This window comes from Biomphalaria glabrata, chromosome 17 (assembly GCF_947242115.1).
Source record: "Biomphalaria glabrata chromosome 17, xgBioGlab47.1, whole genome shotgun sequence".
NCBI lineage: Eukaryota > Metazoa > Mollusca > Gastropoda > Planorbidae > Biomphalaria > Biomphalaria glabrata.
The window spans coordinates 24,370,831-24,487,621 of NC_074727.1; the positions used below are offsets into that span (position 1 = coordinate 24,370,831).

At 35.5% G+C, this 116,791-nt stretch overlaps 3 protein-coding genes and 2 long non-coding RNA genes across 18 annotated transcripts; 2 read left to right on the forward strand and 3 right to left on the reverse strand.

Annotated features, from left to right (window-relative positions):
• Positions 1-8,242: 8,242 nt before the first annotated feature.
• LOC129923570 (uncharacterized) lies at positions 8,243-15,745 on the reverse strand. The gene is made up of 4 exons (XR_008775533.1): positions 15,719-15,745; positions 13,611-13,685; positions 9,291-9,322; positions 8,243-8,368 (listed from the first exon to the last, which is right to left on the reverse strand). It is a non-coding gene; the product is annotated as an uncharacterized LOC129923570 (long non-coding RNA).
• A 72-nt stretch (positions 15,746-15,817) lies between these two features.
• LOC129923571 (uncharacterized) lies at positions 15,818-18,405 on the reverse strand. Its single transcript, XR_008775534.1, has 3 exons — positions 18,292-18,405; positions 16,575-16,654; positions 15,818-15,942 (listed from the first exon to the last, which is right to left on the reverse strand). It is a non-coding gene; the product is annotated as an uncharacterized LOC129923571 (long non-coding RNA).
• Positions 18,406-25,096: 6,691 nt separating this feature from the next.
• On the reverse strand, positions 25,097-25,933 carry LOC129923597 (cyclin-dependent kinase 11B-like). The gene has a single exon (XM_056015234.1). The coding sequence runs from the start codon at positions 25,931-25,933 to the stop codon at positions 25,097-25,099; it is 837 nt and encodes a 278-aa protein (XP_055871209.1).
• A 5,563-nt stretch (positions 25,934-31,496) lies between these two features.
• On the forward strand, positions 31,497-72,080 carry LOC106050795 (uncharacterized). 10 transcript variants are annotated; one of them, XR_008775528.1, is made up of 10 exons: positions 31,497-31,828; positions 43,579-43,819; positions 55,861-56,095; positions 57,919-58,131; positions 59,925-59,966; positions 62,084-62,235; positions 63,197-63,331; positions 64,374-64,450; positions 66,931-70,607; positions 70,659-72,080. XR_008775528.1 is itself a non-coding variant. In XM_056015047.1 (9 exons), exons 2-9 carry the CDS (start codon positions 43,718-43,720, stop codon positions 67,295-67,297), a joined length of 1,323 nt encoding a protein of 440 aa, XP_055871022.1. In that variant the 5' UTR covers positions 31,497-31,828; positions 43,579-43,717; the 3' UTR covers positions 67,298-72,080. The 10 variants fall into 10 exon arrangements, 8 of the variants coding, with proteins under 8 accessions (XP_055871022.1, XP_055871023.1, XP_055871025.1 ...); XR_008775527.1 differs by having other exon boundaries at positions 66,931-68,761; positions 68,839-72,080; XM_056015047.1 differs by having other exon boundaries at positions 66,931-72,080.
• A 16,418-nt stretch (positions 72,081-88,498) lies between these two features.
• Positions 88,499-115,782, forward strand: LOC106069238 (tumor protein D54-like). 5 transcript variants are annotated; one of them, XM_056015076.1, is made up of 9 exons: positions 88,499-88,661; positions 91,461-91,502; positions 92,822-92,937; positions 93,422-93,570; positions 97,250-97,309; positions 100,987-101,088; positions 101,906-101,966; positions 109,400-109,435; positions 112,003-115,782. In XM_056015076.1, exons 1-9 carry the CDS (start codon positions 88,616-88,618, stop codon positions 112,147-112,149), a joined length of 759 nt encoding a protein of 252 aa, XP_055871051.1. In that variant the 5' UTR covers positions 88,499-88,615; the 3' UTR covers positions 112,150-115,782. The 5 variants fall into 5 exon arrangements, with proteins under 5 accessions (XP_055871051.1, XP_055871054.1, XP_055871055.1 ...); XM_056015079.1 differs by lacking the exon at positions 97,250-97,309 and having other exon boundaries at positions 88,500-88,661; XM_056015080.1 differs by lacking the exons at positions 109,400-109,435; positions 112,003-115,782 and adding an exon at positions 106,709-107,128 and having other exon boundaries at positions 88,500-88,661.
• The last annotated feature ends 1,009 nt before the right edge of the window (positions 115,783-116,791 follow it).

Consider the following 116,791-nt stretch of genomic DNA (forward strand, 5'->3'; position numbering starts at 1 on the left):
CAGATCTAGCTGAGGATTTTATTCTAGAAATAGAACGCACAGGTGGCCGTGTGGAAGACGCGATAAATCATGCCTATTGAATTATCGCCTCCAACTTCAATACCGAAGCCACAAAAGGCAGAGATTTTCTGTACTGGGTCAATAGCTTTGGCAGGGACAACATTGACTTTGTCAATAACCATTAAATGTGGATGCATATAACAACAACGACTGCTCAATACTGGAAGGGGAACGGTTGTATGGACTCCTAAAAGGGAAACAGCTTGACATAGTGAATACCATTCTTGATGCTGTCACAAGTCATAACTCTGAACCAAAATGTTTTTTTATTGATGTACCTGGAGGCACTGGAAAAACTTTTGTGTACAAGACTATTTATCACATTCTACGGGGTCAAAATTTCAATGTAAAATGTATGGCATTTACAGGAATAGCATCAATTCTTTTGCCTAATGAACGCACCTCACACAAAACATTTGGCCTCAGTGTGCCCCTTACACCTGAATCAGTTTCAAACATAAAGCTAGGATCAATGAAAGCTGCTCAGTTAGCGGAAGTGGATGTATTTTTAATGGATGAGGCTCCTTTGCTGCCAAAATACGGACTTTCTACCATAGACCAGCTACTAAGAGCAATCTGCAATTCGAAAGAGCCTTTTGGAGGAAAAACAATAGTTTTGGGAGGCAACTTCCGACAATGTCTTCCAATTCAGCCACGAGCTAACAGAAGTGAGCTTTTAGATGTATCCCTTAAAAAGAGTGACCTATGGAGACATTTTAAAATATTTCGATTAACCAGAAATATGAGAGTTGATGAAGAAGAGACGGATTTTGCCGAGTTTCTTTTAAGGATTGGAGACGGTGAACTGCCATTGAATGATATGGGTGAAAAAGCGTTGCCACAAGATGTCATCTCAAAAACAAACATTATTGACGAAGTTTATGGGGAATGTTTAGCAGATAAAAGTTACGAAAAATAAAAAACAGGGCAAAAATCTGGCTCCCTTAAACAAAGATGTCAATATGATCAATTGTGAGCTTATAGACAGATTACCTGAAGAGGAAAAAGTCTATTTTAGCTTTGATTAAATCAATGATATGTCAGAAGGTACACTTCAATTTACTCAGAATTTTTAAATTTCATAGACATGGCCGATTTGCCGCCACATAAACTAATACATAAAAAAAAACACAATTATCATGCTACTTAGGAACTTGGATGTTTCAGAAGGACTCTGTAATGGGACAAGGCTCATTGTCACTAAACTGTGTAACAACATTTATTATTGCTAAGATTCTAACTGGCGAACATTTTGGAAAGGCAGTTCACATTCCCAGAATCACTCTAGATTCCAGTTAGAGGAAACTTGGATGCACAATGCAGCGCCATCAATTTCCTGTGACCCCTGCTCTTGCCATGACAGTCCACAAATCACAAGGTCAAACATTCCAGTTTGTTGGAGTTGATCTCAGGGTCTCAGTCTTCATGCATGGTATGTTGTATGTGGCCTTTTCAAGAGTGAAACGACAAAGTTGTTTAAAAGTCCTTCTTCCCCGAGACAACGCAAATTACACCCGGTACGTTGTGTGGAAGGAAGTGTTGAACTGAGATAAAGAAGGTTAGTATTAGGAGAGACAAAAGTTAACTACTTTACTACAATCTAGATATATAGGTATTGTGTTATAATTATTTATAAATAACACTTTCCAATAGGTATCTAAAATAAGGCTGAAAACATTTGGTAGTTAATTTTTTTTCTTTCTTTGAAAAAGGTGGATGGGAAATAGGGATTGTATTAGCTGTAAAATGTCCATATTCTCAAATTTTGATCAACTCATTCTAATGCTGAAATATAATATGCAATTCAATGCTACGGTGGAATGGATAAAGTAATCCCAACAGTTTTTGCACTATGTTTAGGTTGAACATTATCATAGAGTTCAAACTTTGAGTTCTAAAATTTGTTAAACATTAAAATACAACTATTTGTTAGTCGAACATCAGAACGATATATAACTTCGACCTTTTATTTAATGTCGACCAATCAATTTAGAATAGAAATATAATTATTGTTTGCAATTTTAAGAAACACAAATTAAGATTAATTTGGATATTTCTATTACAGCCTGTTTGTACCTGAGAGTTGATGTACTGGATAGCAAGTGGTAGTGGGAAGCAGAGATCTGAAGTCCTCATTAGACATTGCTATAACTAGCACCGTGGCTTTGGAGCAACACTAGACTCTATCTATGACCTGCGTTCAACTGAATCAAGGAAGATTTGATAAAGTACCTAAGGCGTGTCTCACTGCAAGATTAACATACCTAATTGTTTATGTTTTATCTCTTTGAATATTACATACCTTTATTATAAAACAATAATAATCCACTCTAGCCCTACAATTTATGTCTGGGAGAATTAGAGTTCTTTAGTGCTTGAATATGTCTACCAAAGAACAGTTTTATTTGATCAGATTAAAACAAAAATATGTCTTACATTTCTCCAATATCGATGCATTGAAACATGTGGAGATCTTAGAGATCAAAAGTGATCTAATGATAGTGAACATTTGGTGAAACTGCTCAAAATGTATTTTGTTCATGAATCAAATCTTTTTTGTATCAACATTACATGTTTTTATCAATTAATTTTTGTTCTCTAGGAAACTCTTGGGTATTGTAGTTTTTGTCTAATACTGCAGTTAAAAATCCATTTTTTTCTAATACCATTAAATTTAAGTAACTCAGTATTATGTATAATTATTAAATTTAGATAACCAAGTATTATGTATCGTTATTACATTTAAGTAACACATGAATGTATGTATGGTAATTACATTAAAGTATTATGTATGGTAATTACATTTTAAGTAACACAGTTTTATGTATGGTCATTACATTTAGGTAACCAAGTATTATGTGTAGTCATTACATTCAAGTATTCAAATTGTATGTATGATCATTACAATTAAGTATCCAAGTATTATGTATGGTCATTACATTCAAGTATCCAAGTAGTAGTATGTATGGTCATTATAATTAAGTATCTTAGTAGTATGTATGGTCATTACATTTAAGCATCCAAGTAGAATGTATGGTCATTACATTTAGATAACCAAGTATTATGTATAGTCATTACATTCAAGTATCCAAGTTGTATGTATGGTCTTTACATTTATGTAACCACAAAGTATGTATGGTTATTACAAGTATTATCTATTATGATTACATTGAAGTAACCAAATATTATGTATTGTCATTACATTTAGGTAAAAATGATTTATGTATGACTATTACATTTATTAGCTGTTCTTTTTAATAATGCTATGTATTTCTTTGTGATGAAACGTCTTTTAAATATAGATAAAGAAAACTTCTTTAGCTGTGCAAGTTCAGTTCTTTTTCTAGGCTTATATATTCACTATTACTAAAGGGCTAAATTCTAAACATTGTCTAAAGTAGTCAAATGTGTGTGTAATATCATTAGGACTTTTAAAGTAATGCTTAATGTCAGTGTACTTTATAAATTGATGACTACATAGCTGACATTATATCTTGTTAGTGTGTCTGTTTCACAATGAGATGAATTTGTGTAAGCAAGTTTCTATACAAGTTAATGTCTTCAAGTGAAAGTAAAATTGTAGAAATAAAAATATTCTAATAATATTTATATTCAATATATTTAACTTTCCTCAATGAATTAAAATCACTTAAACTTTTATACTATACAATAACTCTCTGTTTTTTCATTTTGTTTACATCTAATGTTGTTCTTTTTTAACTTCTTTAGTAACTAAAGGTTTTCACATTATAACTGCCATCTGCTGTTTGTTTTTGGTTACATCTAATGCCATTTAAGAAAGATTGTCATTTAATATTATTCAACAAAAAGCTTCTTTGAATTGAAGTTAGAATTATTTAATTTCATTTTCCTTTTATTGTCATCAAAATGTAATTCCTAATTAAAAGAAAATCAACTTGTATAACTTTTAAATCTTTAACATCTGCTAACCTTGCAATTATGAACGCATGGTCCTGCTCTTCGATTGTCCACTAAATACTTTACGACTTTACGGCGTGGACATGTTCACCGGATGGAGGACAAGCGCATCCCGAAAGTCATCCTCTATGGTCAACTCGTGACTGGCACAAGAAAAACTTGTCGCCCCCACCTTCGTTACATAGATGTAATAAAACGTGACCTCAAATCAGTGAACATCAATACTGACAATTGGGAAGACATAGCTCTAGACCGCAACAGATGGAAAGAGACAGTGACCAAGAAAGCTATGGACAGTGAAAGTACATGGGTCTCAGCTCAAGAGGAAAAACGTACAATCCGAAAAACGGCCAGCTCCTCTACCACCGAAGCAAAAGCCACCTTAACTTGCGCTATCTGTGGACGGGAGTGTCTCTCCAAAATAGGGCTCCACAGCCACACGAGGAAGTGTGCTCTGAGATGAACCATAGTTGTTCTACGACTGAAGGAGGCCAATGACTTTACGACAGAGTATTATATTTTTAAAAATCCATTGAATGTATTCAAGTTTATTTCAACCAAATTTCAGTAAGAATTAAATTAAATGCATTATAGAACCGAGCTAGGATCGGTCATCCAGGCACTATAAATATATATACATACATACATACAAGAATTGCTCGCTTAAGAGTATAGGATTACGTCATTGTTTGTTGTTTATGTTTTGTGCGAAAGCAAAAGGATAAGATGGAAACAAAAAGAGAGTTTCCATTGGATTGAGGAAAGATGAATAGAAGGGTAATAACTCGAGTGTGAAATTTAATTCTCAAATTATAGACGCCAAACAAGAATAATGGACTATTTTAGCATTATCAAGAATTATACTCAATTCTGTAAATTTTGCTTCAATGTTAATTAGTGTAGCCATAAAATACTCGCCATTTAGATCTATTATTAGTAAAGGCAGGGGCGGACTGGGTGTTAAAATTGGCCCAGGCATTTCTATGCAATCCGGCCCTTAAATTGTATATTAAATGAAAGACATCCATTTCTAGGTTACTTGTCATCAAGGTCATTCTGTTAAGTTTGATAATGTATCGATAACTGATCGCATGCCTACAATGAACTCTATCTTTTAAAAAAAAATATAGTAGGCCTTATTTTGATTTTTAATCGCTATAAGTGTGGGCCCTAAAAGGATGAAGGCTACTAGTAGCACTGTCTACTGATCTACCAGTCTAACTATTACATTATTTCGGAAAATGTGTTAGATTAAATTAGCATATACTGTTGAGTCTGTCAAAGATTTAACAAAAAACAAGACGCGTTGAGAGCCTCTTTTACAAGAAAAGATTATTATTATTAAAAGTTTAATACGTTCTATAGTGGCATTCATGAGGCCCTTTTGGTGGCCTACCGGCCCACCGGGCATTTGCTCGATTGCCCATATAGCCAGTCCGCCCCTGAATAAAGCTAACAAGATACCTGGAATTCGCTGTATATTATGCAGTTTTATTAGTAGCAACAAAGTTTAAAATGTAAAACTAACTTTAAAAAAAAATATTGATCTCCTTGCGAAAATTTTTTTTTAAAATGTCAACAAAGTCAACGCACTGATAGACCTAGATCTAGGTTTAGTCTTTGTTATAAATTTAATCCATAAATGTTGAAAAAAAAATACACCCGTTGACACTATTTGTCAATCAAATATATTAATTAATGTATTTACAAATAAATTTCAAACACCCATTCTCCCCCCTCCCCCCCCCCTTAGTTAAGCCACTGCATGGTGAAGAGTGGTATTTTTAATTTCGGGCTCTTTGGGTTGTTTCTGAGTCCACCCAGCTCTAATGGGTACCTGACGCTAGTTGGGTAAAAGTAAAGGCAGTTGGTCGCTGTGCTGGCTACATGACACCCTCATTAATCGAAGAACACTAGTCTGAAAGGGAAACTTTAGTTTTTATAAGTCTGGAATAAACACACAGATCACAAATTCAAGAATTTCACTGTTAAAGACATTAGGTTTTGATTTCCCCCCCCCCCCCCCCCAAAAAAAAAACTTTTAAAAAACAAAGCTTATCTAAGGAAGAAAATAAAACGCTTTTTTACTGATATTCGCTGAAAATTTCAGGGTTTGGATCCCTTTCTGCTATATGAAACACAATAACTTAATTAGTACTAAATGATTAATTAATTGGTTAATTTTTGGATTGATTCATGTATTGCCATTGGCGATGAATAATTGTGCAAAATTTCAACTTGATCCGAGAATGGGAATAGAGAGAAAAAACGTGTCAAAACGTAGTAAGGAGATTAAATCCTTATATACATCCACATCTCTCATTAAGTAGCATTTATTTTCCTTATTTCAATATACAAAAATATCTTACCATCAACAAGGAAATAACTCATTTGGTTCATTTTTTTGTTGTTGTTATTGATTTATGTCTTGTCAGGTTCAATGAATAATTGCTTTAAAATTATCCAAGAATAGGAAATGGACAAAAAAAAAACATGTTCAAAATATTTACCAGGCAGACAGACAGACTGTGATTTGATATAAGCGTTGTACTAAAAAAAAGGACGACCAAAGATGCGAAGAAAGGCGTAGCAGCTTTTAATTCTTCGTGGCGGTAAAATGGTTGTAAGTACTGGAAATAGTTCTACTTTTGACAGAGTACCGCCGCCTGAATATATCCCTGCACTACTGTACTCCTCCCCAAGCTGAGAAACAATGTCTAACAAATAACACATGTCAAGATTTATCTGATAACATTTGAACTACTCTATTGAATGGTTGTTGTTTTTTTTTTACAATTATCTGAAGCATGTAGACGGCAAAAAGTAAATCTAAATGGACCACCGGCGGACAACGGTTAGGCCTGGACTAGATGTGGCAAAATATGTGGGCCGCAGCTACGGGAAATACTGCAATCCTCATTAGTCTTCAGACTCGAAGTCAAGCTTTATTATTATTTAAAGCACAAGGTAGGCCTATTAGAATGTGAGACTGCATGAATTCTCAAAGAGTAGGTGTGTGTATATTCTACGTACTTGTGTGTTCCTATGTTTCGTGTGTGTTTGTAGATATTTGTATGTGTGTTTCGCATGTATTCGTGTGTATGTGTATGCTCTAAATGTACGGATGTGTGAAATTGTGTGTTTTTGTACTATGTTTATGTGTTCGTAATTTTTGTGTATATTCCTTCCTTCTATGTTTCTCCCTGCAACGTCTTGAGAGACAATCTTTTCCACGTGTAACTTTCCTTATGTATCTTCTGTGTATTTATATTGTTTGGGTAAACAAGGTGTGTATGTGGGTATATTTTCTTATCTATGTGTGTTTATTCAATGTTTCCATGTCTGCGTTTGTTTGGTTTGTGTTTGTGTGTTTTAAAATGCCTACGTACTGGACGTGGGATAAATTATTGAAGCAAACTGCCTCATTGATTACATTGGTATATAATTATGTATCGATTTCTCTTGCTGGCGATCGATTTTTCCTTAAGTACTTTTTCTTTCTTAGCCACAGGACCGAAGTCTCCTTAAGATTCGTTGTAAATGAAATACTTTGTTTTAAGTTTTTACACAGCCATTCTTGTAAAAAAAAACACAGTCAAGGGCCTGAGAGGTGGGAGGTGGCTGGGAATAAAATGAAAAATACAGTTGCTGACACAGTTGCTGACACAGTTGCTGACACAGTTGCTGACACAGCCGCTGACACAGTTGCTGACACAGTTGCTGACACAGTTGTTTTTTAATTTAACGGAAGAAGGTTTCCGTGCTGTTATTCAAGCACAAAAATTACTGGAGTCTGAACTCGGTAAAAGGTTTTATAGACTATTGTAAGTTTAAATTTCTAGAAAAACAACATTTAAATCTCAACACAAGGTTTATCTCCCCTAACCTTCGTACATTTTCTATATAAACAAAAATTAACCATTTGCGAAAAAAATGATAAACTTATTGATTAATTTTTTGACTGATTAAATTTTTGTGTGTGTCTTGTCATGGGCAATGAATAAATGTGCAAAGTTTGAACTTCATCCTAGAACGGGAAGTGGGAGAAACGTGTTGTAAACTATTCCATCCAGATAGACAGACGGAGTGAGCTAAAAAAAGCTTTGTTAATACCTTCTTAAATCAAGATATCGAAAACATTACGTATAAAAAATATTCTTTCTTTACTCAAGTATACATTTAAAATTATACATATTTTTTAAGGCAACATTGACAACTTTTTTTCTTCATTCTTTATTCAATTAAAAAAAAGTTTTATGTTAAGAGAGCAAGATTCAAAATCACTAGGAAGACAAACACAAACACTAAATTGTCAGATCTTCAATTACAGTTTGCTCTCAACATTAGTCTGTTGTTGTCTGGATGGTATCTGTACATGTAAAAAGGAATTGAGATTAATTTAATAACAATGTTTAGCTAGTACAGTTATACGCAACTAACGGTCCGCAGGCCAAATCCTGTCCCTTCAAAACTAATGCCCAGAAGGCATATTGAAGAATCAGTTTAATCAGTTGCATTAACTCTTTCTCTCCGTAATTATTTCCCCACGTTTTGATGGAATTATTCATTTTCCTCATTACTATTTCACTACCCTGTTATGATTAAGCTTCAATAACTTTTTAGTTTGTCATCAGAAAATGTTTTATTTTGGTCTAGAATTAAAGTGGAATGCAAGCTCTTTTAATATAACACAAAGTAAAGTTTATTAATTTAATTAAGGAGGTGAAATCAAACGATCGTATCGTCAATAAGAAGAGAAAGAGTTAAATGTTAAAAATTTATTGATGTGTTTATTAAGTTTCATATTTATTTAGTTATTTAAATTAGGTATTTAGTTTTTTATCAGTTTATTTATTTATTATTATTTATTTGTTTATTATTTGTTTATTTATTTTCAATGTCGGAAATGTATACGGTCCTCCGGCCGGAAAGGTAGGACACAACTGAACTAGTTTATAAAGTAGTTTCAATTCAATACATGAGAGAGAGAGAGAATGAAAGAGAGAGCGGGTCATAAAATGTCATTGTAACAGATACACTAATTCACCGGCTAAAATATTACTTTGGATTGATCGTTCAAATGTGCCCTTTTATTACAATTAAATAAAAAAAAGAAATGCAGGGATTTTCCCCCCACAATATACAATTTAAAGCCAGGCAACAAATCAACGGGCCTAGCCGGTGTGTACTGCTAGTATATATATATATATATATCAGCTGATTTTATCCACTAAGTTACATTAACATTAAATATTGTAGTAATCAAAAGAAACATTTTTACAACGAATTACCTTGCGACTTTTTCTTGTTTGATTCAGCCTCTCTGAAACATTAAATAATAAAGATGTGTTAAAATGTAGGTAATGCCAAAACATCATTGTAACACCTCTCAGCCAAGCAGATATATCAACTAAACACAGTTGGGATCAAATAGATCCAACGTTTTAAATCATTTATCTAGGATGAACCATCTTGACACTCTGTACAAATCTTGTCCACGCTATTTCTTCCGATTTTCATTCTCGGATCCAGTTAAAACTGTGCACAATTATTCATTGTCAATGGCAACACATGAATCAATCAGTGATAGGTAATTAATTAGTATTAATTACTTAAGAGAAACATAGAAAAAAGGAAATACATTTAGCAGAATTGAGAGATATGCCAGTAATCAAGCGTTTGTTTTCCTTATATCTATATATATAATTCTCTTTATGGCCCCACCATGCTGCACACCACCATAAAGTCATGGAAAAAAAAGAGGGGGGGGGGAGATCAAGTAATCCCCTTCTTTATACATTCTGTACACTTGACTACATTTAGGTGTGTATTTTTTTTTTCATTAAAATTGTTGCATGTTTTTCTGTAGCTTTGTTTTGATTGTGCCCCTTCGTATTGCCCTTCGTTTCCTAACCATGGTCACCGCTTCACATACAATCTCCTCGACAATACGATGCCTGCATGAATACTTCCGGTAAATAGCGGCGTATGCTACGCTTGGGTCGAGTAGTTAGCTATGTTTTTTAAGTATTTTTTTCTATTCTGCTTGTGTTTTCATGCAAGAGCTATTTATGTGATACTGTAGACTAGAGATGGGAAACGAACCGAACCCGAACCGAACGAACCGAACTCGAACCTCACTTATGACCGAACCGAACCGAACCCGAACTTTGAAACTGCTTGGTACGAACCGAACCGAACGAACCCTTTTTTTCTTAACCGAACTAATTTTGCAATTTTTACATCCCTTTTTTATATTTTGGGTTTAAAATAAAAATTACTTCAATATTTAATTTAAATTCTAATGATTCCATTATACTTTGAAAACTTAGGAGGGGGTGGTGGTGGTATTTTGAAAAAAAAAAGCGGCGCGCTTTGATTCCCATGGGTTTTTCCGTACGTGCCGACTCTCCCTTAACCTTGAATTTTCGCGGGCTGTTTGCAATATTGGTTTTGAGTCGAATAGGCGCCCTCTAATTAGATCTAGATCTAGATTCAAGTTCCTAGTAAGTAGAAAGTTGACAAATATTGTCACTTTTATTTGAGATGGCTGTTAGTTGAGAGTAGAATATTTTTTGCCGATTAGAGAGTGTAGATATAAATAAGTTCATTTGTGTTCTAGTTTAAAATCAATTTAATTATCTTCTATTAAGTGATTTATTTTTACAAAATTTTGAAGTATTCCATATTGGAATATTATCAGTGGCGTAGCAAGGGTGGGGGAGGAGGGGGAAAAATGTAAAATCCCCCCGGGCCGCCACTTGACGGGGGCCCCAAATTAGTATTTTTTACAATAAATATTCAATATTACGCAAAATGCAGGGGCCCACAAAGAGGTCCAGCCCCTCCCGGGCCCCCAAATGATGAAAAATTCCTATCTACGCCCCTGAATATTTTTACTATTATTCTGTTTATGCATTATTGATCATCAGTATTTTTAATGCAGCGTTTCTCAAACTTTGGGTCCTCTCCCGTGGGTGGGGATGGTTAGTACCTTGAATTGGGGGATGGGGAGACGCAACTTCTTGACAAAAATGGGTGTCATAAAGTGTGTGTGTGTTTTTTTCTGGTGGCGGTAAGAAAAGGTTAAGCGATTGATTGGTGTTTATGCATTAAGGATGATGAAATTAGCGTAATGCAAATTTTAAACGTCAGACAATCTTGAGACATGAAAGACTAAAGACGTTGTTTTGTGGTGACCTAGGTTTTGTTTAAATATCAGTATATTTCATTAATATTACATCTCTATCTCAAGTTAAATATGTGAATATTGTAAAAACAATTAGGCTATATTGAGTTGTTCACATAAGAACTTTATTTTAAAGTTTATTAAGCTTATATATTATTATAAGGCTTGTCTTCGAGTCCGAAGATTAGTTAGGAATGCAATTTTTCCCATGGCTGCGCAGGCCCAGCTGTGACCTACATATTTTGCCACAACCAGGGCAAGCATAACCACTGTTCGCAGGTGGTCGAATTTTCTTTTCGCGTCTGCGTTTGTCCTCGGCAGCGGATTTTCTTTTGGTCTCAAATGTGTATCACGCGGCCTTTGGGAGTGACCTCCAACTGACTCGTTCTGAGACTGCATGCAACCAGGTGTTCTCTTCTATGTCAGCTAAGGCAAGTTGGCTTCTAAGCTGGTCTTTGAAGCGTTTCCGTGGGGCACCTCTGTAACCTTTTAGCTCACCAAAAAAAAAAAGACTGCCTTTGGCATACGTTCTTCTCCCATACGAGATACGTGCCCTGCCCAGCGTAACTGTCGGACCATAAGAAGTCCATCTATACTATCCTTACCGGTAAAAATATAAAACGCCTATATTGGTTCAATTGTACTAGCTGTTTGTAAGCGACAAACCAACGACCAACTAACAAAGAGAGGGGACATTGAAAAAAAAAGTTTTATTTTTAGTGTAACTTATCTGAATATTAGTATAATTACATGCTTGAAAATTAAAATATATGAAGTGAAGATGTCATTTTATCTTCTAATAAGACCTTGTCAACTGAAGACTGCTGTTTGCGAGGCGCGTATGAAGAAAACGTTTTGAAGAAAACATTTTAAAACATCTCCGCTAGTGTGATTCTTCTGCATTTTTTTGTCTCAAAATAGTCGAATTTCTTCCGTATATTGCAATTCATAATAGTGACGACTTATGTGTGAAACAAAATCCTCGATAGAGACGTCTTTACACGAAGAATATTTCTTTAAAAAGATCACGCCCATTATAGAAGGACGTGTGCAATATGTAGGCCTGCCTAGAATGTCCCTTGCATAATTCTATTGGCCAGGTCTGCCTCTTTATTATTAGATTTCATATGGCCCTCGACTTTTTTTTATTATGATGAATAGTGCGTTCTGAAAGAAAGCACATCGATATTAGCATTTTAAAAAAATTCGCTTAGCGCCGAGTCACGCCCTGAATTTAACCACTTGCCGACTTGAGCGAAAACCTGCCGCATCTTCATTTCTATCTCCATTAAGAAATTTTTACAACCCTTTAAATGTATGTAGGCAACATTATTTTGGCAAATGTATTGCCCATAGGCCTATTATATATTGCAAAGTATTTGTTTTATGTAAAAATTCAAATAAAAAAGTTTTAACTAATAAATTGCATTAAACCTTATAACTTAATTTTGCTATTACATAATTTCATAACATCGAACCGAGCCGAACCCGAACTTTAGACCTGACCGAACCGAACCGAACCCGAACTATACTCGTCATCGAACCGAACCGAACTCGAACTTAAATCTGACCGAACCGAACCGAACCCGAACTTTAAAAGTTGGGTTCGATTCCCATCTCTACTGTAGACTAGAAATTGTTCTCTAGGTGGTCAACACAATAGATGTAAGATATTCTCAAGAGCTTCCTCAAGAACTGCCAGAATGACAACCTTAATTGGGAACTGCTAGAATTTTATCGCTTCGTACGTCGAGCAGACGTGAGTGTCGTTACCAACTGCAAGGAAATATAGCTGCTAACAAAGAAGAAAAAGAATAGCCAAATATGTAAGAGCAAAGGCAATGATGCAATAGACCAAACAATGCTGTGCCCAACCAAGCATTGCCCCATCAGCCTGTGCCCAACCAAGCATTGCCCCATCAGCCTGTGCCCAACCAAGCATTGCCCCATCAGCCTTTTCCAAGCAAAACCAATCGTCATAGAAGGCCTGAACACTGACCTGCAACGTCACAACCTGAAGGAAGTTTGAGCCCTCATTGCCAAGTCACAGGTTTCTACGACATGGAAACGAGCTATTGGTTTAAGCTTCCCACAGATTGTGACGTCGAAGGGCAGATGATGTTAAGGTCATCTGTTTCTTTGGCCAATGGTTAGCAATGGTTAGCAAACGGCCTTTACTTTCCCTAACAAAATCAGGTACCCATTAGAGTTGGATGGACTCAGGGACGTCCTAAAAATCCTGAAATTTAAAATCCCAGTCTTCACCTAGATTCGTACCCAGGATCCCAGTTTCGGAAGCCAGGCGCTTAACAACTCAGCCACCGCGCTCCCATGTTTCACTATGGTGGTCATTAAACTTTTTTACACACATGTCCAGTAGACTAGTTTGTAAGATAATCAATGAACCAGACAAATTACTCACAACTCTAGCAGTTAACTTCGCCTTTTGACCTTTTGCTTGTCCTTGAACTTTAGTTTGTCTTTGACCTGCATAAGTCTTAATATTAAGTAGAAAAAAAAAATATTGACCTATCCAATTTTCATCAGACCGATTAGAGAGAACAAAACATGATATTATATGTTGTTGTTTTTTAATTTAAATTATATATAGTTGCATAGACTGATTTGTTCTGTCTGTCAGTCAGTTCGTAAGTCACATTTAGAACAAAACTAATATTATAAAAATATTTAAAAAATTAAAATGAACTTCTACCTTATGTTTAAAAAATGTGATAAACTAAAAATTTATATTTTAATTTTTATAATTGTGTTATAATTATATATATATATATATATATATATATATATATATATATATATATATATATATATATATATATATATATATATATATATATATATATATATATATATAATTCTCTACATGGCTCAAGAGTTTGAACGAGAAGAAGAATTAAGAAGAAGTAAAGGAAAAATCTTTCTGTTATTTCTGCGGATAGTCACCCCACGAAAAAAAAGAAGGGGGGGGGGGGAGAACAAGTGGTATTCAACCGTCAATACGAATAGCTGCCTGCTCATGCGGTTTGCGCGCTGGACTGTCAAACCCTGCCCGCTCCCATCCCCCTTTGTCCTGCGGGAGGTTTGGACTAAGAAGTAAGCTATCTTCAACTCTGAAGGAACATCCGAAACATGTAAAACATTTTACAAACATTTTACAAACACTAAATAGCAGGGCCGGACTTAACCATTGTGGAGTCTTATGCGAAACGGATTTCGCGGGGCCAAGTTTGGGTAGGGGAGCAGATAATAAGTGAAATTTAAGAGTTTGTATTAGAAAATAAATTCGTCTATGTATTTTATTCATTCTTTACTAGAAACAGAATTACTTTACGAGCCTTGCGTGTAGCAAAATCATACAGTATAATACAGTATCATAATAATTCTGTTTCAAACATAGATCACGCTCAATAGCGAGAATTACCAAATGTTTCAATCTTTCAAAATTGTTGACCTTCATTAGTTTGAGGCGCGAGAAGCTTCTTTCACCAGATTACATAATTACGGCTAATGCATAGTGCCGTTTTTATTTATCGCGAGTAGGATTGGCGTTTTCCATATTGAATGACACCCCAAGATGACAATTTTTGTGTATATATTTGCGTATATTTTAAGGACTTTTTCGTATATTTTGCAATTTCGGGAGATTTCCAGGAGCTCCTGGTAAATCTACAGGATGGCGCAGGATATCTGCTTTAAGTTATAAAATGGTTTAATTTAATAATTTATACATCTTGAATTCGTGCGATTCCTATGAAAGTGCGGGTCCCATGAAAGTGCGGGTCCCACTGCGGTCGCATAGGTTGCAGTGGCATAAGGCCGGCCCTGCAAAATAGCGGCGTATGCTACGACGCCGGTCGACTAGTTACTATAAAATTATAATAGATAGCAAAGTATATAAGCGTCAATTCCTTTCCCTCTATTTACAACTTTCTTTTTCATATGATATCTTCATCAAATGATTTTACAGGTATGTATAACAAACCAAACACTGCTGACCGTGTAGTAATGTAACACTACGCTGAAAAATTAAACCTGTGTTTAAGTTAGTAATGTAAAACTACTTGAATTGTGAAAACTGTGTTTTATTTAGAAGTATGATAACACTGAGAATGTAAAACATGTGTTTAAGTTTATAATGTAACACTATTCTAGTAATATTCTAAAAGTACGCTTTGTGCTAAAAAGGACACTTGTTTTTAACAGAATGTTTAAACACTTTTTGATATCTTGTAAATTGACTTGTGTTTCAATATATCCCTAAACTCAAAGTCAAATTTTTAAACGTAAAAGACAATTTTAACCTGTTTTTAAAAGCTTTCGAGCCATTTTCAAGATCACTGTAAAAATAAAGTAATTCACCTTTAACGGTTCGTTTTATTACTTGTCTGAAGCTACAACCCAACCCCTATCAACAATTATACACGTGTGTATGGATTAAAAAAAACGTCTATTATAAAAAAACAAAACGTCTATAATACAGAAGACGTCTAAATAGCAAGAGATACTTACAGTAGCATCACTAACACGTGGTGGACGATGAAATCAATTAAGCATACACTATTCATTGTTAGTATTTAAATGAAATTGTACCAATACTATTTTTTTTTAAATCTACTACGTAGAGTCGTAGTATGTAATTCAACTGAATGTGCATTGAACTTTGCATTAGAGTTACAGTGAGAATGAAGACTTACTGTTGGCAGAGAGCCTTTAAACAAAGGCTTAAATGGAACCTTTATAAAAAAAAGAAAATAGGCCAAATATTAGGCTAAGACTTTACAATCAATCTGGTTTATTAAAACAAGAAAAAAAAATATATATATAGATAAAATAAAGCTTTAATATTAATAGTAATTGTATCATTTAGTTTGGATCAGAGTCATGTGATTCAATTATAATAGATCTAGACTAACAATAATAAATCAGTGCAATTAGAAATATTTTTAACAATTTGTTTTTGTTTAGAGCAATTTCATGCTTTTAGCTTTCTCAATGAGGTATGCTCTTTGTCTTGTCTGGACCAGTCGGGAAAGGGGAGGGGGGAAAGAAGGGGGGGGGGTATCTGGGTGAATGTTACCGTGATCGCTTTTTAAATGCATTTCATTTTTAAAAAAAAGTTGTACAACTTGAATTCGAAGTAGACTTTCTCAAACGGATACACTTACCACTGTGCCACTCAAGTGCTGATGAAAATATGACAGTTATATATTGCCACGGCATAAGTCTCTACAGAAAGGGGACTAATTCAAGTAATACCTCCACATCAGTCAAGTAGCCTCATATTTCTTTCCCTTGTTTGTAAAGACACGAATAACAATCCTGATTAAAAAAAAAACACTGTACACACACACACACACAAACTTACAGCAGCTTCAGACGAATTGAGGACCACCAGAGTGATCAAGGCAACAAGGCAAAGTACTTTGGGAATCATTTTAGAGTTTTCTGTAACAAAGGGGAGAGAGCTTGTTATTTGGAGCAGAATTGTGTTGGAATATCCAACAAACAATTTTTTTTTTTAATCTGCAAACTATTTCAACAATAGTTCTAAATGTTTTTCTAGAACACGTCTATATTTTAAAAAAATGTAGTTATAGCCAGAAATAAAAGTGTAGAGCATATAAATATTGTTAGAGGTTCTTCAAAACCTAATCATTCTTTCGATCTGTGTTCTACTCAGTCTATTCACATTCAAGCACCACATATAGTTACAAAATAGATTACTATATTTTGTTTACCAACAACTGTGAAAGTAAGGTACCACATATCGCAGAAATTCATTAAAGACGAGTGATGAACAGAAGGGAGAAACAAGTTGGGGGACGGTTGATTCCGGCTAAGTAGATGAAGAAGCAGAAATAGAGATAGGTTGGAACCGCCCGAGTTGTAAAACGGATCAATGCCAGTGTGGTCAGCCTGTGAGAAGCAGTGTAGGTTGTCTGGTCAGGAAGAAGCCTTGTGAGGAAACTGCGGAAAGGTTTGTTCATGTTAGTGGATTACATTCTTGGTCATTTATGGAGACTATTCTTCTGGAGACAACGAAAAAGTTGAGAGTGGCACGCACTGTGACCCCGTGTTCGTAGCAAGATAGTGAACCCTGCAGGAACGTTAAGACATAGGCGGCAACAGTGAATCTTGTACGTTAGTGAAAGGCTGTCTTGGCGACAGTGAACCCTGCAGACCAGAGCTAAATGAACACATAGCTAGCTAAAACATTTATGTTTGTGTAATCATTTCTCTTCTGTTGTCAAGAAAATAAACATGACACCCATCTCTTCACCTTGATCCTTCCTTGAGTCTTTGCCCTACATTCCTTACAGTTCTATCATCAAAGTGTTTCAATCCTAAGTCTAACACAGTAGAGTCAATAAAAATCTCCTGCATTTGGAGTTGAATAAGGACGTAATCTCGACTTTGCGTCCGATTAATTCTCAGGCCTACGCAAGAATTACATTATAATTGTTGGAACAAATAGTCACCTACTAACACACTATTTCAAATCACATTTATAGAAAAAAAAATGTCTGTGCTACGGTACATGCATAAGGCGTAGCCAAGGGAAGGTAATCTGATTAATCTTGATTTTAAAAAAAATATGTTCCATCTTGCATGTACATATTGAATATGCTAATAAGAAATTAAGTTAAGTTTTTTTTTTAAATGGAGACAATATATTAACATGTCGAATTGCTTGTATCCTCTTGATATATAATATAACAAGTGTGATTATTGTATTAAAATAATAATTAATTCCTTATTTGCAGATAAAAAATTAAAAATTGTGGGTTTCGATAATATAATGAAGTTGTATCCTTAAATTAATCTGTGACTAAACTGTGAGAGTTACTACCCGTCTGCCTAGTATTAAATACTTCTACGCTGTGATACCAATGAACAATTTGCATTTGTTATTCATTTAGTAATAAGCATGCTAAATTAAAGCTAACACTATTTTGGAACTGGCGAACCTGCACACTATTTTACTCTATAAACAGCAGGCTTTTGTAATCAATGATATTAAACTCTATGAAATAAAGGTTTATCTTAAATTTAAATCAATGAAAATGAAATAATTGTTGAACCTCTATAAAAGTGATCCTTCACATTGAGTTGTCAATCTTGAAGTAGTTAGTTTGTTTTTGTCTCTAGCTTTGCTTTCTTATAGTGCCCTTGAAACTTGCTGCTAAGTCATTAGATGCAATCAGAATCTATCCAACAGCTGTGTATCTTTTTCATCATCTTTTATCGTCTTTCATACCTGGCTAGTATGATTTATATGCCCCCTCCTCACCAAATAAAATATGTTTGTAACACATGACAATTATAGAAACATTCTCAACTTCAAACGCTATAAACAACCATGGAATAAAGTAGCCCATGGCCCCGGGACCTATGACTAATAGGGGCCCTCAGGGAGCATTGAAAGATAGTCGTTGAAGGCCTTGTTTTGTTGGCCTATTTGTAAGAAGTCGTTACTGAAATGAGCGTAATGAAAACACAAACACGTTATATAAAGTATTGTATGTATGCACGAAGCTCCTCAGGAAAGACATCAACAGGTCTGTAAGGGGAACTTTACTTTTTTTAAATTTTAGGCTGATATGGAGGGCAAGAAACAAAGAGGAAAGGTGAGAGGGCCTCGATGGTGAACACATTAGAAATAGGAAAAGGCTGAAAACGTTGAAACCTAACTTATGACATGGATGTGTATCAAGGATTAGCCTCTTTAGTCACACGTGACTCTCTCTCTCTCTTTCTCTCTCTCTCTCTCCAATTCTCTGTTTCTTGATTGTCTCTTGTTTCATTTGTTTGACATGCTCCTTCAGAATGGAAGATCACTAACAACCTAACCCGAACCTGTCACAGGACCTTGAGAGATAGCGGCAAGCAGTGCTCGAACCCGGGACCACCAAGACATTTGTCCAGAGGGCATAGTACACGACCAACCAATCATTCTCTCTCTGTCTCCGTCTTTCCATTTCTTTTTTCTCACATGCACTGACCAATATAATTACAAGTAGATGAACACACAGACACTATCTCAAGTCCAAACATATGTACACACACACACACACACTCACAACATATTTATATTCAAATACTCACAAAGAAACAGACAAGTAAAAAAAAAAGAAATAATAATTCCTCCCCTCTCTTTTTTTTTTCCTTTCTATTTGAGTGTTATCTCGTCCAATCGTCCAGCTCTGGCCATTAACGTTCGAGACATTGCTTGCAATGAGGTCACTGGGCCAAGAAACAAATGAACATAGATCGTCTGCTACCAATAGAAAAGCTTAGCTTTTGTGACGTAACATTGTCACGTGACTCTTTATTATTCTCTTTTGATTCAGGAATTTTTTAACCGGGTCGTTACAGCTATCTTAATGGAAACCTTTATGTGTCCTCTAATAGTGCTATCAGGGCAATTACAAGTAATCACATCGATGTGAATTTCTTGAGTGTTTTCTTTTTCAAGTTATTTGTTTGTTGTCTCCCCTCCAATGAAGTGATCCCAGAAATACAGCATTATTCATAGTGTAGCACTTTCCAAGCCTTATACAAGCTTTCTCGTTTTGATAGCGATAAAATAATAATAGTGCTGTAACTCTAGGTTAGGCACTCAACGAATAGGCATGCAACTCAACACAGTGTAACAGGAAATAAAGACAGGTGTTTATTCACTAAGACAAACACATAGCATCCTTCAGCTTCCTCAGAGTCTTTCTACTAATTTACCAGTCCTTTAGACAGCAACCCGAATGTGGACCAACGACAGCCTTCCCCGCTTCGTTCCAGGTCCCTTCTACAACCTTCAGGTAGCACCAAAAGCTTGCTTCTTAGTTTCCAAACATTCAGACTCTTCACAATCCCTGATGCACTGTTCTTTTTTCCATTCTAGTCTCTTCCTGTTTACGTTCACTAGTGCGCACCTCAAGCACTGGTGCAAGGCAGGGTTACAACAATAGTAATAATAATAATAATAATAATATGTTGGAATAAACAAGAAGGCCACTATAAACCATAAAAAAATAAAAGAGGACTTTCTTGGCAAATACAAGCAGAGAGTAAATAAAATTCAGAACGCAAAACTGTCTGGCAGTAACCTCATCAGGCAATAAATAATTAGTCCGTCCAATTGGTCCTCAATAAAATGCATACTATCAAATGGACTGACATCAACCTACATGACATTGACAGGTTCACGAGGAAATTATTAACTAATTTCGACGCTTTCACCCCTGGTCCTCCACCATAAAGTTATACCTGCCCAGGAAGGATGGAGGCCGTGGATTGCAGAACATCTTCAAACTGTGCAAGACGCAAGTTTCAAAAATACGATCACAACTGCACGCCTCCAGCAATGAACTAGTTTCCTTCCTACACAAATACGACTATGACGCAACTCCTCTGAACCAACACAATGTTGATGTTAATGTCGGTTTGGACGACGTTGGGCATGAGATTCGCCAATGGGAAGAAAAAACACTCCACGGAAAATTCCCGGCTTTATTACATGGGGACAACATTGACAAGGCTGCTTCCTTAGCAAGGCTCAAAGCATGTCATCTCTACCCTGAAACAGAAGGCTTTGTTACAGCGATACGGGACAGAGTCATTAGAACAAAAAATTCAGAGAAACATATCCTAAAACTCAATATTGTTGGCAAATGCCGAAAATGTTGATGAGTCAGTTGAACACATAATGGCAGGATGTTCAGCCCTATCGGAATCTGGCTTTGACACATAATTTGATCGGTAAGGATACTCCTCCTTATTACAAATACTCACCACAAGAGGTTCTCGAGTCTACTGATAATCTGCTGTACTGGGATAGGCCTATCTTGACCGACAAAACAGTAGATTTTAATCGCCCTGATCTACTGCGCATCGATAAAAAAGAAAAAGCCGCTACCATTATTGATATCGCGTACCACTATCTCATAATTTATGAAAAACTGAGATAGAAAAACAAAGAAAATATGGGAATCTAAGCTTGGAGATTAAGCATTTATAGAAGTTATCTAAAACAACAATATACCTCATTGTTATATCAACCGAGGGGATAATAACAACTGACCTCAAAGATACCTTCAATGCCCTTGGCATTCCAATGCGAGTATCCTGTCAGATGGCGGTACTGCTGCAGACCTTCCACATCTCCAGAAAATTCCTCGGTGGAAACTGATAAAGGAACTACGATTAATTTTGTTTCACTTTAACAAAACTTGACCCTGGCTGCGCCAGAGAATGACTACTCGTTCTTTTCTAATATAATAATAATAATAATAATAATCAGGCTTATCTTCGAGTCCCAAGATTAATAAGAAATGCAGTATTTCCCGTGGCTACGCAGCCGCAGCTGTGACCTACACATTTTGCCACATCCAGGACAAGCGTAACCATTGTTCGCCGATGATCGATTAAGTTTTTCTTTTCGCCGTCTGCGTCTGTCCTCGGCAGCGGATTTTCTTTTGGTCTCAAATGTGCATCCCGCAGCCTTTGTGATAGAGCTCCAGCTGACTCGTTCTGAGGCCGCATGCAACCAGGTATTCTCTTCTATGTCAGCTAAGGCAAGTTGGTGCCTAAGCTGGTCTTTAAAGCGTTTCCGTGGGGCAGTTCTGTTACGTCGACCACCTTTTAGCTCGCCAAAAAAGACTGCTTTTGGCATACAACGAAGCAAAAGTCTGCAACGGGAAATCTTTCCAAAATTTACTTTTTAAAATGTCTCTTTTCAAGTCAGAACTTCATGGATGGAAGGTGGATGGGTGGAACCTGAACGCTGATCTCTAAAACGGCTCTAACGAATTTTCTAGAAATTTAGTAGTTGATGTATATAGCGAAAATAATGACTAGCTCGTTGGCCACACGGAAAAAAAAAATCTAGTTTGACCGTTATCATTTTTCAATAAAAAATAATATGAACTACATTTAAATTTGGCTAGAGAACTAGATCTAGGTCTAAATCCAACATCGATTTTGCAAGGTTTATCGCGTTTTTTGAAGGGCTATCGTGGTAAACAATCGCTCTGTAAGTTATATAAAGGAAGTATTGTCATTTGAAAAAAAATAAAAAAATTTTAAATGTTTTTTTTTGTACATTTTCAGGTTCGACACGAATTTTAAATTTGAATTCAAATGTTTGTTTTTGTTTCGTAGTTTCGCTACACCTTGTTGTTTTTGTGTTGATTTTAATTTGGTTTGTAAGCCATAACAATAAGAATTTATAGAGTTAGTAGTAGGGGTTAAAACTATCTATTGAATCTTTAGGCTATTGATTTCTATAGGGCAGATGACGTTAAGGTCATTTTTTCTTTTGCGAACGGTTATGGAGCAGAGTGTGATCTGGCCATCACAATGACAAACCGTCTTTACTTTCCCCAACTAAAGTCAGGTATCCATTAGAGTTAGGTAAACTCAGGAGCACCCTTAAAATCCCGAAATTCAAAATCACAGTCTTCAACGAGATTCGAACTCAGGATTCCAGGTTCGGAGAATATGCACTAACCACTCAGCCACCGCGCCCCATGATACGTAGAATAGTTGAAATTAAAAAATCTGGTGCCCCACATCTGAAAAGGGAAGTAATTACTTAAGACAAAGAATTTAAAATGTTACTATAATTTTCGCAATCACCTCCCCTGCAATTTCACAATCTTTTCTGCTTACAAAGGCTCAATAATCTGTAATAAATAATAAACAAGATGAATTATGGCAACAGATTCCTTTATTTCTACTATTGACTCTTTGCCGATATTATGTTATATAATAAAGATTCATTGAATAATTTCCCATGTATGAATGTTTAAATACTCTTGTGAGGGTAAATGATTATTTTTCTTAATCCATATAAAATGTTTATACCTTTATAAAGAATTCAAACAGTAACATTAACATTACAAAATATTTATGTAAAAAAGACTATTTCTTTGCTATAGTCAAATATAGATATACATGGTGAGGGATTTTTAAAGTGTCTCAATTTTAGTTTGTAGCTTTTATAATATTAAGGAAAGTCGTAATTATTTTTTCCAAAATTGTATATATCTTACAGATCGCCCCAGTCTTTGGAAGTGCTGATATCGATACTATAGCTGACATGCAAATATGCCTGTAAAAAGTAAAGTAGTTCCATGTCTGCTAATAATAAACCATCCGACGTTCTTCTTTACAGTCAAATCTTATGTCCGGTATCTGTGTAAGTAAGCACGCCTTCACAAGCTGTGGCGAGACAAGCGTGCTGTCCCCTTGCCTTAGCCGTGACATGTATCAGAGCGAGACTACAACCCTTGACCTTTCGCTGATTGAACTAAAATAAATGGAGACAACCAGAAAGCGGAAGTGTAATATAATAAATACCCAACATTCATAAAAGCAGGTTCCTAGGTGGGACAATCTTTCCGTTGAATACAATGGACCTCATTCACCAATCGTAAACAAACAACAAAAATTAGGGAAAAATTAATTCGCGGATCCTTACTTTTGACGCCTACTCACAAAGGTGGGATGACTTGCTGACAGGATTAAACAGCTAGGCTATCTATCAAGGGGGGATGGCTTTCTATCAAGGGGGCTTGGCTATCTATCAAGGGGGCTTGGCTATCTATCAAGGGGGCTTGGCTATCTATCAAGGGGGCTTGGCTACTTCAAGGGGGTCTGAGTTCGACACCCGAATCGAGCAGAAATGTGCTGAGCGCCCAAAGACAGCACAGAAAACCTTCTCCCAGATACCCCGCCCCCCCCCCCCACACACACACTGGTACCTAAAAGAGATTGAGCCATAACACACTGAGCATGCTATAATCATAAAGGTTGCGCTATAGAAAAGCAATAGTTCAACAAAAAACACACCATTGTTACCTGTTTTTGCATTGTATCGCAACGCCTGCTTGGCTAGGTACAGTGGCGCACACAGGAGAGGGAAAGATTTGTCACTTTATTGTTTTATTATTTCTGTATTTTGTCCATTTATATGTGTAGTACAGAACATAGGCTCATGCAGCGTACAAGCAAGGGAGGATATAAAGCCTTAATAAAGTGTAGAAATACTTACATATACCGTTTCCTCTTCGCCTTTTTTTTTCTTTATAGCGGGGAATAAAAAAAAAAGGAACTGTAGCTGTTCTATACGTTACGTCAGAGTTTCTTCACTTGCACTGTTTACCTTGAATTCGACAACTCCACAGACCTACGAATTAGTGATTTCTAAGAATAAACATCGACTTAAAGCTAAAACTGTTACAGTCTATAAGAGTCCATTGCACATGGTGAAAGCATTATACAAATGTATAGTGATGGGAACTAAACTAAATTTTTTAGTTAAACTAAAACTAAGTTTGAACTAAAAAAAAAGTAATTAAACTTTTAGTTAATCACAAATTGAAAAAATTAGTTAAACTAAACTAAGAAACTTTAGTTAAACTTTTACTAACTAGTTTGACCTTTTTAAGGACGAAAAAGCCAAAGATGAAAAATATAAAGAATAAAGCACAAACAATCTCTTTAGCAAAATGTAATAAACATTTATTTGTGCACATGAAAAAAGATTTAAATGTCTTTATGGGATAGATGTAGATCTTAATAGAATCACTAGAATGATACTATTTATAGAAAGAAATTAGAAGTAATTGTCAAAGTTCTAATATAAGTTACCTTTAGAAACGTTTGAAACGTAATGGAAAATGTCTTGAGTTTGAATCTGAGTGAAGAATGTTGGATTTTAGTGCCAAAGACCTCCTCTCTGTTCCGTGGACCCCTCTGCCGTGGACCCTCCTTCGTGGACCCCTCTTCCGCGGACCTCTCTGCCTTGGACCCCTCTTCCGCGGACCCCTCTTCCGCGGACCTCTCTTTCGTCGACCTCTCTTCCGTGGACCCCTCTTCCGCGGACCTCTATTCCTTGGAACGCTCTTCCGCGGACCTCTCTGCCTTGGACCCCTCTTCCGCGGACCTCTCTTTCGTGGACCTCTCTTCCGTGGACCCCTCTTCCGTGGACCCCTCTTCCGCGGACCTCTCTTTCGTGGACCTCTCTTCAGCGGACCCCTCTTCAGCGGACCTCTCTTTAGTAAACCTCTCTTCCGTGGACCCCTCTTCCGCGGACCCCTCTTCAGCGGACCTCTCTTTCGTGGACCTCTCTTTCGTGGACCCCTCTTCCGTGGACCCCTCTTCCGTGGTCCCTCTTCCGCGGACCTCTCTGCTTTGGACCCCTCTTCCGCGGACCTCTCTTCCGTGGACCTCTCTGCCGTGGACCTCTCTGCCGTGGACCTCTCTGTCGTGGACCTCTGCCGTGGACCTCTCTGTCGTGGACCTCTTTGTCTTGGACCTCTCTGTCGTGGACCTCTCTGTCTTGGACCTCTTTGTCGTGGACCTGTCTGCCTTGGACCTCTCTGCCTTGGACCTCTCTGTCGTGGACCTCTCTGCATTGGACCTCTCTGTCGTGGACCTCTCTGCCGTGGACCCCTCTTCCGCGGACCTCTCTGTCGTGGACCTCTCTGCCTTGGACCGCTCTTCAGCGGACCTCTCTGACGTGAACCTCTCTGTCGTGGACCTCTCTGCCGTGGACCTCTCTGTCGTGGACCTCTCTGCCGTGGACCTCTCTGTCGTGGACCTCTCTGTCTTGGACCTCTCTGTCGTGGACCTCTCTGTCTTGGACCTCTCTGTCTTGGACCTCTCTGCCTTGGACCTCTCTGTCGTGGACCTCTCTTTCTTGGACCTCTCTGTCGTGGACATCTCAGTCGTGGACCTCTCTGCCGTGGACCTCTCTGTCGTGGACCTCTACCGCGGTCCTCTCTGCCTTGGACCTCTCTGTCTTGGACCTCTCTGCCTTGGACCTCTCTGTCGTGGACCTCTCTGTCGTTTATCTCTCTTCCGCGGACCTCTCTGCCTTGGACCTCTCTGCCTTGGACCCCTCTTCCGCGGACCTCTCTGCCGTGGACCTCTCTGTCGTGGACCTCTCTGTCGTGGACCTCTCTGTCGTGGACCTCTATGCCGTAGACCTCTCTGTCGTGGACCTCTTTGTCGTTTATCTCTCTTCCGCGGACCTCTCTGCCTTGGACCTCTCTGCCTTGGACCTCTCTGTCGTGGACCTCTCTGTCGTGGACCTCTCTGTCGTGGACCTCTCTGCCGTGGACCTCTCTGTCGTGGACCTCTCTGCCGTAGACCTCTCTGTCGTGGACCTCTCTGCCGTGGACCTCTCTGCTGTGGACCTCTCTGTCGTGGACCTCTCTGCCGTGGACCTCTGTTCCGCGGACCTCTCTGTCTTGGACATCTCTGTCATGGACCTCTCTGCCGTGGACCTCTGTTACGCGGACCTCTCTGTCGTGGACCTCTCTGTCGTGGACCTCTCTGTCGTGGACCTCTCTGCCGTAGACCTCTCTGTCGTGGACCTCTTTGTCGTGGACCTATCTGCCTTGGACCTCTCTGTCGTGGACCTCTCTGCCTTGGACCTCTCTGTCGTGGACCTCTCTGTCGTTTATCTCTCTTCCGCGGACCTCTCTGCCTTGGACCTCTCTGCCTTGAACCTCTCTGTCGTGGACCTCTCTGTCGTGGACCTCTCTGTCGTGGACCTCTCTGCCGTGGACCTCTCTGTCGTGGACCTCTCTGCCGTAGACCTCTCTGTCGTGGACCTCTCTGCCGTGGACCTCTCTGCTGTGGACCTCTCTGTCGTGGACCTCTCTGCCGTGGACCTCTGTTCCGCGGACCTCTCTGTCTTGGACATCTCTGTCGTGGACCTCTCTGCCGTGGACCTCTGTTACGCGGACCTCTCTGTCGTGGACCTCTCTGTCGTGGACCTCTCTGTCGTGGACCTCTCTGTCGTGGACCTCTCTGTCGTGGACCTCTTTGTCGTGGACCTCTCTGTCGTGGACCTCTTTGCCTTGATGGCGGGAACTTTGGAAAGAAGTTTGGAGTAGGTTGGATTTTGTTTTAAATATTACATGCAGTTTAATTACAAAACAACAACAACAACTAGAGCCTAGACCATGATCAATCGTACGACGTGGGAACGAGCTATTGGTCTAAACTGCCCACAGGTTGTGACGCGGCTTCATGACCTTTTTCCTTTGGGGAGTAGAGCATCTTGAGCACATCAAAATAACTGAATCTCATTTTTGTTAGAGCATCCTTTCTTGATGACCACATTGTAGGACAAAACTTTTCTGACAAATACGGTGTTGAATGTTTCTAATCTCACTGTTACATTTATTTTTACAAATGGTGTTACTCGAATCCAATTGGAATATTAGTTTGTTATAAATCTTACTGCTCTATTTTGTATTTGTTCTAGTTTCTTTATGTTGGGGGATCGCAAACAGAGGATACATATTCTAATACTGGCCAAACTAAAGTTAAATAGCATTTTAGTTTTTGATTCTTGTTGGACTTGTACACATTTCTTTGAAATAAATAATTACATTTTGCTTGATTTTTTAAATAATTTTATCAATATGGGGATTCCACGATAACTTTAAATTTATTATTACACCTAGATATTTTGCTTTTTCTGTGTTATTAGTAACTGCATAATGAGGACGCAAAGTTATTTATTTAGAAATGAACAAGAATCTATTACATACGATGCTTGCTACAAGGTCGTCAGAATAACATTAGTATGGAAACCTCAGATAGAATTACTTGATATCACAGGACTACTATCTATGAGTACAGAGTCTCTCATTTTCGTGCCTTTAAAACTACGGATTAACGACGAATAATCGGAATAAATTAGCTTGTGATGATTTGAAAAAATCACAAATGTAGATTTACTTCCAAAAATCGCTATTGAAGATGTTACAGAAGTAATGTAGGAACAATCATGTATATATAATTGACCTTTATTACTTCTAACATTTTGAGTAGTTAAACAATATAAAAAAAATAAATTTACAATGGAACCTAGAATTTCCGCGAAGCATTGTAGGAGAATCCTTAGCCCTGGAAATCTTTAATGATTAGTCTTATCATTATCCTCGATCAGTACATGTCTGATAAGACTCAGACTTAAGTCCAACAGCCAACGTACGCCCTGATCACTGCTTGAGATGTTCCATTCAAACGTCTTTGTTAGTGTTATTTTTGGGCTTCATGGTTCATTGATTCTAAGACCTTTCGTTCAAGGAAGCTAAATAACTGAATGAATTGGTTTTAAGAAATGTGGCCACAGTTTAAATTCTAGACTAGAATTCCAAATTGTACAAACAAATTTCTAAGAACGATTTTAAAACCACAGATTTAAAAAAAAAACAAGGTTACAAAGACAGGAAGAAAGGCAGGTTTCAATATTTTTTGAAGAATATCGGTATTAAATTCTATCAGAAGTGGTCCACTTAGGCAGGTAAAATGGCAGGCTTCAATATTTTCAGAAAGAATATCATAATGAAATTCTATCAAAGGCAAATAACAGAAGAATGGAGAAAGAAGGTCGACAGATCCTGTGTGGTGCCCCACAGGTCCAGCAGACTAAGGGATAGGTGAAAGTGATTGTGAAGTTAGATGTGAACCTGGCCTAACTGATGTCTTATAATGAGTATCTAATTGATCTGTTTTGTAAAAGGTCAATCTCTTATTCAAAGCCTTAGTTAAAAAAAATTCCTTTAGTTTTGTGTACCATTACCCTTATATATACTTTGCGTTACACGTGATAATATTTAAAAAAAAATAAAAAAAAAATATTAATTGTTGTTTTAAATTATGTCCAACTTATATGCATACTAAATAGATTTTTTCTCTTTAAAAAAAAAGTTAACATTTTTTTGTAAATGTAGTATTTAGTATGACAGAACATACATAACGTAACAATACAATTGTAAAAAAAAAAAAAATATTTTCTGATCAAAAATTTAAAAACATTAGCATAAATGTGTTAAAAAATTGTAAATAGCTAGCTCCTTTACTAAAATGCCTCCGTTATTTGTTACTATTAATAGTGAATAGTTGTCAAAATGGTGTATTTTTATGAAAAAACTGCTTCCATTTTTTATTTAAAAAATTTGATTTTTAGCTTTCAGAAAAGAAAAAAGTAGCCTTTGCATCAGAACTTTGAATGATCGAAAATATCATAATGTCCCATTTTCATTTTCTCTTCTAGTTTCTGAGATATAAACGGGACGGACAGACGGACAGACAGACGGACGGACAGACAGGTCACACAAAACTAATAGCGTCTTTTCCCCTTTCGGGTGCCACTAAAAACGTAATTCTTAACATTTGAAAAATCCTCTTTGGAAAGATCCGAATACTCATGAAGATTTGAGTGTTGGAGTCTCTGCCTATGCTCCGAACGGAATGGGCTTATCAAGGCAAGGATAAAACTCCACTGTTAGTTTTGTATACAAATAAGTTGTTCTGGTTGAACTAAAATTATCAAATCTTGATATCAGCCGAATCGACTGATTGAGACTTTTTAGAAATAAGCTAGGCTCCCTGAACGTCGGCAGGGGATGGTGACGGGCGCGTTTTGAACCTATGGCCATTGCGACGACAGTTCAGAGCGCAAGTAAAAACTGGCCTCGTTGGCGTCCCCTAGGCCCTGAACATTCTTAATAAGATCCATATTATTGGCGGAACTGATGAAGACTTGTGGCTGTAACATTATTCGGAAAATGTTCAGCATACACTTCTAAGGGGACAATAATATATTTTGTTTTTCTTCGAATTAATAGTTACATCCATATAACGTTTAAACATAGTGCACTCTCAAGAAGTGAGCTATACAGATATTCAGAAATAAAGACCTACAGCAGATTTGGTAACATATATCAATATAATTGCAGTCAGGCTTTTGTTATTACAATTCCTCTTGCAAACTCTTCATGGGAAAAACCTGGAACCTGAACATGGATTTCAAAAACGATTCTAACGATTTTTATAGAAATTTGACAGTTTATTTTATTTTTGTTTGGTGGGCTGGGGGGACTATCCAATTAGCCTTACAAGGAAAAGTCTGATTTTTCAAAATATAAAAATCTTTAAAATTAAATTTGGTCTGTAGGTCTAGTCTAGGCCTTCTATATCTTGTACAAGAACACCCGTTACGTCTGAGGGCATTCCCGTATGAAGCTATTAAAGAGTTCAATAAATAAATACACTTTCTTCAAAGTCGTATCCATAAGCCTATCATTAGAATTTTATAAACTCTGAGTAGATTTATTTATGCATTCGCTTAACCTGAATTGTTTTTCGGAGGGGGCACTTGGAGCGGAGTAATAAAAATTGTTCCATTTTTTAAAATATATCTATCACTCATTAGTTATTAAGAACAAAATATTCGGTCTTACAAAAGTCATCAGCGTCATAAAGGGAGAATCGTGTTAAAAATTTTTTTTTTTGCAAAGCTCACTCTAGTAAATAGTATGTTCACGTAGTTTCCCACACACCCAATAGATCAAGTTGAAACTTTGCAAAATTATTCATTGACATAGACAAGACATGAATCGACAAATCAAGTAACCAATCAGTCAAATAAATAATGGTAACTAATCCTCCTGTATTCACAGATATGGCTAAATTGGTTGGGTTTAGTCCTGTTAAATAAATGTTAACGCTATTTCTCCCACACGCATACCCCGGTCAAGTTGATACTTTAAACAATTATTTATTGTACCTAACAAAACATGAATCAATTTTAAAAGACCCAATTATTCAATTAATTATAGGTGATTAATTAATATGTTTGATACCGAATAAGGGAAATAACGTGTATATTATTGATAGATATAGTTTTAAGGGCGGAGTTATTTCCCTTTAGATAAGCTTTGTTTTTTTTTTAAAGGATTTTTTTATATTTGCTTCTTTGGTACTTGTTTCTATTATCTTACTATAGCTAGAACAAAAAAATAAAAAATGGAATAATACTTGCAAAAGCGCACTCAACCTGACTGCCCAGCCGTGTACTATATGTCTTGATACTCCCTGTTAGATCCCTGGCCTTTCCCCCCCCCCCCACACACATACACCTCCGTTAGGGCTAGAATGTTAATAATCTTCAATTCTGAATCAACGTCCGAAACATTTACAACAAACAAAACATTGTCATAATCTTCAGTTTCGTAGAATTCTTTAGTACATTATAAAACATGGACTTGAACCCATGCCCTCCTCCTACAGCGCCCACTCGTTTGATAAACTTACTACAAAGTGGTATGGAAGAAGTATAAATCATTCCATGTAAACAGTGTTTTGAAACTCGGCCCCCTTCCATGCATGTAATGGGATCAGGGGATTCCCCCCCCTAACCAGGAAGTTTTAAGTTTTATGTGACCGATAAGCGTAGATAAAATTAAAAAAAAAAACGTATAGAGACTCAACTGACATGGTTTAGGACTCGGGACAGCAACACATAGATCTAAAAAGTTGTGACTCTAGTTTGGTGGGGAAATTTGTGGTGTCCCAGGAGACACAACACATACCTGAACACACGCGTTTCATACGAGGACATGTGTGTTGTATTTTAACTTCTCTTTATTTAAATGTGAATACGTGTTGTTTATTTGTCTAGTTTAATTATTTACTGTGATTTCTATCTTACCTGGATAACAGAGGAATTTACTTAGCCATGTTACGAAATGGTATTATGATAGAGCGTGTAATAACGAAGGTTGTATAAGAGATGCCATTAGTGTACCAAATGTAAGTTTTACAATTTGTAAATTGCGATAAATGATTTTGCTTGCGGTTAGCGAACTTTGCAATTACTTTTGTTCTTATGTCTGTAAGAATAAACATTTATAGCTTAATAAAATGTATATAATTTGAGAAAAACCATTAAATCTAGACACTCTCTAGCATAGGAGATTAAAAAGTAAAGAAGCTTCAGTTCATTAAATAGCAAACCGTAACTTTCAAAACACAATGCAATATACTACAACAGGGGCGGACTGGCTATATGGGCCTTTGGGCAAATGCCCGGTGGGTCGGTACCTAAATGGGACGGTAGGGCCACCGAAAGGGCCGCATGGATGCCACTATGTATTTAATTGTCAAAGGTTTTATAATATTCTCTTATAAAAACGGTCTTCTGAGTATCTTGTTTAAAAGAAATCTCTCTACAGTGTAATACTAATTTTATCTAACAAATTTTCCGGAATAATGAAATAGCGTACATCTTTAGAGTGCTACTAGGAGGTTTCATCCTTTTAAGGCCTACACACTAAGCGATTAAAAAGCTACATAAGGCCTACACACTAAGCGATTAAAAAGCTACATAAGGCCTACACACTAAGCGATTCAAAAGCTACATAAGGCCTACACACTAAGCGATTCAAAAGCTACATAAGGCCTACACACTAAGCGATTCAAAAGCTACATAAGGCCTACACACTAAGCGATTCAAAAGCTACATAAGGCCTACAGACTAAGCGATTCAAAAGCTACATAAGGCCTACACACTAAGCGATTCAAAAGCTACATAAGGCCTACACACTAAGCGATTCAAAAGCTACATAAGGCCTACACACTAAGCGATTCAAAAGCTACATAAGGCCTACACACTAAGCGATTCAAAAGCTACATAAGGCCTACACACTAAGCGATTCAAAAGCTACATAAGGCCTACACACTAAGCGATTCAAAAGCTACATAAGGCCTACACACTAAGCGATTCAAAAGCTACATAAGGCCTACACACTAAGCGATTCAAAAGCTACATAAGGCCTACACACTAAGCGATTAAAAAGCTACATAAGGCCTACACACTAAGCGATTAAAAAGCTACATAAGGCCTACACACTAAGCGATTAAAAAGCTACATAAGGCCTACACACTAAGCGATTCAAAAGCTACATAAGGCCTACACACTAAGCGATTCAAAAGCTACATAAGGCCTACACACTAAGCGATTCAAAAGCTACATAAGGCCTACACACTAAGCGATTAAAAAGCTACATAAGGCCTACACACTAAGCGATTCAAAAGCTACATAAGGCCTACACACTAAGCGATTCAAAAGCTACATAAGGCCTACACACTAAGCGATTCAAAAGCTACATAAGGCCTACACACTAAGCGATTCAAAAGCTACATAAGGCCTACACACTAAGCGATTCAAAAGCTACATAAGGCCTACACACTAAGCGATTCAAAAGCTACATAAGGCCTACACACTAAGCGATTAAAAAGCTACATAAGGCCTACACACTAAGCGATTCAAAAGCTACATAAGGCCTACACACTAAGCGATTCAAAAGCTACATAAGGCCTACACACTAAGCGATTCAAAAGCTACATAAGGCCTACACACTAAGCGATTCAAAAGCTACATAAGGCCTACACACTAAGCGATTCAAAAGCTACATAAGGCCTACACACTAAGCGATTCAAAAGCTACATAAGGCCTACACACTAAGCGATTCAAAAGCTACATAAGGCCTACACACTAAGCGATTCAAAAGCTACATAAGGCCTACACACTAAGCGATTCAAAAGCTACATAAGGCCTACACACTAAGCGATTAAAAAGCTACATAAGGCCTACACACTAAGCGATTCAAAAGCTACATAAGGCCTACACACTAAGCGATTAAAAAGCTACATAAGGCCTACACACTAAGCGATTCAAAAGCTACATAAGGCCTACACACTAAGCGATTAAAAAGCTACATAAGGCCTACACACTAAGCGATTAAAAAGCTACATAAGGCCTACATTTCTCATACAAATATGTATGCATGTGTACAGTTATCGATACTCGAACTTAATATAATGATTTTGAGGACAGGCCTATAATCGGATGCCTATCATATGATATGCAGTTTATGGGCCTGACTATATAGAAATGCCCGGGCCGATTTTGACACCCAGCCCGCCACTGTGTAACAACAATAATAGTTATTACATAAGATTTTATTCCTCTTGACATAATCTGGGACAAAAGCTCGTAAAATAATATTCTTTATAAATAACCAATAAGGTTATGGTTAGGGTTAGGGTTAGGGTGAAGCAAATTAATAAATGCAATGATTTAATATAGTTTTATCAACAACTAGACTAACTCATGCCCTTTATACCTAGGACGTAATTATCTTTTTTTTTAATGAAAAATATATATAAAGTAGCACGTTTGGACCATGAGATCTATAGGTCAGATGATGTAAACATTACCAGTTTTTATGACCAATTGATAACGAGGGTGTAATACGGCCAGTACAACGACCTTTCTTTTCCCAAACTAATACTAATTACTAATACTAATAATAATTAGAGTGGCATGGACTCAAGGGCGTTCTAAAAATCCCGAAATTCAAAATCCCAGATTTCATTGAAATTTGAGCAATGGACCTTTCTTATTATCTTATAAAATACAGACGTTACCTCAAAAAAATAAGATGATTACGTCCTACGCTTCATGCATCTAGCCATGTATGTTAGCCAATGATTTAAATTCTGCCAAGTCACTGGTTTTCCTAGCTGGCTCAGGCAACCCATTCCATGCTCTAATAGCGCTAGAGAAGAAGGAGCTTTTGTAAAAATTTGTCCTAGCATATAGAACGAGGAATGTGCCTTTATCTTTGAGTCTTTCTGAGTATTTTGTTATTTTATTTGAAGATTATGGTTCAGTGTTTTACGTATCATTACTACTTTAACTTTAAAACGAGAAATAAAGAACTTGAGTCCACTCCTTCCTTATCTTTGTTTGTGGGAAATCCTAAGAACTAAATGATGTCGTTCTCTCTCTCTTTCTCTCTCTTTCACTCTGTCTCTGTCTCTCTCCCTCTCTCTGTCTCTCTCTCCTTCTCTCTCTCTCTCTTTCACTCTGTTTCTCTCTCTTTCTTTCACTCTCTCTCTGTCTCTTTTTGTCTCTCTCTCTCCGTCTCTCTCTCTCTCTCACTCAGTCTCTCTGTCTCTCTTGTCACTCTCTCTTATCACTCTCTCTCTCTCTCCTTCTCTCTTTCTCCCCCCTCTCTCTGTGTCTCTCTCTGTCTGTCTCTCTCTCTCCTTCTGTCTCTCTCTCTTTCACTCTGTTTCTCTCTCTTTCTTTCACTCTCGCTCTTTCTCTTTTTGTCTCTCTCTCTCTCCGTCTCTATCTCTCTCACTCTGTCTCTCTATCTGTCTCTCTTGTCACTCTCTCTTATCACTCTCTCTCTCTCTCTCTCCTTCTCTCTCTCTCCTCCCTCTCTCTGTGTCTCTCTCTGTCTGTCTCTCTGTCTCTCTCTCTCTCCCCTTCTCTCTCTCTCCTTCTCTCTCTCTCTCTCTGTCACTTTGTGTATGTGTGTGTGTGTGTTGTGCAGAAATGCATTTTTCTAAAGTCTACAGTGTACATCTCATGAAGCTAAAAGAGCGTAGGTAACTAAATGAAACAAAGTTGCGGGAAGGGTCGATACTCAAGTCGACGCCCATGTAACGCGTAGCTCAAGAATATTTGTAATGAACTCACTGGACAGTATTAACTCCAATGAATTTTGTATCCCTTTAACGAAGCTCGACCCTAGCAGTGCCAGAGATAGACATTTAATGCAGTTCCATAATAAAAATAATAATAATAATAATAGTAATAATAATAATAATAAATGTAATACTAAATGTAATAAAAATAATAAAACAATGTGAAAGTACACTCTAAGAAGAAAGCTAAGTCTGTAAGCGTTTTATTTTTCTTTCTTTCTTTAATATTTCTATACATAGTCACTCGTCGATATACATGAATTAGAACTAGAAGTATAAGTAGACAGTAAATAAAATATATTACCACAGGGATCAAAGCGAGTTAAAAGATACTTGGTGCTTAAGTTGGGTGATTAATCATCCTTCAAATATCTATCTTATCTAATGTAATCTTATCCATTCATCCATACATCCATTAATCCATCCATACATCCACCCACCCATCCACACATTCATCCATCCACCCATCCATCCATCCATCCACCCATCCACCCACCCATCCATCCATCCATCTACCCACCCATCCATCCACCCATCCATCCATCCACTCATCTATCCATCCACACATCCACCCACCCGTCCACCCATCCGTCCACCCACCCATCCACCCACCCATCCATCCACTCATCCATCCACCCATCCACTCATCCATCCACCCATCCATCCACCCATCCACCCACCCATCCATCCACACATCTACCCATCCATCCATCCACACATCCATCCATCCATCCACCCACACATCCATCCATCCATCCACCCACCCATCAACCCACCCATCCATACACCCACCCACCCATCCATCAATCTATCCATCCTATCTATAATATAATATAATATAATATAATATAATATAATATAATATAATATAATATAATATAATATAATATAATATAATATAATATAATATAATATAATATAATATAATATAATATAATATAATCTCTCTCTCTCTCTCTCTCTCTCTCTATATATATATATATATATATATATATATATATATATATATATATATATATATATATATATATATATATATATATACATATATTAAATAGTTGACCAATGACATTGTCCTTTCAAATGACTCGAAGTTTAGGTACCTCGTTCTGGAGACCCCATGAGAAACATGCGCACTTGTGTGTTGTCTGTTTTATAAGTTGATTTCTTGGATATGCCATTACAGTGTTGCTCAATTAGGGCTCAGTCATACTCAGCGGAAATGGCCAAACGCCGTATTTCTGAACACGGGCCAACGGGTATTTTGCTACGCCACTGAGAGTGAGATGATTTAAGTTTTTTAAAATACCTCTCTCACCCCTCCCTACCCCCTCCCCCATTGTCAGTACGTCCCACCCCCGAAACTGACTAGTTAGGGATTGATGCGTTCAAGACACATCGACTATACGACATTGAGTGATAATTGCACGATATATGAAGGAAAAAAAGATTCATTTCTATAGAAGTCTAATTATAGCTTAATGCCCTTTACGAAGATTTCTTGTACATTCTAAGATCCGAATTACCTGTAAAGTTATTAGGCCTACAATCAGATCAAAGTCTTGTCATTCAAACATTCCATCCTAAGGTTGGAGAACACTGTTGCTTTGGATTTTCCCAAAACCTTGTCGTGGAAACGCACAATGCAATACATGAATACTTATATTATTAGCCAGGCCCGTATAGGAAAAACCGATATTGTTTTTATGATGTCTGTCTGTCCGTTTGTATGTTAAAAAAGAAGAATGCTAAGCTAGTTATGATCTCGTTCTCGTTTTTTTTTAAAGATTATTTATTTGATGTCATTATATACACACCATTTAAAAAACAGTTTAAAAAGCATTTTCTCTTAAACTCCCGTTTAATGTCAAAACACACATGCAAAGACTAAACTAACTGCATATATATATATTATATATATATATATATATATATATATATATATATATATATATATATATATATATATATATATATATATATATATATATTTTCTTAATTCTTAAATGCAACTCCTGCTTTTAATCTTTCGAAAGGCTGCCCACCTTTTTTTTTATCTGTTTTCGAACTTAATATAACCACTGTAAAAAAAAAAACAATGAGCACATTGTATAGTTCGCAAAATAAAAATCATGTTGTAAATAAACAAATTATAGCTTTTATATGTAGCGCTACTTTCATGCTTATACCATGCTCAGAGCGCTATGGACCAGTCTCATTTGTGAACCACTGGGAATAGGGTTTTTCCGTGCTGCCCTTAGTCGCTCAGTAAACAGAACCCTGCTCGAGTCGGGTGTCTAAATTTGAGCCCCCTTCATAGGTAACCAATCCAAGTCAAGTTCAAACGACCACGTATCCCACAAGTATAAATTGTATCCGCATTTGTCAATGTAACTTACGCGGGCATTGGTGTGCAATGTATTACAATGAGAAAAGTTGTTCAGCAGGGGCCGCCTACAGTTTTGTACTAAGCATATATCAACTCTGTCTTTCTGTTGTCTGTTCGTCTGTCTGTCTGGTAGAAAGCCGCAACATGTTTTTCTCCCATTTCCCATTCTCGAACCAAGTTAAAATTTAGCTCTATTATTCCTTTAACCTGACAAGACATGAATCAATAAAAAAAACAATTAGTTAATTTATTGTTGGTGATCAATTATTTTGTTTGATATCGAAATAAGGGGAATAAATGCTACGAAATGAGAAATGTCGATGTATATATGGATTTAATCCCCTATATACGTTTTGCCACGTTTTGTCTCTTACTTGCCATTCTTGCATCAAGCTGAAATTTTCCATAATTATTCCTAGTTTATAACTATACACGAATCGATCCAAAAATTAACCGATTAGTTAATCAATTAGTACTAAATTTGTAATTTTGATTTATATAGCAGAAAGGAAGATAAACCCTGACATTGTCAGATAAATTTATTATTTACTAAAGTTACTTGCCATTTTTCCCTTGGATAAGCTTTGATGTTTTTTTAAAGTAATCTTTTTTATTTCAATTGTTTGTTGTTTGTTTTTCTTTTTTTTTTGTTTACATATTTTTCACTAAAACAATGTCTGAAGGAGGGACATCGCGATTGCTCGGTGATGGAAGAGGGAGGGGTTAAATAGGAGGGACCAAATGGTTTATAATACTCCCCATATGTCATTGTCACTGTCGTCATCATCATCATCAGTCTGGGGATGCATACACAGAAGACGTCTCATTTCTTGTAGAGCAGTTTCTCCTTTTAGTGTCATTAGCATAGTCATCATCAGTCCCCTGCTCTTTTGGACCAGTGGGGCACCACTGCTGATCTGTCGACCCACTCTCCTCATTCGTCTCTATCTTTTGGCCAGGATTATATTATAAAATATAATATATAGAAGGTTTAAATATAAAAGGAAGCACACATGCACGCACTAACTAACACACGCTCACATACAGACACACACACTCACACACTCGAAAGCCATTATGCTTTAAAATTTGTAATGAAAATTTTGTCTGGAGAGAGGTAGGACGGTGGCTATTGGTAGCTTGTAAGATCATAGCTTCTAAAATTCGTGCTGTAAATGTTAAAACCTCTTTGTCTACAATGAAGTCTATACATGTATTTCGGACCCACGGGGGGCTACTGTTGGTTTTAACATACCTCTCTCTCAAAACACATACATTTTCCTTCTTGTAAAAGTATTGTTGTAACTCCGCTCCCGCGCCGACACTGATGGTGCGCATCAGAGCACTGTTCAACACGAGTAGTAGAAAATAAATGAGTTCTACAGGAAGGACTGTTGTAGATCCGGCTGAAGTAATCTGCAGGTTGTGGGAACTGTCTGGGACTAAGCTCCGTCCTGCGTAATACCATTGAACTGTTTTGAGGACCTGGAGCGACACTGGGAAGTGTGTCAGTGGTCTGTTCTAGTGTTAAGCAGGACTTGTAGAACTTAAGACGTTATTCTCTGTGACTTGATAGCTGAGCTACATGTCAAACGTTTTGTTTATAGTTGTAAATAAATACATGGTCTATTGTTACCTCCTACCTTTCATTAAGTGCTTACTAGATTTACTACAGTATATAATGTTGTTAAAAGAAATAAAATAATAGAAGCACATTTGATTATAAAGTGACATTTATGCAAAAACATTTTTGGGGGGAAAACAATTTACCTTTAAATTTTATAGCGTCGTAGCTGTTTTATCTCAGTATCTGTCCATTAATCTATGCATGCCGGTACCTCCCCCATGTCTCTCTTGTTTATCTATCACTTTACTTTTTGGTTAAAATTAAAGGAATCATTACATATTTTATTCTCTTGTTCTTTGCAGTCTCCCTTTTATTGTTTGTTTGATTTAAATCAGTCAATCAATCAATCAATCAATCAATCTATCTATCAATCTATATTTCTATCTAACTATCTAATCTATCTATCTGTCTGTCTCTATGTATGTATGTATATATGTATGTAAGTATGTATGTATGTATGTATGTATGTATGTATGTATGTATGTATGTATGTATGTATGTATGTATGTATGTATGTATGTATGTATGTATGTATGTATGTATGCATGTATGTATGTATGTATGTATGTATGTATGTATGTATGTATGTATGTATGTATGTATGCATGTATGTATGCATGTATGTATGCATGTAAGTATGTATGTATGTATGCATGTAAGTATGTATGTACGTATGTATGTATGTATGTATGTATGTATGTATGTATGTATGTATGCATGTATGTATGTATGTATGTATGTATGTATGCATGTATGTATGCATGTAAGTATGTATGTATGTATGTATGCATGTATGTATGCATGTAAGTATGTATGTATGTATGTATGTATGTATGTATGTAAGTATGTATGTATGTATGTATGTATGTATGTATGTATGTATGTATGTATGTATGTATGTATGTATGTATGTATGTATGTATGTATGTATGTATGCATGTAAGTATGTATGTATGTATGTATGTATGTATGTATGTATGTATGTATGTATGTATGTATGTATGTATGTATGTATGTATGTATGCATGTAAGTATGTATGTATGTATGTATGTATCTATCTATCTATCTATCTATCTATCGATCGATCTATCTATATGTTTATCTATCTATCTATCTATCTATCTATCTATAAATAGATATATATATATATATATATATGTTTGTGTATGTTATGTGTTTGCTCTTTTTTGAAAGTTTATTATAAAATAAAAACAGACAGAAAACACAAAACGTATAGGTATCGTCTGCTTAGAAGAGACACATACATTGAGTTAAATTTTAGGTGTTCGCTAGTATTACCTACAGGGTATAGGTGTGTTTTCAATGTTATGTTCAAACTAGAACACTGCTGGTCTGAGAGAACGTGACCAAAACTGATAAGCTGAAATCTGATAAGTAAATATTTACCTAGAGTCAGACTTCTGCAATTTTATCTGTGAGGCACTCTGAGCTCTTGCACAAAACTTAATAAGACTTTTGTATGATTGTTTTGTCGTATACGTTTTAGACGTCCCGTCAGAAATGAAGATTATTATATACTAGCTCAAATGTCTTACAGGACGGCAGTGGATCGCGGCAGGGTTCAAACCTTTGGACTATCGTGACAACATTATGAGAGCATCCAACACAACCAGGCTGCCTATTTATCTCAAGTCGCTGGGGAGGCGACTCATGGGTGTCTCTCTACTTGCATATTTCAGTCAAAATATTTTGTGGGAAAAAAATAACCAAACATAAAAATCATATTGGTTTGAACATGACCAGATTGGGTTGTCATAACAAAATGGTCAGTTTGGGGATCGAACCCATGACATTCGCGTTATTAGCACGATAATTAATCAAACTCAAGTTTCTGAAATTTCCAGACTTCCAGACTTGCAAAATTGTTCCAACTATTTGAGCCCATAAAGAGAGTGTAAAATGTAAACTCTATAAAACGTAAGAATTTAACCCAAAAGAAGTTAGAATAACTTTCATGGGCGGGTGGGAGATTGGTGCAAGACGGTGGGAAAGAAGGTCAGACCTAATGGATAATAATAAAAGATAAAGAAGGAAACAGATTGGTAAGATGGCAGGCGGGACATTCAAGTACAGAACTAATACCATCAGTTTTAGATTTAACAAAAAAAACTACCCTTTCAGACCTTGCAATGATGTAAAGGTCATCTGTCTCTGTGACCCCGGTTAACGAGGATGACATATGGTCAGCTCAACTACCAACCACCTTTGCATTTCCCCAATTAATGGGCGGATTCAGAGGCGCCCTAAAGATCCCAAAATTAAAAATTCCAGTCTTCGCCAGGATTCGAACCAAGGACCCATCGGTTCAGAAGCCAAGCGCTTTACCACTCAGCCACTTTATATTAAAAAATCTAAGCTAGCTATTCTTCTTACTGACATTTTAAACTTTAAACTATTGATCTGACGTCTTCTCGCCGCTTCGTATTGATTTTTTTTTGTTTCCTATCGTAAAGTTGAAAAATTGAATGTTTACCACGTGACCCATGACTAAAATAATGGCATTGTGGTTCAGTGTGTTATTCCCCTGTATGGCTTATATTCTGAACACATTATCGCACTTTGCTGGTAACGCAAAATCACAAATATTATGTATATATATATATAGTATTTCTAGTTTTTAAAATCTTTTCTAAATCAACCCATTGTCTCTATGTCATAAGCAAACCAGAGCTCCCAAACTGCGTTCTATCTCGCCATAAAAAAAAATGTTCAGTTATGGATTGAGGGTAGGTACTGGGGTTGATTAGCACTAACACAATGTCAATTAACTTTTCTTTCTTTTTTTTTTATTCCGCCTTTCAGCTTTCAAACTCTGCATTCATTAAAAAAATATTCTAGCTGGATAGTGGACGGGTATTTCGAAAATAGCTCTGACGATTAAACTAACGATTATCCTAGAAATTTGACAGTTTTTGTATATCTTTTGGGAAACAAATAACTGCTTAATTGTCATTGAATATTCTTGATTGAGCGTTATAATATTTTTAAAAGTATAATCATCTCAATATTAGATTTAGCATGTGTCTTTTACTTGGAACTCGTTGGAACTCGCTCTGAGCGGGAATTCCCGCACTCAACTCTAATGTTTCTTTGTATTCAGTAACGAGGTGACTCAATAACTAGACGGACAGGAACATTTTGCGCACCGTCTGATGTAGAAATCACGGACTGGACTGTTCATAGAAGAACCTTTGTTATTTTGTATCCGCTGTCTCGTTCTCTCTCTCTCTCTATTCTTTTTCTTTCTCTCTAAAGCAATAACCATTTCTCTTTTTTTTTTCTCTTTCTTTCTGTTGCCTTTTTATCTCTTTATTATTCTCTTTTTTTAATCCATCTCGAGCACTGTTTCTTTATTTTTGCTGTTTTACTTTCTTTCTGTCTCTCTTCCCATCTCCTTGCTACCAACCCACCCCTCTGCCAAGTCTATTTCCCCTCAAGATGTATTCATTTCTTTGAACTTAAAGCCACATATGCTAATAAGTCAGTTCTGCATCCTTGTCTTTTATTGAAATCCACGTACACAGTCTCTTTTATTACAGTTTTTATAGAAAAAAAACATTCTTTTCAAAATAGAGGTTTTTGTGTGCGCGCTTCATTTTTTATTTGCTTTTTTTTTTTTGTATGTGTTACCGTTCTTGCTCTAATAAACAGCCCGGGCTTGGAAGATTGTTCAGAATGTAGTCTCAAATACCTTCCTGTTTGACAAGTGTAATCGTATTAATACAAGTGTATGACAATTCTGATATGTTGATACAGTTGATAACTTTTGTCATGAGTCCTACAAACAGGGTATATTATCAGATTGGTTCAATAACATTCTCATTACAAAGGCTAACATAATACAATTTTTAGGTACATATTATCAAATAGTATCTTGAACAATGTTTTCGATTAATTTTAACCAGTTTTCCTATTAACCGGATGTTTTAATGTTTTATTATAAAATGGATTATATATAAAAGATAACAGGACTATTTGTTATAATATAGAAGTATGCTATAGGTTGTTATAGTGACACCAGCGTGTTATCTGGAATGTTAAACTGAAACAAAGTAATAACAGCTAGTGATCAGCAGCTCACAGTTCTGGAGACAAAACAAAATGCTAAGAACTCAAAAGACACATTTCTTTGCCTATCGACTTGTTAGTTTTCTTATTTCTTCCAACCTGATTGGGTGTATTCTAACGGAGGACAAAGAGGCGGTAAGTTGATTTTTGTATTCTTAATACATAGGCTGAATAATTTCGATCATGGTGATGTGTGGCTGAGAGGCTGAGTTCGAATCCAGAGTAGAGGTGTCTAAAGGCAGCACAGAAACCGTCTCCCAGTTTGACCCAGATACCATTGTTTCCACTGGGTCACAAGAAATTGGACCGTAGCGCACTGCAAAAGCAATACACAAAAGTAATTGAAAACTAAAAAGTCTTGAGGTTGAATGTAAAGAATGTCAGGTTTTAGTGCAAGACTCCTCCCCCTTCTCCCACTCTGCTTTGATGGGTGGAGCTTGAAATGAAAGTTTGGAACAGGTTGGATTTATTGCTCTAGGGCCAAGTCAGTCGTCATAGAAGGCCTGAACACTGACCTGCAACGTCGCAACCCATGGTCAGTGAAGAACAATTGTTCGTTGCCACGTCACAGGTCTGTACGACATGGCAACGCGCTAATGGTCTCCATTGAACACAGGTCGCTACGTTGCAGGTCAGTGTTAATGCCTTCTATAAAGAATGGCCTCGCCTAGACTAACTGTGCCAAGCTTTGTTTGTCCTGGGGTGGGGGGGGGGACAATACATAGGTCATGGGGAAAAAACGACGCGTCCAATGGAACTGATCGTCTGCGACTTTATTATGAACCTTACATAAGTTTTAATGGGCCGCACAGCGCTACGGGCAGGATATTGCCCGATGATCGGAGTTTGGGCGTCATCACATTAGACACTCCAGAAAGAAAAATAAAGTTCTCTCTCCTTGTCCAGAAGAAATAATTTAACATTATACTAACATTGTCTATGTCTAGTTGTGAAACTACATCTAGAAATGCTGAGTCCTTTATTTCACACTTTTTAAAATGAGTATTTCAAAGAATTAAGACATTTAATTATACTTTTGGAAACACAAGTCGTTGCTAATTATCGTACAGTTCAGAGATTCCCTTACGTGGGGCGTATACATTAAAACTCACCTGTCAGTTTGACCAACGATTAATGAGAGACCAGGACAGCGACCATCCGACTTAACTGGTGTGTTGCCAATTTATTTCCGGTACTAACTAGATTTCGATGGACACATGGACACCCTAAAAATAGTTTTCAATAATTCGAACATAAGACGTCTCGATTCGGAAGTTAAGCGCTTTACCACTCGGCCACCACGATTCTCTCTCTCTCTCTCTCTCTCTCTCTCTCTGTATATATAAATATATATATATATATATATATATATATCATGGGCGTAGCCAGGATTTTTTTTCGGGGAGGGTTTTGGGGATTCCCCCCCCCGACCCCCCCCCCCCGCGGAAAAAATTATATGTATATATATATATATATGTGTGTGTGTGTGTGTGTACATAAATAATCTTTATTACATTCTGACCCTTTCGGAAGACATTTTTATTGTTTATTGTAGACTCCCCGCCCTTGCTAGCAAGGGGGTCTGGGGTAGTTCGCAGCGCTCCCCCAGCGCGGGCCGAAGCCCCGCTGCCAAGCACTATTTCTGGTATTGAAAGCCAACAAAATGCATATTCTGAGGTATCGACAGTGCATTATCTTGCTATTAAAAAAGTTTTATTTCAAAAACCTAATGTGCTATTCTTACTGACTTAGACCCTCTCAATTTCGGCAGAAGACTATTCACACTTTATTAATGGAGCCCAAGCCAATGGTAGAAATTTGTAACCTTTCTTGATTACGCTCTTGAAATTACATGCCTGTATTTCGCTTTAGATTTTATATCGAAAAGGAAAGTTTTTTCGTCAAATCATCTGTTGAGGGGTTTTAAACTAAGAAATCTCTAGAGTTTTTTTGTTTTGTTTTTAATTCAAAACCCCATTTAGCTACGATCTTAGAATTTGGTGACTGTAGTTTGCTTTAAAATAATATTGAAGAGAGAGGTTTTCAACTCTAAACGCTCTGTATGGGAATTTTAAACTCAAAACCATCTGGAGGGGTTTTAATTAAACTTTAAAGAAAAAGCCATCAGCATGAACTTGGCTTGTTTTGGCTACCTAGAAGGGGGCTCGAGGTTCGACACCCGACTCGGGCAGAGTTGTGTTTACTGAGCGCCTAAAGGCAGCACGGAAAACCAACTCCTAGATACCCCCTTCCCCCACTGGTCCACAAATGAGATTGGACCAAAGCGCTCTGAGCATGCTATAAGCATGAAAGTAGCGCTATATAAAAGCTATAATAATATAATAATAATCTGGAGGAGGGGGATTTAAACTCAAAACCCCTTTGTCTACGCTCATAGATTTTATAGTGTGTAATTTGCTTTTTTTTTATATTGAAGAGGTACTTTTTAGCTTCAAACCCCAACTGGAGGGGGGGGGGGTTAAACTCAAAACCCCTTTGGCTACGCTCATAGAATTTTGAGTGTGTAATTTGCTTTTTTTATATTGAAGATGGGGTTTATCGTAAATTTTGGAGGGGGTTTTAAAATCAAAATCTTCCTCAACTGTGCTGTTGGAATTTGGGGATTGTTGTTTGCATTTTTTTTTGTTTTGTTTTATAGAAGAGGGGGATTTAACTGCAAAAACCTCTGGTAGGGGGTTTAAAATTCAAAACCCCCTGTAGGGGGGTTTAAACTCAAAGCCCCCTGGTAGAGGGATTTGTATCTCAAAACCCCCTGATAGGGTTTTTTTAAATCTCAAAACCCTCTGGTAGGGGGATTTAAACTCAAACCCCCCTGGTAGAGGGTTTTTAACTCAAAACTGCCTCGGCTGTGCTGTGGTAAGTGATGATTTAGTATTAAAATCTCACCAAAAATAAACAAAATGAAAGCAAAAATCAGTCACTTAATTCCGTTCATTTCGGGGGGGGGGGTTGAACCCCAAGAACCCCCCCCCCTGGCTACGCCCATGATATATATATATACATAAATTAATATATATATTTGTGTACATATATACTGATTTTTCGGCTACCTTCGAAGATTAAAATTCTCCTTTCAGACCTTGTGATCTTTAGGACAGATGATGTAAGATCATTAGTTTCTGTGGCCCACAGTTAACGAGGTTGTCATGTGGCCAGCACAACGATCAACCGCCTTTACTTTCCCTCAATAATGTCAGGTATTTATTAGAGCTGGGTGGACACAGTTGCGCCTAAAGAATCAAAAATTAAAAATCCAATCTTTTAAAAGGATTCGAACCCGCTTTTAAATTTCCTAGCCCGTCTACTCCAGTATATTAATCGACACTCTTGGGGAGAGATAGGCCTATGTATCTGGAGGTGCGAAAGGTGCGGTCGCATCGGGTGAAACCATTTTGGGGATGACAACCAAGTTGAAAAAAATTATATCTTGGCAAAAGCAGACACATCGGAAAAGATAATTATATTAAAATCTCTAGATATATGCCCAAATATGCCTAGACACGTCTAGATGGTAGTTGAAGTGTAAATGACAAAGCACAACGTTATACCACTTCTGTCTTAAAACAAAAGAAACCAGTTCAGGTGAGGTTAAGTCTGTTTCTAATTTTAATTAAATATTATTGTAAAATTTGCAATAACATTTTAATAAATGTCTGAAACAGTGGGATTTTATAATAGAGTTGACACTCATTTTACATTTGAGTAAAAATCAATAATAGTAGGTAATCAACTCACTGTATTTGTTCAACAAAAAGAACTAACTAGCAATAGTGTTTATTGGGACATATTTGAAGAAATTAATGGGAAAGGGATGACACACTGAGCTACCGCACCAGGTGCAACATTTGAATCAGTATTATATTCCACGAGTTATTTAATAAAATCTATTTTATAATGATCCATTGACACTTTTTCCATTGTGACCTTAGATATAAATTTTTGTACCAGTGCTCGAATCTATGAATGAAGCTTGATTTTTTTTTAATAGAAGCTTGATTTAGTAATGAAGAAGTCTGTGACCTTTGTAAAAGACTTACTTCCCCTGAAGTTTTTCATTTAAAAGTGGGTTGTTTTTGTTGTTGTTGTTGTTTTTTAAAATCTGCATGCACAGATAATTTAAAAATTAGAAGGTTCACTTTCGGAAAAGAAAAAAGTTGCCGTTGCATGAGAACTTTGAATGATCTAAAATATCATGATGTCCGATTTTCATTTTCTCTTCTAGTTTCTGAGATCTAAACGGGACGGACGGACGGACAGACGGACAGAAAGGCCAAACAAAACTAAAAGCGTCTTTTTCCCTTTCGGGGCTGCTAAAAAATACGCTTGTCTGAATTCGAAGTCGAGCCTCAATTATAGAGGGCCGACATGTTTTGGCTGTTGAGCTTTTCAAGTACTTATAAAAATAGAAGGATTTTATTAGTCTATTGTTAGTTTAAAATGTTAAGCTTTAGTTTGCCAGTGTACAACTTTGCGTAATTTTTGTCACTGGTCACCCACCGCCGATTTAGTACATTCTTCATATATAAAATTAATTAATTACAACTAAATGATTAATTAATTGGTTAATATTTCGATTGATTCATTTGTTGTCATCGACAATGAATAATTGCGTGAAGTTTTTACTTGGTCAGAAAAAGGGAAGTTGGAGAAATAACGTGTCAAAGAATTGTTCCAGACAGACAGACAGACTGACAGAGTGACTTTATATAAGCTCGGTAATGAAATGTTTCTTAAAATAGGAAAAGTCTTGAAAGCATTCGTTAAATAAAATAGTTATTTAAATCTCTCCACTTTTCATGGCCATGAACCAACGGATTATAAATATGCGTTGTATTCCAGTCTCAGGATATAACAGGTACAATTTTACATTTGGTCGTTTAAGAACAATTCCTGTAATGACGTTTTATAACAGCATTTTTTTTTTACTTTTAAGAACTTATGAATAATTGCGTTTAAACAAAATATTGTGTACCTCGTCCCAATGCCCCCTCCCCACGAAAAACAACACCTGGTTAAGCAAATATATAAATCGACTCAGAGTGTATAAGATTGTAATGATAGGCTTATAGAGCCAGACAGAAAAAGGTGGCAAACTGTTCCTGAGAGTCTATTTATTTAACCCTATGAATAGGGCCTACTTGGGGGAAAACCCGCTAACGTATGTCTGTTCAAAAGAAAGATTAGCTAGTAATTCTTTTCCCAAAGATATACATAAACTTCCAAGAAAATCATTATAGAATCGAGAATCTTATTGAGAATCGAGCACACCTACCCAGGTATTTGGTGGTGGTGTTTTTTTTTAGCCGATGATAATGATAAAGAATTTGCAAGCTAAAGAAACTTAGCTAGAAGATACCCTATGTTTGCTAGATAATTAACTTTTTCTTAATCCTTCTCTTTTCTTTCCACACCTACATAAATATATTCAAGGTCCTCTGGAAAGATCAGGACATTTTGACATGACAATGTGACCAAATGACCTGGTCATTCACACGTGAGCTCTTAGTTCCTTTGATGAGACAACTTGTGCGTTGAAGTCCTAGTTTGCCATGTCAAACGTGGACGAAGTATACTTTGTGTTCAATAGCTCCAAACATAGTTATGAAAGGCTACAATTCGCATCAAAAGGTGAACTACGTGTAGAGTAAAGAGGCCAAACACATGTCATGTAAAGAGGCCAAACACATGTGTTGTAAAGAGGCGAAATACATGCTATGTGAAGAGGCGAAACACATGCTGTGTGAAGAGGCGAAACACATGCTGTGTGAAGAGGCGAAACACATGCTATGTGAAGAGGCGAAACACATGCTGAGTGAAGAGGCGAAACACATGCTGAGTGAAGAGGCGAAACACATGCTGAGTGAAGAGGGAAACACAAGAGGCGAAACACAAGAGGCGAAACACAAGAGGCGAAACACATGGGTTGTAAAAAGGTGAAATACGTACATTATAAAAAGGCAATCTGCAAGTGTGTAAGGGAATTTACTTTGTTTTCAAATGTCTAGTGAGACATATAAGATGTAATGTAACAATGAAAATGTTGAGCTTTCCAAAAAAACGCGTACACAAGGATTAGTCGTAATTCATAGGCTTATCATGTCATAAGCTGTTGGCTAATCAGATACACATTTCACCCGCTTTCAAGAGTGCAGCACCATTGCTATAACTACTTTCACTGCAATGACCTCCCTTTGAAGTAGTCACTTTCGTTGACCTAAATTATTTCCTGTATCACGTCCAATTAACTCATTGGCGAATATTGTATGCCCTCTTTTAATTACGAAGTGACCATGGGTCATCCAAGAGAAATGAGACGAAAAAGCGGAACTAGGTCGCCCACAAAAACAAAGAAATTTAACAAACTCTGTTAGTTTAGTTTGTCATTTTAACTCTCACAGCGCCTTTTGAGCTTACGTTTTTTTTTTTGTTCACAGCGCACTATAAATTTAATTATTATTATTTTTACTATCCCAAAAAAATTCAAGGCCATTATTTACATTAGGGTAATATTCATACGTTTAGTTAAAACCATTAAATTCATTTAACCTTGGGTGACCTCTAATCTGGCAAGGATGGTTGCATCGCTAGCGCATTGGACTGTTTAGTAAGGCCCCAAGTTTACTCCCTTTGCAGGGCTTCAACAAGTCGGCTAATCAAGTGGGCTTTGAGTGTTTGTGTGTGCGTGTATGTGTGTGCGCGCGTGTGTGTGTGACCTGGTTATTTGGTCACATTGTGAATGCTAGGAAGAAATTTCTTTTCTAGGAAGACCTTGAAAATATATTTATGCAAACGTGTAACTATTGTAAAGAAACGCCAGCTTAAAATATATGGCCATATTAAAAGATCCACGGGGCTCGCAAAGACCTTCCTTCAGGGAACAGTACCAGGAAAAAGAAGAGGCAGAGAAAGCGATGGGAGGACTACATAAAAGAATGAACAGGCCTACGATTGATAGAGGTTTTAAACAAGGCAAAAGACAGGGAGGAATGGAGAAAGACGGTCGACAAATCGTGCATGGTACCCCAATGGTCCAACAGACTAAGAGACAGGTCAAAGGTCAACGTGTAGGTTTGGACAGAAAAGAGAGAGAAGGCTGATGAACAAGTTAATAATGATCTAACAATCCAGAAAGGTCTCTGTTTAGAAGACTATGTACGGAAAGTAAAGCTAGCTCTAGGGATCAGTGGTCAGTGGTCAGTAACTATTGAGTGTCAATATCTTCACCATTGTTCCTTTATTTGCATACTATTTATCAACACGTCTTCTTCCGCCGCCGTGTAGCGCTAAGTCAGAAATAAGATATAGTGATAGAACTAACAAACTAGAACTAGTGATAGAACTAACAAACTAGAACTAGTGATAGAACTAACAAACTAGAACTAGTGATAGAACTAACTAACTAGAACTAGTGATAGAACTAACAAACTAGAACTAGTGATAGAACTAACTAACTAGAACTAGTGATAGAACTAACTAACTAGAACTAGTGATAGAACTAACAAACTAGAACTAGTGGTGGAACTAACAAACTAGAACTAGCGATAGAACTAACAAACTAGAACTAGTGGTGGAACTAACAAACTAGAACTAGTGGTGGAGCTAACAAACTAGAACTAGTGGTGGAGCTAACAAACTAGAACTAGTGGTGGAACTAACAAACTAGAACTAGTGATAGAACTAACAAACTAGAACTAGTGGTAAAACAAACTAGAACTGAGCCGCTCTATATTAAACTAGTTATGGGCGCACAAATTAAAAACAAAGCTTTAACATTTTCAAGTACATAAGAAATGAGGAGGTTTAATAGCAGATAAAAGCCTTCCCCGTCTGTGGCTAGGTTTGTTTTGACAAGCTTATATAAGAACAGGACAGATTTTAAAATTATTAAGTATGTTTAGAAAATAGTAAACAGTAAAAAGATTCACCAATCGTCAAGAGGAGATAACACACCAGATGTTCCTACGTCAAATTATACTTGTGGATTTAGGTGCAGTTAATATTTGGCTAAATGCTTTAAAGAAGCAAAAATATATCGCTCAATACTGCAAGATTTATCTCTCTTTTGTCTACATATATTGAAATTTGTTAATTACCACATATTAATTATTTCATTAAATACTTTTTATTCGTGTATTGAGATGGATAATGAATAATTATGCTAAATTCTACTTGATCTGAGAAACAGAAATAACTTCTACAAGATTGGTTCCAGACAGAGTGAGCTAATATAAGCTTTGTACAAATCTGTAAATTTTACTTTGTTGGTTGTTTTTACATTCACTCGATCGACTTCACTTACGCTGCTATCTGCTGAAATAAGCTGTCAGCCCTCTGCTGCTATCTGCTGAAGTAAACTGTCAGCCCTCTGCTGCTATCTGCTGAAGTAAACTGTCAGCCCTCTGCTGCTATCTGCTGAAGTAAGCTGTCAGCCCTCTGCTGCTTTCTGCTGAAGTAAACTGTCAGCCCTCTGCTGCTATCTGCTGAAGTAAGCTGTCAGCCCTCTGCTGCTATCTGCTGAAGTAAGCTGTCAGCCCTCTGCTGCTATCTGCTGAAGTAAGCTGTCAGCCCTCTGTTGCTATCTGCTGAAGTAAACTGTCAGCCCTCTGCTGCTATCTGCTGAAGTAAACTGTCAGCCCTCTGCTGCTATCTGCTGAAGTAAGCTGTCAGCCCTCTGCTGCTTTCTGCTGAAGTAAACTGTCAGCCCTCTGCTGCTATCTGCTGAAGTAAGCTGTCAGCCCTCTGCTGCTATCTGCTGAAGTAAGCTGTCAGCCCTCTGCTGCTATCTGCTGAAGTAAGCTGTCAGCCCTCTGTTGCTATCTGCTGAAGTAAGCTGTCAGCCCTCTGCTGCTATCTGCTGAAGTAAGCTGTCAACCCTCTGCTGCTATCTGCTGAAGTAAGCTATCAGCCCTCTGCTGCTATCTGCTGAAGTAAGCTGTCAGCCCTCTGCTGCTATCTGCTGAAGTAAGCTGTCAGCCCTCTGCTGCTATCTGCTGAAGTAAGCTGTCAGCCCTCTGCTGCTATCTGCTGAAGTAAACTGTCAGCCCTCTGCTGCTATCTGCTGAAGTAAGCTGTCAGCCCTCTGCTGCTTTCTGCTGAAGTAAACTGTCAGCCCTCTGCTGCTATCTGCTGAAGTAAGCTGTCAGCCCTCTGCTGCTATCTGCTGAAGTAAGCTGTCAGCCCTCTGCTGCTATCTGCTGAAGTAAGCTGTCAGCCCTCTGTTGCTATCTGCTGAAGTAAACTGTCAGCCCTCTGCTGCTATCTGCTGAAGTAAACTGTCAGCCCTCTGCTGCTATCTGCTGAAGTAAGCTGTCAGCCCTCTGCTGCTTTCTGCTGAAGTAAACTGTCAGCCCTCTGCTGCTATCTGCTGAAGTAAGCTGTCAGCCCTCTGCTGCTATCTGCTGAAGTAAGCTGTCAGCCCTCTGCTGCTATCTGCTGAAGTAAGCTGTCAGCCCTCTGTTGCTATCTGCTGAAGTAAGCTGTCAGCCCTCTGCTGCTATCTGCTGAAGTAAGCTGTCAACCCTCTGCTGCTATCTGCTGAAGTAAGCTATCAGCCCTCTGCTGCTATCTGCTGAAGTAAGCTGTCAGCCCTCTGCTGCTATCTGCTGAAGTAAGCTGTCAGCCCTCTGCTGCTATCTGCTGAAGTAAGCTGTCAGCCCTCTGCTGCTATCTGCTGAAGTAAGCTGTCAGCCCTCTGCTGCTAGACTGACTATCCTTTAGCGTTGCGCTCTTGGTGGTAGAAACATACAACTTGATATGTAGCATGCGAAATGGAAAACGAATGAAAAGATGACATACCTAACATATAAAAGATATATAAAATGAAAGACCCCAGATCTATTGAGACAAGACAGCGGCGTAGCTAGGATGGGCGGAGGGGGAATCCAAATTTGAAATCCATCCAGGCCCCCACTTGAGTGGGACTCCGATATTTGTTTTTACATTAAATAATACGCCATTATCTCATGGCATGATGTTGAATGTCAAAATTCAAAGGCCCCCAAATCCTTAGCTACGTCTCTGAGACGAGGACTGAATGGGTCAGTGAGCTTCCTCAAATAATTATATAGAGATTCTATTTGGACACACTTGTTGATGAAGGAAGTTAGTTATAACAGTTAAAAAAATGAAAGGCCTATATGAAATTGAATACATGTATTACTGTTAGCAAAAGACTTTCCGGTGACTCCTATAACTAAGAAGAACATAAAATGCTTTTATTTGAGTGAGATTTTCGCGAAAAACCAAACAATATTCAGAACGCTAAATAGAATTTCAAATTGCCAACGAAATAAAATTTAAAAACAGGAGGTTAAAATATGTAATTCAGCGGTTCTCAAATGTGCACGTAACTTTGTGAGACATTGCATATCTACACTTTAGTTTCGGATACACACACACAAATCTAGCTATTTGTTGGTTTGCCGCCATGTTTGAAACTACCCAATAGAAATGTCACATTGTGGAATAATCTCGGTCCTACAAAAAATGACAAAGAATTTAAAAAAAAAAAGTTACCGAATATTTTTATATGGCTGAGTGGTAAAACGCTTGGCTTCCGAACAGGATCGGGTTCGAATCCTGGCGAGGACTTTTTTGTTTATTTCATGATCTTTAGGGCTCTTCTGAGACCACCCGGCTGTAATGGGTAACTGACATTAGTTGGGGAAATTAAAGGAGGTTGGTCGTTGTGCTGGCCACATGACACCCTCGTTAACCATGGGCCACAGAAACAGATGACCTTTACATCATCTGCCCTATAGATCGCAAGGTCTGAAATGGGAACTTTACTTTACTATTATAAATACTTTTCAACATTTTTAACATTTGTTGCTAAACTTTTTAATTATAAAAATTCATATTTTAAATGATTCTGTTATAAAAAAAATGTAATTTACAAATTAGCAAATATCATCTTGACACGGGGTCGTGGTGGTTGAGTGGTTGAAATTGGCTTCCGAACCTATGGTCCTGGGTTCGAATCTTGTTGAAGACATGGATTTTGAATTTCTGAATTTTTAGGGCGCCCACGAGTCCACCCAACTCTAATGGTTGGGGAAAGTAAAGGCAATTGGTTGTTGTGCTGGCCACATGACACCCTGCTTGTTAACCATTGACCAAAGAAACATATGAATAACATCACTGGAATATTATAAACACAGGACCATGTTGGCTCATGTGCGACCACAAGGTCAGTCAATCTAATCTTATCAGTCTCATTCAAACGATCTTATTCCGTAGATATGGAAAAAAAAAGGCACAAGCGTCTCTGTACTTATCTCCTAATACGCAGTGAAGATTAAACTACTGCCCGCAGGCTACATCCGACCCCTCGAGACCTTTAACAGTGCTTACTGAAGCCTTACAGAATCGTTTTCCGGCTCGAAGATATTTTACAGTATTGCTGCCAGTGATCAATTTAATGTGGCCTTAACTAAAAGTAAAGAACTGAGATCGTTGTCACTGGACTGTATAAAGTGAGATGTCTTGAAGAGGAACATATTGTCTGTCATTTTCAAAGGAAAAAAAATTCAAATTCAATGTGACATTATACGCCTATTGAAATTAAAGCCTGTTGAATGTAGGTCAATATGTTTGGAAATGAATGGAAGAATTAAATAAACTTCCTATTGATAATATAAAATGATCAACATTCATGAACTAGCCAATATTTTATTGTGGGTTGGTAAACTTTAAAAGTTGGCATTTACGAGAAAAATTACTTAACAGCTAAACACAAACAAGAAAAAGAAAACATGGAATCAAAGTACATGCCATAGGACGATAGGACATGCCATAGGACGATAGGTCATGCCATAGGACATATTCTAAGGCCAACTTCCATCTACTGTACCCTAACTTTCCATTACATCTTTACTAAAGTGATATTAGATTTATCCTTATGTGTCACATAATCTATCCTGCATGCCAAAAGCACTATCCCAATATGCCATGGGATCTATCTCAACGTGATATAGGATCTATCCCATAATGCAACAAGATCTTTATCTACGAGCTATGTGATCTATCCCTTAAGTTCATGTCCCTAAGTCCGTCAACTGATACAGAAAATCAAGATAAAGAGTTTTATTTTTCGTTTGTTTGTCTGTTTGTCATAGTACCTATTGCACGTTTTTCTTTTCTTCACATGTGGTCAGCGGTGTTCCCCGTGTGACAGTAATGCCTGCATCGACGAATGTAGGAATTGTTGTCCAGATGGTTTCTTTTTCGATGTCACATCTTGCAACGTAACGTCTACTCTGACAACAACAAATTGGACACTGTCCAGCTTGTCAAGTCACAACTCAACCTCAGCAACCACCATCACCACCACAGCTACACCTAGCACAACATTATCAACCATTCAACACTCTACTCAGACGGATAATACAAGTAAGTATATATATATATATATATATAGTATAGTAATAATAATAATAATAAGGCTTGTCTTCGAGTCCGAAGATTAGTGAGGAGTGCAGAATTTCCCGTGGTTGCACAGCCGTGACCTACATATTTTGCCACATCTAGGGCAAGCATAACCATTGTCCGCAGGTGGTCGATTTAGATTTTCTTTTCGCCGTTTCTGCGTTTAACAATTAATATCGAAATCTAATGGGTCGGACACCTATCCCGTTTTGGGGGATGGCCGCAACTAATCCGCTATAGGCGTAATAAATCTTAACTAATTAAACTTGATATAACTTGAGTCACTTTGTGAACAATACTAAATAAACCTTTATATTATAGATAAGAGACAAAATCAATTTGTTATGAAACGAAACTAAATGTAGTAGACTTTAGTAATGATATAAAATGGTATTCTGAACCAAATCTAACTCACTACAAGAACACGTTCTTTCAGACTGGCAATATAGAGTCGTCTGTCCTAAGACTGCTGACGACCATGACATTTATTGTGCATCATTCACAACCAATCGCTAACCTCTTCATGTCGTCACCATAGAAACACACACACACACTTCATAACACTCGGTCGCTATATTTTCCCCTTACTGGCATTGAAGAAAGCAGCTGGCAGAAGATGACATCTGAAAGAGACGAAAATATCTCACGAACATCGCGGGACAAACTTTTGAAACCCAAAGAAAAGCCTATCCAAAAACAGGTGCAGACAACGTAAAGAAAACTTATATAGATCCCAGTGGGACAATGGCTTTGTCAGCGTAAGATTTAGCAAAATTTCCAGGTTACAAATGGGTACGTGTTGTAAAGTGAAATACACTGTATTCATGTCCTTAACATTCTGAATTGAAGACATTGAGATGTCATTGAACGTTTTGGAAAAGAAAAAAAAAAGAAAAACATGTAAAAAACACTTTTAAAAAACAACAAAGCTTATTTTAAGTGTAATTGTATCAATTAGTTTGGATCAGTCATTTAATTACGTTTGTAATAGATCTAGACTAACAATAATAAATCTTTACGATTAAAAAATATTTTTTACCAATTGTTTCATATGAAAATAAACACAATGGCAAACATTTATCAATGAGCTGACGGTATTATTCAGTTTTTGAAACAATAAAAGAGCTTTTCAAAGTGTTTTATTAAACTTAGTCATAATATTTTTTTTTTTTGCCAAGTTACTCATCTTTGCAACTTCTACCGTGAAGACAGTTCCGCCGCACTCGATATCTGAGCCACACTTGTAGATCCAGGGGTAGGACAAGATTGTCATCGCAAGAAGGGAAAATAAATTTTAGCACTCCCCTGTGTTTCAAATGCTTCCTAACAGCATGCTTTTCATATTAAGAAATAGAAGGATATGACGCGCGGGCCTTAGTTTGAGTATCCCTGATCTAGTGCATTGGTTTTACATCTATGTCAAACATGACGAATGTTCCCATCACATTTTTTAATTTTGCCACGCAAATAAAAGTAGAATGTAGAAATGGATTTACGATATTTAAAATATTGTGAAAATTAGTCTAGGAATTTTGTTCTTTAATAGGGATCCATTTAGGAATTTTTTTACATTTTTAGGGCCTTATGGTTATGGGAGGGACATTAATTATACTGTACTGTGTCCAATTCGATCTAAGAAACATTTATGCCAAGTTTTATCATGATCAGTCAAAAGGTTTTGATTTCTATGCGGTACATACATACATATACCTGACATTTAATTATATATATTAGATTAAACAAACTTTGGGACATAAGTTGAACTCTATGCAATATTGTTCTTTCAGCGACCACGTCCAACACAACCCACAATTCAACATCGTTACCTGCAAGTCACACTTCTAGTGTCCCTACAGTGCCATCTACACCACAGATTCCCGATTACTGCAGGAAATGTGAGGACCCGAACTGCGCCAAATGCACAAACACAATTTGTGAGCACTGCCTTAAAGGCTATGTGCTGAATGAAACCAATGGATCTTGCTATCCGAATGTCCCAGGTAACTACAGCTAGTGTGTATTGGGGATAGAGCTGATTATTACTGAAATATGTGAATGGCAAAAAAAAAAAAAAGCCAAAGTAAGAAAACAAATCAATCTGTGTTTGCATTTCTTTGATGCTTTTGAAAGTTGTTTTCCAAATGTAGTCAAAATAATATTTTTTTTTGTTTCGTTTGAGGTAAAAATGAAGCCACACTTTGAAAAACAATATGCCTTTTTTTATGCACATGAATATTATTGCGTTTGTCGAATTGAACGAAGAAACCAGTTATATTTGTGCGGTGCAACCTATGCAGTTTATTTCATTTTTTAAAGGTCCATATTATACACTTATATGATAAAATCTGGCTTTGATTCTTTCTGAATAATTTCATTTTCACGTTTCACATTTTTTGTTTTCAAAATTGCTTTTACATTATGCAACTTTCATGCTTACAGCATGCTGATACCGTTCGGGGGGGGGGGGGAAAGAACTGGGAGAAGTTTTCCGAGCTGCCTTTAGACCCTCAGTCAACAAAACTCTGCTCGTGTTGGGTGTCGAACCTCGAGCCCCATTGATTGATAGCCAAGCCAATATCTCTCGGCCACACATATTTCAGAAACTTTACGACTCTATCTAAAACCGAAGATGGTTTGACCTTAACAAGCCCATCAAGATGACTTCCTTTTTAGAACTCTCTCATTAAAGAGACTTTTCGTTTTGATAAATATGAAAAAACCCAACAACATTGGAGATTTTCATGACACGGAGGCCAATCCATAAATCAAGTATTTTGGTGCATCCAGAATAGGGAATACAGCCACATAGAAAAACTGTTGTGCATTGGAAATAGAGTGTGGTCTTTTGTGCACTTGCTTTAGTACTGCGAATTAGATACAAAATCAAATTGGAACTGAAGTGCAGCTTGTTTTAAATAAACAACTTTTAGAATTAAAATCTCAGTATTACTTTTATCTAAATTTAGCGAAAATATTCTATTTAAAAAGGCAAAATATAAAAAAATGCTTTTTTTTTATAATTCTTAGGGGAAGAATTCAAATTTACTGCCACATTTTCGTAAAACTGTAAGATTTATTTCCCTTTATCAATGCCATACAAAATTAATTAATTACGACTAATTAATTAAAAAATTGATTAATCTTTAGATTGATTCATATTTTGTTAAGAACAATGAATAATTGTGCAAAGTTTCCATTTGAGCCGAGATTGGGAATTGGGAGAAATAACGTCTTCAAAATGTGTACCAGACAGACAGCTTTTGAAAAATTCAGTCGGCTATTATCTACAAGTTCAGCCTTGGTAAGATAAAATAAATGTTGCAAGACTAATGTTAGACGAAAGTAAAATATGTCCCAAGTCACTTAGTCCTGGAAGAGGGGAAAGAACAATAACGGATTTTTGGCTATGCGACATGCGCTAAAATTATCACTGCGATGGTCCAAAGTTTGAATACTGCCAGCCTATATTCTCCTGCCATCTTGGATGACTATTGGGTCAGATAATCTCCTGCCATCTTGGACGGCTATTGGGTCAGATAATCTCCTGCCATCTTGGACGACTGTTAGGTCAGATAATCTCCTGCCATCTAGGACAACTATTAGGTCAGGACTTAATAACTTTTACTTCTGATGAAACATATAGTCATGTGAACATAATGTGCCTGTTTATGCGGTGTTACATTCTTGATTTCGTCTAAATTATTATTATTTTAATGTTTGTTTCTTTTTTAGTTTACATTGTATGTTTAATATTTTAGTTTCTTTTCACTATTTGCTGTTCACGTTTCTCTAGAGAGATCAAACAACGAAACACTAGATACAAATTCAAAGAACGGTGGGTACTGTTTTCAAGGATTCTGGGCTATTGGGCTATTGGGCTTTCCCTTGCTGCGCTTACGGTGTTCTGTGTTTGTACGCTCTTGGCTTTAGCAACCACTCACGCTTTCCCCATTTTTAATCATAATATGATGCTTTAATTTGTTGTGTACAATAACTGTCACACGCTTTCACTAGACCCTGCGGGCAAGGATGCCAACACATATTTCCTAGAAGCTATTCTTAGTATTTCACCAGGAACAGAACTGACATTGTCTATTCAGAAGGTTTTCAGTTGATTTGACCTTCTGTCTACAAGCTCTACTGTTATCGTCTTCAAATCTTCATCTTAAGATAGACTGAAGTATTTCCTAGTGTCTTGACCATCCAACCCTCTGTGTCTAATTAAGTTTGAAAATTGAGCTGTTTAAAAATTTAATACAATAGATTGTAAAATTTATTGATGAGACTTTAATAATTTTACCCTGAGATATTTAAGGACAGCTCGTACATTTTTTTCAAGGATAGGAATATCTCTCTCTCTCACAGAGAGAGAGAGAGAGAGAGAGAGAGAGAGAGAGAGAGAGAGAGTAGTAACAAGATATTTCTCAAATCTAGCCTGGCCTACTTGGCAGAGCAATACACTTTCGAGAGTTAATTAAACTCTTGTATTCTGAGTTTAACAGTATTTTGGGCTGCCTGATTGTAAGCCATATGCTCTGCGGTGACATTCGATAGTCATGATGGTCCTGGGTTCGAACCTTGTCCGCTGCCATCACCCGCCAATCTGCGGGAGGTTTGGACTGGAATGTAATAATATTCAAATCTAAAGGAACATCCGAAACATGTTAAACATAAACCCAACATTAGGATTCAAGATGGAGGAAATGTTTTGAAACCACAGACCTTTACATTTCTATGTGTATGGCTTGAACCCTCTTCCCATCCTCAGACAAGATTTTATTACTACTTAAGATATATTTGTTAAAGATATGTGCCAATTTATTGAAATATGTTTTCATTTTTTTAAGGTATGCTTATTAGAAGATGGTTAAAAAAGTTTTCAAATTTGTAAAAGTTTTTTAAAAAGAAGTCAAAATTAAAAATTAAAATGTAATTTTTTTTGTTTATATTAGACAGTGAAATCAGTACACAAAAAGACACATACAAATAAATTTGAAAGAATACGTCTCAAAAACAAAACTTGAGTAAAGTCAGGAAAAAACTATTACCCTATTTTTAGTCTATAAAAACATTTATACAAGAAGTTAAAATATATAAATTAGAAACTTATTCAGATAATTAAAATAAAAAAAACATACAGTTAAAATAGTTCACTGTTTCACCAACGTTGAAAATGGTACAAGAAGACCAGCAGATGGACGAACCATTACATGTAGCTGGACTCAATGACGTTTCATGAACTTTCAGGAAATACAATTTTCCATTTCTCGCTTCTAGTCAATAATGTAGACATATCTATAAATAGCTAACTTCTTGGTGTCTCCGGTGCTATTGATAAACTCTGTAGTTTAAAAATACAATGAAAATGAGTGTGCATCTTTTAGCCCTGAAGAATCAAATGTTTACCTTAATTATGACAATCCCCTGTGTAGTGTGTGCTTGTTTCTAGTGTCTTACGTAACTAATAGAAAGATTGGCTCGGTTGGGTGGATAAGATGGGGCTAAATGGCAGAAGAGAGAGAGAGAGAGAGAGAGAGAGAGGGAAGATTGATAGCTGTATATCGAAAGAAGTATATTTGCAAAATGAACTATATTGTTTAAATCACGTGACATCCTGCAATTAACTGTGTTTTTTTACTTTTTTTTTACTTTGAAATTGAAAGTTTGGTGCGGAATAAAAAAAAAAAAGAAGTTTGCTGAATATGATATTACGGTTAGGGTAAGGGTTAGAGTTAAGGTTTAAATCATAGGGTCAGAGCTAGGGTTAAATATATTGTTGTTTTTATAGTTTTCCCTTACAGAAGAGCACACACACAAATATATTTCGTTCTTGGACATTGAATTCTGCATAAATAATTGTTAATATTCATATTGATATAACCTAACATGTAAATTACCTTGAATCAGTTGCTCTCAAGAATTAAAAAATACTTTGTAATTGTTCTTGCATAGATACTAGCTCTACAAATAACGCAGCCATCATAGGGGGCGCTGTCGGAGGAGCTGTGGGTGGACTTCTGCTGGTCGGCCTCTTGGTTCTCGGTGTACTTTACTACAGGAAGAGGACACAGAGGCGTCAACGAATGAATGACGTAAATTTAGATGTAAGTTTAGATGTAAGTTCAGGTGTAAGTTTAGATGTAAGTTTAGGTGTAAGTTTAGATGTACGTTTAGGTGTAAGTTTAGATGTAAGTTTAGATGTAAGTTCAGATGTAAGTTTAGATGTAAGTTTAGATGTAAGTTTAGATGTAAGTTAAGATGTAAGTTTAGATTAAACTTGTGGGGTTTTATTGCATATATATATAGAGAGAGACATCGTTTAGAAAGACCAAGCTATAATAGGCCTACCTTAGATAGATAAATATATACGTGTAATGTAAAACTGACCACATGCCAAAGAAGATTTCTTTTTGGCGAGCCTAGATAAGAGAGATGAGTTCCAGAAGTGCTTTAAAGATCAACTCTGGCGTCAGTTTGCCCTTACTGGACACAGAGAAATCCAGCTGGCTGCAAATGACTTCTTGATGAGACAGCTGAACATCTTTCACGACGATCGATGAAGTTAAGACCCAAAGAAGTCAGGTACTAACGACAGTCACTGCAAAGACCCAAAGAAGTCAGCTACAAACGACAGTAATTGCAAACATTCTGAATCTTCGGAGTCAAAGGCAATGCCTAATTGGTTATTAAATAATAGAATATCAGATTAGAATAATTTGTGGGCTAATTATATAAATTACTGCATTGCCTCCAGCCTGCGCAAAGTATTTTTAAAGTGAGAATTGGCTCGCGCAGAACAATACCACTCTTTAAACTAAATGCAGTCCACAGTAGCACAGAAATCTGATTTAAAAAAGTAATAAATTAGTTTACATTCACAATTCTTTATAAAAATAGGAAAGTCAATAAGTTAAACACATAAAATTAGCATGTGTTTCTGAAAGGTTCTTAAATAAGTTTAGATCTCAATCAATTAATGTGCATTTTGGGATATTTCACGTGTACACAGTCTAACCCTAACAAGCTGTGACCTATATGTTACTTCAATGTTCAATTCTCTTCTAGCAAACCGATACAGAGGATCAAAATCCACGTCCAAAAAATCCCCATCTGGAACGTCAGAAATCTATAGAACTAGCAGAAGACATTCAGAGGACACACGATAAAGTATTACGCTACACCAGGGATCCAACCACTAAGGTAAACAATTATTGGACTCAGTTAATTAGTAACAGCAGTGATGCACAACCTACTGCCTGCGGGTTCTGCCAGTCCCATGATGCGGTGCCATCCGGCCTTTCGAAAGCTCTGACCGCAATGCTTAAAATAGGCCCATAATAAAAGATAAAAGAATAATTATTTTGATCGTCCCATAATATGCGTTTCGGAAATGTAAATACCCTTCATCTCTGGCATAAAAAGGTCTGGCATCACTGGGTTATAGCCATTTTTTTTCTCATAACAATATTATGTCTAGTGTGTGCTCTAAAGCAAACAGAAAGAAATAACATAAATTCAAATTAGAACCAAAGACATATATTTCACTTTGTAAAAATGACTTTACCAGATTCGAATATCAAAGAATTAACCCTTCCATTCAATAATACGTAGCTTGGAGAATACGAACAAAAAAAATAATTAAATTAAACTAATGTTATGACATCGTTCTTTGGTAGCAAATAACTTTCATCTTCACATAGTCATTAATCTGTTGGATTATTGGGGCTCCACACATGATCAGTCGAAGACTTTCTCTAGTCTTTTGCCTAGGATCAAAATCTCGTTCAATGACAGACTTGTCCATTTTATTAAATTCTTTTTCTTCCCATCGCTTTGTCTTCTTCTGCTTCTCTTGCCTTGTACTGTTCCCTGAAGGAAAGTCTTTTGCAGCCTTGTAGACCCTTTGATATGGCCATATAGTTTAAGTTTGCATTTTTTAACAGTGGTCAGCAAGTCTTCGTGGGGCCTTGTAGCCATTGCCACCCTGTTTAGAATCTCCTCATTTGTGATGCGGTATAGCATCCTTAAATAGCATCTGGTAGGGTCCAGTATGGAACCATGAACAAATTGAATAGCATTGAAAGATAGTGTATCGTTCTGAGTATCAAGATCTAAATCTAACTGAAAGATGTGCACTAGGTTGACGTTTAAAAGAAGAAACAAATATGGTCTAAATACAAAAGTAACCAAACATCTATCCAAACATTCGACTTGCTCTGACTTTGTTCTATTGTTTTTTTAGAGAAAGAATTCGAGCAACTACGAAGAGACTGATGAACTAGAGGACCTGGGAGAAGCCCCTCTGCCTCCACAACAGAAGTAAGTCTCAATAGTGGCAATGTTTTCCATTCAAAATATTATTAAGAGTGCAGCGTTTCACGCAACTAAGCAACCCCAGCTGCGAACTGCACATGGTTGTCGTATCTAATGCATCCGTTGTCCTCCATCTGTTTATTTGTTTTCAGTAAGGACCTTTGTTTGGGGCTCAAATGTGTGTCCCGCGGACTTCTTGAAAGCTCTCTGTTTCTTTCCGATCAAATCAAGTCAAAAGTCTATGTTGGAGAAGTTACGATGCGTAGGTGAAAAGAAAACAAAATGGGATTTACAGAGAGCGAAGAGAGAGACAGACTGACAGAAAAGGAAACATAGAGCGAACCGTAAAATTTCATTGTAACAGATACACTAATTCACGGGCTAAAAATGCGTGTTTAGTTTGATCGTTAAAACAAAGTTCGTTTATTTAAATGAAAAAAAGGAGGGTGTTACGGACATATTAATCAATACAAAGCCTTGGAACAAAATCAACGGGCGTAGCCGGTGGGTACTGCTAGTCATTGTAGGGTTTTAAAAATGTATTGTTTATCCATAATTCCTTATCATGGACAACGGATAGGCCTAAAGCTTGCTATGTCTGGATGAATATATTCTATTGCTAAATCATAAAATGGATCTTTTTAAAAATTAAAATCTAATCAAAAAGCAGAGTAACATGATTAATTTCGGTATAAAGATTCTTAATGGACCGTACTGCACCTGATATTTAATCTTATACTCTTATTCAAATTCAATTTCGCACAATTACGTATAGTTAGAGCCGGTCTTAGATAATTGGAACCCTATGCAAAGTGGCCGCAATGAATTAGCAAAAAAATAAATAAATAAACATCTAAAAAAATAAAATTACGCAATTCATAAAAATAACAAGGATCTTGTAATTGTCAAATATAAGTAGTTGAACATGTAGATAATAAAGCTTGAGCCATAGCGGAGACTTTGAGTTAGGCTAGTAGACTTAGAGCTGTAGTGTTCTACTATATTTCAGATTTGATACAACTTTTGCAATGTTTTTAGTCCAGTGCGAGGTCCCCACCTATCGGAGGCGTTTTGCCTAAGGCCGGTCTTTGTATAGTTTAAGTATTCAGTGTGAATTATATTTGCCTAAGGCCTGTCTTTGTATAGTTTAAGTATTCAGTGTGCATTATATTTGCCTAAGGCCGGTCTTTGTATAGTTTAAGTATTCAGTGTCAATTATATTTGCCTAAGGCCGGTCTTTGTATAGTTTAAGTATTCAGTGTGAATTATATTTGCCTAAGGCCGGTCTTTGTATAGTTTAAGTATTCAGTGTGAATTATATTTGCCTAAGGCCGGTCTTTGTATAGTTTAAGTATTCAGTGTGAATTATATTTGCCTAAGGCCGGTCTTTGTATAGTTTAAGTATTCAGTGTGAATTATATTTGCCTAAGGCCTGTCTTTGTATAGTTTAAGTATTCAGTGTGCATTATATTTGCCTAAGGCCGGTCTTTGTATAGTTTAAGTATTCAGTGTGAATTATATTTGCCTAAGGCCGGTCTTTGTATAGTTTAAGTATTCAGTGTGAATTATATTTGCCTAAGGCCGGTCTTTGTATAGTTTAAGTATTCAGTGTGAATTATATTTGCCTAAGGCCGGTCTTTGTATAGTTTAAGTATTCAGTGTGAATTATATTTGCCTAAGGCCTGTCTTTGTATAGTTTAAGTATTCAGTGTGCATTATATTTGCCTAAGGCCGGTCTTTGTATAGTTTAAGTATTCAGTGTGAATTATATTTGCCTAAGGCCGGTCTTTGTATAGTTTAAGTATTCAGTGTGAATTATATTTGCCTAAGGCCGGTCTTTGTATAGTTTAAGTATTCAGTGTGAATTATATTTGCCTAAGGCCGGTCTTTGTATAGTTTAAGTATTCAGTGTGAATTATATTTGCCTAAGGCCGGTCTTTGTATAGTTTAAGTATTCAGTGTGAATTATATTTGCCTAAGGCCTGTCTTTGTATAGTTTAAGTATTCAGTGTGCATTATATTTGCCTAAGGCCGATCTTTGTATAGTTTAAGTATTCAGTGTGAATTATATTTGCCTAAGGCCGGTCTTTGTATAGTTTAAGTATTCAGTGTGAATTATATTTGCCTAAGGCCGGTCTTTGTATAGTTTAAGTATTCAGTGTCAATTATATTTGCCTAAGGCCGGTCTTTGTATAGTTTAAGTATTCAGTGTGAATTATATTTGCCTAAGGCCTGTCTTTGTATAGTTTAAGTATTCAGTGTGCATTATATTTGCCTAAGGCCGGTCTTTGTATAGTTTAAGTATTCAGTGTGAATTATATTTGCCTAAGGCCGGTCTTTGTATAGTTTAAGTATTCAGTGTGAATTATATTTGCCTAAGGCCGGTCTTTGTATAGTTTAAGTATTCAGTGTGAATTATATTTGCCTAAGGCCGGTCTTTGTATAGTTTAAGTATTCAGTGTGAATTATATTTTTTTCCCTTTCAGTAATGACCGCAAGGGAGGCAAAGCTCACACGTCTCATTCAAAGTTCAAGCAGGACGCCCACGACAACGCCCACGAGAATGTGTACGCCAACAGCGCCACCTTGCGCCAGGACATGGATGACTCTGATGGCATGTACGTGAACAACAAGACAGTCAAGGCGGAAGTGGCGCGAGCCTTCGGCGCGCAGAAGCAGAGCACGCTCACCGACGATTTCAGCCCAGAGTCAAATGACCTGGAGGATGAGCAAGAAATATACGCCAACGATGATTCAGAGCTGGTAAAACCGAGCAACGAGAATGAAGGGCATGAGCTCTATCTCAACGATGCTCTTGAAGAAGACGAAATCTACTTGAACGTCAAGAAATAAATCTTGACATGTAACAATTGAAACATTATTGCTATAGAAAAGAACTATTCAAATCCTACAGAATGACTGATTTATTAAACATATGCATATATATATTGATTCATATTAATGTCTTTAATCAAAAGTCGAACTTAAATTATTTTTAAAAACAACATTAAATGGGACCGACTAGCTTGCTTGTGGAAACAAAGGAAATCCACAATGATTCGTGAATATATTAAGAATGAAAGGTTGCCAATGTGAATATATTAATTACTTTTACAAATACTTCTTAAAATATTTGAATAACAAAACTATGTTATTTAAACTTGCAAAAAAGCATTTCATTTCTGTCTAAACTTTGGAGATTTTCTTGGCCGATTTATATTTCCCGTGGACCTTAGCCCAGTACAGAAGCCTTCTTCCATATTTTCTAGGCATAGTCCAAATGTATGCAAGAGTGTTTTGGCCAGAACATACCGAGCATGATTGATACGATCTATACACAAGAAAATAAAAACATTTATAATGACCTTAACAGAAATATAAACTACAAGCCGACCCGCGGCGTAGCATACGCCGCTATTTAGTGGCGTGGGTGCGGGCGGGAGGGGGCATGGTAGGGCAACGTTTTACCTTTTACCTATCCCTTAGTCTGTTGAACCGTTGGGGCACCAAGCAAGACTTGTCGACCGTCTTTTTCCATTCCTCTCTGTCCTTTGCCCTGTTTAGAACGTCTTTCAATGGCAGGCCCGTCCTGGCACTGTTCCCCGAAGGAAGGCCGTTGCGAGCCCCGAAGATCCTGCAATATGGTCATAGATTCTAAGCTAGTGTCTTTTCACAGTAATTAGCAGGCCATCATGGGGTCCGATCGCTGCAGCAACCCTGTCTCCAATCTCCTGGTTTGTGATGCGGTCCCTGAATGTGACGTAGAGAATTATATATATACAGAAGAGAAGATTACTTGTTCCTCCCCCCCCCTTTTTTTTTTTTCGGAGCCGTGAAAGTTTTGTGGGGTAACTCTAGTACGACTTGCAGAAATAAAAGAGTTATCTTTCCATGACTTTTTCATAGAGAGTTAGAGAGTCGGCGTGCGTGCGTGTCCCGCATGGTTGGGCGACGTAGAGAATTATATATATAGATATAGGACCTATTCGGGAATCTCCTGACAAAAAAAAATTCTCTGGGAAAAATGTATTATCTTCAACACTTATCGGACTTGATCTCGTGTCTCAAGAAGCAATTGATGGTGTCAGAAACTCTTGATCTGAGCCTTAGAAAGAACAAATTAATTAGTGTTTAGTTTACCTCATCTTCTTTTAATACTACAGACTTACTTTTAAATAAAAGATAATTACGTCCTAAGCGTGTCCCTAGGTCAATCTAGTCATGCATGTTAATCAATGACTTCAACTCTGCGAATATTTCCAGTCTTATGAGATATTCATCTCTGGCGGGGATAAGATATAAATAATTATCATTTAGGTGTATCTGGCGAATATATCCAGACTTATGAGATATTCAACTCTGGCGGGGATAAGATATAAATAATTAGCATTTAGGTGTATCTGGCGAACAAAATAAGGAAGTGTTGATGAGCTATGTTGTTTTTTTTAAAGTTGCTTGTTTGTGCAGTTTTTATCACAGCAGAATCAAATGTTCCAAGCTCTTCCGTTTGTAGCTCATTTATGTTTTTATTTAGTTGGCAAAAGTACTTGGTTTGTCCTGAAAATCCCCAATATGTTTTTAAAAACCACATACATTTGTAGATTTTGTTTCGTTTATATTAATTTGATTAGAAATTGTAGACATTCTCATCTGATCACTTTTACTATGTTTAAAAAGAAACGTTATCTGAATATGTTTTATTTTCAAGATAGCGTCTTTATTCAATAACTTTGTTTCTATTTTAATATTATTAGCGCCTTTATTAAATAGCTTCGTTACTATTTCAATATCATCAACGTCCGTATTGAAAAAGTTTGTTACTATTTTAATATAACTACACACAAAACACCCCATACACGCAAATTTTTTTTACTATTTTAATATTATTATTGACTTCATATTATAAATTTGTTACTATTTTAATAATAATTATTCTTAGATAATGAAGTTTGTTACTATTTTAATTATGTAACTATGTGAACATGTGTAAGTGAGACTTTATTTTTATTTTTCGTCATTGTAGTGTATATCATTGTAGAACATGTTTTAGTTTTTAAAATATTGCTATTCTTTGGTACACAATTTCATATAGTCTCTAAATTCTTTCAATTTTAAAATGTTCATATTAAGTCTTGCTGGCCCTGTATGGTCAGATAGTGGACAGGGTAATTAAAACGTCTTTTTAGCCTTGAATAGAATATGTTTTGTATGGGGAGTGGGAAAATGGGAATATAATTAACAAAGTAAAATATACTTTTGACATTTTGTATATTTTAATCAACTAATCTCTATCTATCTATCTATCTATCTATCTATCTATCTATCTATCTATCTATCTATCTATCTATCTATCTATCTATCTATCTATCTATCTATCTATCTATCTGTCTGTCTGTCTGTCTGACCGTCTATTTATCTATCACACACACAGACACATAAAATCACCATTCTCTTTTTTTATTTTTAAAACCTACAAAGTAAAGAAACAAGAATAGGGAAGCATAAAGTCTTTAAGTGTTCATCTATATGGCCCCCCTGTACTTCCTCTTGTCAGTTTGTTACTGAGAGGTAAAGAGGAGAAACGGTTCTTGTCCACGAGCATTTTGTTTTTGTTTTATACTCATTGCACTTCTGATCCCGAAGTATCACTGGACCTTGATCCATTAATGGACATGTCTCTCGCCGTCCTGTTCAAGTAAGATGTATTAGAGTTACTTGATCACAGTGCTTGACTGGTGCATGTAGGGCAGGTTCGAGAGTACTTAAACACCTCAAAGCCTTGTACCAGTGCCCTAACCTCATACTGTACATTTTTTGACAGTTGTATTGTGTTTTTTAAATTCCTTTTTATACAGAGACTATATAATATATTGTGTTTGTATATATATATATATATATATATATATATATATATATATATATATATATATATATATATATATATATATATATGTTTTCCTATATCACAAAGTATTATTGTGCTGTAAATTTATTATGTTTACAGTTATCGTTTAAAATATGACTTCTATGTGTTAGATAAAACCTGCGTATTTATCAGCTGTCTGGCTACAAGTTACTAGTAAGGGAATGTGTTGATACAAAATGGAAAGTGTTTATGTAAACTAATATGGGAAAGTGTTTAAATAAACTAATATGGAAAAGTGTTAAATTAAACTAATATGGAAAAGTGTTTAAATAAACTAGTATGGGAAAGTGTTTAAATAAACTAATATGGAAAAGTGTTTAAATAAACTAATATGGAAAAGTGTTTAAATAAACTAATATGGAAAAGTGTTTATAGAAACTAGTATGGGGAAGTGTTTAAATAAAATAGTGTGGGAAAGTGTTTATATAAACAAGTATTGTAAAGTGAATAAGCTGGTATAATACTATAAGTGTGTCTGGATGAAACAATCCCCACCTTCCCATGATTTTTTTTTTTCAAGAATCCCTGAAAATGCTGAATCTTTTGACTATGATAGAAAGAGCTAGACGATAGTCTAAGCAGTTTAAAATCATCCACCTACTCATTCTCTTCCACTGTCACATTCTTCCAAGATTGATACACAACCGCCAAATCAGGATACTTAGAGAATGAGATCATGCCGCCATCTAGGCGCCCGTGTTAAATAACTGTTTGTGTTGTAGTTATGTAGGAAGTGTAACCAAGATGAGCGTATTAACTGTTTGTGTTGTAGTTATGTAGGAAGTGTAACCAAGATGAGCGTATTAACTGTTTGTGTTGTAGTTATGTAGGAAGTGTAACCAAGATGAGCGTATTAACTGTTTGTGTTGTAGTTATGTAGGAAGTGTAACCAAGATGAGCGTATTAACTGTTTGTGTTGTAGTTATGTAGGAAGTGTAACCAAGATGAGCGTATTAACTGTTTGTGTTGTAGTTATGTAGGAAGTGTAACCAAGATGAGCGTATTAACTGTTTGTGTTGTAGTTATGTAGGAAGTGTAACCAAGATGAGCGTATTAACTGTTTGTGTTGTAGTTATGTAGGAAGTGTAACCAAGATGAGCGTATTAACTGTTTGTGTTGTAGTTATGTAGGAAGTGTAACCAAGATGAGCGTATTAACTGTTTGTGTTGTAGTTATGTAGGAAGTGTAACCAAGATGAGCGTATTAACTGTTTGTGTTGTAGTTATGTAGGAAGTGTAACCGAGATGAGCGTATTAACTGTTTGTGTTGTAGTTATGTAGGAAGTGTAACCAAGATGAGCGTATTAACTGTTTGTGTTGTAGTTATGTAGGAAGTGTAACCAAGATGAGCGTATTAATCTAGTCGTTCAACTTAGACATTAATATTGTATTTAGCAAATGATTTTCTGTTCTGTGACCCAAATCGCACCGGTGAAAAGAAAAACTCTGTCCTTTCAAATGTTTGTTCCCGCTTATGAAATAAGAACTTTTTTTCTTTCTGTCATTGTGAATATATTTGATACATTGTATAAATAAACAATTTATTAAGTGTTTTATGTTTCATTATGTTTCATTGCCACATACCTAGATATACATACCTAGATATAGAACATTGTGTACTGAAGTGTTTTTAAAGTTTGATGTCTTTGCCAAAGGTGTTACTTTTGTTTTATGTAAATATCTATCTAGAAATATATGTTTTCAATACCTACTAGTAGCTCACATTTTTTATTTAGACAAAAACCAAAAACTCAAAACGACAAGTCAAAAACTCAAAACGACAAGCCAAAAACTCAAACCACAAGACAAAAACTCAAAACCACAAGCCAAAAGCTCAAAACCACAAGCCAAAGACTCAAAACCATAAGCCAAAGACTCAAAACCATAAGCCAAAAACTCAAAACCACAAGCCAAAAAACTCACAAAACGACAAGCCAAAGACTAAAAACCATAAGTCAAAAAACTCTCAAAACGACAAGCCAAAAAACTCTCAAAAAGACAAGCCAAAGACTCAAAACAACAAGCCAAAAACTCACAAAAGACAAATCAAAAACTCAAAACCACAAGCCAAAAACTCAAAAAGAAAAGCCAAAAAAAAAATACTCAAAATTATAAGCCTTAGACCTTAAGCCATAAACTGAATTTTTGTATAATTAAATGCTATATTACTTGTTGAATTCCTAATATTATGTCACATCACATATACGTCATAGTTGAAACCTCAAGTGAAGTCTATATATAGTGACGTTTTCACATTGTTGTATTTCTGTCAGAGTGTCCTGCTACTTTATCCTGGCTTCGATCTCCAAACATGCCCTTTTTTTCTTTTTTAAGGACATATAAAATATGGTATTCTATACAATATTATTTGAGCTTACTGAAGGAAATTTTTAAAAAAATATTATTCTATTACTTGTTATGTAACAGAGTTACAAAAAACAACACCGAAGTAGCTGCGAGATTAGTTTTAGGCAATAAACTCCATCTACTTCATAGATTATTAATACACATGTGTGTGTACAAGATTCATGTTCCATTTCACCTCTACATAGCCTGCAAGAAGTAGGCCTTTTGTGCCACGTCCTTCCTGGCAAGGGTCCAACCTATGGATTGGAATGGTACAATCTCGTCAACTTCTTGACCATGAGTGCAGATAAAATTTAATTGAACATGAAATGTTTGTACCAGGAAGTAGTATTTAATTGAAGCACCGTTTTGTGTTGTCTTATATATAAGTGGGGTTTTATTTATATTATTGATGACATGCGATTTGGGATAAATAAATGTTAAATTTGGTTACATTTTTTCTCTTTAGACATCTATAACATATATGTTATATGTATGAAAAGTAAAAATAGGATCCCTTGAATGAAACAGATCAAGGACCAAGCTATTCATCAGATACTTTCACGTCCACCTGCCTGAATCAACTTTTTGGTCAACTTGCTTGGGCCAAACTTTTTGTCAACTTTTTGGGGTCAACATTTGGGTCATCTTTTTAGAGTCACCTTGCTTGGGTCAACGCTCCTAATTCAACTTATATGTCAACCTTTTTCATAGGTCAACTTACTCGTATTAATTTTTAGATCAACTTTTTTTTGGTAAACGGATTTTAGTGCAGTGCTGTTAGGCTAAAAGTGAGCAGTAGTTTCTAAATAGCCATTAAAGCTTCGTGTTTCTTTTGTTTGCGTTTTACTTTTGCCTTTAGACAAATAGACGGTTGGAGAGAGAGCACATTTTTGTTTCTGGCTTACGAATGGAAAACCCAAAGAAACTTCTTTTAAGAGGCTAAACTTGACAATAAACAAAGTCCACTATGGTTTCTGAAAGGTGTCCAAAAAGACAATTGCAGAGGTGTCACTTTAAAAAAAACAGTTCGCCAGTGGTTGCATGATTGAAATAGCAGTTCCTCCCAAGGAACCTTTCTACGGAGCAGTTTTTCCCCGGTGTTGTGGTACTGTATAAGTTTCTGTCTGTGGCGTTGCTCAGGGAGACATTTGTTTCTCTGGGGAATGTGTCTGAAGTTAGCAGATCTTCATTTCATGTCTCCTCCCCCCCACCGCACTTACACCCAGAGATGCTTTTTCTTTCATTCCTTGCTGTCAGAAAATTCCGTTGGCTTAAAATTACTTCACCTCATTCATTATTGAGCATGATGGATCGCTATACCACCGATGGCGGGGTGAACCCTATATCTTTGTTCTCTTAAACTAAATTCCTCATCTAGTTGTAAAGGCATCCTTCATTTTATTCTTCCATTGTTTTGTTTTTTTAAATCAAACTTTTTAAATGTCTTTTATATTTTTAACCTAGCCATAATACATGTAACTAGGACTTTTTAATTACTATCCGTAATGAAGTGAATAAGAGCCAGTCACTGGAAGCTAGCTATTCAGACCATGTGACATCGTAACTAACGATAAATAGATAAATCGTATAATTAATTATTATTTGCCACTGCACAACCATATTTTACCAGCTCGTATACTATTTTATTGAAGTAGGGTTTATTTATTTGTAAAAATATAGTCTAGTTTGTTAAGAATGTATTAACCTATTAGTTACTGCATGTATTAAAAATTATATATTTTCTAGAATACACATATAGTATAAATTATAATTTAATGTCATTCACTTGTAAATTCTAATTATTTGAGGGTTTTTTTCTCCTTAAAAACTGTCTCTTTATCTGAGTGCCCTTATTGTACTAAAATATGTATCTTATGCATTTGTTGTATAATGAAGATTATTAATCTTTGGAAAGATATATAGTATACATAACTACAAACAACAACTGGATTTCATTGACTGTTGAAAGTGTGCTAGAGCTGTATGCTGGTTGGAATCCTTCCACGGGCGTATATCATTGGACGCATGCAAAAAAAATATGCAAATGTTTTAAAATATTGATGTAAAACTATTTACTGCATTTAACTATTGGAAATTGTTAAGCACTGGTTCTTATGATTTTACTATTAAAACTGTACAGTTTCTAGTGTGCCATGTTTATGCAAAGTATTGTTTCTGGAGAACAGGAAAGAGCTGGGAAGCCATTAAAAAAAAATAGCAAGATACCGTGGAGAGTGGCGTGTTTTTACTGAAGCTCTATGTTCCGTTAGGAGAGCAAAGGAAAGATGATGATGATAAGTCTTGTTTCTCGTGTGCCTTGTTTGTGTTAAGTCTTGTTTCTGATGTACTTTGTTTGTGCCAAGTCTTGTTTCTGATGTACTTTGTTTGTGCCAAGTCTTGTTTCTGATGTACTTTGTTTGTGCCAAGTCTGGTTTCTAATGCACTTTGTTTGTGCCAAGTCTTGTTTCTGATGTACTTTGTTTGTGCCAAGTCAGTTTCTCGTGTGCCTTGTTTGTGCTAAGTCTTGTTTCTGGTGTACCTTGTTTGTGCTAAGTCTTGTTTCTGATGTACTTTGTTTGTGCCAAGTCTTGTTTCTGGTGTACCTTGTTTGTGCTAAGTCTTGTTTCTGATGCACTTTGTTTGTGCCAAGTCTTGTTTCTGATGTACTTTGTTTGTGCCAAGTCTTGTTTCTAGTGTACCTTGTTTGTGCCAAGTCTTGTTTCTGGTGTACTTTGTTTGTGCCAAGTCTTGTTTCTGATGTACCTTGTTTGTGCTAAGTCTTGTTTCTCGTGTACCTTGTTTGTGCTAAGTCTTCTTTCTCGTGTAACTTGTTTGTGCCAAGTCTTGTTTCTGATGCACTTTGTTTGTGCCAAGTCTTGTTTCTGGTGTACCTTGTTTGTGCTAAGTCTTGTTTCTCGTGTACCTTGTTTGTGCCAAGTCTTGTTTCTGGTGTACCTTGTTTGTGCTAAGTCTTGTTTCTGGTGTACCTTGTTTGTGCCAAGTCTTGTTTCTCGTGTACCTTGTTTGTGCCAAGTCTTGTTTCTGATGTACCTTGTTTGTGCCAAGTCTTGTTTCTGGTGTACCTTGTTTGTGCTAAGACTGGTTTCTGATGTACCTTGTTTGTGCCAAGTCTTGTTTCTGGTGTACCTTGTTTGTGCTAAGTCTTGTTTCTGATGTACCTTGTTTGTGCCAAGTCTGGTTTCTGATGTACCTTGTTTGTGCCAAGTCTTGTTTCTCGTGTGCCTTGTTTGTGCCAAGTCTTGTTTCTCGTGTGCCTTGTTTGTGCCAAGTCTTGTTTCTGATGTACTTTGTTTGTCCCAAGTCTTGTTTCTCGTGTGCCTTGTTTGTGCCAAGTCTTGTTTCTCGTGTGCCTTGTTTGTGCCAAGTCTTGTTTCTGATGTACTTTGTTTGTGCCAAGTCTGGTTTCTCGTATACCTTGTTTGTGCCAAGTCTTGTTTCTCGTGTGCCTTGTTTGTGCCAAGTCTTGTTTCTGATGTACTTTGTTTGTGCCAAGTCTGGTTTCTCGTGTACCTTGTTTGTGCCAAGTCTTGTTTCTGATGTACTTTGTTTGTGCCAAGTCTTGTTTCTGGTGTACCTTGTTTGTGCCAAGTCTTGTTTCTGATGTACCTTGTTTGTGCCAAGTCTTGTTTCTGGTGTACTTTGTTTGTGCCAAGTCTTGTTTCTGTTGTACCTTGTTTGTGCCAAGTCTTGTTTCTGATGTACCTTGTTTGTGCCAAGTCTTGTTTCTGGTGTACCTTGTTTGTGCCAAGTTTTGTTTCTGATGTACCTTGTTTGTGCCAAGTCTGGTTTCTGATGTACCTTGTTTGTGCCAAGTCTGGTTTCTGATGTACTTTGTTTGTGCCAAGTCTTGTTTCTGATGTACTTTGTGCCAAGTTTTGTTTCTGATGTACTTTGTTTGTGCCAAGTCTGGTTTCTGATGTACCTTGTTTGTGCCAAGTCTTGTTTCTCGTGTACCTTGTTTGTGCCAAGTCTGGTTTCTGATGTACTTTGTTTGTGCCAAGTCTTGTTTCTGATGTACTTTGTGCCAAGTCTTGTTTCTGATGTACTTTGTTTGTGCCAAGTCTGGTTTCTGATGTACCTTGTTTGTGCCAAGTCTTGTTTCTGGTGTGCCTTGTTTGTGCCAAGTCTTGTTTCTGATGTACTTTGTTTGTGCCAAGTCTTGTTTCTGAGATACTTTGTTTGTGCCAAGTCTTGTTTCTGATGTACTTTGTTTGTGCCAAGTCTTGTTTCTGATGTACCTTGTTTGTGCCAAGTCTGGTTGCTGATGTACCTTGTTTGTGCCAAGTCTTGTTTCTGATGTACTTTGTTTGTGCCAAGTCTGGTTTTTGATGTACTTTGTTTGTGCCAAGTCTTGTTTCTGATGTACCTTGTTTATGCCAAGTCTGGTTTCTGATGTACTTTGTTTGTGCCAAGTCTTGTTTCTGATGTACTTTGTTTGTGCCAAGTCTTGTTTCTGATGTACCTTGTTTGTGCCAAGTCTTGTTTCTCGTGTGCCTTGTTTGTGCCAAGTCTTGTTTCTGATGTACCTTGTTTGTGCCAAGTCTTGTTTCTCGTGTGCCTTGTTTGTGCCAAGTCTGGTTTCTGATGTACTTTGTTTGTGCCAAGTCTGGTTTCTCGTGTACCTTGTTTGTGCCAAGTCTTGTTTCTCGTGTACCTTGTTTGTGCCAAGTCTGGTTTCTGATGTACTTTGTTTGTGCCAAGTCTTGTTTCTGATGTACTTTGTGCCAAGTCTTGTTTCTGATGTACTTTGTTTGTGCCAAGTCTGGTTTCTGATGTACCTTGTTTGTGCCAAGTCTTGTTTCTGGTGTGCCTTGTTTGTGCCAAGTCTTGTTTCTCGTGTACCTTGTTTGTGCCAAGTCTTGTTTCTGATGTACCTTGTTTGTGATAAGTCTTGTTTCTGATGTACTTTGTTTGTGCTAAGTCTGGTTTCTGATGTACTTTGTTTGTGCCAAGTCTTGTTTTTAGATGTACCTTGTTTGTGCCAAGTCTTGTTTCTTGTGTACCTTGTTTGTGCTAAATCTGGTTTCTGATGTACCTTGTTTGTGCCAAGTCTAGTTTCTGGTGTACCTTGTTTGTGCTAAGTCTTGTTTCTGATGTACCTTGTTTGTGCCAAGTCTTGTTTCTGATGTACCTTGTTTGTGCCAAGTCTTGTTTCTCGTGTGCCTTGTTTGTGCCAAGTCCGGTTTCTGATGTACTTTGTTTGTGCCAAGTCTTGTTTCTGATGTACTTTGTTTGTGCCAAGTCTTGTTTCTGATGTACCTTGTTTGTGCCAAGTCTTGTTTATCGTGTGCCTTGTTTGTGCCAAGTCTTGTTTCTGATGTGCTCTGTTTGTGCCAAGTCTTGTTTCTCGTGTGCCTTGTTTGTGCCAAGTCTGGTTTCTGATAAACCTTGTTTGTGCTAAGTCTTGTTTCTGTTGTGCCTTGTTTGTGCCAAGTCTGGTTTCTGATGTACTTTGTTTGTGCCAAGTCTTGTTTCTGATGTACCTTGTTTGTGCCAAGTCTTGTTTCTGGTGTACCTTGTTTGTGCCAAGTCTTGTTTCTCGTGTACCTTGTTTGTGCTAAGTCTTGTTTCTCGTGTACCTTGTTTGTGCCAAGTCTGGTTTCTCGTGTACCTTGTTTGTGCTAAGTCTTGTTTCTGGTGTACCTTGTTTGTGCCAAGTCTGGTTTCTGGTGTACCTTGTTTGTGCTAAGTCTTGTTTCTGGTGTACCTTGTTTGTGCTAAGTCTTGTTTCTCGTGTACCTTGTTTGTGCTAAGTCTTGTTTCTGGTGTACCTTGTTTGTGCCAAGTCTGGTTTCTGGTGTACCTTGTTTGTGCTAAGTCTTGTTTCTGGTGTACCTTGTTTGTGCTAAGTCTTGTTTCTCGTGTACCTTGTTTGTGCCAAGTCTGGTTTCTGATGTACCTTGTTTGTGATAAGTCTTGTTTCTGATGTACTTTGTTTGTGCTAAGTCTGGTATCTGATGTACTTTGTTTAGGCCAAGTCTTGTTTCTGATGTACCTTGTTTGTGCCAAGTCTTGTTTCTGGTGTACCTTGTTTGTGCCAAGTCTTGTTTCTCGTGTACCTTGTTTGTGCTAAGTCTTGTTTCTCGTGTACCTTGTTTGTGCCAAGTCTGGTTTCTCGTGTACCTTGTTTGTGCTAAGTCTTGTTTCTGGTGTACCTTGTTTGTGCTAAGTCTGGTTTCTGGTGTACCTTGTTTGTGCTAAGTCTTGTTTCTGGTGTACCTTGTTTGTGCTAAGTCTTGTTTCTCGTGTACCTTGTTTGTGCCAAGTCTTGTTTCTGATGTACCTTGTTTGTGATAAGTCTTGTTTCTGATGTACTTTGTTTGTGCTAAGTCTGGTTTCTGATGTACTTTGTTTGTGCCAAGTCTTGTTTCTGATGTACCTTGTTTGTGCCAAGTCTTGTTTCTGATGTACCTTGTTTGTGCTAAGTCTTGTTTCTCGTGTGCCTTGTTTGTGCCAAGTCCGGTTTCTGATGTACTTTGTTTGTGCTAAGTCTGGTTTCTGGTGTGCCTAAACTAAAGACGCTAGGTTCACAAGGTCTCTATCAGCCATAACTATCGGAGCAGCAGATTTTTATTAGCATATTTACTGGCTCTGAAACGATGTCCACGTTAAGTGTATTTAATCTATACTCTGGAGGCAGGATCTCGTTCACTGGATGTGTGTTATCGCTGTCAAGCTTGGTAGCTTGGTTTAAATGTAGTTTTTCTATGAAGAAATATATATTTATATAGGCCTATATATAAATACATATTTGATAGTTGTAGTTTCGCGTGACTTTTGTCAGCCTTATGTTCGTTCGAAGTTTTTTGTTTTCTAGAAACAATGTTTTCTTTCTTTGCCGCTTTTATTGATCGATTGGTTATTTTAATTAAAATTTCTTGGAAACAAGTTGCTGGAGTGCTCATCGTGATGCTGTTAGACCCATGAATGTGTGCCGTCGCTCTGAAACAACATTTACTAGAGGCACAGCGCAAAAGCTATTGCCAGATGTTTGTGAAAAAATGCATATCTTTCATTGCTTTACTATTTTTTTGTTGGCAGATGTAGGCCCTAATGGGGAAAAGTACCTCCAAATTAAACGGTTATTGTCAAAGTGGTCGCTAAGCTAGAGGAGTTAAAAATTTTCTCTACAAAATATGTGAGAGATATTCTTCTACTGAGCCAAACAACAAGATATTCTTCTACTGAGCCAGACAACAAGATATTCTTCTACTGAGCCAGACAACAAGATATTCTTCTACTGAGTCAGACAACAAGATATTCTTCTACTGAGTCAGACAACAAGATATTCTTCTACTGAGCCAGACAACAAGATATTCTTCTACTGAGCCAGACAACAAGATATTCTTCTACTGAGCCAGACAACAAGATATTCTTCTACTGAGCCAGAAAACAAGATATTCTTCTACTGAGCCAGACAACAAAATATTCTTCTACTAAGCCAGACAACAAGATATTCTTCTACTGAGCCAGACAACAAGATATTTTTATTCTGAGCCAGACAACAAGATATTCTTCTACTGAGCCAGACAACAAGATATTCTTCTACTGAGCCAAACAACAAGATATTCTTCTACTGAGCCAGACAATAAGATATTCTTCTACTGAGCCAGGCAACAAGATATTCTTCTACTGAGCCAGACAACAAGATATTCTTCTACTGAGCCAGACAAGATATTCTTCTACTGAGCCAGACAACAAGATATTCTTCTACTGAGCCAGACAAGATATTCTTCTACTGAGCCAGACAACAAGATATTCTTCTACTGAGCCAGACAACAAGATATTCTTCTACTGAGCCAGACAACAAGATATTCTTCTACTGAGCCAGACAACAAAATATTCTTCTACTAAGCCAGACAACAAGATATTCTTCTACTGAGCCAGACAACAAGATATTTTTATTCTGAGCCAGACAACAAGATATTCTTCTACTGAGCCAGACAACAAGATATTCTTCTACTGAGCCAAACAACAAGATATTCTTCTACTGAGCCAGACAATAAGATATTCTTCTACTGAGCCAGGCAACAAGATATTCTTCTACTGAGCCAGACAACAAGATATTCTTCTACTGAGCCAGACAAGATATTCTTCTACTGAGCCAGACAACAAGATATTCTTCTACTGAGCCAGACAAGATATTCTTCTACTGAGCCAGACAACAAGATATTCTTCTACTGAGCCAGACAACAAGATATTCTTCTACTGAGCCAGACAACAAGATATTCTTCTACTGAGCCAGACAACAAGATATTCTTCTACTGAGCCAGACAAGATATTCTTCTACTGAGCCAAACAACAAGATATTCTTCTACTGAGCCAGGCAACAAGATATTCTTCTACTAAGCCAGACCAGATATTCTTCTATTGAGCCAGACAACAAGATATTCTTCTACTGAGCCAGACAACAAGATATTCTTCTACTGAGCCAGACAACAAGATATTCTTCTACTGAGCCAGACAAGCTATTCTTCTACTGAGCCAGACAACAAGATATTCTTCTACTGAGCCAGGCAACAAGATATTCTTCTACTAAGCCAGACAAGATATTCTTCTACTGAGCCAGACAACAAGATATTCTTCTACTGAGTAAGACAACAAGATATTCTTCTACTGAGCCAGACAACAAGATATTCTTCTACTGAGCCAGGCAACAAGATATTCTTCTACTAAGCCAGACAAGATATTCTTCTACTGAGCCAGACAACAAGATATTCTTTTACTGAGCCAGACAACAAGATATTCTTCTACTGAGCCAGACAACAAGATATTCTTCTACTGAGCCAGACAACAAGATATTCTTCTACTGAGCCAGACAACAAGATATTCTTCTACTGAGCCAGACAACAAGATATTCTTCTACTGAGCCAGACAAGCTATTCTTCTACTGAGCCAGACAACAAGATATTCTTCTACTGAGCCAGGCAACAAGATATTCTTCTACTAAGCCAGACAAGATATTCTTCTACTGAGCCAGACAACAAGATATTCTTCTACTGAGTAAGACAACAAGATATTCTTCTACTGAGCCAGACAACAAGATATTCTTCTACTGAGCCAGGCAACAAGATATTCTTCTACTAAGCCAGACAAGATATTCTTCTACTGAGCCAGACAACAAGATATTCTTTTACTGAGCCAGACAACAAGATATTCTTCTACTGAGCCAGACAACAAGATATTCTTCTACTGAGCCAGACAACAAGATATTCTTCTACTGAGCCAGACAACAAGATATTCTTCTACTGAGCCAGACAAGATATTCTTCTACTGAGCAAGACAACAAGATATTCTTCTACAGAGCCAGACAACAAGATATTCTTCTACTGAGCCAGACAACAAGATATTCTTCTACTGAGCCAGACAACAAGATATTCTTCTACTGAGCCAGACAACAAGATATTCTTCTACTGAGCCAGACAGCAAGATATTCTTCTACTGAATAAGACAACAAGATATTCTTCTACTAAGCCAGACAACAAGATATTCTTCTACTGAACCAGACAACAAGATATTCTTCTACTGAGCCATGCAACAAGATATTCTTCTACTGAGCCAGGCAACAAGATATTCTTCTACTGAGCCAGACAACAAGATATTTTTCTACTAAGCCAGACGAGATATTCTTCTACTGAGCCAGACAACAAGATATTCTTCTACTGAGCCAGACAACAAGATATTCTTCTACTGAGTCAGACAACAAGATATTCTTCTACTGAGCCAGACAACAAGATATTCTTCTACTGAGCCAGACAACAAGATATTCTTCTACTAAGCCAGACAACAAGATATTCTTCTACTGAGCCAGACAACAAGATATTCTTCTACTGAGCCAGACAAGATATTCTTCTGCTGAGCCAGACAACAAGATATTCTTCTACTGAGCCAGGCAACAAGATATTCTTCTACTAAGCCAGACAAGATATTCTTCTACTGAGCCAGACAACAAGATATTCTTCTACTGAGTAAGACAACAAGATATTCTTCTACTGAGCCAGACAACAAGATATTCTTCTACTGAGCCAGGCAACAAGATATTCTTCTACTAAGCCAGACAAGATATTCTTCTACTGAGCCAGACAACAAGATATTCTTCTACTGAGCCAGACAACAAGATATTCTTCTACTGAGCCAGACAACAAGATATTCTTCTACTGAGCCAGAAAACAAGATATTCTTCTACTGAGCCAGACAACAAGATATTCTTCTACTGAGCCAGACAACAAGATATTCTTCTACTGAGCCAGACAACAAGATATTCTTCTACTGAGTAAGACAACAAGATATTCTTCTTCTGAGCCAGACAACAAGATATTCTTCTACTGAGCCAGACAACAAGATATTCTTCTACTAAGCCAGACAAGATATTCTTCAACTGAGACAGACAACAATATATTTTTCTACTGAGCCAGACAACAAGATATTCTTCTACTAAGCCAGACAAGATATTCTTCTACTGAGCCAGACAACAATATATTTTTCTACTGAGCCAGGCAACAAGATATTCTTCTACTAAGCCAGACAAGATTATTCTTCTACTGAGCCAGACAGCAAGATATTCTTCTACTGAGCCAGACAACAAGATATTCTTCTACTGAACCAGACAACAAGATATTCTTCTACTGAGCCAAACAACAAGATATTCTTCTACTGAGCCAGACAACAAGATATTCTTCTACTAAGCCAGACAAGATATTTTTCTACTGAGCCAGACAACAAGATATTCTTCTACTGAGTAAGACAACAAGATATTCTTCTACTTAGCCAGACAACAAGATATTCTTCTACTGAGCCAGGCAACAAGATATTCTTCTACTGAGCCAGACAAGATATTCTTCTACTGAGCCAGACAACAAGATATTCTTCTACTGAGCCAGACAACAAGATATTCTTCTACTGAGCCAGACAACAAGATATTCTTCTACTGAGCCAGACAACAAGATATTCTTCTACTGAGCCAGACAACAAGATATTCTTCTACTGAGCCAGACAACAAGATATTCTTCTACTGAGCCAGACAACAAGATATTCTTCTACTGAGTAAGACAACAAGATATTCTTCTTCTGAGCCAGACAACAAGATATTCTTCTACTGAGCCAGACAACAAGATATTCTTCTACTAATCCAGACAAGATATTCTTCAACTGAGCCAGACAACAATATATTTTTCTACTGAGCCAGACAACAAGATATTCTCCTACTAAGCCAGACAAGATATTCTTCTACTGAGCCAGACAACAATATATTTTTCTACTGAGCCAGGCAACAAGATATTCTTCTACTAAGCCAGACAAGATATTCTTCTACTGAGCCAGACAGCAAGATATTCTTCTACTGAGCCAGACAACAAGATATTCTTCTACTGAGCCAGACAACAAGATATTCTTCTACTGAGCCAGGCAACAAGATATTCTTCTACTAAGCCAGACAAGATATTCTTCTACTGAGCCAGACAAGATATTCTTCTACTGAGCCAGACAACAAGATATTCTTCTACTGAGCCAGGCAACAAGATATTCTTCTACTAAGCCAGACAAGATATTCTTCTACTGAGCCAGACAACAAGATATTCTTCTACTGAGTAAGACAACAAGATATTCTTCTACTGAGCCAGACAACAAGATATTCTTCTACTGAGCCAGGCAACAAGATATTCTTCTACTAAGCCAGACAAGATATTCTTCTACTGAGCCAGACAACAAGATATTCTTCTACTGAGCCAGACAACAAGATATTCTTCTACTGAGCCAGACAACAAGATATTCTTCTACTGAGCCAGACAACAAGATATTCTTCTACTGAGCCAGACAACAAGATATTCTTCTACTGAGCCAGACAACAAGATATTCTTCTACTGAGCCAGACAACAAGATATTCTTCTACTGAGTAAGACAACAAGATATTCTTCTTCTGAGCCAGACAACAAGATATTCTTCTACTGAGCCAGACAACAAGATATTCTTCTACTAAGCCAGACAAGATATTCTTCAACTGAGACAGACAACAATATTTTTTTCTACTGAGCCAGACAACAAGATATTCTTCTACTAAGCCAGACAAGATATTCTTCTACTGAGCCAGACAACAATATATTTTTCTACTGAGCCAGGCAACAAGATATTCTTCTACTAAGCCAGACAAGATTATTCTTCTACTGAGCCAGACAGCAAGATATTCTTCTACTGAGCCAGACAACAAGATATTCTTCTACTGAACCAGACAACAAGATATTCTTCTACTGAGCCAAACAACAAGATATTCTTCTACTGAGCCAGACAACAAGATATTCTTCTACTAAGCCAGACAAGATATTTTTCTACTGAGCCAGACAACAAGATATTCTTCTACTGAGTAAGACAACAAGATATTCTTCTACTTAGCCAGACAACAAGATATTCTTCTACTGAGCCAGGCAACAAGATATTCTTCTACTGAGCCAGACAAGATATTCTTCTACTGAGCCAGACAACAAGATATTCTTCTACTGAGCCAGACAACAAGATATTCTTCTACTGAGCCAGACAACAAGATATTCTTCTACTGAGCCAGACAACAAGATATTCTTCTACTGAGCCAGACAACAAGATATTCTTCTACTGAGCCAGACAACAAGATATTCTTCTACTGAGCCAGACAACAAGATATTCTTCTACTGAGTAAGACAACAAGATATTCTTCTTCTGAGCCAGACAACAAGATATTCTTCTACTGAGCCAGACAACAAGATATTCTTCTACTAAGCCAGACAAGATATTCTTCAACTGAGCCAGACAACAATATATTTTTCTACTGAGCCAGACAACAAGATATTCTCCTACTAAGCCAGACAAGATATTCTTCTACTGAGCCAGACAACAATATATTTTTCTACTGAGCCAGGCAACAAGATATTCTTCTACTAAGCCAGACAAGATATTCTTCTACTGAGCCAGACAGCAAGATATTCTTCTACTGAGCCAGACAACAAGATATTCTTCTACTGAGCCAGACAACAAGATATTCTTCTACTGAGCCAGGCAACAAGATATTCTTCTACTAAGCCAGACAAGATATTCTTCTACTGAGCCAAACAACAATATATTTTTCTACTGAGCCAGACAACAAGATATTCTTCTACTGAGCCAGGCAACAGGATATTCTAACAGAAATAACAAAAGTAGAAAACATCTACAAAGTAAAAGTTTATTTTGAAGAAGCCTAAACTAAGAAGTACTTGCTCTGATAATTCAAATGTCATACCGATGGGACTTCAACGAATCTCTACCAACCTTTGATTTAAACCTTTAACTGTTTCTTGCCAAATGTATGTCTATGTGCCATTGTGGCGTCATGTGAAAGAAGCTTTTAAAAATGAAGTTAATTAAGAACTATTATTTTTACGTTATACGGATGTATGCAAACGCGAAATGAAGCTCTTCAAAATCGACACTAGCAGCTGGCAAGTGGTGTCACTGGATAGATCCACATGGAGAGAGAGAGAGAGCATAAAGGAAGGGTCACGGATTGCAGATGTCATACACAACAGAAGCAGAAAGAAGGTGAAAATGCAACGGCGCCTGGTGATTACATATGCCCAACCTGCGATCGCAGCTGTGTATTAAGGATTGGCCTCTTTAGTCACACAAGAAGTTGCAAAGGGAAAAGATCGTCTCTCGGGACGTAGAATGCCACAGAAAAAGAAAATAAAGAATTAATTAAGAACTTTTGAGACACGAATTTCAAATAATAATACTAATAATAATAGGCTAATAATTATTTTATTTATAAAGTGCTGTTAACATACAAAATGTAGGCTCAAGGCGCTGTGATAACAGGCCTACAAACATAAACATGAGAGCTAAAATGACAAACTAATCTAAAAAAGTTTTAAACAGGTCTTAATGTTTTTCTTGAATGTAGTATAGAATGTTGTCTGTCTGAGATCAATGGGAAGTGAGTTCTAAGCTTTTTTCCGTGCACAGAAAAAGCCCGAAGGCTGTAGCTTTTCAGGGAGAAACGTGGCACCACGAAAAGCGTTAAGTCCATTGAGCTCTTTGAGGAGACATATGAAGTGATCAGTTCGCGAAAGTACAAGGGCATTTCTTTGTTACAGTTACATTGGTGACAAAGTGTAGTCACCTAGTGTAGTCGATTCTCGGTTTCACAGGAAGCCAATGGAGTGTGCACAAGAGAGCAGTAGCAGAATCTCGTCTTGTTTTTCTTAGAACTATTCGTGAGGCATTATTCTGAATTCGTTGCAGTTTGGCGATTTTGTCATCAGGTATATCTGCTAGCCTGGCGTTGCAGTAGTCAAAGCGGGATAGTATGAATGCCACACCTAGCTTTTTTGTTGACTCCGTTGTTAAATATGGTCGGATCTGGCCTAATCTGTGCAGCTGCAGATAAAGACCCTTGCAGAGCTGACTTATATGTGGGTCGAAAGATAGTAGGCCTATTGATAAAAAAACAACTCAAAGATTCCGCACTACATGGACATAAGAAGCCTGGCAGTTCGTGATAAAAAGAGAATTTGTGCTATCGACTATTGAAATGTTGTTCCGAGTGCCAATCTTAATTATTTTTGTCTTGACTTCGTTCATCTTGAGCTTATTCTCAACCATCCAATCGCTCACCCTTGCAATGGAACCACTGATTTTGCTGCCAGATGCGGTAATTCTGTGCGTAGAAAACGAATTTGCTTATTATGACATTGACTTTAAGGTTATTTATATAAGTTTTCAAGATTGAAATCATGAAAAGGAAGCTTTTAGTTTGAAATCTTATTTCAAGTTATCGTAGGCTTTTAAATGTTAATCTTAATAACATTCTTTTGAAGTTTTTGTACCTTACTTTTCGCAAGGTTGCATTTTTGTTATTAGTTGACGGTAGGCCTACAAAACTATACATATAGGCCTAAACTAAGAACATTATTCCCCATTATGAGCTCTTCAAAGTTTACTAAGGAAAGCATGTTCATTTGATATTAAATAAGTTTCTAATTCTAAAATTTTTAATTTTAATATAGGTCCTATGTTATAACAAATGATAATATGTTAGAAACAACAACATTTTAAAATAGAATCGAGAATCAAATTGATGTTGTGTATCAACAATCTACGATCTGGAACATAGCTCAACAAAACACAAAATAACGAAAGTTTTTGTTGGGAAGATTTAAAGGGAATTTAAAGCTAAAGGGGGTGGAGGTTGACACGCTTACCGCACAGAGTGACACCCATCCTAGTGACGCCACTGCCGCTTGTTAAACAGCTGGGTAGTTCTAGATTTATAGTCTATGTCTATAGTAATTAGTAACCTACAGACGTGAGTTGGCGAGTTAGGGTTGCCCGTATCGGTCCCTAATGGGAACCTAATGACGCCAATGTGCAAACGGTACCCGCGCCCATTAGGGCGCCATTTGGTCTATTTAGGGCTGCAATTAGGGCAAAGGGGTATATCCGTAATAAAACTGATACTGGGCCATAATGGTCATGTTTATAGGGAATCCTCATTTAAGAGTTGGAGGGGGAAGGGAAATATTATTAAATACCGGCAAATTTTGAAAAACAAAATCCCTAGGCCAAAAGGTTACACTAATGAATGAATACTAATTAATCAGCGGGAAGGAATTTATGGTCTTTTATATTATTTGTTAACCTATATTTTGATCTAGATCTAGATATATTATTATCATTTTTTTTTTTTGGGTATGATTTAAAATAACACTAAAAAGTTAATTTGCGATATGAATAAAATGTGACTCAAATAAGTGTGACTGATGTAAACACCGTAAGTTTTCATGACGTAGAACACAAGCAGTGTCACATCTGGGTAAAAAAAAAAGATTCTGGGCCTACTGTTGTATTAAATTTATTTTTATTAATCTTCTTAAAATGTCGGCAACACCTACTGATGATGCTCTTTATGGTTCTGATAAAGGTAAATAGATCGTATTTCTAGATATACACTAGCCCCCTTATTAGCTTTAGGTTAGCGAGGAGTATAGATCTAGTGACAGAGTCAGAGTTAATAATAGAGCATACTTGACTTAAGTATACTATAATACTAGATCTAGATCTAGATCTAGATCTAGAATTTATAAGATCTATCACTATCTAGATACTAGATTGTGTAGATATCTAGATCTAGAATCTAGTCTAGTATATAGATCTAAGTATAGACTTAGACTTATTGAATAGATAAATTAAATAGATCTAGACAGTCACAGTCTAGTGACTAGTTAGATCTAGATTCTAGACATTCTAGTCATACTAGAATTTTCAATCTACTTATCTAGATCTAGACTCTACTGTCTCTAGATCTAGTACTCTTCAACTCTACTATCTCTAGTCTATGATTATCTATGATGATCTTATCATCTACTACTAGATTCTAGATCTAGATCTAATAGTATGGTGATACTATGGTGTATACTAGATCTAGTAGTAGTAATAGATTATAAATTATAAAATAGTACTAATCATCTAATGATGTCTAATGTTGATGGACTAACACTAACTGTGACTAACTAATCTATCTGTATCTCTCTGACTCTATCTAAAGTGACAGTCAAAGTCTATTAATGTATCATTGTATGTATCCATATTAAAATATAATAATATTTTAAATACATACTCATGATACTGACTACTCTTTAAATCTAGTCTAGAGTTGACTATTTGTCAGATCTAGACTAGATAGTTGAGTAGATAGTTAAGATAGTCTAGAATAAGTAGAAAGAATCTTAGTGAATATATATATATAGATCTATCTAGATATTATATTCTAGATCTAGACTACAAATGAAATTGACTAATGTCTTATCTAGATCTAGATATGTAGATCTACAGTCTAAGATTCTTACTTAGATTCTATAGATCTAGGTTCTATATCTAAACGTAGCTATCCTATAGTCTGGACTCCGTTGTAATTAATGTTGAATCTTGAGTAGTACTATAATATTAATATATAATACTTTACTATTAGATCTATAGATTAATTAATGAAAAAATTTACTAGATCTAGAAACTAGATTAAACTAGATCTTATCTTCTTATTATCTGGCTGCATAAATACTCAAATGAGAAAGCAAGTTGGAGCACTAGAGTCTAGATCAGTAGATGTTTGTTTGTGAGGTAATTACAAAACATAGGTTTTGCCTGTTTCATAATTGATAGGTTTTGTTTGTACAAATAATTGCATTTTTATTAATTGTGATATCTTCCGTAACAATTGTTTTTAGAAATATTGATTTTATATATATATAGATCTATATCTAATATGGGAAAGTTTTTGCTAGTAACATGGCTAATCACTCAAAATTTGTCTATCAGCAAATGCACATATATGTATATCTTTCCTTTGCCTTTGTAGTCTGGTGTTTTCAGATGTGAGATGATGTCGCATAAAAATGCTGAATCCCACAGCCTTGACGAGTTGTTCATTTGAGACACTTCTTGACTTTTGTCTTATAAATTTATATTTCATGTCTCAAATGAAAAAAACATTTTAGTAACTATCCTTGGGTTAAGCCCCGTCTCCATATATTCCCCTCCATTTTCATCAAAAAATCTTTGAAAGTTCTTTGGATTAACTTTTCTAAGATTTGATGAAATTTACAAAGATGATGAACACATCTCATTACATGATTCAAATTCAACATCTTACCACAGAGGTTTTGTTGGTGAATAATGTAGTGAAGTCACAGACTGGACAACTTTTCTAATCTAATAACTCTTGCTGTGAGTCGGTTTTGCCATCCAACCATACTTCTGCCACTATCATTAGTTACTCCAAGTAATTTCTCCCAACAAAGCAAAATATACTCTCTGATGATTGAAACTTCTTTTAACAGGTCTTTGCCAGTGATGGTCACATGCATGCTCAAAGTAGCTACTAACTTCTTTATGATTTTAAAACTGCTGTTTGTACTGCAAATAAATATACACAGTTTGATCGATATCATCTATGTCGGTGGACTTATCAAAGGAAATAGATAACATTTTAAAATTTGCTGCACTTTCTCTTAGTTTTGAATGAAGATTTTTACCAAAATCTTTCACTCACCTTTTAACTCTGTAGCTAATCTTACAGCACTCACTTTCTTCTCTCTTTTTGGTAAATATTCTCATCAACCATTCACTCTAGACGTAATTTAACATTACTTTATTCATGGCTCAAACCAAGACTGCTGCCATACTTATTTATTGTGTTATAAAATTGAAAGTTATTTTCCTTTGAATTGAGCCACATTTTTCTCTATAAAACGAATATTGGCTTTATCAGTACAACAATCTATCAATGAAGCCCCAAAGGTAGGATTTTTTTGGGAGGGGGGGGTGGGACAGGATTTCCTGCACTTCGTGCCAACGATTTGGTGGGCTGGATGGAATCAAGTCAATCTGGCTTATGGTCCATATTTTGGGCAACACTAGTTTAGAGGCATTCATTGCTAATTATTTGTCATTTGTACATGGAGAATGCGTTATAAATTATTATTCATAGCTGTTAACATTGTTTGAAGAAAGGATTCTTTTTTTTCTGGAATAAAAGCCTGTAAATGAAAATATATTGTTGTATTACTGTAATGCCCTTATTTAATACAATTTATAGCCAAAATATAAGCGTATATTTATTATTTATTCTTTAAAACGCCTATCATTGTATGTATACATAAATTATGTGGTTATAATATAATATTTTGTTTGGAACAAAAAAGATTTTTTTATTTACAAACAGCTCCAGAAAAATCTTTTCTTGATGATATTCTGAGCTTTATTGGTAAACAAAGATATTTGTTTGTTTGTTTGTACAAGTTTTTTGTTTGTTTGTTTGTTTTATTTTTTGTTAAAAATTCATTTTTAGAAACTCTATTGAATAAGAATATTTGAAACTATTATTATTAAAAAAAATATGGATGGATTATTCTTATGTAATGATATAATTTTTTTTTTTTATTTAGGAATATAATAATATAAATATAATAATGATAATATTATAAATAATTTATCTACCTGACACTATGAAAAATTTAAATTTTTTTTTTTTTTAATAAATGTTTTTAAATTTAAATTTTGTTTCAGATTAATTAATTTTAATTTATCTGTAGTCATAATTCAATGCATTGTTTGAATTGTTATAATTCAGGTCTAAAAAGTCTTTGATTTGTAGTGTTAGCATTTCATACTTGAGAGTAATATTATTTTGCAATAAAAAAAAAACAAAAAAAAAAACAGGCATTTTTAGAAACTGAAAAATGAGCAAAGACATCTTACTTTTTTTTACAAAGCTCATTACTCACTCTGTCTGGTAAAAAGTTTATGCACATTCTTGCTCCTACATCCAATCTCAGATTAAGGTAAAATTTTGCACAATTATTTCTTTTACCTTACAACACAAGAATAAAAAAAAATTAACAAATTAGTTAATTAACTATTGTTAATTAATTATTTTTGTTGGTAACTTGAAGGGAAAGAGAAAATTCTTGACAGATGTGGTGGTATAAGTTGAATTAGAAATCTTTTATGCATTTAAAAAACGATCCTGTAAACATTCACTAAGATACCCCATTCTTCCCTCCTCCTTTCACAACTGGTCCAGACAAGTGATAGGATTATACAGCATTGAGAAAGCTAAAAGCTAAACAAAAGCAATGGTAATAAATATTTCTATGGCACAGATTTTTAGGTCTAAGTCAATCATGCATATAATTATTGATAATTGATATAATTACACTACATATAAGCTTAGTTTATTAAAAAAATATTTTTATGTTTTTTCTTGTTATGTAAATATATTGAAAGTATCAATTAATTAAGCGTTCATTGTTTTTTATGAATAAAATATTTTCAAATTTGCCTGCACAGTGTCTGCAATTTGCAGTGGTTCTAAGTAATGTAAAGTGACATGAATTGGGAGGCTAGACATTAGGCTGTTGTTCTGTCTGTTGCCCTGTATAGAATCAGACTTGATAATCTTCATTCTAAATGGAATGAATTTAAAATTTAACAAAATAACATTTTATAACTTTGTTAATATTATTTATTTATTATTGAGTTGCTAATGACCTTTTTAAACAAATCCTCTCTCTTTTAACATAGATTCTTCACCGTCCACTGAGCTGGCAGACTCAGCATCAGGAGTGGGAAGCCCCCTGGATGAAAGTCCAGAGGAGCGAGAAGGGCGTCTAGCAGCTCTTAAAGAAGAACTTGAAAAGGTGACAAAGAATGTCTGTCCTCAGTTAACACTACTCAAGCAAATTTAGTTTAGGTCTCCTGGCTCAGTCTTCACCTTTATCTTGCCAAATGGCATAAGCAGTATGTTGTGACATTTTGTTAATGACATCTTTCTTGATGATCATGTCCTAATGTTTTCCGATTAACTGGAATTAATATCTATACATATCTACACATTGTTGATTCTGAATGCGCTAGATTTTTTTGTTTGTTTTGGTCCAAGGTGGCCAATTAAACATTTGCTGTTAGAAGATGGTTTTTGGGGATTTAGTCAGTATAAGTAAAAGGTCTATGTAAACAGAGGTCTGATTAATTGGATTCTGCTCTTCTTATTTTTTTAAATCCTAGTAAAAATACTGTTTCTAATTAATGACTTCAAGAAATGAGAAAATTATATCAGCAATTTTTTTGAACTTACCTTAACATCATTGAGTTGCTCAAAGTTTTGTCCATTGTCTTGCGCAGGTCGAGTCAGAGATCAACATGTTGCGTGGGGTGTTGGGCAGCAAGATTCGACATGCTACCGAGCTCAAGAGGCAACTGGGCATCACACCATTCCAAGAGTTCAAACAGGACCTGCAGCTTGGCATTCAACAAATCAAGAGCTCAGATTCGTAAGTTGTCTGCCTTTTTAAAAAATATACATTTGCTGTTTGTTGTTTGGTTACCTACCCCAATGAATGTGTGTGGTGCAAAAATGAAATTTACCATGGATTTGCCTTTTATTTTAAATAGTTTCATCAACGCCATTTATTATTGACAATCTATCGTAGCTTATCCTTGTCGGGTGTATGTTGTTATTCCTTTTTTTTTGTAATGTTTTGGAAGATATATGCATTTTCTTATCAATAGTGTTGTAATCTTTCTTTCCTGTATTAAAAATATTTCTTGTTTTTTATTAATATTAACCTTTTTTTTTTTTTTTGTTTGGTTAGGGAAAGGGGGGGGGATAAAACTCTTTTGTTTAGGAAACTTATTTATGATGCAAACTTATTAAAAAAAAAATAAACAGACAACTTTTTTATATAGGTCAGAAGCTAACAACCTATCTAACTAGGTATAGGCACCTTAGTATTATCATGCTTGGTTATCCATTATGTTCTAAAGTTATTCTTTTAATGCAATTTTTCACTCACAACTGTTTAATAATTAACTATCATACTTGGCAGCAATCATGTAATCATTGATAACTTTAATTAGATCTACAGCTTTTTCTTTTCTTTTAGTTGCTTTTGTATAGCTCGTCTCTCATGCTGTAATATACTGTAAAAGTGCTTTGGTCCTACCTTTTTTGTGGATGTGGGGGGTGTCAACGTTAGGTTAAATTGTGTAACGTTAAAGAATGCTGTATTACTATTACACATTGGACACTACCAATGTGTCGCGAATGCGTAGACTGCTGGGTTTGTGCTTCCTGGAGCCTGGAGTCACACTTGACACGTGACAGACACAGACATTACAAATAGACTTAAGTTCTCATTGGCAGACAAATATAATGTTTATTTAATGACAATAATAACAATATTGCACCTTATTGGCAGTTACATCAAGACTTCCGATGTGAAACATAATTACACCCGCATAACAGTGGTATTGAATGTCCAAGATGATTAGTTACAGAATAAACCACAAGTAACGTCCGCATCACAGCGGGTAACAATAATACTTCAATAATACTGTTACGAATCTCCCTATCCAGGCTCGCTGCAAATCGCACCAAACGACACCACCAACTTAAAGAACTTGACAACTCTGGGCTTGAAAATAACGTAATAGTTTAATGTCAATAAGTAACAGCCAATACTGTACAATTGGCAGCACGTAACACAAGACTGTACAAATATCTCTCCGCCGTATCAACTCTTGCACTGGTCTCTCTGTCTCATCTCGGACTTGTACTGAGACGTTGTAACGAACTGTAGATTGGGAAGTTGTGAATGACTGGTCTCTGATACCTTCGCTCTTTATATAGGGTCCCTGCTGGCCTTCTAGAACCGGACAGAACGTCGCTCGACCATTCTGGGTGGTCAGATGACTACATCCCTTGTGACACTCCTGAGCTCTGTTCCCGACGGTGATCCTTCCCGAACTGTCTAGCGCTGGCCTGGGGCGATTTGCGTCGGCTGACTACACACACACCACTACTCCCATCTGTGCCACCACCAGGTTTATAACAATACATATCCAACTCTCAGTGTAGAGAAAAACTAATAGGAATGTACGTAGTGTTCACTGGCTTCAACTGCCCAAAAGATACTACTTAACTCAGAGTTACAACTCGACTCTCTAAGTCGCTACTACTAAAATCATACTTGACTGCCTCGTCCACAGGATAACTATGACATGTCTGATTTCTAAACACAGTAAATGTACAATCTCCCTTCCCTCCCCTAAATTGTAGGTTCTTTTGGTATCTTCAGCTAGAGAACAATAGTACTTCCATCTGGCACTTTCATGCCAGCACATTGGTATGTGTATCACATTACAGGTTTGGTCAGTTCCCCTCTCTTTTATATGATCAGTTTATTATAGAAGACCAAACGCCTTCAAAACAAGAACAAAATTACACTGTACATGGATTTTAACAAAAGGAAAAAGTTAACAAGTGCAAACTTACCTCTTATTACTTATAAGTGTAAACAATCCTTTTTAAAAGCTCATCTTAGTTATCAATTTTTTTACTATTGCTCCACTTTGGTTTTTTTTTTGTTTGTTTTTTTCTTTTTGTAAATTAGTGTAATTACATTTTAAAATTGGCCAAACAGTAATGATCCAGAGTGGAAATAAACAGAAACGCAAACATGTACACAAGGAAACTATTATAAGCTACATTCAATAGGAACAATATTTAAACTCATACAGCATAAATTATTTTGCCAAGAAGTGAAGATATAATGGCTTAACAAAATATAATCCAAAATCTTAGGGGAAAAAAGTTGTACACATAAAAAATAACAGTGTTATATCAGAAATACACCTACAGAACAAATGTGTATAAATCTTTTGAAAGGCATATTAAAATGAATATATTATATATATCTAAAATATTTAGCGCCAAAATAGCTACACCAAAACGTTCTGCTTCGCCAACGGTTTATGCCACACAGCCTAACATTTCTTTACCAGCTCATTAGCTAAACTGAAGGATAACTCTGAATTCAAACCTCTGCTGCCTTATAGCTTTACCCAATCATAGGATAGGCTTCAGGACTCAAAAAATCAGGAGCCAGCGACCCTTAGGCAGAGTCTGCGAACCCGATGCCCCCAAACTGTTTCAGCACTTGCTGCTCCTTTGAATACTTCAGATGCTTGGAGGGGGGAGGCTGATGTGTTGGCCACATCTTTCTGGCCGCAATTCCCAGGCATTTAATCTCATTTCAATGAGATGATCCATAGTCGCTTAGTGACTGAAGGAGGTCATAATAAGCTGATCTTTAATATAAGTGCAAGTCTCTTTTGTGTTTAACTTTCAATAATTTTGTGTCTATGCTTCTTTTTTTGGCTATTTAGTGGTCTTCTGTGTTTGGCTGGTGGCAGAGGCCCAACTTAAGGCACCCTAAAGCTAAACCTCCCAGGATAAATCCCTCCTGTAACCATCTTATGCTGGAACTGATAGAGAATGAAGAGTTTTCATTTAGATTCCATGAGGTCACCAGCCATTGCATTTGATTATTTATTTATTGTTCACCCTAAAGATGTAATATCAACGATATTCATGTGTACACATAGACTGTTTTCTGCTAATCTTGTATTATTAGAGTTAGCTTCCGATCATCAGTAAGCCTTTTTGTATTTCAAATATAGAATCAGAATTACTTGTAAGACAAGTTTCCTTATGGATAATAAAGATTATTATTTTTATTATTATTAACATTCAGAGAGAACAGTTTAGATCTGCTTTAGCTTTTTTGTGTAAGCATTTATATACTGGTATTCATCAATCCATATATCTCTGTGTATTCTCTCTAGCCGTAAATTTTTTTAAAACTCTAACTGTATAAGTGGGTACTGTTTTAGAATAAATTGATGGGAAATCATAAACAGGCTAGGTTTAGACAAATAGGTTTAGGTTATGGGGAAGGTAAAGAAGTTGGGCTAATTTTATTTATTAAAATATGCTGGTTTTTTTTTTTATTTTAGTGACCAATTTTTTTTTCTCCTTTTTTTTTTTCTTCTTTAGAATCTCAAACTCTCTAAATGTGATGAACTGTTTCCTGTTTGCCCTTTTAGTTGGAATTCACAAAAGCTAAAAAAAAATTCCTCTATTTTAAATTTTACCCACCTTCTTCCCAGATATCAAAAGACTAACGATACATTGCATCAGTTCAATGAAAAGATTTCGCAGACACAGGCGTGAGTTCTCTGTTGTCTGTGTACTGTGTTAAAATTTATGTGTGATAACTCTTGCCATCTCTCAGGGATAAATAAAATGGGGTCACTTCCCCTTGTCGCTGAATCTGTTGTTATTTTTATTTATACCTCTGGTTGGCAAATAATATTGATTAACTTTATGCATGCATTTTACATGTTATGAATGATGATTCCCTTCTTTTCCTATATTGTTTGTTTGTTTTGATATAAACATTAGGCCAAGCTATAACTCTCTAACTTGCTCTTGCTAAATATATATATATATATATATTGATTTGCTAAGAAAACACTAATTAATTTGTTATAGACTATATGGAGAAGAGGACCACCTTGTCTGTTTCTCTGTTTGTGATAGGACGAAGTTTGTTTTGGGGAAAGTTTAAATTTCTCTGCATCCTTTTTTAAATAATTAAATAATTCAACAAATTAAAACATTTTTGTTTTGTTTCCTATTGTATTATAGTTACACCTGCCACTTCATGATTTCATTAAAGATGACAACTATGGTTTATCTTGAGTGATGTACTTTATTGTCAGGATGTATATTTTCTACTAAAATATCAGCCTATAAAATTTCAGCATTTTCATTTTAGTAAAGCTTTTTTGAAGCATAATTGAGTTCTTTTAATTTATGCTTTAAAACTACAATAATTCCATACTTACAAAAACATTACTGTAGGTTCATTTCATTATCATAATCTTATCTTATAAATTACAGCTAAGAAAAGATTATTCCCCATATGCCATATCCATGTGTTAATGTAGTCATGCATGTTTATTACGGAGTTGCATCTAAGTAACTGTATTGTGTATGTACCATGCCCTGATTTAAGCTTGAAGTAATAATCACTAAGATATGCATTATTTATAACATTGGAATATCAAGAAACTAATGAATGGACAATTAACAAACTGTTCAATGTACCAAATGAACAATCAAGAAACTAATAAATGACACAACTGCCTTTTTTTTTTTCTCTGATTAGAAAATACAATAAATATACATAAAGGTAACTCAGCCGGACCAGGTAAAAACAAAGGACATTTGCTCTGCAGCCTTCATCAGTTGATGAAAGCTGCTGAAGGCCACATGGCCCAAACATCATTTGTTTTTACTTTTGTCTGGCAGGGTTACCTTTATGTATGTTCATTGTATTATCTATACAGTTTCCCCCCCTGCAGTTGTAAATCTTTTTATTTTCTATGGTTAGTGTCTCTTTGACTTTATTGATTAAGAAATAATTATCAAATGAAAATTGAAATTATTGTATTGCTCTATGCATGAAAAGCATGCTTTTCTGTTTGACACCTTGTGGGGTTAATATCTGGAGTTGTACCAGATAAATAAGATCTGGGAAACATGTATCAGTTTTCTTTAACTATTGGTACCATACATTTATTGTATTCACTTTCTGTTAAGTTTTCTCTAATTTAGGATCCTTAGATTTCTTGTAGGAAATTGTTTTGAGCACTAAATAGTGTCCTGTAGTTTGCACTGGAGATGTACTTAAAGCTACAGAAGTCCATGTAATACAACACCTTGACGTCATTAGCAAACTTTTCCACTCAAACAAATGTACATGAACCCTAACTCTATAGCTTTCAGAAACCCATAGCTCTAGGTTTATCTCAGTTGCAAAGATTGGTATTAGAAGAAATCAAAATGTAACTTTTGTTTAGGAGAAATATTCAGCTTGTTATTTTACTTTTAATTTGATAACATCTGGTAATTTGGTTTCATTCTGTCACACATGATACATAAGTCCCAAACCTATCAGCACATTTCTGGTTCTTTTTGTTTTCCCCCACCTTTTGTTTTCAATGGTGTATGTCTCCATTTACATACCAGAAACTGACTCCTAATGTAACTGCTTCATTTGCACACAAATATTTTTCTCAATTAAGCTTTGAAAACAGGATTTAAGACTAACAGTGTTATAAACAAAGAATGATTCATTTTGCTAGAACTAAAAATTTCCATTTTATTATTAGAATCACAGTGTAAACTTCTGGGTGAAATTGCTCTATAAGTTGTATGTTTTTCTTGTTAGAGATTTTTTTTTGGAGATAAAAAAGAATAACTTTTGCAAACAATTAATATCTTCTATTGAAAATAATGCTCTCTTCAGTATCCTAGTTTAGAAAGGCCTTTGTTGTTTTTATGCTGTCTGTCAAGATCTCACAAAACTAAGAGAGCAATAGAAAATATGATTGGACCATTCACCATTTGGTTTGCCTTGAAATATGTGCCAGAACTACGTCAGGGTTTAAAATATATATATATTATTTATTTTTTTATTTAAATGAACAATGCATATTGTGTGCACATACATGTAAACCTTTTTTAAAACAAGATTTATTTTATTACTAAACATGTACTTCATATACATGCAAAGCAGTCATAATAGTTTCTTTTTTTTTTTTAAGATTCTAATCAGTTTTTATGCTATAATTCTATATTTCTTACATTCTTTATCATATTTTCTAATAACTGATTTAATTAAGTTATAAAACAAAAGTGAAAAATTATATTCATACATCTTACAAAATACTACAATCTGTAAGAACTAATATCTACTCTGCATGCTTATGTCCTACCCACTCTGTTTTTATATGTAAATACTGTTGGCTCAATGCAGACTGTTATTTCATGTGTTTGATGTTTTAATGTTTTCAGTGTAATGTTTCAGCCATGAGAACAAATTAATTTCTGGCTCACGTAAAGGACCTGACACCCCCAAAAAATGTTTAGTTCAATAGAAACAGGCCATGTCTGGCTTCATTATGCAGTCCTGACACCCCCACAAAAATGTTTAGTTCAATAGAAACAGGCCATGTCTGGCTTCATTATGCAGACCTGACACTCCCAAAAAATTTTTAGTTCAATAGAAACAGGCCATATGTCTGGCTTCATTATGCACTCTGAGCAAAAGTTTTAATGGGCCAGATAGCACCATTCCATAAGCTGTAGGTTTGGCATCTCAGGTGTATAAAATAAACATTAAAAGTGAGACATGTTTGCATATTGGAGATGCCGTGTAAAGTTTTACCTTTGCACTCAAGATGCCTTGACCTCATTGAATCACTGGCGGTCTTGAATCTCTCAATCATACTCTTCATCAACTAGTTTTAATACCCAGCACATATTTCTTACCTGAGATATTGAAATAACATTTTTTCTTTGTGTCTATATACAAGAAATAACTTACAGTCATCATAACCTCTGAAACATAAATAGAAAAGAGAAGGAAAAGTCAATGAAAAGAGTTTCTAGCAGTTATCCAAATGTGAGGAATGCAAATCAAAGTTACTGAGCTTTAAAAACTGATGAGTACATTCAACTCCAATGTTCTAAATAACAATTGTCACAAAAAAAATGTCTCTGAAAGTTAAAGACGATGAAAACAAACATTCAAAACTGCATTCTGTAGCAAAGTTTGAATGTTTGTTTTTCTTACTTTGTCTGTAGGGTTTAGTTCAATGTTACTATCTAGCTCAATTATTTAATAAAAAAATGTTTTGTATTGTCTTAATAGAGCTATTTGTTGTAATAATAATGGCTGCACATTTCAAACTTTCAGCTTTATATTGATACATTTGATTTCTTTTACAGTGCTTGTCTTGTTGTTTAGGACTCATGCTGTACTCTCTATCCACAGCTACCAGAAGACGTCTGCAGTAGTGAAAACTGCCAGTGAGAAAACTACTAGCGCTATCAATTCCATGGGTCAAGCAGTGGCCAGAAAACTGAGTAATGTCAAGTAAGTTTTAGAAATTTGTGACATGTAGTTAATTTTTAGAGTCTTGACATATATTATGTAATCAACCATTTAGCAAGTTCTTTTATAATAATACATAAATTGGAACATGTGATCTAAGGTTTAGGGTTAATTCATTAAAAAAAAAATGATTCCAAAAATTAGCACTTAAGAGATTGCAATGTTGTCGAGATTGATAATATATAATAAACTAGACTAAAAAAATCTTGAATAAAAATTAATTTGAAAAACTTGGGGAAGATAACTTTAGATCTAATTGTGCTTTTAGTTTTCACTATTCATATAAAAATGTCTGCTGCTAAGTAAACAAAATGATAGTCCTAAAGCTTTTTTTACAAGTTACTTTTTTTTTTTCATAAAGGAAGATTATATCCTAGTCCAAACCTTCTGCAGGACAGCAGAAGATGGAAGTGGCCAGGATTTGAACTCAGAACCATTGTCATGACAGTCTAAATCTCATACCATAAGCATAAGCTTTTATTAGTGACTTACATCTAAACACTTGAATCTGATCATGATGGCTGCTTTGTCATGTGGTTTGTGCTCTGTACTGTCATTGTAGATCGATGGTCCCAGGTCTGAATCTTTCCTATGGGAAGTTAGGGCTAGGATGTAATTATCTTCAAACCTAAATGAACATCTGAAACATGTAAAAACATTTTACAAAACATCAACCCAAGTATTTTTGTAAGCTTTTGAACTTAGTTAATTCAAACCAGTGTCTGTAAAAAAAAAAATAATGTACTTTCCCTTGACAGTGTAAACATCTTTAAACTATTTGTCCAAATGTTTTCACCAGAAACTCTCAGACATTCAAGTCCTTTGATGAAAAGGTTCATACAACATATGCCACAGTCAAGGTAAGTAACTGGCATTTAACCTCACTCCAACAGCTTGGCTTGTTTCTTTTTGTCATACAGTGTCTTTGTGGTGTTGTTGGTTTCCTCCCTTTGAAACAACAAACTAAGAGCACAGGATAGAACTACTCTACCTCATTGGTTGATACAAAGAAATGGCCAAGTGTCCAGTTTGACCACAAAGTTTGAAATAAATCAAGCAACTTAGAAGTTCAGAATATTAAAGTTGTATAGTTTATACTTTAACACTTTATAAAACCATAATCCATGGATCGTTATGGGTATTGGCATTCATGTTGTCTGCATTCTCTCTGAACTCTTCTCTTGTTATGTCATCACATGCATGAAAGAAAAACACAGCACTGTACACTAAGAAGTGCCTCTAAAACCAATACAATATGTTTTACCAAAATCACATTCACTTTAAAATAAAATGAATATGTTATAGGTAACAACAAAAAAAATAGAGGTTCTCTCTCAATTTTATATTCATAAGCTTCAAATTTATGTGTCTGTTTTCTTTGTATTCAAATATAAGGATTAACTTCATACTTCATCCTATTGCTATCTCTGGTTTAAAAAAGTCATGTCTATTAGGGGAGCATCTAAATATGAAATCTGAAACTATTTTTAGTGGCTCTTGAAAGGGGAATAACCACTTCTAGTTTTGTATGATATGTCTGTTCATCTATCCCATCATAAACTTGAACAGATATTGAAAATCCGATATCATATTTTAGATCTTTCAAAGTTCTGATGCAACGACTACTTTTTATGTTTTCTGAAAGCGAAAAAATTTAATTTTTTAAATCAACTATGCAAGCATTTTTTTCATAAAAATACACCATTTTTATAACTATAACTATAGTTAAAAAAAAAAAGCCTAGGTTAAACCACAATTACCACTACGGACATTTGGCTCATTTTTAACAAATTTATGCAAAGGGTTTTAGATTTTTTGTGAAAAAAAAATGTTTTAAAAACATTTTATTATTAAATTAAGTATTTTCTGTCATACTAACTACTTATATTTTAAACAATATATACCTTTTTTTAAAGAGAAAAAATCTATTTAGTAATAAATTTAGGGAAATATAATGTGATAAAAAAAATTAAATAAAAAAAAAAATTCTATGTGTACAACACAAATATTTTTCATAAAATTTACATTTGTTTGTGTGGGCTTATATATTTTGGTAACTAATATGGACACTTATTGAAAAATTGTTAAAAGAAATAAAATTCAAAAAACCTATTCACTTGTCATTTAAAAAGATGGCTAAGTTAGTTTAACTGAGAGCTCTTTTGCAATGAGAGTTTTGTTTAAGTGACTCTCAAAGCAATGTCAACAAGAAACAAGATTACAAAGAGAGTTTGTGTTGCTATACAAACTCAGAGGCGGCCCCCGTGGGTGACGGATCCCTGTCGGATCCGCATATTCGCTGGTTGACTGAGGATGGCATCGAGGAGGGTATGAAACCGAGACTGTAGAGATAATCAGTCCTGACAACTACCGGATATGTACAATATGTCAGAAGAGCGATTTTAGATAATCTTTTGTAATTGAGCATTTTCATTTAAATGGAAATAGAATGAGGATGTAGATCTACCTAAATTAAACTACTAATTTAGCACTCTAAATATCTATATCTACTAGATCTAGATCTAAAATATATATTTAGGATAATGTAGATGTAATTTAGATAAGATTTATATAAAAAAACACTAGATAATCAATTAATAGACTAGTTGCAATATGAAATATTAAAATAGTAGATTAGTTTTAGTATTTTATAACATTGCAATATTGACAATCTAGATGCTAGAAATAAAAATCTACACTTTAAGCCTAGAAATTAAAATGATAGATCTTGATTTAGTCTAAACATGGCTGTCTGGTAGTGCGGTTTGCACGCTGGACTGTCGTTTGGATTTATCGATGGTCCCAGGTTCAAACCCTGCCCGCTCCCATCCCCCGTCGTCCTACGGGAGGTTTGGACTACAACTCTGAAGTAACATCCTAAACATGTAAAACAACAAACATTCTAAACTAGACCAAGAAAATCTAGATCTAGATTCTATAATGATTTTAATTAGAACTTAAAGCTAAATGTAGTTTTAAAAATCTAGCTCTAGTGTAAGAAAAAAAAATCTAGATCTAGTGTAAAAAATCTAGCTCTAGTGTAAAAAAAATCTAGATCTAGTGTAAAAAATCTAGATTAGATCTAAATCTAGCTATTATGTCTTTTTAAAATGCGAGTCACATTACGAGGTTTAATAAACATTACTATACCGAGTTGTTTTAGCATTTAAAGAATTTATTCCATATGAGGTCAAAGGAAAAAAATCCACTACGTCACACGGCCTAGTTAGACTAAAAAATATCATCTATAGGAGCAGCTTGTTGAGAGTTCATAGACATTGGTGCACCGAGTGATTTCTTTTAGCATTTCATTAAAGAATTAACTCCATATGACGTCAAAGAAAAAAAATTCCATTACGTCACACGTCCTACTTAGACTAAAAAATGTCTTCTATACGAGCAGCTTGTTGAGTGTTCATAGTCATTGGTGCACCGAGTGAGATCTTTTAGCATTTCATTTAAAAAATTAACTCCATTTGACGTCAAAGGAAAAAAATTCCACTACGTCACACGTCCTAGTTAGACTAAAAAATGTCTTCTATACGATCAGCTTTCCAAGGGATCATAGACATTGGTGCACCGAGTTTGTTCTTTTAGCATATATATATATATATATATATATATATATATATATATATATATATATATATATATATATATATATATATATATAAAAGGATTAAAGCCTCTTTTTTTTTGTTTTGTCTGTCTGTTCATCATGTTAATAGCGAGAAAAAAAACGACTAAAAGCTATTGAAAATCTAATTTCCCTTCCGAAACATCGCATTAGTTTTAAGTTTCTATAATAGATTGTTCTGGATGTTTATATATTTATAGTGAGAGAAAATAAGAATTCCAGAATAATCAAATGCCGTTAATTAAATTTGTGGCATGGTCTGTTATGAAAATTAGATTCACCATAGCCTTATGGAGATTTTTTCAAACCATCCTTTAGTGTTAGGAAGTTGTTTTCCTTAAAAATGGGAGCATAGTATTAACGATAATTAGATTTTCTAACGTTTTAGCTAGAAAGTTAAATGTAGTGTAGGAGAGAAGTGCGATTTTACATAAATAGAGTTAAACTATTTTTCTTTAAAAATCCAGAACAACCAATTTTCATAAATGAGAAAATTATGTGTTTTATTTATTAGAAGAGGGATTTCAAACATTTATTAGCGCTATTAAATTTTTCATATAAAATTAGGATCATTTTTGGCGACAATTTGTAAGAAAATTAAGGTAATGTAGGTCGATTTCTTTTTCGAAACAAAATCCGGAACATTCTTTACTGATTAAACAACTTTTATTATGTTTCGGCAAGAAAATTAACTGTAAAATAATCTTAAAAGTGATTTTCAATAATCGTTTCTAGTAAATTACTTTCTTATTTTAAAATCCTGAATAACCTATTGTCGATATTTTTGAAAAAAAAAAATTATTTGACATAAATTTGTTTTAAGTTAAAAATTCGGAACAATTGATATTGATAAATAAACTATAATGACGTAGTGTCAAAGAATATAAGTGTAATATTAGTCAATTTTGCGATTTCAAACAATCATTTGACATAATTTATTTTTTATAAAACAATATCCGGAACAACTTTATAGTTAATGAAATATAAATTAGTATAGATATTTTTATTTAGCATTTATATGCTATTTACATTAAAAAACCGGAACAATATATTAAAGATCATGTGTTTATTGCAATGTTTAAGCATGGAAATAAAATCTAATATAAGTTAGAAGAGCCTCTAGTGTTATTTGTTAATCTAATCGTGACGGACAAACCGACCAACAGACAAAACGCACAAAAATAATCTTCTTTTATGTGGATGGGGGCACTAAACAAAAAATAAATAAATCTGATTTTTTAAAAAGTTTAAGGAATTGGTTTGGCACCACATCACGTTGCGACGTTACGCTACTGCACGAAAGTCGCTGCATAAAAAGTCCATTTTAAAAAATGTGTGTGATATTTACATACAAAGTGCATTATTAGCCTTTATAAACAAACAGAAATGTTTTCTTTTTACCTTTGCGGCTAGTTGACTAGAAAAACCATCTTTAACTATTATTTATATTTGTTTTAAACATTTCCTGTACATTTTATAAATATGTTTGACTTAGCGATACTGAAAATACACAAAAATTGTTCATCTTTGTTAGCATATTGTAATATTGCCTCCCTTACATTTACCTAATTGTTTTAGAAGTGGTGTATTTTTTTGAAAAAATCGCTTGCATAATTAATTTTTTAAATTAAACGGTTTGCTTTTAGAAAACCAAAAGTAGCCGTTGCACCTAAACTTTTTAAGCCGCATTTAATGATGAAATAATATTTTTCATATCTCTTCTAGTTTTCGAGATCTGAGTGTGACAGATGGACATTTTGCACAAACCTAATTGCGGCTTTTTCCCTTACGGGGGCCGCTAAAAAAGGTTTATGAACAAAACGTTTTTGTCATAGTTAGGTTCAGTATACTAGATTGTAACTATGAATATCAGCTTGATTGTAAAAAATGTGAAGTTTGAGAGAGATTCGATGAAATATATAAACAGATTAGTTTGGTTACATTTCTGATTATTGAATGTTACAGCAATGGTCAGTCCCTGAGAATGAAGACGGTACAAGTAGTTAATGTTACTGTGAACTTTGAACTCTGCTAAGAACACTTTACATGAGAAAGAAACAACAGATAAAAGGTTCATGTAGTAGTGAAAAAGAGAAACGATCTATAAACTAATTCAGTATTCATGATTACACATTGTGTGCACATAAAATTGATCCAGTTAAGATCATTAGTGCTGATCCTCAGAGTTTATGTTGCAATTCCTAAACATTCCTAAGAACTATGAAGTAAAGTTTTCTAACTGACAAATTCACTTAGCTATAATAAGAAATGCTAAAGGTATTACTTATTGTCTAGTCAGTTTAGTTGAAAACTCTTCTCTCTAGAGAGTTTTTTTTTTAAATGTGTAAATAAAAAGATGTAAACAAACAAAGCAAAAACAATTGTCTTTTTTTATTAAAAACCACAAAAAAAAACAACTTTCTTTTAAAACCTAGTTTGTTCATGTTTGAATTTGTGTATTACCTTTGTTGTTTTATTTTTGTTCTTCTAGAGGATTTCCTTTTTGCATGTCAAGTAAATTTTTTTTTTTTTCTGATATGAATTTATGATCAGTCTTTTCTGTTGTAGAAATATTTTTTCTTCTTTTGTTTTTGGTTGTAATTATAGTTTTTAGGACTATAAATAAATAATGTACAAGAATTCATATTTTTAGCAAAATAGGTTTAACTTTTGTACTTATTTAATAACTATGCTGATTAATTAGAAATTTTCTGATGCTGCTCTTCGAAAAACATGTAGCCTTTTTTTTTTTAAACAGTTTGAAAAAAAGGTCTGATAGTTAAGTTCATTGAGTTCACTTGAGTTCTTTGTATGGGCATAGCCAGGGGGGGGGGGGATGGAGGAACACACACACACACACACAAAAATATCCTGGCTACGCCCATGGTTCATTATATTTTTTTTTTCTATGTGAACCATGCAACAATTGCAGGGTGAACTTTATCAAATGTTATAATTACTGGCAATTTTTTTAATTATTTTTAAATGATTAATAGTGTGAATGAAAATAATTTTTTAAAATATTTTAAAATATTAACAAATGTTCATGAATTATGCAAGTCATTTCAAGTTATGGACTAGATCATGCTAAATAAGTATTGACTAGATCCATATAGATAGTTATGGACTAGATCCTGACAGATAGTTATGGACTAGACCCTGATAGATAGTTATGGACTAGACCCTGACAGATAGTTATGGACTAGACCCTGACAGATAGTTATGGACTAGACCCTGACAGATAATTATAGACTAGATCCTGACAGTAATTTACTAGATCCTGACAGATAGTTATAGACTAGATCCTGACAGATAGTTATGGACTAGATCCTGACAGATAGTTATGGACTAGATCCTGACAGATAGTAATGGACTAGATCCTGACAGATAGTTATGGACTAGATCCTGACAGATAGTTATGGACTAGATCCTGACAGACAGTTATAGACTAGATCCTGACAGATAGTTATGGACTAAATCCTGCCAGATAGTTATAGACTGCCTGACAGTTATGGACTAGATCCTGATAGATAGTTATGGACTAAACCCTGACGGATAGTTATGGACTTAATCCTGACAGATAGTTATGGACTTAATCCTGACAGATAGTTATGGACTTAATCCTGACAGATAGTTATGGACTAGATCCCGACAGATAATTTACATTGTGTATGGCTTCATGAACTCATGCATGTCTAATCCACAAAGATCTTTATTTTAACTCCTTGCAGTTTTGCAGCGAAAATGTAGTGACAAAAAAAAAAGTTTCAGGAACTCTCCAATTTATCGTTCATGAGTCAAGTTTAATTTTTTTTAGAATCATCCTCAAGTGTTTAAGAACCTGACCGTTTGTTCCTTTTATTGCCTTTAATTTATACATAGTTGCATCATAGACTGGCCAAACTTTGGCTCAGGGAGGAAGAAGAAACTGTGCATTTTTTTTTTTGTCAAATTCAACATGTCACAGAAGCCTCATGCTCTATTTTTGTTTGGTGACATGTCACAGAAGTCACATCGTGCTCTAGTCTTGTATTGTGGCATACATGTGTCGCTTACAACTTTTTTTTTTTTGTCAGAGCTTTAGGAATAGATGATTTCAGCCACTCAAGCCCTCTCTTACAAAGAGTTTGAAGATGATAATATAGTAACAAGCAATAGATTAGGATGTTTTTTCTTGTTAATATTGAAAATATAGGCTTATTACTTAAAAACCAACTGTTCTTCTAAAAACAATGTAAAATGTTGTACATCACTGGCATTCTCCAAACAGTTTCTTAAATCAGTTTAATGGGAAAATTAGAAAGTGTTTTTTTACAATTCTAACTAAAAAGAAGCATTTTTTACATCATGAAATATTAGCTTTATAAAAAAAATACTTTTGGAAGCATATAAGTAAACCTTTTAAACTTAGGATATGTAACTAAATTTAGTATAGACTAAAAATAGACTATTTAACAGGAAAAAAAAAATGCATATTTTTAAAGCTATATTTAAACTTTCTAGGTTTAAACATGGGCTATATTGTCTTATCATAATAAAATTTCGTACATGATTTGACCTTTGAAAAGTTTTTTTCTGGCAATCCACATTTATTTAAAAAAAAAAAGATAATTTTTTAAGCAAATGTCAAATTTCTTTATTTCTTTCATGGATTAGTCGTCACGTTCCATCGAGGGATTAAGGGAACGTTTGGTGAGTGAGTTGCTGTTGTCTTGCCTCAATGTGTCACATTTTTTTACCTTCGTTTCAGTCAAGTCTTTGACTCAGTCATTTATTTAGATCTATAGTGATTATTTCTATTTAGGTATTGATAATGTTTAACTTTTATTTTCGACCAAAAAAGCAAAAACTCTTCTTTTTGTTACTAATAATTTTTCAACTACCAGTATCGCTGAACTTGGTTTTTTTTTTTTTTTAACGCAATTTTAAAATAGGTGATACAATTTGGAACTTGATGTTAAGTTTCTCTTATTGGCCTCAATGTGTAAAGAATCATCTCAGATTTCGTCACTGCTTATCAGAAGATTTTGTTAATCTTTTTTTTTTATTTCTTTTTTTTTTTTTGTTGCCATATCTTGATCTTGTCATCATAACCGAATGTGTTTCCTCCGTTTGAATTGCATAGATTTCCTGTAGCTGTTTTGAAGGAAGCTCATTATAATTATGGCTTTGCAACTTGAAATCACCACTCGATAGAATACAAGATTGACACACACCTTAAAACTCCTCTATTCAACACTTTAAGTATAGTGACTAGCTTTAGTTTAGTTGAGCAGTCGTATTTAGAGATTTGTATTTATGCTCCTATGTGTACACATTCATGGTTGAAACTTTTTTGGCATCTTAAATAATTAAGTCCATTTTTGAGCTTGACCAACATAATTTTTGTTTTTATTGTAATTTGTATATTTTGTTTTTTCTTGTTCTTTCTGGGTTGTTTTTTTTTTTCAATTAAAAAATACCTAACACCTCTGTGAGTATGATTGTGCTGTTTCAATATCTGCTTTTTTTTAACTGTTCTTTTACTTTTCTATTATTTTTTTTTTGTTTTCTTTTATGTGTGTGTTTTCTGTGTCAATGAGATATTCTCTTTTGCATAAATTGAAAGTTTTATATTTACCCCAAGAATGTGTCTTTTTTCTTTTCTTTTCAAACTTAACTTTATTATCTCTTAATTTAGTTGTAGAATTATTAGACTGAATTTTAATTATATATTTATAAAAAAAAAATGTTATTATTAATAGCTCTTAATTACTAATAGATTTAACTATTATTTGTTTGACATACAATCAATGGTTTCCTAATGATCTAGAAGTGGCCATAAAGTAGTAGTAGGACAGTTGGTCATTGTGCCGACCTCATAACACCTTTGAACATTTTGCCACAAAAATAGATGAGATTTACATTTTATTATCTCATAAAAACTTTTTCTAGGCAAAATGTAAAAAAATAAATAATTGAGGGTATTCAGCATTTTGGATTCATACTCACAAATGTAATTAATCACTTTTTAAATATATTTTTATGTACCATTTCAATGGTATTTAATCTTTAGATTTTTTTTCATGTTTTATTTTTTTATGACAGTATTTTAAACTTTATTTGTAAAATCTTTCTGTTTCCTTAATCTATGTTTAAAGTTAAACATTCTTTTAAATTTTGATAATTCTGGTTTGGCTCTTACCATACTCTGTTATGGTTGAACATTTTGTTCATGTTTAATATTTTATATAACAACGCCTAGATCTAGAAATAGGCTGTCAGCATTTGTTTGCAATACATTTAGCACTAGACCAATTAAAGAGTTATCTTTATGCACAATTTATTTTGTGTGTTCACTCCCCCTTATGACCTCTTGTCTGATGTGACAGGTTTTTGCATTTAGATTTGATAATTTCTTGTTTCCTATTAGTTTCTTGAAAAGGAAAACAAGAAAGACAATCCATTCATTTATATATTTTCACAACATCCAGAGCTTTAAGCTTTGATATCTGCAAACTTAAAATGTTGATTCATTTCAATACTGTGGGATTTTTCTTTTTCCTGGCCCCAATTAAATCCAATCAGAGCTGTAAGGCTGTCTCAGAGCTAAGAGAATAGCTGATCCAATCAAGAGCTGTTAGGAAAAGCTTTCTTAGATCTGACAGAATAGATGATTCAATCAAGAGCTATAGGCTGTCTCAGAGCTATTTGTAGCAAGTCCAGAGAAAAAAAAGATGTATTTTGTTTAGGACTAAGAAGTCTGATAATATTACACTTCTTTAAGAGATCATAATTAAACCTATTGATCTTACTCTTCTATCTCTTAAATTCTACACATCAACATCTTAAAAATTTATTCTGAAACTTGTATCTTTTAAAAGAAAAAATTGCAATCTTCATCACAGTCCTTGCTACGAGTTATCAGTGTGGATTTTCCCAAAATGAGGCCCCATGGTTTTTCATCTGCACCATAGAGGAAATCAATGAAATAAAAAAGAGTTTGAAGCTAAAATTCTGAAACAAATCATGACTTTTTATTTCTTTAAAGATTTTACCTGTCAGTTCCAATGTCCTCACCTAACTTCCCCCTTGTTATATCCTGCTATGTCAAGTTCACCTCTGTGCACTGAGCATGCTATGATTGCAGGAAGTGTATAACAAATCCTCAAATACTTTACTTTGTATTCTGTTTGTCATTATATGTTCCCTATTACTAAATTCTTGCTTTGAGACCATCACTTGAACTAACCTTTGCTTTTCTCTTTTATCTTGTACAGGCTAAAGTCACTGGCAGCCGTTCCTCTAGTGAAATTGATGAGGCTTTCCGTGATGCTCATTCGAATGATGATGACTTGTTATCTACCCCTGAGAGTGCAGAGGACGCATCGAACATTAAACTTCCAGAAGAGAAAGTTCCTCTCTAAGACAAAGGCACACGTCATGACTTTGTGCTCTGGATTGTAAAGCTCTTCTACTTCCGCATTCAAATTTATTTCTTTATGTGCATTTAATCTGAAGGTTCAAATTTTTGTTTCCTTTTATGTGCCCTGTTAAACGAATGAGGGACTAGCTCATACAAGTTATAATCTGGGTTTTGGTGGGCCTTGAAAAATATGGTTTTGTAAATTGCAAATGAAAAATGGTGTCCTTTTTGTTTGTGTTGTATAGAAAGTTACACTGATTTCTTTTTTTTTTCCTTACACCATTACGAAGAAGCTGATTTCTTTTCATCGTCATGTGTTCTTGTATAGTAGAGAAATAAAAATAAGAAGCTTTCAACTGCTTTTTAATCTATGACATTTGTTTTCTTGATGTAGTAAATTATGTAAATCACTTATTAATATATTCATTACCATTGATGGCCGATAAGCATTGAACCATGTCCATTTCTTTTTTTCATTTTGCTTTTGCACCAGTTGTAATCATAGTGAAAAATTGTATGTGTTCAGTTGGACTATTTGTTGCTAAAATTAAGTTTAGCCTCCCATTCATAGCAGAATTAAATGTGTGACTCAATGTGATAAGTACTTCAAGGATTTTAATTCTAATTTGTAAGAATAGGCATCTGATTAGGTTAATTTCAAAATCATGTGTTTCTGTCAGTTACATATTTACAGTTTTGATTCATTTTAAACAGAGGAAATTTGAGAACAAAATATAAATGTATTATGACTAACAGATTATATGCTACATTGGAATTCTGAACTAGTTTATTATCTTATTTAATCACCCGAATCTTCCCCTAATTTTTTTTTTGGCTCTTTAAAATCGTGTCAAACTAACTTGAGTAACTTTTTATCAAGAATTGAGTCAGTTGAACACATTGAAGGACCATTAATTTGAATCTGAAAGCTTATTGGTATATTGTCTGTAAATATTCTCCCTTGAAAATTATTCCAAAAACAAACTAAAAACTTTATCAATTTTATTGTACAGTCAGTTCACTCATTGGCTATAAGCACAACTGGTGGAGTATGCCTGTTGAGATTTACTGTACAGACCAACTCTGCATAAAGCAAGTCTTTCATTGAAGATTGTTGGTCAAGTTATTGTATCTGATGCTTTTTGTTAGATAACTCTTAGAACTATTCTCATTCCTTTTTTTTAAATACTAGACATTGAACATATGTGAAAATAAAAAAATTTTTTTAGCAATGCAAAGTTTAAATATGAATTCCTTTTACTGACTAAATAATTGTACTAAAATATCAATTAATATTTTATGTAATCTTGTTTGCCAGTGTTATCAAAGAAATCTAGACATTAAGTTATCCTGGATTTTTTTTTTTACTTTGAAATTATAAAGTTGTTTATTTTGTAAAATGTTTTACATGTTTTAGATAGTCCTTCAGCATTGAAGATAATCAACATCCTCCCCCGAATCTCCCACAGGACACTGGGGGATGGCAGGGTGTGATTCTGGGGCGTTCAAGACCACTGAACGACATTCCAGCGCACATACTGCACATCCAGATTAGTTCAGATAATAGTGATGACAGAATATATTTCAATTTAGAAAAATATTTGTGAACGCTATACACTTAGTGTTAATGGATAACTTTCCAACTTATGAAAAGCAGTTTTTTTATTATCTTATGCTTGAAGCTGTTCAACTCATGTTTTGGTTGTTTTCTAGACTTGCCATTTTATATATTTTCTTGATTGAGTTTTACTTTTGATTGCATATACTAAATATGGACAATAGTTTAAATCAAATATAATTATTTGTTTTTTGTGCCATTATTATATTTTTGAATTCCACTAACTAGATGGTGTTTTTAAATGACTTTAATAAATAAGATGAGAAAAAAAATGGTTGCAATATTTATTCTAGTTTTAACTTGTAATTTATTTCATGGTAATATTCACTTGAGATGTAACCAGAATTGTTAAGATTATGTTAGGTTTTCAATCTGTGTGGTCAGTCAGTAAAAACTAGACATCTACCCATGTCAAGCATTTTGTTAGTGACCAATAAAAAACCATTAGATCTTTTTTTTTAAATGATACTGATATGATTCAATAGTATTTCAGATATTCAGAGTTCAAGCATTTATAAGAAATATCTGTGTTAAGGAATGTGTAATAGATTGTTATATTTTCATATATTTTTTTTGTTTGAGTTCAATTTTGTCTAGATTGAAAAGACAAAAATCTATCTGTGAAATCTGACAAGTGAATTGACATTGTGTTATCAAGTCATTATTTATTTCATTGTTTTTCTATTGCATGCTTTGGCAAATGACTTAGAAAATATAGTCTTCAAAGTATTTTGTTTCATATGGTGTGTATGGCTTATGGGCCTGTACAGTGTGGCAGGTCGACTATGTACAGTTATTAAATCATTCCAGCTTCATTCAGATTTTTTTGTTTTTTCAAAGGTTCCTATTGGTAGCCCCACTGCTCATAGGTGCAACCCTAAAACTTTTTGTATGCTATAATTATGACAAAACTGTCTTTGAACATTGTACACAATGAATTCAGCTATGTTTTGATTCTGTTCTGTTTGCTAAGTTGATCAGTTGTAACCAAACTCTAAGCCAGCAGTGCTGTGTTCAGTCATTGTGTTGCAATTAGTTGTTTGAAATGAAGAACAAGATTAATGAAAAGGTTTAGACAAAGGAAATGTCACATTTTTTTAAAATACATTTTTAATGTGTTTTTCATAATTCCAAGTTTTTATATACTCCTTCATTGTTAATGATGAGCACTCAATCTATAAACTCAAAGTTGGCTGTAGGGTCTATAATCGCTTCCATAACCAGTTACACTCAGTGCAGTAATTACTGGACTAAGTTTTTGGATCTTTTGTCTGTGCTGTCACCTCTCTATCATAATTATAAACACAATTTGTAGACCTAATGTTTCATAAGGGATAGAATGTTTTTTTTTTTTTTATAAAATAATTTTAATATGATATTAACTTCAAACTAGAATAAAAATTGTCTACGTACAGCTTAAAAAAAAAGTGTCATTGTGCTTGCAGATAAAAAAGTTAATCGTTATTTGTTGATTTAAATATTTGATAGCATCAATTCTTGCCAAAAGTTTATTTGAGCTTATGTTTCATTTTTAATATTTTAAAAAAAGAACTGCACAAATAATTAAATAGGAACTTTTCAGTATATTCAGGATAGTTATAAGTATAGGTTGTAATTTTTCTTTCTTTTTTTATTGGGCTCACATAATAATTTAAAGTTCCATCATATTTTCAATGATAATTCAAAAAATAGAAAATAGCATTATATAACATCTGGCCAAACATGGTCTGCAGTAGTCAAAACATTTAAATAATAAATATGCTTCTCATTTGTTTGTCCACTTGGCCTTTGAATAGCCACCAAAAGATTTTTTCTTGCAATTTCTGCAACCCAACACTGCAACTTGTTTTGGTGTCCATTTCTTTCCAACATTTGATGTCACTGGTTCTATCAAGTCAAGAAATGTTTGGTTTTAGTTTCATTTTCGTTATTTATATTTCAGTGTTTTGTTTTCTTCAATAATTATATTTATATGTATATAGTCCTAAGCTAATAAATATTCCATTTGCATTTTTAGTTGTGTAATTATTTATTTAATGATTGCTACAACACTATGGAAGTTCATTGGAGTTCTCGTAATTTTAAGTACCATTGAGAAAGAAAAATCTCAAAATGATCTGAATCCACTGTATTGGTTCTTTGATAGCATTTGCATTTGGTTTAGGAACAAACAAACATCAGTTAGCGACAGTTTTAGTTGGGCTACAATGTAGTCCCATGCAGTACAGAAGAATTTCGTACAGGTGGAGAGGTGTGGGTGGGTATTTATTTTGGACACAAAAGGTTTGGTCAGCTTTGAAACGATAAAATGTATTTAAGATATCACTAAGGGTGCACCGGATAACATTTTTTAAATATTCGGCCGGAGCCGGAATACCGTACCTACATGTCTAGCTAAATATTGAACATTTTACAACATTTTTTAATAGCATTTCTGTTATTCTTTTATCTTACTTTTTCACCTTATTGTTTTAAACGATTACTCATTGACTAATTAAAGTTGATCAGCATATATTAACACAGTTACTCAGGGCACTTATCCCGCATAGAGGAAGAACGTATGCCAAAAGTAGTCTTTTTCGGTGAGCTGAAAGGTGGTCGACGTAACAGAGGTGCCCCACGGAAAAGCTTTGAAGACCAGCTTAGGGGCCACTTGCCTTAGTTGACATAGAAGAGAGCACCTGGTTGCATACGGCGGAAAGAAAATCAAAATCGACCATTGTCGGACAATGGTTATGCTTGCTCTGGCTGTAGCAACATTTTTAGGTCGACGCTGGGGCTGCTTAGGCATGGGAAATACTGCACTCCTCGTTAATCTTCGGAATCGAAGACAAGCCCTTTATTTACAGATTCTACCAATATGTGTAACTTGTTTGTCGATGTACAATATATACATGTATATTGTAAAACTAATTTAAAGCTCTCTAAGATAAAGTGCAATCTGCAGGGTAGATGTTTGTGTTCCTGTATTTCAGACCATCAACTGGTCATTGCGATCGTGTTTTACAGGCCACAGATGAGATCA

What these genes read in the sequence shown, in the direction of transcription:
- LOC106050795 (XM_056015047.1), top strand. Translation starts at nt 43,718, where the DNA reads ATGCTAAGAACTCAAAAGACACATTTCTTTGCCTATCGACTTGTTAGT. An exon ending in TGAATGACGTAAATTTAGAT is followed by an intron (nt 62,236 to 63,196) that starts GTAAGTTTAGAT and finishes ATTCTCTTCTAG; the next exon opens with CAAACCGATACAGAGGATCA. An exon ending in CCAGGGATCCAACCACTAAG is followed by an intron (nt 63,332 to 64,373) that starts GTAAACAATTAT and finishes TTGTTTTTTTAG; the next exon opens with AGAAAGAATTCGAGCAACTA.
- LOC129923597 (XM_056015234.1), bottom strand. Translation starts at nt 25,933, where the DNA reads ATGTCCACGACAGAGAGGTCCAAGAAAGAGAGGTCCACGACAGAGAGG.
- LOC106069238 (XM_056015076.1), top strand. Translation starts at nt 88,616, where the DNA reads ATGTCGGCAACACCTACTGATGATGCTCTTTATGGTTCTGATAAAG. An exon ending in AAGATTTCGCAGACACAGGC is followed by an intron (nt 97,310 to 100,986) that starts GTGAGTTCTCTG and finishes CTCTATCCACAG; the next exon opens with CTACCAGAAGACGTCTGCAG. An exon ending in AGGGATTAAGGGAACGTTTG is followed by an intron (nt 109,436 to 112,002) that starts GTGAGTGAGTTG and finishes TATCTTGTACAG; the next exon opens with GCTAAAGTCACTGGCAGCCG.